Source organism: Dipodomys spectabilis, unplaced genomic scaffold (assembly GCF_019054845.1).
Source record: "Dipodomys spectabilis isolate Male_0828 unplaced genomic scaffold, ASM1905484v1 ptg000635l, whole genome shotgun sequence".
NCBI classification, from domain to species: domain Eukaryota; kingdom Metazoa; phylum Chordata; class Mammalia; order Rodentia; family Heteromyidae; genus Dipodomys; species Dipodomys spectabilis.
In genome coordinates this window covers 495,919-608,610 of record NW_024871312.1, presented here as the reverse complement: position 1 = coordinate 608,610, position 112,692 = coordinate 495,919, and the positions used below count along the sequence as shown (strand labels likewise).

Here is a 112,692-nt window from a genome sequence, read left to right as displayed (position 1 = left end):
AAGACATAAAATTCAGATGCATTTATGCATTTATAAGAATGTTATAACTGATTGGAAAAGAGAATGCTTTAAGTATCCACTGTGGAAAAAAAGCCCCTTTTCATGAGTCAAAAATATGCAATACTAGATGAAGACAGACCGCTTCTATCTGGAATGGCTGGATGTTTGAGGGTTGCAATGATTGTCCTGGTATTCTTATTTTCCAAGCATTCTTAGCAGCTTTGTAGAATGAAAAGTTTCAGTAACTTGCAAACCGGCTTATCCAACCGGACAGGTGTTTATAATGCTACTATGGAATTTATTGATGTGAATATTTTAAGTATTCTAATTAATAGTATGTGCCGCCACTCTGAGGATCCGAAACCTAATGAAGTTAAAAAATGATGAGGCCTTTGGCAGAACTCTTAGTAACTCAGGCTTTTTGTCTCTAAGTTTGTCCATTAAAGTCTAATTCAGAAATCTCCCTCCCCTTCTGTGAAACCCCTCAGGCAGACTTTTCCTTCTCCCTGGTGTTTCTCACAACTTTTTTGTTTTCCTTTGATGGATCACTGGGCTTGAACTCAGGGCCTGGGTGCTGTCCCTGAGCAACTTTTTTTTTTTTTGTCGGTCGTGGGGCTTGAACTCGGCCTGGGCGCTGTCCCTCAGCTCTTCAGCTCAAGGCCAACGCTCTACCACTTGAGCTACAGCGCCACTTCCGGTTTTCTGGTGGTTTATTGGAGATAGGAGTCTCATGGTCTCTCCTGCCCGGGCTGGCTTTGAACCGCGATCCTTGTATATCTTGATTTATAGTTTAAGCTATCAGCAAGTTGCCTTGCTTGCTGTGATCATGTTTGTATTCCTTTGAACCAGATCCCTTAAATATTCGGATAAGGAAATACGTTACTTTGTTCTCCAAGCATGGCACTTAGATGTAATTAATTTCTTCTGTATAGATGGAGCCAGAAAATGGCCTGTGAGTATGGGCAAGGGTTTCTGAATTTATATTTCTAGTGCCAAAAACAGCCCTGGAAGTGGTGGGTAGAGCGCTGGGGGGGACTCAGCTGCACTGGGTAGCAGATGTCTCCTGAGGTTAATGGGAAGCACCGTTTTATCTCAAGCTTGCGGAGAGAAATCGATGTGTGAGTGGTGCTTGGGAGGGTGCTGGGCTTTGGGGCTATACACACATTGACATATGAGCTGAAGTTTGGGTGGGGAAATGTCAGCCAATTAGACTGGACAAGGCTTGCAGAGGCAAACGAGGCGTGGTTTGGAGGCAGAGAGATGGCCAAAGAAGCAGAGAGGGTGGGTGAGGTTGCAAACAGGATACTTTTAACCTGACATGTCAACCTGCAGTAGGCTATGCTAACCACAATCATTTCATTTGTCTACATTCCTTCCTTCCTTCCCTCCCTCATTCAGCATAGCCATACTGAAGCCCACCTGTGGTAGCCACTGCACAGAGGCAATAAGAAAGAAGTGTGTCTTTAAACACACAGACAATACACCAAATTCAGCGAGCAAAATACAGTGTGATAAAGGATAAAACACAGGTAAGCACGGGACACACGGCCAGGTCCAACATGAAATCTGAAAGTGAGCGAGGTGTGGAGGGCGGGGAGCATCACAATCCTTTAGTACTTTTGTTTTGTTTTGTTTTGTTTTTTTTGGGTGGGGGGTCCAGTTGTAGGGCCTGAACTCTGGGCCTGGGTGCTGTCCCTCAGCTCTTCAGCTCAAGGCTAGCACTCTACCACTTGAGCCACAGCACCACTTCCGGCTTTTTTCTTTTTTGCTTATGTGGTGCTGAGGAATTGAACCCAGGGCCTCAGGCATGCAAGGCAAGCGCTGTACACTAAGCCACCTTCCCAGCCCCAGACTTTTGTTTGTTGAGTGCATCTCCCATGAGTCTATCCTTTTGTAGACAGACATTCCAGGTAACCAGTCCATCGGCCGAGTTTGCAGTTCAGCAGAGTCACTCTGATCAGTACTCAAGACTAAGCAAGCTGGTCTGATGACAGGAGGGCGGGATTCCTGCCACAGTGGGTGTTCTGCTTTCTGTATTCATAGGTATGTGACTCAGTCATGTCCCATTATTTAACCAATTGCATTCTGAGGACATGCTACATGCAGAGTTTGGTTAAAATTTATTTATAATGTGGCAAAAGTTTGGCCATGAGTTATCACCAGTATCGTTTATATGAACATATTCTCCAGGACATGAGCAAGGGCACAGAGGCAGCCTGCCCAGTGGAGTAACCTTTCCAACAACGTTAGGAATCTTTGTGACAACTGCCTTTCTATTATGATTTTCAAAAGGAAGTCGAAAATTGGTCTCCACTGTTCTTGGCCCTGGGTTTTAAAATAATACTCATTGTACATTTCTGATTTATTACAAAGAAAATCAAAATGAGTTATAATTTCAATACAATGATAGCTACTTCACAACTTTTTGTTGTTGGTGGTGGGGCTTGAACTCAGGGCCTTGGTGCTTTTTTACTCAAGGTTAATACTCTACCACAGCACCACTTCTGGTTTTCTGGTGGTTAATTGGAGATGAGTCTCATGGACTTTCTTGCCTGGCCTGGCTTTGAACCCTGATCTTCAGATCTCAGCCTTTTTAGTAGCTAGGATTCTAGGCATGAACTACCAGCATTCAGCCACTTCACAACTTTTAATTGAAAATCTGCCAAAGTTTTAAAATCATCATTGTAGGCACCTTTAAGATTACATACCTCTTTTCTCTTTTTTCTTTTGTTTGGTTTTATAGAAATTAAAATCCCACTGTATCCTTCCCTGAAATAACTAAGGTAATAAACTAGAAATTGGCTATTTTCCTTCCGTCTTCCTATCCTAGGGAGAGCATTAGTAGCAATTTGTGTCTCCTTTGTGCTTATTACATATTTTAGGAGAGCTCATTGATCTGAGAACTGCGCACATGAGGGGCTTGCTGGAAATATGCACCTCAGTGAAACGTGAGCTTGGAGGATGAAGCTGGTTGTCCCAGGCTGGAAGTCACCATTTTCCAAACACTGGAGGGGGTGTGGCCACTTTGACATCCCTGATACACATGGCGCTCTTCAGCGATGGCAGCCCAGGCGCTCCCAGGATATGCCCAGTGTGCTTGCCCTTTCAAAAGCAGCTGGACAGACAGGAAAGCCATAGGCTTTGAAATTAGATGAACCTAGGTTCAGATCCTGAATTTCCTCCTTATAAGCTACGTGGCCTTAAGAAAACCTATTGTTTCCTGGGCTCTGTTTCACAAGGTTCTGTTAGAGTCATCCATTAATGTAGACTGCTGTTTTCTTGAATTCTGCCCCTCACCAGGATGTCAATCAGCATCTTTATCACCTACCATGTGTTGGGCCCTGTGTTTTCGTTGTGTTCATCTCCTCTGAACATCCATGCAAACATCAAATGAGGGACTAAGCAACCACTGTAAACAGTAGGTCAGCTCCCCTTTGCTTCTTTTTATTTAATTATCTGATCAATATAGTATAGCCTTAAAAGATGGTGAGATTGTTACTTTCCTAGAGTAGAAAATGCAATGTAAGAACCAGAACCCTGACACAGAGCTGTGGTCCTTTTAGGCCCATCCCCCAAATCTGATGGACATCTATACTGATAGGAGCTTCTATTATATGCCACACCCTGAGAATACAAGAAAGAGGGCAAGGTGGACCCAGGCATCATTCACTGTCGTAAGGAATGATGAGCTTGTCAAGCAGCCATTCTTCCTACAGGGCAAGTGCAAATCAGCTCTGGTTGGTATGTACAAAGTGGAAGGAGGTTGAAGGAAAACGGTTGTGATAGGGATGTCTACAGAGAGGATCAGCACTGGGAGGCAGGGGCAGAAGGATGTTGGATTTGAGGCTGTCTGGGCCTCCTTGTGGGTGCCAGGCCAGCTTGAGCTACATTGCAGAACTTTGTCTCCAAGTACAAAAGAGAAAAGATAAAAAAAAAAAAAAAGAAGAAAGGAAGGAAGGAAAACTGGTTTTGTATCACCTCCGAATGATAACCAATGTGTGAGTTTCCAAACCAAATCTGCCTAGCCTGTGGAAGTCTAAGCAGATGCCAACTGAACCCCACATTTTAATGAAATCTGGACAGGGCTCAGAGCTAGTGCAGCTCACACATGTTGAGGGCTTGCCTGCCCCTCCCCTTCAGATGGACTCGATTCCTAGCCTTCTTCTTTCCCTAGATGTCAGGCTGGGTGTGAAAGTGTTGCATCAAGCAGAAGGCTCCAAATCTCTCAAGTTGGTTCTGCTGGCAACCAGCCCCAATTCTAAATCTAAATAGAACCTCCAGCTGCCAGTCACCTCATGAGCATAAACCCAGACATGGCAGAAGGAAATGGCTATAACTTTTTTAAAAAATTCTCCCGTCACCTTCCTCACGCAGGAAATTCTGAAGGTTTAACAGCTCTATGCCAGAAATCAGTGGCAAGCTGGGTGCCCATGGCTCACGCCTGTCATCTAGCTACTCAAGAGGCTGAGATCTGAGGATCGTGGTTCAAAGCCAGACCGGGCAGGAAAGTCTGTGAGACTCTTATCTCCAATAAACCACACAGAAAAATGGAAGTGGTGCTGTGGCTCAAGTGGTAGAGCACTTGCCTTGAGCTGAAGAGCTGAGGGACAGCACCCAGGCCGAGTTCAAGCCCCATAACTGTCAAGAAAAAAAAAAGAAATCAGTGACAAAACCCAAATACTCTTTTTGTTGTTGTTGGTCATGGGGTTTGAACTCAGGACCTGGGCACTGTCCAGGAGCTTTTTTGCTCAAGGCTAGTGCTGTACCACTTTGAGCCACATCTCCACTTTCAGGTTTCTGATGATTGATCAGAGATAAGAGTCTCACTGACCTTTCTGACCAGGTTGGCTTCAAACCTTGGTCCTCAGATCTCAACCTTCTATGCAGCTAGCATCATGGGTGTGAGCCACCAGTGCCTGGCTCCAAATACTCTTAACAAAAGACGCTTCTATGGTTCCCATCACCCACAAAGTCACAAGGGTTTAGTAATGCTTTGCCTGCCTCTGGGGATGGAAATCAAATAAGTTTCTTATTGGGCCACATTGCAGAAGTCCTAAAAATGCAGTTGTTACTCATTTGAAAGACTTACTTCTCTTGTTTAAGAAATGGAATGGTCTTTACTGTCCCATATAGTACCAAACCACCTGTATTTCTGGAAGTGTCTTGGTATCCTATCTAGTCTCCAAAAACAGTTGAGGATGCTGATCAGGTCAAAGGGTGGTCCAAATGGTCTCATGTCATATTTAGTTTATTACTCAAACTACCATGACTGAGCCTCATTTTGGCCATAGGTGCTTATTCTTTTGTATTATTTAGAATACATTGGGGTGCTATAACAAAGGTCAAATGACAATTACCTAAAGAAGATACCAACTTGTTTTTCTTCACTTGTAGGGTTGGAGAATCTTTTTCTGCCAATGGCCATTTGAATATTTATAACATCATTTGAGGCCATACAGAATTATCAGTCCAGGTAGACCAGTAGCAGGAAGCCCATGAGAAGAACCGGTGTCTGTGTGCAATGATTTCATGGGTCTTACATGGCTAGGGGTTGGACACTCCCAACCCTGTGTCTTGGAACAGAAGTTGTTCAGAGCTGATATGGGTGTTTTTGGTATAGTCTCAATGCAGTAGTCCTCAGTAGCTGGTTTTGACATACTGTTACATACATATCCCAGTTTACAGGGAGAAAATAGTAGTCACAACCCAAAGCTGATATTATATTTCATTTATATTTTTCTTTTTGTTTTTTTGCCAGTCCTGGGGCTTGAAGTCAGGGCCTGGGCACTGTCACTGAGCTTCTTTTGCTTGAGGCTAGCACTCCACCACTTGAGCCACAGTGCCACTTCCAGCTTTTTCTGTGTATGTGGTGCTGAGGAATTGAACCGAGGGCTTTATGGGTGCTAGGTGAGCACTCTACCACTGAGCCACATTCCCAGCCCTAGGCACGACCTTTGCTAGACAAGTGCTCTACCAGTTGAGATACGCTTCTAGCCCATTTTACTTATTTTTCAGGAAGGGCTAGCCTTGGACTACAATTTCTCCTTTCTTCCTTCTGCGTAGCTGGTATTATGGTAAGTATACCTGGCAAGATGGCAGTGCTCTAACTTTCAGTCTGAACGTAGATCTGAAATTCAAAGGCTTTTAGCTCCATAAGAGAGCAAGAATTTTCCCTTCTTCTACACCTTTTTTTTTTGTGTGTGTGTGTGTCCGGTCATGGGGCCTGAACTCTGGGCCTGGGCGCTGTCCCTCAGCTCTTCAGCTCAAGGCTAGCGCTCTACCACTTGAGCCACAGCGCCACTTCTGGCATTTTTCTTTTTGCTTATGTGGTGCTGAGGAATCGAACCCAGGGCCTCAGGCATGCAAGGCAAGCGCTCCACCACTGAGCCACCTTCCCAACCCCTCCTCTACACTTTTTGTTCCAGCAAGTCCCCTAAGACAATGGGACTACAGATTTTTCAGTCTATCCACTGACTTGTTAATTTTGGGGGGGAGGGGTCGGTTGTGGGGCTTGAACTCTGGGCCTGGGTGCCATCCCTGAGCTCTTTCTTCAGTTTAAGGAGAGTGCTCTACCACTTGAGCCACAGTGCCACTTCCAGTTTTTTGAGTGATTAATCAGAGATAAGAATCTCACGGACTTTCCTGCCTTGGTTAGCTTTGAACCAGATCTCAGCCTTCTAAGTAGCTAGGATTACAGGCGTGAGCCACCGGCACCTGGCCTGCTTGTTAATTTTCTGGGACATTTTCACCCTGCTATGACAGAGTGGTAGTGGGATTATTGTTGTTCTTGGTTTCCCTCAAGCATAGCCATCACACTTTTGTTAAGTTGTTTCTTCACTGGGCTGATCAGTTACTCTCTTTTAATGGACTGTCCATTGATTAATACAAAGAACACACTGATGTTAGACTCTAGTGTTGAGAAACGCTCGAATATAGTAACCGTCATTAAATATCTTCCTATCCCTAGGCAGATGCTCTGACACCTTTAGGCACGGCCAAACCCTAGGAAGACATTTTATATACATGCATATTATATACGTGTATATTTACGCATTTCATATGTGTCAAATGGCATTTCTCCTCACTGCCTCTCCATGCGACGCTCACTGTGTCAGGACTCAGGCATTGTGAACAAACCCGGCTGAGTCAAATACTCTGGGCCAGGAACTTGAGAGGGTAAACAGCATGCAAGCTTACGAGTGTGGGATTTAAATCATCTTACCCATTAGTACTTCCATATAATTTCCAAGTGTCCGCTGCCCGTATGACTAAGAGATGAAGGCTTTTTTTTTTTTTTTTTTAATTTTATTTTATTTTATTTGAGAACATACTGTACAGAGGGGTTACAATTACATGGGCAGGAAAATGCATACATTTCTTACCAAGCATTGCAGCCTCCTCCTTTGTTTACCCTTCACCTCCCTTCCCAGCCTTCCCCCTCCCCCCCACCCAATCATACTCCCCCCCCACCGACATTGTAAAGCTGGTTTTGACATGACATTTTGTACTTCTCATTGTTGCAACAGGTCCACCTGAATCCTTAAACGACTTGTTTGTCCCCGTCTCCTCCACATGTTATACTGACATCAAATATAGTGAAAGCGGGGGTTACACTGTGGGGGAGGGACATACAAAGCAACAAAGAAATAATATTATAAATGTGTTAGAAACACATGCATGAAAGAAACAAAAACATTAAAATACATATTTGAGGGTTCGTTTTCCTAACATCACATTCTCTGACTTTTTCCGCTTGTCTCATACCTATACTAGATATTGCAAATAAGGAAAACCATGGGACCTATGTTTCTTTGGGCCTGGCTTACTTCACTTAATATAATTTTTTCCAAGCCTTTCCATTTCCTAACAAATGGGGCAATGTCATTCTTTCTGATGGAGGCATAGAATTCCATTGTGTATATATACCACATCTTCTTGATCCATTCATCTACTGAGGGGCATCTGGGTTGGTTCCATATCTTAGCTATGGTAAATAATGCTGCAATAAACAATGCTGGAGGGGATGTGGACAGAAAGGAACCTTACTTCATTGTTGGTGGGAATGTAAACTTGTTCAACCACTTTGGAAAGCAGTATGGAGGTTCCTCAAAAGACTCCACATAGAGCTCCCCAATGACCCAGCAATCCCACTTTTGGGCATTTACCCAAATGACCACAAACAAGGCCACACTAAAGCTAGAGATGAAGGCTTTCTTGAAGGCGACACTCCCGCTTTGCGTCCGGCCTCAGGGTGCTCATCTGCACGCATTGTCAGTCCTGGCTCTTCTGGCTTCTTGTCCAGAGACAGGAATTCGGTGGACCCTAACGAGCCCACGAACATGTAGGTAAATGTTCCACAGAATGCGGTGCTGCTGTCCCTGCCCGCACTATACCTGGTGCTTGGTGCTGACACGCTGAGAGCCTGTTTCCTGCTCTTCTGTCCTCTGCCTGCTGAAGAAACAAAGGCAGCTATCTTCAGGCTCCTCTGACGGCCCAGAGCGCGCCCAGGACCTTTGAATCACTGCAAAGCAACTCACCCGGGGTGCAGGACCCACTTGGCCTTCTGCCCAGCTCTGAACCGGCCTTCAATCCGTGCTGGTCTCCCTCAGATCTCTCCACCCTCTGGAAGCCTGTCCTGTCATCTTCCTATGGGCCCCAGAGCTGGAAGGGAGGGGGTTCTCACTCCATTTTAACTTTTTCTCAGGATGATTGAGAGTGGAAAATTCTATTCCCTTCACAGGAAACCTCACCCTACCACAGGGTGTGGTCCAGCCTCCAGGCTCCAGCAAAACAATCACTGATTTCAGTCTGGCTGCAGTTCCCACATCTGGGCAGCATGGTTTCTCCCTGACTTTTGTGGCATATCAACTCATTTCACCTCCAGAACATTTCTCCCTCATTTTATAAGGGAGAAAAAGGAAGCTTAGAGGAGTTAAATTCTCTTCCTGGTGTCACGCAGTTACTTAAGAGGTTTAGATTGAACATATCTCTAGAGTCAACCTCAGTTTCCTACAGTGAAGAATACACAAATTCTTCTTTTTTCAGGGAGATCCTGTTGTGGGCAGAATAAAAGAATCTTTGCAGAAATACAGAGTATCTGTACCTATGGTTTCTACATCTGCAGATTCAACCAACTCTGTTCAAAAATGTGTACACACTTTTGTCATTATTCCCTTAACAATACGGTGTAACTGCGGTATTTACATTGCATAAGGTATAAGTAATCAAGAGATAGAGTTTTTAGGAGGCTGTGCATAAGCTATATGCAAACACGGAGCCATCTTATCTGGAGAACTAGAGAATGCATGGATTTTGGTGTCTCTAGGAGTGTCAGGGAGCCATTTCTTTAGGGGTAAAGAGGGTTGATAGTATGCAGCAGAGAACTTGGAGAAAGTGGCTATTTAGGACATGCTTGTTAATCGATGAATGGACCGTTGTTCAGATAGGTGTGGCTTTTATTTCAGTCAAGTTTTCAGTAAAGGAATTTTCAATATGGACTCTGTAGCGGCCTCCACACGAACACTTCTGAGTTCACTCATTGAACCCCTGCTCTGTACAGCAGCAGTTCCTAGACGGACATAAAACTTATCATGGTTCCTGATAGTATGTGCTGATCACTTCTCTTTCTTTTTGACACTGGGTCCTGAGAGTTTGTAGACCTGGCTGGCCTCGACTTGGTGGTCTTCCTGCTTCTACCTCCTAAGTACTAGGGTCACAGGTGCTGGCAGCATTCCTGGCCCCTGAACCACTTACATGGGAAGCCAAGTGTTAGCAGAGCATATATGGGAGCAGGGGGTAGAAGTCTGGCATAGGCTAGAAGTATGATAGAAGGCAACAGGGACACAGAGGAGTGTGGAAAGTGGATCACTGTGAGTTCCCTAAGTTTGCTTGCAGTGATGGTATGCCTTGCCCAGAAGGTGAAGTTTCCAAGTTGGGAGCAAGAATGAAATTGGATAATTAATAAAAAGGAAGAAGGGTCATAAATGGTTATCTACCTTGATTGAAACAATAGAAATAGATAGAGCAAAGAAAGAATATGGAATTCTGAGATAAAATACACACATGCATACACATGCACATATACGCGTGCACACATTTTCCTTGCCAAAGATAGTGACCACTCCTTCTCAAATTCATAAGCATGATTCTACAGCAAAGGAACACAAGAAGCCTTGGTTATTTCCAGGCTCCAATTTTCAGTATGGCTTCTGGTGACCTTCTTACTGGATGACAGTTCTGGAAAATGACCTGTCTGTTTCTATCACGTTCCTCCAACCCATTTTACTGATAGTGGATGCATTAGGTTTGTAAGTGGATGCATTGTTGGTCTTTCACTCACGCCCTTGACCCGTTTCTCTGGTCTCCTTCCCATGGCTCCCCTCTGTCTCTCTCCTTCCCCATTTCTATCTCTGTTTCTGTTTCCTTCGGTCACTGTTCCCTTCTTCCTCCTCTTGCTCTCTAATCTTCCTTTTTCTACCTGAAGTTTATTTTTCTTTAATTCTGTTTTCCTTGTCCCCTCAAGTTTAGCTTTGGTAATGTTACTATCTGGTATTATTTTCATCATCTTCTCAGAGCTATGAAAAGCGCCAAAAAAGTACGTGCTATTCCTTCCCTCCCTTCCTCCCCAAATAAAAGGCTACTAGGATAGGAAGAGTGGGCAGGCAGCGGCTTTCAGATTGCTTTACGATAGTCAACACACTATGGAAACTTCACACTCTCAAGAGACTAGAAGGGAACTGCAGGAGTTGAGCTGGTCTGGAATTATGCCTGAGGAAAGCTGAGGCTTGCGGGAAGGGAGGATGAACCGATGTTCACGTTCCTGCCTGCTCCTTTGCTTCCATCTCCAAAGGTTTGCTGTCTCTGGCTGCCAACCACAAACAAATGCCCATTTACTGCTCGAATGGTGGGGTAGACAGAAAGCTTAAGTTTTCTCCTTACAAAAAGTATTTCTCTTTGGAGAGTCAGACCAAGACTCTAGCTCTGAATATTTCATATGAACGAGTATGGTAATTCAGCTTTCCTTTAGTTGTTATTCTACCCCCCCCCCCCACCTTTTCTGGTAACCCAGGTCACCTCGGGCCTCGGCTTCTCGAGTGCTGAGGTTCCCGGTGTGCAACCCAACACCTGGGTGGACGTTTTATGTCCTCTGAGAGCTTGGTATGTCTGAGCACTCCCTCCGCCTCCAGCCGCCTCCTGACTGACGCTTACAACGCCACAGTGCCTGACACGCACTCCCCCTCAGTACATTACACCCTCCTGCTGCTCTCCTCTCTTGCCTGCTTCCCTCTGCCTCCCTCATCGCAGTTGAGGACAACCCCTTTCCCACACGTCCAGGCTATTTCTGTTCCCACTTCCTGGGCTGTCTCTGGTTGCTCAGGATGGGGTCTCCTCCTTTCTTGCGGATCCCCACGTTCTTGGGGAGCTGTGCCTGGGCTGGTGACTCTTCTTCCTCCTGGGGTTAAACCTTCCTGGAGGTACACCTCAGGAGGTGTAGGCAGACACTACAAACACTTGGCTTTTCATAGTGGCTTTACATTGCCATGGTTTTAGGAACTCATTTGTTTCTAGTTTTAGGATAAAAACAACATGTCTGTGTCATTGCTGGAAATAAAGGATTGGTTTTCTTGGTTCATGAAAAGATAACACAGCAACTCCCATCACACAACAAGATGATGGTACACGGCTAGAAACCCGAGATTCACTGACAGAGACTGCTTTCTGTGAGGGGACAAACGGATCACTCAGCAGCTCAGGGGAATGGTCGATACAGCCTGGAGTTTGGGAGCCTCTTTTCTTCAAGCCAACTCAGCTGTTTTCAGCCAAGGGAAAATTAAGGGACTAAAGATGATTTGTTAGAGTCTGGAGATAGTTTTGTTTTTATCAGTGGGGGTAAAGGGAGAGGCTGCCACCCGCAACTGATTGGCAGAGGCTACCCTAAAATGCACAACAAAAAATTCTCAGCCCCAACGTATGTAAGTGCCCAAGATTAAGAAATCCTGAATTAACCAACCAGTCAATATTAACAGCTTTTTCTGAGCAATCAGAATAATGATCATTTGTTGAAATTACCAAGTGCCAGGTTCTTTATTCACAGCTCTTCCATCTCATGCAGGGTTTGACCCCAGGTTAGTTTGTGACTATTGTCTCTACTCCTTTTACTTATCTAGTTGATGTAGGTGTAATTTCTTTGGACATGATCATATCTGCTTTGTGTGTGTGTGTGTGTCTGTGCAGATCCTGGGGCTTGAACTAAGCCTTGGTGCTATTCCTGAGCTTTAGTGTTCAAGGCTAGTGCTCTAGACCTTTGAGCCACAGCTCCATTTCTGGCTTTTGGTGGTTAATTGGAGTCTTACTGACTTTTCTGCCTAGCTACCTTTGAACCTTGATCCTTAGATCTTAGCCTCCTGAGTAGCTAGGATTACAGGCATGAGCCACCCATGTCTGGTATATCTTCCTTTTCTTTTTCTTGGATTAGGCATAGTTTCAAACTATATGTTTAGTGCCTACTAGGTAATAAAATTCATAGGAGAAAGCAATGGGACGAGAAGAGACTGGTGTGTCACTGGGTATGAAACTGGAAACAACCAAACAGGCTTCCTATTTAAAACTTAGCCAGTGAGCCAGGCTCCCAGTTGGGATACTTAATATTTATTGGGATTTTTTTCATAATTGAAGCAGAATCCTTGGAGAAGAGTTTCAGAATGATCCATTCAGTTATGTAACATTTAATTCTTCCTAGGAGTTGTTTCTTTATCCATAGGCACCTGCTGCCTTTTTTTTTTTTTTTGGGTCCGGTCGTGGGCCTGAACTCTGGGCCTGGGTGCTGTCCCTCAGCTTTTGAGCTCAAGGTGAGCGCTCTACCACTCTTGAGCCACAGCGCCACTTTCAGCTTTTTTTTTTTTTTTTCTGCTTATGTGGTGCTGAGGAATCGAACCCAGGGCCTCATGCATGCAAGGCAAGCGCTCTACCACTGAGCCACTTCCCAGCCCCACCTGCTGCCTTTTTTTCTCTTAACTCTTCCATTCTTAGTCCATCTGGTCCTGGCAAGGGCTCCTCCTCTTCACAGCACTGATGTACCCCCGGCACCCGGGGCACTGGGCTGCTTGTCAACCCCGGCACAGGGGGACAGGGACTGTGTCAGGGGTCCAGAGCAGGCTGTGCTAGGTAAAAACCCTGTTCAAGAACACGACTTGACTTTGGAAACAAGCTGGGCAGGCAGGGAGAGCAGGGGTAAATAGAGGGCTGAACAACTACTGTCTTCCTGAAATACAGGACTGAAAGAAAAGCTTGGAAAAGTATTCTTGCCTGATGATAACACACTTGTGTTCCTCATGTAGGAAAGATATGTTCCAAGATGGCCAAGCAGGTGCTATCTTTTTTCCCATACATACATATGATAAAGTTGAACTTACAAAATAGGCACTCTAATAGACTGAGTAAATTATGAAAAACAGTAAGGAAATCTTTTGGAAGTGATATTTTTTAGCAGCGTAACAGTGTGACGGAAACTGACTGGAACACAATGTGAATGTGTGGAGATGGAGCGTCTCCTGCATAACTAAGCCAGTGGAAGAGCAACAAATAACGAGCTCAAATAGTTATGACAAGCTCCCGTGGTAGAAGGAAGTGCGTGCAGAGGGCTGTCTGAGGTGTTCTGCTCACCCAGACCCGTGGGTGGCAGGTTGGGAACGCACACCTGGACGAAGGAGAGCAGGCACCCAGAGCCTTCACACTTCACAAAGTATGCACATCTTAGGCATTTTTTAAATCGTAAAATATTCCATTTAGCTTCTGGACTGCAGCTGGCTAACTGCCACACAGAAAGAGAAAATACAGATAAAGGAGGACTTATTATCTCTGAGGACATAAACAGGGACTTACCAAGTCAGGTTTTGGTTTGACAGTTTTATGTTTACAAAGAAGGTAAAAGTATTGACTATAAAATGTAATATATGCCTTCCCCATTTCTTTCTTTAAAGAAAGCACATTGTGTATGCACGATGTATGCTTCTTTTTGTGGGTTTATGGCTTTGCTAGAAATATACTCCTTTCAGCACTTGGATTGCTTGGAACCTATCCTTTTGTATTTATGCCCCTAGATGCTTTGTTTTTAATCTTTAATAAGCTGCATCATCCTTTGCTTCTAGGGGTTAAGTTCTGATGTAGTCAATGCTTCTGAAGGAGAAGAGCTGTTCACCAGGGCAAGGGGAAACTGCTGAATCCACCCGTGTGGGTTCTGGGATTCTAACCCTGAGCATTCTGAGATCTGGAAGTGAGACAGGAAGGGCTTAAATTTTGACATGGTTTGGACAGCACTGGGGTACTTGGATTTAAAATATCCTAACTTAATCTGGGCACCAGTGGCTCACACCTGCAATCCAAGCTACTAAGGAGGCTGAGATCTGAGGATCGAGGTTTGAAGCCATCCCAGGCAGAAAAGTCCGTGAGACTCTTATTTTCAAATTAACCATACAAAAGACCGGAAATGGTGCTGTGGCTCAAGTGGTAGAGCGGCCTTGAGCAAAGAGCTCAGGAACAGCGCCCAGGCCTGAGTTCCAGGCCCAGGACTGAAAATCCATGTGTGTATACAACTTGTTCTCTAAAGAAAGCGTTGTTTTGGGTAAGGTGGCCTGACACACTCAACTGTGTGCTCATGAGGACCCCGTGACCCTGACACACTCGACCATGTGCTCGTGACCCTGTGACCATGACACACTTGACCATGACCTGTGACCCTGACACTCGACCATGTGCTTGTGAGGTCCCCGTGACCCTGACACACTGGACCGTGTGCTCGTGACCCCGTGACCCTGACACACTGGACCGTGTGCTCTTGACCCCGTGACCCTGACACACTGGACCGTGTGCTCTTGACCCCGTGACCCTGACACACTGGACCGTGTGCTCGTGACCCCGTGACCCTGACACACCCGACCTTGTGCTCGTGACCCCGTGACCCTGATACACTGGACCGTGTGCTCGTGACCCCATGACCCTGACACACTCGACCTTGTGCTCGTGACCCCGTGACCCTGACACACTGGACCGTGTGCTCCTGAGGACCCCGTGACCCGCCCGGCGCCATGGCTGTCTGCGGAGGCCCCAGCCGCCCTCCTGCCTTTACCTTTGGCTCTCTTGCTCCTAGGAAGTCCCACCCACCCTGGGGTCCCCGAGGACCACTGGCCGGAAGGGCCGCGACCGCCCGGTGGGCAGTGAGGAGCGGGGGGGGGGGGGGGGGGGGGGGTTAGGGGCTCCGGTCTCTCGGCCTCGGCCACGCTGCCTAAACCCAGAACCCACGGCCTCAGCCAGGCGGCAGGGGGGGGCGGCCGTGTGGGCGCTGCGGGCGGGGGTCACCGGGCTGGGGTCCGCGCGGGGGCCAGGCCCCGGCCCTGCCGCGCTCCCGCTCCCTCCCGAGGGCGCGGGGCCTTCCCGGCCCGGCCGGAGCCCAGGCCCGGCGGCCGTCCCCGCGGTGGCGCGGGCAGCCGCGCCGGGGGGAGGGCGGTCTCGCCCGCGCGTCCGCGGCGGCTCGGGCCCTTCCTTCCCGTGGCCGCGGCCACATCGCTCCGGGCGTCCGTGCGCGCGAGGATCCGGGGCGCGGGCCGGACGGGGCCGGGCGTCCGCTCCCGGGCAGGCCGGCCTCGGGCCTGAGCGCGCCCCGGCGCGGCCGTGCGGGCCCGGGGGGCGGCGGCGGGTTTTAGGGCCGCGCGGCCGGGCCGGGCCCCGGCCACCCTCGGGCGGGCGCGGGCCGAGCTGCGCGGACGGCGGCTCCGGGCCCCGCGGAGGGCGTCGAGTTCCGGGCGGGGGCGGGGCCTGGCCGCTCGGGCTTCCCGCGTGGCCCGGACGCCCGTCGGGCGCCGCCCGCGCGCCGCCCCGCCCCGCCCCGCCGGCGGCCGCCCCCTCGCGCCGCGGGCCGCGCCGTGGTCGCCGCGTGTGGAGGACGGGGCCGCGTCGGGGAGCGGCCGGCCGGCGGACCGAGGTAAGCGGCCGGCGGCGCGAGATGCCGCGCGGAGCGCCCGCGCCCCGGCGCGCGCGGCTTCCCTCAGCCCCTCCGGCGGCGGCGGCGCGGGAGCCGGGAGGGTCCGCCAGGGGTGGGGGACGCGGGCCCCGCCGCCTCCCGGGCCTCCCGCGGTGCTCGCGGTCGCCCACCGAGGCCAGGGAGCTGGGTCCTCCGGCGCCCTCCCGGAGGGCGCTGCCCTGGGCCCGACCCCGGACGCCGGGCGCCCCCGGCCTGGGTGTCCCGGCGCAGAGGCCGGCGCCGCCCCCGCCCCTGCCCCGCGGGGGTCCGGTTCCGGCGAGCGGGCGGCGCCGGCCCCGGCCCGGTCCCCCAACCCCGCGCCCTTTGTTCTCGTCGGGAACCCGGCTCGGGGCCGCCGGAGCCGCTCGGCCCTCCCCGGCCTGCGGGGCCGCCTGGGAGAGTGGCTTCCGGGACGGCCAACTCTTCGAGCGGAGCCGGTCCCCGGGACGGGCGTCTGCGGCGTCGAGAGGGGGCCGGGGCCGGGAGCCGGGACCGGGAGACGGGGCCGGGGCCGGGGCCGGGAGACGGGGCCGGGGCCGGGGCCGGGGTCGGGGCCGGGGCCGGGGCCGGGAGACGGGGCCGGGGCCGGGGTCGGGGCCGGGAGACGGGGCTGCGGCCGGGAGCCGGGGCCGGGGCCGGGAGACGGGAGACGGGGCCGGAAGACGGGGCCGGGGCCGGGAGACAGGGCCGGGGTCGGGGCCGGGAGACAGGGCCGGGGTCGGGGCCGGGAGACGGGGCTGCGGCCGGGAGCCGGGGCCGGGGTCGGGGCCGGGAGACGGGGCCGGGAGACGGGGCCGGGGCCGGGAGACGGGGCCGGGAGACGGGAGACGGGGCCGGGAGACGGGAGACGGGGCCGGGGCCGGGGCCGGGAGACGGGGCCGGGGCCGGGAGACGGGGCCGGGAGACGGGGCCGGGAGACGGGGCCGGGAGACGGGGCCGGGGTCGGGGCCGGGAGACGGGGCCGGGAGACGGGAGACGGGGCCGGGGCCGGGGCCGGGAGACGGGGCCGGGGCCGGGAGACGGGGCCGGGAGACGGGGCCGGGGTCGGGGCCGGGAGACGGGGCCGGGGCCGGGAGACGGGGCCGGGGCCGGGAGACGGGGCCGGGGTCGGGGCCGGGGTCGGGGCCGGGAGACGGGGCCGGGAGACGGGGCCGGGGTCGGGGCCGGGAGACGGGGCCGGGGCCGGGAGACGGGGCCGGGGCCGGGAGACGGGGCCGGGAGACGGGGCCGGGAGACGGGGCCGGGAGCGCTGGGACCGGCAGGGCCGGGCCGGGCCGGGTTTCCCCCCGAGCGCAGGCCGGGCCCTCCTCTTCCGCGGGGCTGGCGTGGAATCCGCCCGTCCTCGGGCTCTCCGACCCGCGCCTCGGCCGGGTCCGCGGGCCGAGGCCTTGCGGCTGGGGCGGGCCGCCCAGAGGCTCGAGCGGAGCCCGGGGAGGAGCCCCCGCCGGCGCCGCCCGGGCTCAGGCTCGGACACCGCGCGGGTCCCAGCGCCCCGAGGAGCCGGACTCGGAGCCCGCGGTCTCCGCGAGACGGACGTGAGGAGACCCGGACACTGGGCCTCTTGAAGGGGCCGGAGCGAGGGGGGAGGGCTGACCAGAGAGGAGTGGACGCGGGAGGGGGCGGCCAGAGAGGAGTGGACGGGGGGGGCGGCCAGAGAGGAGTGGACGGGGGGGCTGACCAGAGAGGAGTGGACGGGGGGGCTGACCAGAGAGGAGTGGACGGGGGGGGCGGCCAGAGAGGAGTGGACGGGGGGGGGCGGCCAGAGAGGAGTGGACGGGGGGGGGGCTGACCAGAGAGGAGTGGACGGGGGAGGCGGCCAGAGAGGAGTGGACGGGGGGGGGCGGCCAGAGAGGAGTGGACGGGGGGGGGGCGGCCAGAGAGGAGTGGACGGGGGGGCTGACCAGAGAGGAGTGGACGGGGGGGGCTGACCAGAGAGGAGTGGACGGGGGAGGCGGCCAGAGAGGAGTGGACGGGGGGGGTGGCCAGAGAGGAGTGGACGGGGGGGGGCGGCCAGAGAGGAGTGGACGGGGGGGCTGACCAGAGAGGAGTGGACGGGGGGCTGACCAGAGAGGAGTGGACGGGGGGGGGGGCGGCCAGAGAGAGGAGTGGACCGGGGGGCTGACCAGAGAGGAGTGGACGGGGGGGGCGGCCAGAGAGGAGTGGACGGGGGGCTGACCAGAGAGGAGTGGACGGGGGGAGGGCTGACCAGAGAGGAGTGGACGGGGGGGGGGCGGTCAGAGAGGAGTGGACGGGGGGGGCTGACCAGAGAGGAGTGGACGGGGGAGGGGGCTGACCAGAGAGGAATGGACTGAGACCCGCTGACCAGACTGAGGGGTGGACTGAGACCCGCTGACCAGACTGAGGGGTGGACTGAGACCCGCTGATCAGACTGAGGGGTGGACTGAGACCCGCTGATCAGACTGAGGGGTGGACTGAGACCCGCTGACCAGACTGAGGGGTGGACTGAGACCCGCTGACCAGACTGAGGGGTGGACTGAGACCCGCTGACCTACCACTTGAGCCACAGCCCCACTCCAGTGCAAGTCAAGCACTCTACCACTGAGCTACCTTCCCAGCCCCAAAGATAAAACTCCTTGGATTTCCTTATGCCCCTCAATCAGTATTCCTCACCCTCCTCCATCCCCACAGGGCTTAAGAGACCCTGGCTTCTGTCATCTGCAGCCGAGAGAGGAGGGTCAGAGAGGTGATGCCAGCTCTCTCCTGTCCACTTGAAAAAGTGCTCAGTGTCCTCCCTGGCCCACGGCCCCTCTAGCTGGCAAGGGGGTGTCTGTCCATTCCTCACTCCGGCCAGCCAGTCCCCGTCCACCCCTCAGTCTGGTCATCCGGTCCCTGTCCACTTCTGAGTCTGGTCAGCCCCCCATACCCCCTCGTCCACCCCTTAGTCTGGTCATCCGGTCCCCGTCCACTCCTCAGTCTGGTCAGCTGCCCCCCCCCTCCACTCCTCAGTCTGGTCAGCTGGTCCCCGTCCACCCCTCAGTCTGGTCAGTGGGTCCCAGTCTACCCGTCTGGTCAGCAGGTCCCAGTCCACTCCTCTCTGGTCAGCCCCCTCCCCCGTCCACTCCTCTCTGGTCAGCCCCCCCGTCCACTCCTCTCTGGTCAGCCCTCCCCCCGTCCACTCCTCTCTGGTCAGCCCCCCCCAGTCCACTCCTCTCTGGTCAGCCACCCCCACCCTGTCCACTCCTCTCTCACCAGCCCCGCCCCCATCCACTCCTCTCTGGTCAGCCCCCCCCCCCCATCCACTCCTCTCTGGTCAGCCTCCCCCCCCCCCCCCCCCCCCCCCCCCCCCGCAAGGCTAGCACTCTGCCACTTGAGCCACAGTGCCACTTCTGGCTTTTTCTGTGTATGTGGTACTCAAACCCAGGGCTTCATGCATGCTAGGCACGCACTGTACCACTGAGCTACCTTCCCGGCCCATTACAGTTCTTAACATGTGGTAAAGTCTCCACTCTTGAGAAGGAACTATGCTATGCCCGTGTCGCTCTGTTCACTTACAGAGTACTAACTGACCAGTCAATAGCTAAGACAGCAGGAAGACACCTGGACTCTTCATTTTTCCCAGTCCTGAGTCTTGAACTTGGGGCCTGGGTGCTGTCTCTGAACTTCTTTGGGTCAAGGCTAGCACTCTACCACTTGAGCTACAGCTTCACTTCCAACCTGAACTCTTAAGAAAGATAAAAGTGAGCTATAAACCGAGTACTGGTGGCTCATGCCTGTAATCCAAGTTACTAAGGAGGCTGAGATATGAAGATCATGGTTCAAAGCCAACCTGGGCAGGAAAGTCTGAGACTCTTATCGCAAAATGAACCACCACAAAACCGGAAGTGGCATGGTGGCTCAAGTGGTAGAGTGCTAGCTTTAAGCTGAAGAGCTTAAGGACAGAGCCATGCCCAGAGTTCAAGCCCCACAAATGACCTCCCCCGCCCAAAAAAAAAAGTGAGCTATAATTTACATGTAAAATACAAAAACTTCAGAAAAAATTGGAGAAAAATCTTTGGAACAAAATGTTCTTACATATAATGTCAAAAGCACTATTCATAAAAAAAAAGTCAGTACACAGTATCAAATATAAAAATTTAAGTCTTTAGTCAGATGTGGTTTCACACACCTGTAAACTCAGAACAGATCAGAGCAGGAGAATCACACATTCAAGGCAAAACTGGGCTGCAGTAGTAAATTCAAGGCTGGTCTGGCAACTAACTCAGTGAGGCCCTATCCCAAAATAAAAACAACAAAGGGCTGGACCACATTTGGTTAGTTGCCTGACTATGCAATCCCACAGATGTGGTACGTGCACTTTGGTACTTCTGGTGTGGTATTATAGATGTGTACGTGTGCTATGGTACTTCTGGTGTGGTACGTGCGCTATGGTACTTCTGGTGTGTTATCATGGATGTGGTACGTGCGCTATGGTACTTCTGGTGTGTTATCATGGATGTGGTACGTGCGCTATGGTACTTCTGGTGTGGTATCATAGATGTGATGTGGTACGTGCACTATGGTACTTCTGGTGTGGTATCATAGATGTGGTACGTGCACTATGGTACTTCTGGTGTGGTATCATAGATGTGGTACGTGCACTATGGTACTTCTGGTGTGGTATGTGCACTATGGTACTTCTGGTGTGTTATGGATGTGTACGTGCGCTATGGTACTTCTGGTGTGGTATCATAGATGTGTAAGTGCGCTATGGTACTTCTGGTGTGGTATCATAGATGTGGCATGTGGGCTATGGTACTTCTGGCATGGTATCATGGATGTGGCACATGCTGGAGTGGTGGCACGGGTATGGAATGTACACTATGGTACTTCTGGAGTAGTGACATGGATATGGTCTGTGTGCTATTGGTACTTCTGGAGTGGTGGCATGGATATGGTGTGTGTGCTATTGGTACTTCTGGCATGGTGGCGTGGATGTGGTATGTGCGCTATGGTACTTCTGGAGTAGTATCACAGATGTGGTACGTGCGCTATGGTACTTCTGGAGTGGTGGCATGTGTGCTATCAGTACTTCTGGCGTGGCATTTCTTGGACAGAGCACCATGTCACATTTAATTGGAACAGGAAGCGCACTCTGATTTCTGTGTTGAGGAGGTTAACTGGAGTTGAAAGGCCTTCACTTGTCTGAAGCCCAGAACCCAAGCTCCATCCATGCTGCCACTGAGACTTTAGAAACCTTCAAGTGAGGGAAAATACACTCTGTCCTGGGCTGAGATGTTCTCTTACTGGCACAGAGCCTTGCAAAGTGACCCAAACGGCTTTTCTGTACCCTTCATGTATTTTGGGACACAGCTACTGTTCCCATTTTAGTTTTCCTTTTCTTATCTTCTCACTTCCTCCTCCCCCCTGCCCCCCAACTTGACCATCGGAACCTGTGGCCCTAATTCCACTGAGGACTTTTACTAGTGTTGTTCTTGGAACTGGGAAGTGTGAAAAAGCATATGTGTCTTCACTTAGTGACTCTTGAAAACTTCTGTTGAATGAACTCATGGGTTGTTTGGTGGTTGGACTTGGAAGCATTCTGAATAGTAACTTTGGAATTTCATGAATCTGGAAAACAGAGCTTCTGCTACCAGTGGAAGTGTGGGAGAATGACTCGTGTGCTTGTGAATCACACTTCATCAGCACTAACATGAACTTTCCTTTCCTTTTAGCAGCTTTGCCTCCTGTCTGTTACAGCCCTAGCAGTCCTGGGCAGACCCAACAGGACTCACACCACTTTTATCCAGACTTCCACCTCTATTTTGGGAGACGTAAAGCATCTTCTTTGACAGTAGAGGCAAAGACTAGCATCAGGGAGAAAGTTGGTAAGTCCTACTACTGTCATTGGTATTGGGACCAGAAAGGCCCTCTTTCTCATTTTTAGCCCTTATCTTTGTCTGCATTTTCCATAGCTTTCAATTACGTGAGGTCCACTGAAGTCTGAAAATGTTACATGAAAAATATTAAATGAAAAATACTAGAAATCACCAATTTATATATTTCAGATAGCCTTATTGCATATGTTTTATTTTACTAGTAGTTTAAAATTTCTTTGTGTACATAATCTATAAATTACACTTCATCCTATGTGTATACAGGAAAACAAAGTATCTGTAGGGTTTGGTGCTCTCTTAGTTTCAGACGCCCACGTGAGGTCTTGGAGTGTATCTTCCAAGATCAGCAGGGACGACTGCAGTGCATATCTCACCTTACTTCCTACCCTCCTGTTACAAATAAACATGTGAGAGTATTGGTTTCGTTTTGGCAAGTGCTTTATTTATAATCATGTCCTATGATGTAAGAACTTCAGAGTTATATCACTTAGTCTCTTTTTCCTACTGTTTCTTAGAATCTTACACACTTTTTTTTCTTTTTTTCTCTTGTTTTTGCAAGTAATAAATTCAGAAGATATAATTAAAAACTAGTATAGAAGGAACCATCTCCTTTGTAATAACTGCCTATCTATGAAGGCTTTTGAGACTGGTAAAACAATAAGAGAATTAAAAAAATTGGGTAGGAACTTACGGTTCTTGACAAATGTACTTAGAACTTATCTTTCTCCATTGAAAAAGTAGTTCAATAGCTTTAATTTTTAATTTTTTTTTTTTTGGGTCCGGTCGTGGGGCCTGAACCCTGGGCCTGGGTGCTGTCCCTCAGCTCTTCAGCTCAAGGCTAGCGCTCTACCACTTGAGCCACAGCGCCACCTCCGGCTTTTTTCTTTTTGCTTATATGGTGCTGAGGAATCGAACCCAGGGCCTCAGGCATGCAAGGCAAGCGCTCTACCACTGAGCCATCTTCCCAGCCCCTAATTTTTAATTTTTTTTATCCATATTATTTTCTATGAGAATTGCATTTTTATCTTAGCTTATTTATTCTTTTTTTTTTTTTTGTCTTTTTTTTTTTTTTTTATTGTAAAGCTACTATACAGAGGGTTACAGTTACATGAGTGAGGTTATGAGTACACTTCCTCTTGAACATTGTTACCCCCTCCATTGTTTTCCCCCTACCATCCCCTCCCTCCCTCCCTTCCCCGAGGTTCTTTTTTTTTTTTTTTTTTTTGATTGTGATTAAATGATTACATAATTTCAAAGTCACAAGTTCATTCTAACTTCCCTGGAGCAAATTGTCTACCACAGTCTGTAATATAAGCTTATTTATTCTTATTTGAATTTTAGTAAGAGTTTCCATTCATTCAGATCTGTTACCCAAGGGTATATGCTCTTTCCTCTTTAGTCTCATACTTCCAACATCTACCAGCATATAAAAGATGGAAGACATTTTTGCCAAGTGAATGAGTGGACCATTCTAACCTACCTTGATCTCTTTTCCTAGGATACTCGTTGTTTATTACAATTATCTGGCAAATTCATCTTATGTGAACTTTTGACAATCTTTTTTTTTTTTTTTGTTGGTTGTGGGGCTTGAAATCTGGGCTTAGGCGCTGTCCCTCAGCTCTTCAGCTCAAGGCGAGCGCTCTACCACTTGACCTACAGTGCCACTTCCAGTTTTCTGGTGGTTAATTGGAGATAAGAGTCTCATGGACTTTCCTGCCCTGGCTGGCTTTGAACCATATGCCTCAGATCTCAGCCTCCTGAGTAGCTAGGATTACAGGTGTGAGCCACTGGCTCCTGCCTTGACAATCTATTTTTATTGTTGGACTTTTGCGTTTACATTCAATCATAGCTTGCATTCTTGAATGCTAAGGGATAAGTTTGACGACATTCTTGTGAGGCAGATATTTAATCTCCCTATTTTTCAAAGGAGAGATGCAGAAAAGCCAAATAAGTTGCCTGAGATCATAGCAGTAAGTTTTGTTGTTTTTCTTTTGTTTTGTTTGTTTTTGTTTTTTGCCAGGAGTCAGGGCAAATCTAATGATCAAAGCTCAGTTTTAGTGTCCAGTCTATAAAATTGGGGCCTTGTGCTTCATACATAGATGTACTATTGTGGAGTCATTCCTCCAGCCCTATAGAATTCCTTAATTTCTTCCGCAGTCATCTCCTAAATATCCCTGTGTGTAGGTCAGTGTTCTAGAAAATGGGGACACAACCCATGGTCCTAGCAGACAGGATAGAGATGGGGTTTGGAGAAGAGGTCAGAGGCATAGGTTTAGCGGGCTGCCCAGGACCCCGCAGCAGCTGGCACATGCACTGGAGTCAGAGGCTGAGTGTCTGTTCACTGGGTTCATCATAGGGTTATTTGTGGGATGCGTAAAACAACATACAGAGAGAACTTTGTGCGATACATAGCACATCATTTGTAATTTTGAAATAGTTCTTTGAGGGGATACAGAATTTAAGAGGGAGGTAAAGTGAAGGGAATTAGGTCGTGAGTACAGCGGCATGAGGAGAAGCAGCTCAGATGCTGCATTGGGAGAAGGTTGCACGAGGAGCGTGAGCAGCCATGCCAGGTGTTCAGGAGGTCAGGTGTGTAATGAGAGCCAGACGCTGTTCTTGGGTTTTGTTACTAATCAGAGCATTTGAGATATTGGTTGTATAGGTTGCTTAGTGAAGACAAGGAAAGGGAGATGAAGGGTAACAATGAAAAGTCTATGGTAGAGCCAACAGAAGGGTGTGTGTGTGTGTGTGTGTGTGTGTGTGTGTGTGTGTGTGTGTGTGTGTGTGTGTGTGTGTGTGTGTGTGTGTGTGTGTGTGTGTGTGTGTGTTGGTTTGGGCTTTAAAAATTGTTATTTTTTAAGATGGGAAAGAGTTGGATATGTTTTCCTGGTGAAGAGGAGCCAACAGAAGGGTGTGTGTGTGTGTGTGTGTGTGTGTGTGTGTGTGTGTTGGTTTGGGCTTTAAAAATTGTTATTTTTTAAGATGGGAAAGAGTTGGATATGTTTTCCTGGTGAAGAGGAGAGACCGGTGGAGAAGTTAAAGGAAAGAGGGAGGGTTTGAAGGATGCAAAAGTTCAGGAGTGAGTACAAAGAGAGGGAATCAAAAGTCAGGAGGTGGGGGGAGAAGAGGACGTGCTGGGAGGTAGAGAAATAGGTCCGTGAGATATCAGAGGGGAGATGAAACTGATGGTATAGTTGACATTTTGTCTTTAAATGCTACTGTAATTAAAATGTTAATTGTTCACGACACAGAAACATGTTTCCTGGGGAATGGCCTGATGTGTCTTTTCCTGTGTTTATCCTTTAGTTGAAGATCCTCTTTGAAACTTCCTGAGGATCTCAGAGGTGGAAATGAGAGGTTCGGAGGATGTGGCTGCTGGAACGGTGTTACAGCGGCTGATCCAGGAACAACTGCGCTATGGCACCCCTACCGAGAACATGAATTTGCTGGCCATTCAGCACCAAGCCACAGGGAGTGCAGGACCTCCTCACGCAGCAAGCAGCTTTTCTTCCACGGAAACCCTCATTCAAGAAGAGCCACAAATGGTCTACCCGTCAGCGCGCCAGGAGCCTCAGGGTCAAGAACGCCAGGTGGACAGTGCGGCGATGGAGAGGCAGGTCCGGCCCACACAGCCTCAGCAGAACAATGAGGAGCTGCCCACGTACGAGGAGGCCAAAGCCCAGTCCCAGTTTTTCAGAGGGCAGCAGCAGACACAGCAGCAGCAGACTCAGCAGCAGCAGCAGCAGCAGACGCCCGTGGGCCACGGCTACTACATGGCGGGGGGCACCAGCCAGAAGTCGCGCACGGAGGGAAGGCCCACAGTGAACCGCGCCCACGGCGGACACGCACATAAGGATGACGCCTTGAAGGAGCTGAAGCAGGGCCACGTCCGCTCGCTCAGCGAGAGGATCATGCAGCTCTCACTGGAGAGGAATGGTGCCAAGCAGCACCTCCCTGGCTCGGGGAGCGGAAAGGGGTTCAAAGCCGGAGGGGGACCGAACCCAGCCCCGCCTGCTAGTAAAGCCCTGGACCCGCGCGGCCCTCCACCTGATTACCCCTTCAAGACCAAGCAGATGGTGTCTCCCGTCAGCAAGAACCAGGATCACGGACTTTTCTACAACGACCAGCACCCTGGGGTGCTCCACGAGATGGTGACACCGTACCCTGCCCCTCAGCCTGTGAGAACAGAAGTGGCTGTCCTGAGGTACCAGCCGCCTCCGGAGTACGGTGTCACCAGGTGATTGGGAAGCCTAGGGGCTCAAGGCAGCAATTCCGTTTTCAGTACTTGCTACTTTGAAGGATGATCGTTTTCACTTTTTTTTTAAAACTCGTGCATAGTATTTAATAAGATGCTTTGGGGCTGAAATCTGTAGTCTGAAACAGTACAAGCAGCTATGATTTCCTTCACACCCAGTGGAGGCTGACGAGAGGAAGGGTGCTAGAGAGCAGCCTTCCCCAGGAGCCTTTGGAGCTCGGCCTAGAGGTCTGAAGAAGAGCAGCTTCCTGGCTGGCCTTGTAGACTGCCCAGGTTCCTAGAGGGCTTCATAGTCCCTTTGTTGTAGGTTTAAAGGAAGATAGTCTGAATGCTAGAATGGAAGTACTAAAGAGACTGTGGAACAGTCATTCAGCAGATGGAAAACCAAAGCCTGGAGAGATTAATAAATGTCACAGCACCAGCTCTCAGGCCACAAGAGACTAGATGCAAGTACCCTGATGAAGGGCATCTTTTCACTCTCCTGGCTTAATTCCTCTTGTCTTCTAGAGTTCTGGCTGATTAATAGAATCAGCAACACTTACGAGGATGTCTTCTTTGCACCCCTGTGCCCCATTCTGAGAGAAAGACAGGGTCTCTGCCCCCAGCGTCTTGTTCCATTATTTCTAGGGAAACAAGTATCTGAAGAGATCACCGGGGTCCAGTGTAGTTAGGAGAGAAGTGTGCAGAAAGGGCTAAGGGAACCACAGGTAGTATTGTTCATAACTACAGGAACTGGAGATAGGCCATGAAGATTTGCCGTACGGTAACACAGACTAGGTGTGATAGAATGACAGATGATGTGTTTGAACAGGAACTCAGCACTAGTGGGTGCTGGTCATACTAAGGAATTTAGAATTTATCCACAAACAGTTAGGGACTATGCATTGATGCTTAAGGGCTGAACATTGCTGTGTAGGATGTATTAGAGGAAAGACTGAGGAACCATGAGGCCAGGAAAGATGGACAAGGGTATATGAAGCTTGAGGCAGTAGGAATAAAGAAATACTATGTGTTAAGAGAGTCAGGGAAGCTGGGCACTGGTGTCTCGCTCCTGTGATCCTAGCTGCTCCGGAGGCTGAGGTCCGAGGATTGCAGTTTGAAGCCAGGAAATTCCCTGTGAGATTCTTGTCTCCAGTTAACCACCAGAAAACTGAAGTGGAGTTGTGGCTCCAAGTGGTAGAGTGCTAGCCTTGAGCGAAAGTGCTCAGAGAATGCCCAGGCCCTCAGTTCAAGCCCCATGAACGACCTCCCCGCCCCCTAAAAAAGTTAGGGAAATAGAACGATAGGGTTCTATGATTGATTCCATATAGACTAGATGAAAACAGACAGTAGTTGGGAATGTGGCAGTTGGGAAAGTGCTTGGATGTGGCTGGGTTTATGCAGCATAGAGCATGAGAAGAGAGAACTCATGGCTCCTACGGTTACTGGACATTCACTCTAGGGTTGCCCCTGAGTACTCAGCTATGGGTGCTGGACATGCCCTGGGGCATACCTTCCCCCTCAAGCACACCAGGGTGCCTGTCTGGGGGAGGAGCCAGTAGGGGCCAGCAGAGTGTGCTGCCCAGTCTGCCACTTGCTCCCCAGCTCCAATGCGAGTGCCTGCTCTGAAGCAGCTAGCTCTAAGACCTCTGACGGACGGTGGAACACATTTTGCCAAGTGGGCCTGATATAACTGCCGGGGAACGCCAGACGGGGCCTGGGAGCTCTTCTTGTCCTTCTGTGGTTCCTATTTCAAAGGAGAGATTCAAACTCAAAAGCTGTCAAATCCCTGATGATGTTTCATCATAGTGATTTACCTCACTTGTGTAAAATAATACCTGGTGTTACTTCAACATCAATCAGAACTTGGGATATTTCACTTTTTCCCTGAACATTTAAGTCAGCCGCTAGAGAGCTCAATAAAGGGTGAAAATCTCCCCAAATGAAGTTGCCCAACTCCATAACACTTTTAATATTTGTTAAGTGGCAGTGCAGGAAGAGGATTATTCTGCTTGTTGTCATTTGGCAGTAGGTGTAATAGGAGCTGACGAAATGCTGAGTTGGGGAAACACTTCCTAGATGCTGACCCAGGTTTTGTAGAAAGTGTCATTTGTCTTGAAGTTATGATGTTAGAAGGAAAAATGTATGAGAAATTTGAGTGCATCGCTAAGCTAGACAGCTGGTTTGACGTGACACATGGCAGTGTCTGAGAGATCGTAGCCGGCTGGCCATTGAGTCTGGCTCCAGCGCTATGAGGCCACTCTGTGAGCCTGCCTGTGGCCAGCCAGCCTGGCCCCAGCGGTGCAGCCCTTAGCTGGCTGATCAGACAAAGCTGCCCACACTCTTCTTGTTCTGATGCTACCTGATGGCAAAGGGTTGGACCTGAAACTCAACATCGTGTGTATTCAACTTAATTTTGGCCCAGGAGACAAGCAGAGTCCTTCTGAATTTTCCTGGCATGTTCTTCTGTCTGTTAGGCTGTCTATTGTCTATACAAATGCCATATCACAGACCCTTAAGACCACAGGAGAGGCCTCTGGTGGAGGTCATCTAGTTCCATCCCCCTGCTCCATGCTGCAAACTTGAGCACAGGATGTAACAAATACGAGTGGTTTGGCTCAATTCACGATGTTTGAGACTTCTTTTTTTTTTTTTTAAATTTTATTTTATTGTAAAGCTACTATACAGAGGGTTACAGTTACATGAGTGAGGTAATGAGTACACTTCCTCTTGAACATTGTTACCCCCCTCCATTGTTTTCCCCCTACCATCCCCTCCCTCCCTCCCTTCCCCGAGGTTCTTTTTTTTTTGATTGTGATTAAATGATTACATAATTTCAAAGTCACAAGTTCATTCTAACTTCCCTGGAGCAAATTGTCTACCACAGTCTGTAATATATAACAGTGTTCACATGTTATATACCATGTTTGTGATCAGCAGCATGGGGATATTTAGTAGTGGTTCAACCAGATGAGCGGGAGTTCTTTGTTTCTTAAGTCCTGTTAGTTTTGTCGTATCACCTAACCTTTTGGATTTAGCATCCACTTATCAGGGAGACCATGTACGTTTGTCTCTTCGTTCTTGGCTTACCTCGCTCAACATGATTCCTTCTAGCTCCATCCATTTCCCTGCAAATGCCATTATTTTGTCATTTCTAATGGCTGCATAATATTCCATTGTGTATAGATACCACAATTTTTGGATCCATTCATCTGTGGTGGGGCACCTAGGTTGTTTCCATATCCTAGCTATTGCGAACAGTGCTGCAATAAACATGGAGGTGCACCTGTCCTTGTATATTGGTTCCTGTTGTTCAGGGTAGATGCCTAGAAGTGGTATGACTGGGTCGTAAGGGAGGTCAATCTTTAGCTTTCTAAGGACCCTCCAGACTGCTTTCCAAAGTGGTTGTATAAGTGTACATTCCCACCAGCAGTGTAATAGGGTTCCTCTTTCTCCACATCCCCTCCAGCATTTGTCGTTGGCTGATTTGTGGATGTGGGACATTCTGACTGGGGTAAGGTGGTATCTCAGGGTTGTCTTTATTTGCATTTCCTTCACCACCAGGGATGATGAACATTTCCTCATGTGTTTCTTTGCCATTTTTATTTCTTCATTTGAGAAGTCCCTCTTTAGTTCCCTTGCCCATTTAGTAATTGGTTTGTTAGGTTTGGGAGGGATTAGTTTCTTGAGTTCCCTGTATATACAGGATGTTAACCCCTTGTCTGATATATTGCTGGTAAATATTTTTTCCCAATTAGTTGGTTGTCTTTCTAGCTTAGTTGCGATAGATTTAGCTGTGCAGAAGCTTTTTATTTTAATGTAGTCCCATTTGTTGAGTCTCTCTCCAACTTGTTGTGACCCTGGGACTCTGTTCAGGAAGTTCCTTCCTGTGCCTATTAGTTCAAGTGTCTCTCCTACTCTGTCCTGCAGTAGTTTCAAAGATTCAGGTTTAATGTTAAGGTCTTTAATCCATTTTGAGTTGATGTTGGTGCATGGTGATAGGCTGGGGTCCACTTTTAGTTTTCTGCATGTGGCTGCCCAGTTTTCCCAGCACCAGTGGTTGAAGAGGCTGTGTTTCTTCCATTGTATGTCTTTGGCTCTTTTGTCGAATATCAGCTGGCTGTAGGCCTGTGGATTTATATCTGGATCTTCTATTCTGTTCCATTGGTCTTCGGGTCTGTTTTTGTGCCAGTACCATGCTGTCTTTGTTATTATAGCTCTGTAGTAGAGTTTGAAGTTCGGCATGGATAGCCCTCCCATATTGTCTTTATCCCCTAGAATTGTTTTGGCTATTCTAGGTCTTTTGTTGTTCCATATAAATTTTTGGACTGTTTTCTGTATTTCAGTGATGTACGTCATTGGGATTTTAATAGGAATTGCATTGAATTTGTATATTAGTTTTGGAAGTATCACCATCTTTACTATCCAGGAGCATGGGAGGTCTTTCCATTTCCTAGTGTCTTCTGCAATTTCTTTCTTTAACTTTTTATAGTTCTCATTAAATAGTTCTTTTACATCTTTGGTTAGGTTAATTCCTAAATATTTTATTTTTTGGGAGGTTATTGTGAATGGGGTTTGTCCCTTTATTTCCCTCTCTTCCTGTACGTTATCAGTGTATAGGAAGGCAACTGATTTTTGTGGGTTTATTTTGTATCCTGCTATTTTGCCGAAGTGACTTATGATTTCTAAAAGTTTGGGGATGGAGTTTTTGGGATCGTGGAGGTATAGTATCATGTCATCTGCAAAAAGGAATAGTTTAACTTCTTCTTTCCCTATGCGGATCCCTTTAATGTCTTTTTCTTGCCTTATTGCCCTGGCTAAGGGTTCTAGGACTATGTTGAAGAGGAGTGGAGACAGTGGACATCCTTGCCTTGTTCCTGTTTTTAGGAGGATTGGTTGTAGCTTTTCCCCATTAAGTATAATATTGGCTATTGGTCTGTCATAAATGGCTTTTATTGTTTTTAGAAATGTTCCTTCTATTCCTATTTTCTCCAGAGCTTTTAGCATGAATGAATGTTGAATTTTATCAAAGGCCTTTTCTGCATCTGTGGCGATAATCATGTGATTCTTGACCTTGGCTCTGTTGATATGCTGGATTACATTCATTGACTTACGTATGTTAAACCATCCCTGTGTCTCTGGGATGAAGCCTACCTGATCATAGTGTATTATTTTTTTTATGTGTTTCTGGATTCTGTTAGCTAGAATCTTGTTAAGGATCTTTGCATCTGTGTTCATCAAGGAGATTGGCCTGTAATTCTCCTTTTTGGTTGGGTCTTTGCCTGGTTTGGGGATGAGTGTGATATTGGCTTCGTAGAATGAGTTTGGGATAGCTCCCTCCTTCTCTGTTTCTCTGAAGAGCTTGAGGAGTATGGGTATTAGTTCTTCTTTAAAGGTCTTATAGAATTCTGCTGTGAATCCATCTGGTCCTGGGCTTTTTTTTGTTGGAAGACTTTTGATAGCTTCCTGTATCTCATTATAGGATATTGGCTTATTTAATTGGTTAACTTCTTCTTTGCTCAGTTTGGGTAACTTGTATTTCTCTAAAAATGCATCCATTTCCGCCAGATTTTCTTCCTTTAGAGAGTATAGCTTTTGAAAGTAGTCTGTTAGAATTGTTTGGATATCTTGGGTGCGTGTTGTGATGTTTCCCGTGGCATCCCTAATCCTATTAATATGGGTTTCCTCTCTTCTTTTTTTAATTAATCTTGCCAACGGGCCATCAATTTTGTTTATTTTTTCAAAGAACCAGCTTTTTGTTTGGTTTATTTTGGTTATGGTTTTCTGATTTTCTAATTGGTTAATCTCTGCTCTCAATTTGGTTATCTGGCTTCGTCTAGTAGCTTTAGGTCCCATTTTTTCTTGTTTTTCTAGCTGTTTTAGTTGCAACATGAGATTATTTACTTGGTCTGTCTCCATTCTCTTGATGTGGGCACTGAGGGCAATAAATTTGCCCCTCAGGACTGCTTTTGCCGTGTCCCACAAGTTTCTTTGTGAGGTGTTTTCATTTTCATTGTGTTGTAGGAAATGCTTTATTTCTTCTCTGATCTCTTCTGTTACCCAGGCCTTGTTAAGGAGTGTGCTGTTCAATTTCCATGTATTAGAGAAATTTCTGCGGTATGCTTTGTTATTGAAAGCTAGCTTGATTCCACTGTGGTCAGATAGGATACAGGGGATTATGTCGATCCCTTTGTATTTGCTTAAGTTCCTTGCATGAACTATGATATGGTCTATTTTGGAGAAAGTTCCATGAGCTGCTGAGAAGAATGTGTACTGTGTTGTTTTAGGGTGAAATACTCGGTAGATGTCAGTTAATTCCGCTTGAAGTATGGCCTCACTTAATTCGGTAGCTTCTTTGCCAATCTTCTGGTTGGTAGACCTGTCCTTTGGTGAGAGTGGCGTGTTAAAGTCTCCTAGCATTATCGTATTGGGATCTATTTTATTCTGTAAGTTTGAGAGCATTTGTTTAACATATCTGGGTGCACCGATATTTGGGGCATATAAGTTGATGATGGTTATATCCTCCTCTTGGATTGTTCCTTTTATTAATATGTAGTGTCCGTCCTTGTCTTTCTGTACTGATTTTAATGAAAAGTTTATTTTGTCAGATATCAGGATAGCTACACCTGCTTTCTTATTGGGGGAATTTGATTGGTAGATCCTTTTCCACCCCTTCACTCTGAGTTTGTTTGTATGTTTGGCTGAGAGGTGGGTCTCCTGAAGGCAACAGATGGATGGGTCTTGTTTTCTGATCCAGTCCTCAGTTCGTTTTCTTTTAATTGGCGAATTCAGCCCATTTATATTAAGAGAAAGTATAGAGAGATGCATTGTTGTCCCTGCCATTCCGTTTTCCTAAGTTTTTCTTCTTTCCTTTCCTCCTGTGCTTGCTCAGTTAGACTTTGAGTAATGCCTGTTTGGGGCAGGTCCCAGTTCCTGGTTGCTTTCTTCAGGTTGTGTCCCCCCTCTTAGAATTCTTTGTAATGCCGGCTTAATGTTTATGTATTCATTTAGTTTTTCTTTGCTATTAAAAGTTTTCAGTTCTCCATCGAATGTGAATGCTAGCTTTGCCGGGTATATCAGTCTGGGTTGGCAGTTATTGGCTCTCAGGGCTCGTATGGTGCTTTCCCAGGCTTTTCTTGCATTCATTGTTTGTGTGGAGAGATCTGCAGTGATTCTAATTTTTTTCCCGTTGTAGTATAGCTCCTTCTTCATTTTTGCTGCATGCAGGATTGTTTCCTTATTATTCAGATCCATCATTTTTACTATAATGTGTCTAGAAGTGTTTCTCCTGGGATCTTGCTTGTTGGGTGTTCGATAAGCTTTTGTGATGTAGTTAAGATGGTCGTTTTTGAGGTGGGGAAAATTTTCGTTGACTATCTTGTTAAATAGGTGTTGCATTCCCTTGCTCTGGAATTCCTCACCTTCGTCCACTCCGATTATGCGAAGGTTAAATTTTTTAGCATTATCTGCTTGCTCTTGAATTTCCCTTTGGTTTAATTTGAGTGATTTTTCCATATCTGTCACTTTTTGGTCCAGTTGGTGTATTCTGTCTTCTGTATCTGACACTCTACCTTCCATTTCATTCACTCTGTTGACCGTGGCTTCTATTGTGGTTTGCATGGTGGAAATGGATCCCTTTATGGATTCAATGTTGGTTCTCAGAGTACTGATCTCACCTCTCAATGAGGTGAGATCATTATGCATTACCTCTAATTTGGCGTTTATCTCACTTCTTACTGAGGTTTGTGCAGCTTCTATTTTTGCATCCAACTTTTGTTTGATATCCTGTATATCTTTTGATAGTTCATCCTTGTGCTCTTTCAATTTCTGATCCATTTCTCGCTTTATTTCTTGAGTCATTGCCTCCAGCAACCCTTGGATGTAGCTTTTGTCTTCCATTCCTGCTTTGCTCCCACTGGGGCTCTCCCCTGCGTGGCTGCTGGCTTTTGAGGTGAGCTTGCTGTCCTGGGTAGTGGTAAACCTTGTGATTTTTCTCTGTGATTTTCACATGGGGGTTCAGTAGACTGCTCTTCAATCTTGTTTTGGTGTGTCTGTCTTTGTTTGGTTGCTGATTCTGTATTGGTAGAGAGAGTCTGTGCCTGATCTGGATTTTGTTGGGAGCCTATTTCCAGCTGCTATTCTGACTTACTTAGGATTCTCAGCTCTCTGCTGTAGATTGCTGGCAATTCCCGCCTTTGGAAGGGTTGAGCAGCCTAGACTGCTTGTGTTTGCTCCTGCGGGTGCTCTTGGGACGATCAGATGCTCTGGATGCACTCTCCCAAATACTGGAGTCTGCTATGGGCTCCTGATTTGTTTTTGTTTGTTTGTTTTGGGCTGGTTGTGGGCTTGAACTCTAGGTTTGGGTGCTGTCCCTCAGCTCTTCAGCTCAAGGCTGGCACCCTACCATTTGAGCCACAGCCCCACTTCTGACCCTTTTTGCTTTGTTCAGGCGCCGGTCCCCGGGCCTGGTTCCGGCCCCAGGCTGGAGCGCGCTCGTTAGGCCTGTGCTAATGTGTATACCACCTAGGTTATGCAGCCTGGAGGACACAGTTCAAATTTCTTCTACTGTTGGTAGTCTTGACCCAGGGGCGCTGTTCCTGGCTTGGGCATTTAAGCTCCCTTCCAGGGGCACTCTTGCTCTGGCCTGGCCAGCAGAGTGTGCTCCACCGGCTGGTGGAGCTCTCGAACAGTTCCCAGTTTTAGTGGGTCCTGTGGTCCAGGTGTTGGGGTAGGGAGTCTAGGTCAGGGTCTGGGGATTCCCTCCAGCTCTGGTCTCCCTTGATGGATTCACTGTCCCCTGTGGGGTACTCACCCTGTAGGTCGTCAGTTGTTGTTGCAATCCGAGTTCAGTTGGGGTGGTTGCGGGCTGGGTTGGGTGGCCCCCGCCGGGTCGTTGTGATCGCGATTGGGCGGGTGGTCTGCGGACAGGTCCCTTTGTCGCGCTGCTGGTGCCGGGCGGCTTTGGCGGTATGGAGCCTCTCCGCTCCGGTGGAGAGTGAGGGGTGGGGGTGGGATCCTCGTGGAGACTCCCGGTTGGTAGGTTTCTCTGTTCCTGGCGATCCGCTGTTCTGCAATCCGGTACCTGGTGATCTGCAAGCAGCCCCCTGTGTCTCTGTCGAGACTTCTTTTTGCCTCAGAAAGATCTGAAGAGACAAGAGAGAGAACTTAGGAGAAAAGTAAGAATTTGGATTTCTTGTTTTCATTTTTGACACTGTTGTTTACAAGTCCTTCTCTCTGCTCTGATGCACTGAAGAAGGCTTGTCTGGTAGATGATGCGCTAGTTTTCCAGAAGCAGAAAGAAGAGTGATGCCGGGGCTGGGGGTTTAGCCCAGCGGAAGGGTGCCCGCCAGCGCGCGCAAGGCCCTGGGTTTGGTCCCCAGCCCTGGAAAAAGAAGAATGATGCCTGTTTACTAATATTTTGTTCATCTCTGAATGTGTTATTTTGATTTTAAGTGCATAGCTATTTAATAAAAGCACTAGGGTAGAAGTATTCAGCCCGGCTCTTCTGTCCTAGGCTAACTAAAATGTCTTACACTATGTTGAGGATTTCCTTACACAGATTCTCACTTCTTGTCACAGGCCTACTACCAGCACCCTTTTTCTTGTCTTCAGTGCAAGGGATTTGCAGTGTACTATGTTAATTGTGGAGGACAAGTTCTCCCTATAAAAATGCATTTTGCATTTATTCTCCAGAAAATACCCTGAGTTGTTGTTGTTGTTGTTGTTGTTTAGGGTGTAGTCAAAGGTCATCTTTTGGGAATAGAGGAAAGGACAGCACAGGGAGGGGGAGAGAGTAAGGGAGAGTGGGAAATCAGAGATAATGCACACCCTTAAGGACTCCATACTAACCCAGCAATGTAGCAGGAGTGCTGTTTAACAAGAACAGCCAAAAAGATAATGCTAAATGTGAGGTCTCTCTCCTGTTAGGGTACATGTTTGGCATGTATGTGCTATGTGCTGTATTATAAAAAAGAAACTTTGGCCAGGTGCCAGTGACTCACGCCCGTAATCCTAGCTACTCAGGAGACTGAGATCTGAGGGTTGCAGTTTGAAGCTAACCCTGCAGGAAGTCTGTGAGACTCCATGAAACACAAAAAGCTGAAAGTAGTGCTGTGGCTCAAGTGGTAGAGTGCTAGCCTTGAGCACAAAAGCTCAGGGACAGTGCCCAGGTTGAGCTCCAGCCCCATGACCTGGCAGCAGAAATAAGAAAAAGAAAGAAACATTGGTGGTCCCATAGTTAGAAGTGGCTGAAGGAAGGAGGAGAGTTTTGAGTGATACGTTTCCAAAATGTTAAATTACTTGCAGCTTAGGCCATAAGGAATGAGCTATTACATAGGATCAAAAGGTGGTAAATCAAATCTAGAATTGTTCAGTTAACACTAACACATTTTCCGTAGTGAAAGGAAGGCTATGAGCCCTGTTTTAATTCCACCATGAAAGCGTGTTAGAATACCAGTATCAGAACTCAGGAGTTTTGTGGTATGTAGGCTGACTTACTGGGTAAGAGAAGTAAAATGCCCTTTGTTCTGACACACAGGTCTGCAAGTGTGGGAATTTTAAGACATTAGGGTCAAGTTCAAGTTACTTTCCCAAGAAACCTGACAATTCCAGCTATAATTCATTAAGGGAACAACTTTTCTAAACAAGAGGGTTATCTGTATTTACATAGCAATCATTTTGATCTTAGTTTACCCAACCGTAGAGACTTGATTTGAACATTTATGAAACTTGGGTTTACCTGACCAAAGGGATTCAAGTGGATTAGTCCCCTGATGTGCCAGCAAATTAAGTTCTGAAAACCACAATTTCACCTCTCCCCCCTTCCCCTATTTGCCTCTATCCTCTCTCTCCTACCTTGTCTCCCTCTCCTCCCTCTTCCTCTGCCTCTGCCTGCCCTTTCAGAAGTGGGGGGTTCACCATGGTGCTCAGCTGGTCTTGAGCACTTGAGCTCAGGTGATCTCCTGCCTCAACTTACTCAATAACTTGGCCTACAGGCATGCACCACTTGTTTCTTTATCCATAATTTGTTACAGCCAGTTTTTCCTTAAGCCAGCTGACGTACTTCCACAAATAGAACATGCTCATTGTGGATAATTGAAAAATGCACGTAATTCCCATCATCTTTCCTGCTCACCTAAAGGAAGGAAAGCCGTATTGCCTTCAGTTTCATTATGCAGAGATAATTGATGTTTGAAACCAATTGTTTACTGTGTTGCTTTGAGAATCAGAACATTCTAGAAAATACGGAAAGTTGCAGAACTCCCAATAAATATGAAGTGTTTTACTGAATGAAAAGTACTTAATTTGAACCTTTTCATGGCCAAAATTTAGGGCCTTTATCATTTCATTTATTTTTTTTCAGTTTGTTTCCTTTTCTTGATTGTTATAGTTTCTTCTTCTCTGTGATGCACATGTATTACTCAGGTAATGGTTTATGTTTTAACATATAGCTATACATACTCGTTACATAAAATGTCTGAAAAATCGGAGAAACCTGTCGTCCCTTGCATGGAGGCCATGCCTTTAGTCTGGGGCTTTTGTTTTATTTTGATTTGTTTTCTTAAACACATTGAATTTTTACACAGGAAAAATTCTGTATCTTGGGAAACATTTTTTTTCTTTTAATTTAATTTTATTTTATTTGAGAACATACTGTACAGAGGGGTTACAATTACATGGGCAGGATAATGCATACATTTCTTACCAAGCATTGCAGCCTCCTCCTTTGTTTACCCTTCACCTCCCTTCCCAGCCTCCCCCCTCCCTCCCACCCAATCATACCCCCCCCCCCCCCCCCCCCCCGACATTGTAAAGCTGGTTTTGACATGACATTTTGTACTTCTCATTGTTGCAACAGGTCCACCTGAATCCTTAAACGACTTGTTTGTCCCCATCTCCTCCACATGTTATACTGACATCAAATATAGTGAAAGCGGGGGTTACACTGTGGGGGAGGGACATACAAAGCAACAAAGAGATAATATTATAAATGCGTTAGAAACACATGCATGAAAGAAACAAAAACATTAAAATACATATTTGAGGTTTCGTTTTCCTAACATCACATTATCTGACTTTTTCCGCTTGACTCATACCTATACTAGATATTGCAAATAAGGGAAACCATGGGACCTATGTTTCTTTGGGCCTGGCTTACTTCACTTAATATAATTTTTTCCAAGCCTTTCCATTTCCTAACAAATGGGGAAATGTCATTCTTTCTGATGGAGGCATAGAATTCCATTGTGTATATATACCACATCTTCTTGATCCATTCATCTACTGAGGGGCATCTTTTTGTCGGTCGTGGGGCTTGAACTCTGGGCCTGGGCGCTGTCCCTCAGCTCTTCAGCTCAAGGCGAGCGCTCTACCACTTGAGCTACAGCGCCACTTCCGGTTTTCTGGTGGTTTATTGGAGATAGGAGTCTCACGGTCTCTCCTGCCCGAGCTGGCTTTGAACCGCGATTCTCAGATCTCAGCCTCCTGAGTAGCTAGGATTGTAGGCGTGAGCCATCAGCGCCCGGCTCTTGGGAAATATTTTTAAACTCATTGCTTGGGGTCTCAGTAAAGTTTGTTTAACTGAATTGTTATTACTTCTAAACTGAAAAATACTTTCATTGTATTTCTTCCTTTATCAGTTTATGTGGAAAATATGTAGCCACTTTAGCTTCACTTTTGTGAGTGACTTGGTCAGATCGTGCATCTATTATTCTCTTCTTGTCGTACTTTACAAAGCTTTGTCAGCCAATCATTTTGCTAGAGATTAGGCTGGTGGCTCATGTAGAAGACGTAATGTGTGTCATGTTGAAGACAGCTTGCGTTTGCCATTCTTGCCTCTGACGTGGGGCTGGGGCTGGGGGCCAGGAGAGCTGGTCAGCACTGCTCTGGTGCTCTCCATACTCTGGATCCTCACAAGCGAAGATCTTTGGTGCAGTGCAGTGTGGTCTAGAACAGTTAGCACGTGAGCTTCATGTCTCATGAAAAGTTGTCTAGCTGCCACTTTTTTTTTAATGTGTGCTGGTCTTAGGGCTTGAACTCAGGGCCTGAGCACTGTTGTTGAGCTTCTTTGATAAATGATAGCGCCCTGCTGTGTGAGCTAGAGCTATGTTCAGCTTTTTGGCAATTAATTGGAGTTAAGCCTCATGAGCTTTCCCTGCTTGGGCTGGCTTCGAACCACCGTTCTCATATCTTAGTCTCTTGAGTAGCTGGAGGTATGAGCCCCTGGTGCCCAACTCTAGCTGCCACTTTTTAAGATGTTAAAAGATAGAGATGAAATTTAATTTTTGAAGGATATTTAGTTAAAAGCATAAAAACATTTTTAGTTAACCTGTCATATCCAAAATATTATTTAACAGATAATATAAAAGCTAATGAGATACACTTTGGGTTTTTTGTATTGAGACTCTGTTTAGCACAGGGACTAGCTATATCTCCAGTGATCAGTAGCTTTGTGTGGCTGTTGGCTGCTGTCTTGAGCAATGTAGGCCAAGAAGGGATGAGACAGAGTCAGCCCTGTTCTGACATCACCCTGAAACACCCTGCACTCTGCACTGCATTGAGTTCCGTGGTGCCAGAGGCCCCACTGATGCCCGGGGGAAGAGGCTGTGATTCCCAAGTCTGAAGAGGAAGGGACACCCAAGGGGAACTTCCTTTTTTTCCCCTTTTAGTTGGTGCCAGTCCTGGGGCTTGAACTCAGGGCATAGGCATTGCCCTTGAGCTTTTTTTTGCTTAAAGCTAGTGCTCTACCATTTGAGCCACACCTCTACTTCCCACTTTTTGGTAGTTTATTGAGATAAGAGTCTCACAGACTTTCTTGCCTGGGCTGGCTTTGAGCCATGGTCCTCAGATCTTTTCCTCCTGAGTAGCTAGGATGACAGGTGTGAACCACCAGTGCCTGACTTTTCTTTTCAGAATAACACCCAGTAGTAGTGTATGATAACAACAGAGGCTGACAAAGCTTTCTTGACCTGAAGTATGATGCTTCAAGTGGGTATGCATCATTTCATTTAATTATCACAATTCTTAGATGGGTACTATTATGGCTACCACTCAGAGGTGAAGAAGAGGGTCTGGGAAGGTGGCTTAGTAGTAGAGTGCTTACCTCACATGCATGAGGCCCTGGGTTCGAATCCTCAGTATCACATAAGCAGAAAAAAACGGAAGTGGCGCTGTGGCTCAAGTGGTAGAGCACTCGCCTTGAGCTGAAGAGCTGAGGGACAGCGCCCAGGCCTAGAGTTCAGGCCCCACGACCTACCAAAAAAAAAAAAAAGGTGAAGAAGAGGTTAAAAGCTTACTCGTGATTACTTGGCTAAAGTAGCAGAGCTAGAATTCAACCACAGCGTGAAAGATATATCCCTTATATTAAGAAGTAGTGCTGTGTAGTTAAGACACCTTGGTGGGATGATGAGTGGGTTTGAAACTCACTTGTACATTGAGTGTGAGATCTTTGGTTTATTGTGTGAACCTTCTGAGCGTTGATGTGCATACTTACAGAGAATAAGGCTAGGTGTAGACTGTAGGGCTGGCGAGGCACAAGCATGCCATGAAATGTAGGACCCGGCGGACAGCAGAGACCTCCAATGAGTGCCAGCTACATGCTGGTGGGAAATGATCTAGTTTATAGTCCGGCATAACCACGTGGGCAGGTTTCTAGCCCCTAGGCTCTATCCTAGGGTCTCTTGAAACTTAAAAAGCTTCCCTTGAATTGAAACCCTTCCAGACAGCTACTTAAAGCTAATTAAGAAAGTAAAACAAAAAAGTTCTGTTGCCATCGTTTTAGAATATGTGGATCATACATACAGTGATAGCTCCTTAAATGTTAGAAGACAGGAGCAGAGCATCAACGAATGGCTGCCTTTCCTCTGCACTCTGTGTGAGCAATGAACAGCAAGAACTTGAGTCAGAATGCCTATATTGACTTTCCCTTATACACCGTGTGTCTATTTTAATCTGTCCCTGTGTCTTGCAGATGACTTCCTGGGCCTTGTTTTTCTTGTCCGAATAGATTTACTATGATAGATACCAAGTTTACAAAGATCAGAACAGGACACTGCATTAGGAGCCGATGCCATCCATGGTGGCTGGCACGGCACCAGGGCTCAGTGTTTGTCAGAGCACATGTTCACTTTGGCAGCACTTGCACTAAAAACACAGAGAGCTCTTCAGTCTGAACAGTGTTTACTGGGCTGCTCATGAATGCCTGGGCTGGATTCTGTCTTAGGGACCATGGAATACAATAGTTATCACAATGGTGACACAAGAGCTAGCATTTGGGAGAGCTTACTACATGCCAGTCTTCATGAAAGTTCCCTAGATCTTTCATAATTAATTATATGAGTGTGTGTGTGTGTGTGTGTGTGTGTGTGTGTGTGTGCATATGAGTATATATATTACTAGAAAACAGAAGCACACGCTGTCATAGGAGCTTGCTCTGTTCAATTTATTTCCTTTTTTTAAAAAAACAAACAGCTGGGCTTCTCAGTAGACAAACCCTCCACCACTTGAGCTGTGCCTCCAGTCTCTCTTAGTTCACAGTCTAGTAGAGAAATTTACAAGTACTTTCTCAATAGATTTTGTCTCCCATTCCTTTTTTTCCATTTTCTTTTCATCCTCACTCCTCGGAGGTGTTTATCCCAGAAGTGGGCGTAGTTACTACCCTTTGTGAGCAGGGCCTTGCCTGGATCCTCGCTCCCTGCCTAGTCCCGCTACAGCCCTGTCTTACGCTGCTGTTTGCTGGTGTTCTTTGTATTGGCTTGCCTTCCTGACCCTAGGCACTAGGTGTTTCCTCTCCTAGAATGCAAGCTTCTGGGAGCAGGACCTGGTCTGCCTTGTTCACAGTGTCCCCACCAGCCCACAGGGTGCTGATTCAGAGGGAAGTAAGCACAGGGAGTGTGTGACCAAACCTGAGCGTTGGGAAGGACACTGGCCTCTTGGCGTGCATGTGTTAGTGAGTTTCCTTCCTTCTCACACTGCTCCTCCTGGGGTCTGACTGCCTGTCTTGTCTTCTGTCCCTCAGCCGCCCGTGCCAGCTTCCCTTCCCTTCAACAGTGCAGCAGCACAGCCCCATGTCCTCCCAGACCTCCGTCAGCGGGCCACTGCACTCTGTCTCCTTGCCGCTTCCGCTGCCAATGGCCCTGGCTGCTCCCCAGGCCCCACCGGCCTCTCCCAGCCAGCAGCTTGGTCCTGATGCATTTGCAATTGTGGAGCGAGCCCAGCAGATGGTGGAGATCCTAACCGAGGAGAATCGCGTGCTTCACCAGGAGCTTCAGGGTTACTATGACAATGCCGACACGCTGCACAAGGTACGTGACTCCAGGGCAAGGGGCTGGGCTTCCTGGAAGGAATGGATTCGCCTCTTCGTGAGGTAAGGGGTTGATGAGGACTGACTTGCCAGTGTTTCTCGCGGCCCCTTTTTGTGCAGGAACTGTGTAAGGCTTTAGGGAGTCAAAAATAAGTATGACCTGGTACCCAAGGCCTGCGGTGCTAAAGCTTGTGTTCCCAAAGGGGAGTGAGTTAATACTGCCTGGGAGTATGCAGCGGCTTCGGTAGGGTCAGACTCTGGGGCTAAGTAGGGCTCCCCAGGCTCGGAAGAGGAAACAGCAACGTGGGAATGAGTGGAGAGTATTTCCCTCTAAATCTAGGAATCTTGGGAACCTTGTGATGGTCATGTTTGTTTCATTGAGTGATAACTAAAACAACGTTACCTGGACACTGGAGGGTTACAGGTACAGGTTATTGAGCTAGAGGGTTTGTCGTTTAAGTGGTAGACTTACTTAAGAAGTGTGAGAACCCTAGGTTCAAAACCTAGTGCCACAAAAAGAAAGGGGAAGGGAAAGAGGAAGCGGGGAAGGGTGCCGGTTACCGTGCTCCTTCCTTTCCTTGCCCCCTGTGAGGATGGAAGACACTGAGTCCCTGAAGCTCCTGCAGGTGTCACGGAGCTATCAAATCACATGGCAGCCTTTTATCCTTAGAACTTCCTGCTAAGAGCTGGAGTAAAGAAGAGACATATCCCCCTAGCAAGAGCAATGTCACCTGGGTCTGATGTGTGCAGGATACAGAAAGGTCTGTTTTCAATAAGAGAGCCACAGGACCCTGAGTTGCATTTCTAAGGGATGAGGATGTGTGGTGGTAGTGCTGGGTCTTAAGTGTCTGATCCTGTCCTGGAAATAGGGGCTTTTGTAAGGAGAGACAGTAGGAATGTCGCTCTCCATGGTTCCTTTGGCCTCATGTGAGAGGGTCCTGTCTGACCGTTCCGTGTGCATACTCACAGTGCTCTCACAGGTAAAGGCTCTCTTCATGAGGGTTGGGCACGCTCCGTTCTCAGTGGTCCAGGCTAGACTGTGGTGTTTTGGCCACATGCTCCCAGGTCTGACTCCGTCATTACTTAGTGGTACTTTCACAGGTAAGGTGGTCTTTTCACTGTCAGTAAAAAGCTGGTAGCAGTGTATTTGATGGCACAAACGTTCACAGATCTGCCAAAGCAGGTCTGGGCCAAGTTTTTACCGCAAGGCTGGAGTTCCCTGTAGTCAAGTCTGGTCTGGACTCCAGGGAGCTCTGGATGCCCTTATTGGAGGGCCAGAAACAAACAGGGCTGCCTGGAGGTTGTACCTGAGCCCTTAGAGGTTGACAAACATAGCATGTTACCTTTTGGCTCCAGCTTGTTTCTGACACCCTCCAGGACAGCTCTTCCTTTGTGTAGCCCAAGCATTAGGAAGACCCACTCAACACCTAAGGAACCAAGTATTTCTTCTCCCCTAAAGCATCTCAAGGGCAGACATTTCTGAGAGCTCTGTAGCCTCCCCTGCGGACCTTGTGGTGCGGCCTTTACATGGGTGGTACAGAGAGGTCTTGACTGTCTCATTATTATATACCTTACTACTGACCAGTAGCATGTATCTCTTCCCTGTGTTTGATGTACAATTCTCTGTGTCTCTGTTTCTGTCTGTCTCTTTGCCGCTCTCCCTATGCCAATACTTGGTCTTGAACTCAGGGCCTCACACCCTCACTTTTGGCTTCTTTTCTCCTGGTTGATGCTCTACCGCTTGAACCAGTCTAGCCAGAGCTCACCTCCAGTGTAGCATTTTTCAGGTTACTTGGTTAACTGGAGATGACTTTTCTGCATGGGCTGTCTTTGAGCCGCCGTCCTCCAGGTCTCAGCCCCTGATGGGCTAGGATTGCAGATGTGTGAACCACTGTTGCCTATCTGTACATTTGTCTTTTGAAAAATAAAATCTTCCAATGTATAATTTCTTTGCATAGAGGATGATCCTTAGACTTTGTGGCCAAAAGGGATGAAATGAGTGCTGAGAAAGAACACAAAAGTTGTTCTGCTTCTTGAATCTACAGCTGTTTCACTCCCTTGACTATTGTAGATGCGTCTGTGAGTACTGTGCTCTGTTGTCCCATCACAGTTAAGACAGTTGTCAATTTGCAGCCCTAAATCTTTGTTGTACGCATCTCTAGCAAGGAGGATATGTGACTTGGGTTATGAGGTTATGATGAAGCCAGGCTCAGAACTTAGGATTTAAATCCGGGTGGTGTCGTTTTTCCTGTTGCATAAAAGGGCAGAAGGAGGAAGTTGGGGGGAGGATAGGGATCGGCAGTGTGCCTCCAGGGAAGACAGCTGTCACTAGTTCTGCAGACTTCCCGGGCAGGAAATCAGACTGCGAGGGGAGAGTTCTAACCTTGTTTTCAAACATAGTGCATTCCAGATAAATGATACCTAGTTTATCAAATGGTGATCCTCACATCCCAGCATTGTGAGCAGCTAGGATTATAGGCATGAGCCATTGGTGCCTGGCCTAGCTTATCTTTTAGGCCACATAGTAGTTCTTTTTAAGAAAACATGAATGTTTTAATCAGCATAAAATTATATTTGGGCATTTTCCTTTCTGTAATCCATTTGAATCGTAGTGCTGCTCTTTCTAGGCTGTCCTTCCTGTTTGAATCTGCACTGCTTGTTGGGGCTGTGCCTTCTGTTACAGTATCAGTCGAGACTGGGAGCGTTCTTCCGGGTGGTGTGATTCAGGAAGGCCTCCCGTGTCCTGGGCTTGCAGGATGAGTGCCCTTCTCAGGGTTGGTGAGCCTTTTTAGTGACTTGATGGTGCTCTGCAGCCTTTGTCGGCACTCCCTGCTCATGCTCATCTGACCAGAAACAAAGACCTCCCTTTATAGATAAATAGCATACAATGATGTTTTGGAGCTCTCTTTTTTGAAAACAAAATTAAAAGGAAGGAGCATTGTGCAGTAGCACTGTGAATACAACTTAGGACATGCTATTTATGTGTTACCGTGTTACCCACAAGTCATGGTGTCTGGAAGAACAGAAAAGCTTCCTGGGAGATAGCAGATAGTGGAGAGTCAACTCTGGCAAGTTCAGCCATAGGGAAATTTAAAGAGCTACCGAAAGGAGTGTGGCTATCTGGGTCCAAGGGCCTTCTAACTCTCCACTGGCCTCCTCCCCGACTGTCTTGGCTGTATTGTCACTTCTATGATTTTCCCCTTTTGAAAGCTTTTCACTTCTTGGACCAAGGACACCACTGGAGTCTCTCTCCTCCCTCACCCATCCTTCTCTCTCTCGGCTTTCTAGTCTTGTGACAGTTTTGTCTTCATTCTTGACCTTTGTCATGTGTTCACTGGTGATGCTGCACATACTTTCCTAAATTTCAGACCTATACCTCCACCTGCTAATGGGAAGTCTTTGATATTCTGCTGATCCCAAGCATAGTATTTTTGTTGCTAAACAGGTTTTCTTTCTTCAGAAAACCTGTTCTCTTACCATCATTTATCTTGGTTACATTGTATTACCCATCTTCTACACTATTTGTCTTTGATTGCTTTCTCCCTTACCAGTTAGACCCAGTCACCAAGACCTGCTAATTTGCTCTTCAGTGTCCTTAGGTTTTGTGTTTTAATGTGTCCATCCTACTTTATGTCTTGTAATCTGTTGCTCAACTGTTTACATTATCTTTGCACCTAGACTTATTGTATTCTGTTTCATCCATTCCTGCTGTGTAAGATGCTGTAGTCCACCTCTCCAAGGCTCTTCTTTCCCCTGCTTCCTCCCAGAACTCTACCTTGCCTATAACGTGAAGTCCTTCCTTTGGTCCTGGCTCCTGCCACTTCTACCTATTCTCATCCCCGAACCATCCATGAGGCGGAGATAGATGTGGACTTATTTTCATGATGATACTTCTTGCTCATTTTCTGCCTAGAATGCCAAAACCCACTGACCTTTCTTAGAAGAGAAACAGGAAAATTTCCTATTTGCCTTTATGGCTTATTTCAAATGAAAGGAGATAGTTTTCAACGAACCCCTTTTCTTCCCCTGTTAAATTAATTATGCCATCTCTAGGTCTTATGGCATTTTGCTATCATACCCCTCAGACCTCTCTATATAGGTGCCTGTGGTTGGGTACACACCAGCTTAGCCTGTGAGCTGCTAAAGTTGAGAATTATCTTGTTTCTTTGTGTATTCTGAGGCCCAGGAGACTCTCCACACATTGTAAACAAAGAATGAACACACATTAGTGTGTGTGTTATTCAGAGAAGCACAGTGAGCAGCTTTCTGACCTAGGGAGTTGCATTCAGAAAATAGGTTTCCATGACACTACTCTCCTCTAGAAGGACCAAAATTGTGGTGCTGGCCTCCCGGAGCCCAGTGAGATGCATTAGCAATTTCATTTTGTCAGCTCTGCTTCAGATTCCCTCTCCCACAGTAGCACAGCAAGTGTCCACATTTACAGACCTCTCACCTTTCCTCCTGCATTCGAGCACAATTGAAGTATCTTCAAAAACATGATTGTCTTAGACTCTCGTTACAGCAGTTACGGCTACTTGTCAATTTATATGTGCTGTAAGCTAAGTATTCCCCAGTTAAAGTTTCCAATTTGGTGAAATATAGAAAAGTAACATTTTAATCCTGTATCTCTCAATTTCTGCACATATGGAGTCTTTCTGTGGTACATTTGTTTGCTAAAAGCTCATTAATCTTTCATAGAGGTACTTTCACAGACAAGAAGTAAAAATACTCTGTAATCAGTCGTAATGAAGCCTCTGTGACAGGGGAGAAGGTCTGTAGGAAGAAAGAGTATTGCACTTAAGCGTCTAGAGGTTTGGGTTTTGGTTGTGTTTGGCTTTCCATATTTTAACCTTTTCATGTTAAATGGGAATGGTAATACTAGTTACAAATGGGCACCGAAATGTAAGAGGTTTAAATTGGGTTTGGATTTACGCCTAGTATCAGTACCGAGAAACTTCCAAGGTAACACTGGAGGGTCTAGCCAGACTTAGGCATCTGTCATGACAGGAACCTAACTGACCTTTAAAGGACAGAATGGGGGCGAAATTGATTCCACGGGAATTTGGTAGACACGAAATGTGAGGTGCATCTGAAATGCTAAGCATCTCTGTTCCTGAAACACTGGCGTGGATGCCACCTCAATGCCAGTTCTTTCTTACAGTTTGAAAAAGAACTTCAGAGAATTTCCGAAGCCTATGAGAGTCTGGTCAAGTCCACCACCAAGCGAGAGTCGCTGGACAAGGCAATGAGAAACAAGCTGGAAGGGGAAATCAGAAGACTGCACGACTTCAACAGAGACCTTAGAGGCATGTCACCTTCTACCTGTATTCTCTCCACCCTGACTACCTGTGTAGTTAACAGCTTGGTCCACAGCCAGATTGCTTTGCTACCATGCTCTTCTTCCTGTATCAGATAATCCTGTAACTGTCATCAGCCCGGAGAAAGTGGAGGTGCTAAAACAGCAGAGCTGTTCTCTTCTGCCTTATTTATTGACATTGCAGCAAGGAGCTTTTGAAGTGGCCGTGGCGGGAGGATATGGACGGAAGAGAGTCTGTGTGCGAATGTGACTCACCATTGTCTGACTAGGAACGTTAGAGACCAGTGTTGGATGCACTTGCCTTTCCAGATGAGGCTGAGTCACCTGGTAGAATTCTTTGGGAACCAGAGTCTCACTTGCTAGAGCTAATGTAGAGGATAAAGCTAGACATATGCTCACCCTTCAGGAAAGATAGAAGACCCATACCTCCTCGAAAGGTAAAAGTCACTGCATCTTTCTGTTAATAACATGAAAATTATTTAATTCGACACTTCTGAAGGACTTAAAAACAATAGTTTTCTGTTTCTCTTTATAACCTCAGTTGTTCATTCTAAGAGGTAAGCACTTTTCTCAGCTTTTCCCTTCTGGTAGGGGCCTTCGTGGTTCTCCGCTTTCAATAGAGTGCATGCGTGAATACATGTGATTGTTGAAGTCTTTTACACCTTATGAGAACCCTAGCGGCCCTGCTCTATTCCTTACAATTCTCCAGAGCAGTGACTTTATTACCAGCAGTGTTTTTCCTCAAGCAGTTATTTGTCATATCTTCATTTATATTACTTTTTCTCTTATATTGTCCCAAAATCATGCTCAGATTTGGGGTCAAGCAACTATCACATCATTTTGATTTTGTGCATGTTACTCATTGCCGAGTAAAACAGAACTTTTGCTTTTTTATTTCTTTTCATGGATTGCTTAATTACATCTCCACATCAATTCTATGTGCTTTACTTCCAGCCTACTTCTTTCCAAGATGCGTGATAATACAACCCATGAATTCTTACCTCTCTCTTTTTTTTTGGGGGGGGGGGGGTCGGTTGTGGGGCTTGAACTCTGGGCCTGGGCACTGTCACTGTATTCTTCAGCTCAAGGCGAGTGCTCTACCACTTGAGCCACAGTGCCACTTCCGGTCTTCTGAGTGGTTTATTGGAGATAAGAGTATCATGGAATTTCTTGCCAGGGCTAGCTTTGAACCGCGATCCTCATATCTCAGCCTCCTGAATAGCTAGGATGACAGGTGTGTGAGCCACCGGCGCCCAGCCTCTCTTTCAGTTAGCAAGCCATTTTCCAGCTGCCTCATACATTCCAGCACTCAATGTATAAGTAGTCCCCACTAGTTAGGACCTAAGCCTTTTTCTGTTGGCTGTCACATATCCAATAAATACTTGCTGAGCTGCATCATTTAATTGAATAAATAAAGATATGCCAAGTGGTTTAAGTGAATGTAGAACTCACTATATAGTCTTCATCCATTAGTCATTCTGACCTGGGAATTAATTTGTTACTTTTATTAATTTTGTTTTCAGGTAGTAGTTACTGTATGAAATCTAGGACTATTGGTCAAAGTTGGAGTAGGGCTTGGTTAGAGGTTATGAAGACTGCGCGTCTATTAAAGGATTTCAAAGTGGAGATTTAGGGTTCAGAAGAAGTGAGGTGGTCTCAGCCTGTCCAGCATTGCTGGTGCACAGGGGCACAGGTGGCATCTCAGGCCTTTCTTTAGATGTTCTTTAGAATTCATTTATTGTTCTTCCCCAAGAATAGTTCACTTTGGGGCTCCTGCCTGAGTATCCCTTCGTACTCAGTGCTTGTAGACTCCTTTATTTAAGACTCCTTGCTTAAACTCACATATAAGTCTTTTAATTATCTTCTCTTTGTTCACAGATCGACTGGAGACGGCCAACAGGCAGCTGTCTAGCAGGGAATACGAGGAGCATGAAGACATGGTTGCAGAGGGGCATTTTGCTTCTCAGAGTGAGTCTCTCTGTTTACCCCCAAGTTAGTGGTGGCTGGGGGAAAGAATCGTAGTAGTTTTCAGCGGGACTGATGGCAATTGCTTTTTGTGTGGTAATTTAGCATACAGTCTGCTGTGTCCTCTGTCCTTCTAATCTACAATTCCTCTCTGTCTCGCTATAATTTGTCCAAGGAGTAGCAACACCAATAGAAATGCTGCTTCCTGACACTCACTATTTTAATGGGTCATAACTTCTTTTCTTCGAGAAAGCAAAAGAGGCCAATGGTGAGGTCTGGACTTGTGTCAGGCTGAGGAAGAACTCTGATTGGCTGGCAGGATGGGGAACTCTGGATTGGCTGGCAGGTTGGGGAAGAACTCTGATTGGCTGGCAGGTTGGAGAAGAACTCTGGATTGGCTGGCAGGTTGAGGAAGAACTCTGGATTGGTTGGCAGGTTGGGGAACTCTGGGTTGGCTGGCAGGTTGGGGAAGAACTCTGATTGGCTGGCAGGTTGGGGAAGAACTCTGGATTGGCTGGCAGGTTGAGGAAGAACTCTGATTGGCTGGAAGGTTGAGGAAGAAGTCTGGATTAGCTGCCTCTTTTGCAGCATGTAATCCACAGTAATCATTGCACTATCGTATTTTTTTATTTTTTGCCAGTCCTTAGACTTGAACTGAGGGCCTGGGCACTGTCCCTGAGCTTCTTTTTGCTCAAGGCTAGTGCTCTATCACTTGAGCCACAGTGCCACTTCTAGCTTTTTTCTACTCATGTGGTACTGAGGAATGGAACCCAGGGCTTCATACATGCTAGGTGAGCACTCTACCACTAAGCCACATTCCCAGCCCCACACTGTCTATCTTGGTGTGTCATTTCTCATTCCCAGAAGCTGCTGAACTCATTTCAGCCAGGAACAGTGAAGAAAAATTCTGCCTACTATTCACAAAAATGTTGATCCAGTTGCTGAGGGGAACAGTGACTGGTATGAAAGTACTACAGAGAACCATGACAACTGGGTTCTCAACCTACAGCATTCCATTTTTTCTTGATGGATTTCTGAGGTCGGTCAGCACTGATGTGGCTTCCAGAGCATGTCATGTTATAGAGCGGCACTTCGATGCATAGGTTCCACACCCTACCTGCTAATGACTGGAAAATAATTGGCAAAGTTTCTGATTGTCAGTACTGTTGGGTGGGTTTAATTTCCTTTGATTCTTTTAGTTTCTTCATGATTCAATTTTAATTTTTAACCCCCACTTGATTAAAAAATCTTGTTGGCGAGTGAACATTAATACTGTTTGGGGTTTTGTTGGGGATGTTTCTCATAGTCTTGCAGATTCATATGAAGCTACTTGCTTTTTTGGCCATCTCATCTCTAGCTGTCACTGACAGTGCTGCTTGCTCTGTGTGCTCTGCGGCCATCCTGCCCCTTGTTAGGGTACATTAGTCACTTAATTCAGGTCAGTCCCTTGCATCTGATGGCCCTGTTTATTCTGGACCAGGCTGGTGCTGATGGAATTCTAGGGTTTAATATTGTATGAGCTCAGGCACATTCCTGAAGACTACCTTCTGGCTCAAAGTTGTAATTTCCATAATTAGGCAACAAGGCCCTTCCCACTTTTTAAGGAATGGTGTGTTCTGTGCAGACATGCTCCACTATATTTCAATGGCATAGACAAGAAAGACCAGAAGCATTTTTCAAGTGTTTAGGGATATCTCAGTATTGTTATGTGATGTAATGGAATCTAGGCAGGGTGTCTCAAGACATGAGGGAAAATTATTTAGAAACAGTTTAAAACTATTCAAATTTCTTTTTTTCTTTTTACTTTGGTCCTTTTTCTTCCACCACCCCCACTTTTTTTCTAAGTAGAATGACACTCGAGAAAATTTTTTTTCATTAAGAAAAGTAATGTTGAATGCTGGTGGCACAGGAGGGCATGAGCCACACTTGAGGCTGAGATCACGATTTGAAGCCAGTCCAGACAGGAAAGGCCCTGAGACCCTTATCTCCAATTTACAAGAAACCTGGAAGTGGTGCTGTGGCTCGAGTGGCAGAGCTCGAGCCTTGAACAGACAGAGTGCAGAGACCCTGCCTAGCCCTGAGTTGAAACCTCACGATGGAGGAAATTAAAAAGGAAGTAATACTGGATATGGTGGTGCACATCTGTCACCCTCCGGAGTCTTCCAAATTCAAAGCCAGCCTGGACTACTTAGTGAGACCCTGTCTCAAACAAACAAAAGAAATAGACACCCCCAAAACAGTAGCATACCTGCAACTACTGGATATTAACTTCATCCATTTTATGTTCCCTTGATTCCTTTCTTCTTTTTAAAGTCACAGTAGTTTATAAATGTATGAAGTCTTAATATGAAATAGAAAAGGGCCTAGACTAAAAGAATCCCTCTATATGGAGTTACTTAAAGACTTTGTTTACAAAAATTTACAATTTGTATAAATTATTTTCCAAATTCTGCACAGTTCTGAGGACTTTATAAATGGGTGTACATTAAGATCTTAGACAACCGTGAGTGGCGTCTGCTTTGGAAAGGAAGCAGCTTTTTTCTGCCCTCCCGAAGGTGTTCGGGCCCTGTCTGCAGGTCTGCTTGCTTGGCTCTCCTGCCCCACCAGACTTGCCAAGGGGGAAGGCAGCGTAGCACCCGCTGGAGGAGGAGGCCTAGACCTTCCTCTTGTTTTGTGTTTGCTTGCCTGTTCCCTGCGCAGGCCTGGCTCTCCACACGTTTTGCTCTTCTACAGCTTCACTGGTTGAGTGTCACCTCCAGCCCATCTGCAGCCTCAGAGATTCCTTCCTCTTACCTTGTTGTGATTGTGCTGGAGGTGGTGTTGGCTCTGACATGTGCAAGATCTGCCAGTGACCAGCCAGGTACTGACGGTGAGCGGCGCAGCCCGGGGAGGCCGCAGCCCTGAGCCGCAGCCTGGGAGCCGCCGCCCCCTGGGAAGCTGTCTTGCCTCCTTTTGCCTCTTTCCTTTAGGCTGACCGCTACCATTCCCAGGACTGTGCAGCTTTAAGATGTTTTATATGCCTGGGCCCCAGCCGGGAGGTGCCTGAGCTGGAGGCGGAGCAGGTGAGGCGCCTGCGCTGGAGGAGGGGCGGAGGGAGTGAGGCGCCTGAGCCCTCTTGGTCAGCATTGACGGGCAGCACCCCTGCACGCCCCCTGCACGGCAGCCAGGTGCCCTCCATCCACAGGGTGTCGGTGTGTGCTCACCCAGTGTGAAAGGGAAAGGACACTCACTGTGGACTCTTGATTTTCCACGCATAAAGAATGGAGCTGGCTTTTCGGGTGTTGAGTTACGGTCTTCATTTACATTAAAATGTGCTTTGCTTAGAATTACTATTTCAAGGTTAAACATCCAGCTTTTATTATAGTTCACATTTTTCCTTTGCAGTACATAGCTAGATAAGTGGATAGAGTAAGTGTAGACTGAGAATGTTTGCATTTCATCCATTTGCATTTCAGGTAGTGTCAGGGAGCTGCCTTTTGCCCTGACAGCGCAGAGCCAGAAAGTCTACTTAAGACCTCAACCTAAAGGTCAGTTGTTTGGGGTAGGCTTCCTAAGATCTATTAGATCTTCCCCTTACATATTCCTTACACCTGTGTTCCCCCTCTATATAGACTCGTCGCATTGGGAAAGGTGACTGTGCAATCATATCCTGTCTTACCCTGTCCTGTGCACATACCAAGGACAGGGCCAGTCTGTCACCTGCACCATTGCAGTCCAGCCTTGCCTTTCCAGCGCGTGGCCCTGTGTCTGCTGCTTAGAGCATTCAACGTTGACTGAAGTGGTGATCGCCACATATTCAACGAAATGGTAATAGGCAATCTGTGAACTCGTTGTGTTCTGTGCCCAATCAGCAATCTTTCTGTTGCAGACCAGGTAGTCAATATTTCAGGCTTTGAGGCAATAACTACTCAACTCTGTTCATGTAGCCCAAAAGCCACTGCAGTTGACTCATAAGTAAGGAGGAGTGGCTATGTAAGAATAAAACATTACTTCCATATCAGGCTGTAGTTGAATGTGGCCACAGTCCTTACTTTTCTTCCTTCAGTTCCAGACAGTAGTAATGGAAGAAGAAGAGGAAGAAAGACCCCAAGCAAAAGAAGTAAAGATTTATGGTAGATGCAAAAGAACTATCAAAGAATTTCCAAGATTTCACTTCATAAGCTGCCTTCATTTATAAACCATGATGTAATTGTCCTTGTCTTTTTTAATCCAGTGTTGGGGAACATGGTTATTATTTTTGGAATGCAGAAACTGAGACAGGTAGCAACACAGCCGAAGGCTTAGCTGCCAGTGAAGAGGGGCCCCAGGCGTGCCGGGGTACTTGATTGTCTGGGCCCCTGAGGCCTGGTCGCCGTCACACACTAGTCTTCAAAACCAGAACTGGCTGAGCTACCATCTCATGAGCACTGTTAGTGACAGTCCCAGAGCTGTTGATCTCATGACTAAGTTTATCCTTCAATTGGCTTGCAAGTTTGCGCCTGATATTTGTCCTCTGGTCCTAGTGCAGGCCAGCCTGGGATAGTCAAAGCTGCCAACACTAACTGAGTAATTACTATGAGCCAAGCACTCTTTTGGATACATTATTTGTATGTACATTGTTTCTTTTAATCCTCCAAACAAACCTTCGAGATACAGGTATCGCTTCAGGTATGCTACAGATGAGGAAACTGAGCCCTGGGAAGGATGAGTGACTTTTTGGGTTATACAAGCTGTTAAATGGAGCAGCTTTGAACCCAGGTCATTGTGATTGCCCTTGGGAGCCACTCCTGGGACCAGGGGCTGAGAAAGGCCAGAATGTGAAAAGTGGCAGTGTTGGGCTTCCAGTTATTTTAGGCCTCGGCACGCTGCACTGTTTTACAAAAGAAGAAATTGCAGCCAAGGGCAGGTTCGCCTGAAGTCCTGCAGGTGCTCCACAGCTAGGACTGAAACTTCCCAATTTTTTTCCTTTCCTTTTTCCAGAAGATTTCTTGGTGTGGGGTTGGGTGACAACATCCCATTTTTACCCTGAGAAGGATTCTGTATAGCACACACACAAAAACCCCCAACATTTTCTATACTAGAAGTTATTATATTTGGTTGCAAATACCTTAGCCAGAATTGTTACTAGTGATACATTCAGACCACCATCCCAATGTGTTCTGCTAGAATTGACATTCTATGCCTTCTTTATTTAACTTTGAACCAGAGCCAATTGTAGTAAAAGACTTGCTGATAATCCAGTGCATCCTCTGCAGATAATTTTTATTTTATAAAAATTGTAGTCTAAAACGTCGTGTTCAGAAAACATCTGTATTCAAACCTTTTGTTCATTGTATGATAAAAAGCAAACAATACAGTGGGAACTGTGGTTTTTTTACTGTAAGTTTTTGGAACTATTTTTAGTTTATGAATTATAGTGAGAGTCTACAGCTGTATCTTGATGGAGCCAGAGAACGTGCAGGGAACAGTGTTTTAAGTCCAGGAAATTTGGTCTTATGCCATTGAAAATAAGCTTGCATCTGCTACTAATTTTCTTCCTTAGAAAGACTGGTTTGTGCCTTGCTTCTCAGCGTTACAAAATGACAATATGAGGGGTTGCAGAAATTAAAATAAAGGAAGGAAGAACAAATGTATAATTGCAGGCAACACATTTCTTTCTCCCTGGTCAGTCTTACCATGGATCACTTCTTTTTCCTCCTTGAGTCTTTGTGCCAGACCCTGGTGCTGGGTCACAGCCGCTGCCGTCTGTGAGGGCTATGTGAGAAACAGAGGGCGGGGGTGCAACCTCAGTGCTGGTTTCAGTCCCCATCCCACCAACAAACGAACAAAGAAACAGAAACATCGAAGGCGTTACTGTGTATAGATATGCATAATATATGTACCTAGATACATATTAGACCTTCAGTTAAATGCAGATGAGTATGTACATTTTGCTATATACATATACACAGTAAATTTGTACGTCTTAAGATTTAGTTGGCCTTCCATTTCTGTGCTTACCACATACATGGTTTTCATCAGTCACTGGTTGAAAATATTTGGAAAACTGTTTTCATCTGTAGTGAACATACGCATATGGTTTTCCTGTCATTCCTTAAACAATACTGTATAACAACTATTCTCATTGTATTGGATATTATAATTAACCCAGAGGTGCTCAAATAAAATAAAATAAAATTAAAAAAAAAAAAAATTAACCCAGAGATGAATTGGGTATATGGTAGAATGTGTTATATGCAGATTCTATGCCAGTTTTATTTAAAATTTTTTAAATTGGGGGGCTGCGAAGATGGCCCAGTGGTAGAGTGCTTGCCGTGCATGCATGAGGCCCTGGGTTCGATTCCATAGCACCACACAAGCAGAAAAAGCCGGAAGTGGCTCTGTGGCTCAAGTGGTAAAGCACTAGCCTTGAGCTGAAGAGCTGAGGGACAGAGCCCAGGCCCAGAGTTCAGGCCCCATGACTGGCAAAAAAAAAAAATTAAGTTGTTATTGTAAAGGTGATGTACAGTTACACAAGTCCGGTAAAGAGTACATTTCTGTTTGGACGGTGTCACGCCTTTCCTCCTCCCGTTTCTCCCTCCGTCCTGCATGCACAGCTATGGCACACTCAGCATCCTGTCCAGCGATGCCAGTATTCCTAAGGGACCCGAGTAGACCAGGTTTTGGTCTTCTCAGGAATCCTGGGGCTGTGCCCCAGGGACGCGGCGGGACAGCTTGCACATGGATGTGGTTCGTCTGTCTCTTCCTCTTCCTGAGTGAGCTGGCACTTCCCATCAGTCTGTTGGTATTCATGTTCTGGAACCTTCCAGTCGTTGCCCTTTACTTCATGGCCATGTTTTTGTTTTTGTGGGTTTTATTTATTTATTTATTTATTTTTGGGTCAGTTGTGGGGCCTGAACTCTGGGCCTGGGCACTGTCCCTCAGCTCTTCAGCTCAAGGCCAGTGCTCTACCACTTGAGCCACAGTACCACTTCTGGTTTTCTAGTGGCTTACTGGAAATAAAAGTCTCACCGCCTTTCCTGCCTGGGCTGGATTTGAACTGTGATGCTCAGATCTCAATCTTCTGAATAGCTAGGATTACAGGCATGAGCCACCAGTGCCCAGGTTTCATGGCCATGTTTTATGGCTACTTTTTTTTTTTCCTTTTGCCCATCCTGGTGCTTGAACTCAGGGCCTGGGTGCTGTCCCTGACCTTCTTTTACTTGAGGCTAGCACTCTACCACTTGAGCAATAGTACCATTCCTGGCTTTTTCTGCTGGCTAATCAGAGACACAAGTCTCCCAGACTTTTAGATGCTTGTTGCTGTTCTACATCTTTTGACTGGCAAGTTGAGACCATTAACATTTAAAGTTAATATTGAAAGGTATTGGATGCTGTAATTCATGCCTATAATCCTAGCCACTCAAGAGGCTGAGATCAGAGGATCACAGTTCAAAGTCAGCCTGCACAGAAAAAGTGTATGAGACTCTTATTTCCAACTAACCAGCAAAAAGCAGGAAGGGGAGCGAGGATCGAGTGGTCCAGGACCAACCCTGAGCAGAAAAAGCTAAGATAGGGTGTCCTGACCCTGAGTGTAAGCACCAAAAAACAAACAACAAAACTAAACACTGAGCCGGGCTCTGGTGGCTCACACCTGTAATCCTAGCTACTCAGGAGGCTGAAATCTGAGGATCGAGGTTCAAAGCCAGACTGGACAAGAAAGCCCTTGAGACTCTTATCTCCAATAAACCACTAGAAAACTGGAAGTGGCGCTGTGGCTCAAGGGGTAGAGCACTCGCCTTGAGCTGAAGAGCTGAGGGACAGCAACCAGGCCCAGAGTTCAAGCCCCGTGACTGACCAAAAAACAAAATAAAAACCCAAAGCACTGGAAGATCTTCCATGTTCACTGTTGTTTTGTGATGCTTGATTCTTTGTTCTTCCTGCAATGACACCCAGCCCATCCCATTCCTCAGTAGTGGCCACCTTGAGTGTGCCCAGCGGAGGTTACGACCCCTCCTCCTGGGCAGCCAGCAGGGAGTGCAGACCTCAGTGATCACAGAGAAGGTTTCAGCAGGCTGTGCCGGCAGGAAGGCTAAGGTGGGACATCTCAGACTGGGTCTCAGTTTAGTTCCCATCTACTCAGTGAAGTGGGACTGCTGTTGACCTGGTGCCAGTGTCACGGTGTGCTTGCTTCATTCCTTGTCTGTCAAGTGGAGTTGATGTGAGGATCCAGTGTCACGGTGTGCTTGCTTCATTCCTTGTCTGTCAGTGGAGTTGATGTGAGGATCCAGTGTCACGGTGTGCTTGCTCTGTTTCCTTGTGTGTCAGTGGAGTTGTTGTGAGGATCCAGTGTCACGGTGTGCTTGCTTCATTCCTTGTCTGTCAGTGGAGTTGTTGTGAGGATCCAGTGTCACGGTGTGCTTGCTTCATTCCTTGTCTGTCAGTGGAGTTGTTGTGAGGATCCAGTGTCACGGTGTGCTTGCTTCGTTCCTTGTCTGTCAGTGGAGTTGATGTGAGGATCCAGTGTCACGGTGTGCTTGCTCTGTTTCCTTGTGTGTCAGTGGAGTTGTGAGGATCCAGTGTCACGGTGTGCTTGCTTCATTCCTTGTGTGTCAGTGGAGTTGATGTGAGGATCCAGTGTCACGGTGTGCTTGCTTTGTTTCCTTGTCTGTCAAGTGGAGTTGTTGTGAGGATCCAGTGTCACGGTGTGCTTGCTTCGTTCCTTGTCTGTCAGTGGAGTTGATGTGAGGATCCAGTGTCACGGTGTGCTTGCTTTGTTTCCTTGTCTGTCAGTGGAGTTGTTGTGAGGATCCAGGGGCTTCTCTTGTAAAGCTTGTGGCTTGGTGTCTGGGATGTGCTAAGTCTCCAGGGACAGATGTTAGTGTTTGTGGAGCATATGTTATGTGCTGAGTCCTTTGGTAGGCATTTCACTGACAGTCATGTTAATCTTCAACAGCAGTCCTGAAAAATATGTTTTGCTAGCTTTATTTGAAGAGTTGCAAGCTCAGAACAATGAAGTCATGTGCAAGGTTCTCTGGTATGGAAGGCGCCAGAATCAATCAGATTGGCTTGGCCTCGGAGCCTGTGCCATTGCTGTGGTTTCGAGAGTAAACAGTGTGTGAGCAGACATCTTCTGTGTCAGTGGGACCAGAGCCATCAGGCTAAACAACGCCATTCCAAATAGCTCTGGGTAATTGATATCCACTGAGTAAACAGCCATTCTGGGCATGAATTCCCTGGTGTGTCAACTTGCCTGTTCTAGGAATTCTCCGCATATGCATCAGAACTCAGCCAAAACTTGAGCATGAAGCTGGCCTTTCCTAAGATCTCTTACAACAACAAAGTAAGGACCATCCTGCGAGAGGGAGACTTAGCTGCTAATAAACGGCGAGCCTTTCTGTGAGCTGGGGGCTCTCCGTTACCAGCTCTCAAAGGCTCCGTGTGCTTTAAACACCACTGCCGTTGGGAAGGGGGATAGCAGGAACCCGGCCCTGTAAACATTTGCTCTTAGGCTCTCCTCCTTGCCAGGGAAGGGAGCCCAGTGGCCAAGTGCTTTCTGACAGAGCAAGCTCTGTCCTTTCTCCCTTCCAGACAAAGAGTTCCTGAAGGAAAAGGAGAGGTTAGAAATGGAGCTGGCGGTGGTACGGACTGCAAGCGAGGACCATCGGAGACACATTGAGATCCTGGACCAGGCCTTGAGCAATGCCCAGGCCAGAGTCATCAAGCTGGAAGAGGAGGTGAGACCGGCCTCAGGGATTGGGGTCTGAAGGGAAAGAGGCTTCCAGGCCCTTTCCTGACACCGCTGTTTGAGCCAGAAGTGCCTTGAGGAGCTGACTTGGGGTGGGTAAAGAAAGTGAGTGAAAAACAAATGTGGATATCTCCAAACCAGGCAGCGTAGAAACACCATCAGCAGCAAGCTCACAGCTTCATACCGAGGGACACTACTGGGCCTGTATAGAAGAGTTCAGTTGCTGGTTCTTTGGGCTCCCTATTACAAGGAAAAAGGCAAAAATCATCTGATAATGGGTCGAGGATTGAAGTCCAGCAGATCTCGCTCTGAGTTCCACAAACGGGCTGGACGGTGCAGTACTCTGACCTTAGCCCGGGGGGGGGGGGGGGGGGGGGTTTGATGATTCCCAAATACTGCACACTTAGTCGTTTCTGGTAACATCAATCTGTTGGCTTAATTTTTATGAAGTGAGCTGCGCTGACTTTCCCTTCAGGCCTAACTGAAGAATAAGCATGTCCCAGGTCCACACTAGGGAGTTGGGCTATGGAAGCTGAGCAAGAGGAGGAGAGATGGGGCCGGGCAGAAGGGGCCCCCTGTGAGGGCCCTGTCACCTCTGTGTCACCCGGCTGGGTTGAGCATCCTTTCCTGTAGGTTCAAAGTATGGAAGAAAAAGGCCAGAGATAATCTGTATGCTTAGCACGCTGAAAAGATGCGTTCCAAAATGATGTTCTTAATCCAATTGTTGTTGAAAAAAGATGCTCCTGGGCTGGGAATGTGGCTTTGTAGAGTGCTTGCCTACCATGCATGAAGCCCTGGGACTTGAACTCGGGGGCTGTCCCTTAGCTTTTTTGGGGGGGTCCAGTCATGGGGCCTGAACTCTGGGCCTGGGCGCTGTCCCTCAGCTCTTCAGCTCAAGGCTAGCCCTCTACCACTTGGGCCACAGCGCCACTTCTGGCTTTTTTCTTTTTTGCTTATGTGGTGCTGAGGAATCGAACCCAGGGCCTCAGGCATGCAAGGCAAGCGCTCTACCACTGAGCCACCTTCCCAGCCCCTCCCTTAGCTTTTTTTATTTGGGTTAGTTCTCTACCACTCAAGCCATAGATAGCTTCTGTTCCAGCTTTTTGAAGGTGATTTGGAGATGAATCTCATACTTTCCCGCCTGGACTGGCTCTGAACCTCAGTCTTCACATCTCAGCTTCCTGAGTAGCTAGGATTACAGGAGTGTGCCACCAGTACCCAGCAGTTTTCTCGTCTCTTAAGTGAAAATAAGAAAAAACTTTTCTTCTCATTGTCAGTGGGAGGCATTCCATGAAATACTCCATATAAAGAACAATGATTCGTGTGGCAGTGCCGACAGAGTTACTGTTACTGACCAGACTCCTCTGGGTGTGCTTCAGCTTATCAGAGGTGAAGGGGGCAGACCCAGGCTCCAGGACCTGGCTGTGGTTTAGGACCATGTCAGTCCACTGAGCAAGGGCGTCCTGGGTGCCTCCTGGACGCCAGCACTGCCCCAGGCACGCACTGCTCAGCAGGACAAAACAGGCAAATCCTGTGCTCGTCTCCTGCTGACGGCACATGGGGAAAATGCTGTGTGCTGGAGGACGGGTCGTTTATGAATGGCACATGCAACATCTGACCTAATGAGACTGCTTAGAGGCGGAGGATCCTGCGTTCACAGACTTTCCCGAGTTCACAGAAAACAAAGCAGGTGGGCCTGCCTCCGCTTTATCCCAGTAATGTCAGGCAGGAGGCTGCTCCTCACCGAGCACAAACTGCAGTCGGTGGCATGTTCCCTCTGCCACCCCTCCACAGCCGTGAGAGCCTGCCCTCAGGTCTGTGCTGTTTTGCTCTTCTCTGTTCAGCTTCGAGAGAAGCAAGCATACGTGGAGAAAGTTGAGAAGCTGCAGCAGGCTCTGACCCAGCTGCAGTCGGCATGTGAGAAGCGAGAGCAGATGGAGCGCAGGCTGCGGACCTGGCTGGAGAGGGAGCTGGATGCCCTGAGAACCCAGCAGGTGAGGGGCCGGGGGCCGTCCCCCGGGAGGCACCCGCGGCCAGGGTCGTACTCTGCGCCGGGCTCGGCGCGATCTGTGTCCTCTCCCCGTGCAGCGTGAGGTTCTGGTGGCTTCCTGTGCATGACCAAGCAGTGCTGTCTGCTCTGAGAAGGTAACTTGCCTCCCGCGGAAAGAAGAGGAGAATGTGCTTCAGATGGCACCATCCTCTTGGTGCAGACGTGATTGCCTGTGACAAGATTCTGCCACGTACAGCCTGCTCTCCCTCCATCCCCCTAGAAAACGTGCTCAGTTCACACTGTAACAACACCGCTTTGTCTCTGTCTTCCCCGAAGAGGAAGTGAGACCAGCTTCCCTGACCCTCCGGCATTATTCTGGAGAGACTTGGGCGTGTCAGGGAACTCTGGGGGTCAGCACCACACCGGTGCTGTGTCAATGGCTGAGGCCAGGGCCCAGCCAGGGCTTTCCACCTGACATTCTAAGATCAGTGAGCGCGCCACTCTTGCAAGGTGTGCTGGACACACTGGAGGGGGTCAGAATGGCAAGGAATCCTGTCTTCACTGGAAGCACAGGTTCCAGAGCTAGACTGAGGGCAGAAAACAGCCATGGGTAAGTGATCTCTGCAATCACAATGTCCTTGTCCTGGTCACAAGGTCCTAAGGACAACTGAGAAAATCTTCAGGAGTTCTCCCCACAGTGGATGAAGAAAGGCCATTCTCACCACTGTCGTTACATCATTGCTGTCAGAGTCATGGGAGCCCTAGAGTGTTCTTGATGTCCTCTTCCAGACTCTTCATTTACCCGACTTCTCTGCTGAGGAGTGGAGTAACAGGTAGAGAGAAAAAGAAGTCCACACAGTAGGAACTAGCAGCAAGGAAACTGAACTAACAGTTCTGTCACTAAAAGTTATCTCCTGTACCAGCAGTGATGTAGGGCCATGTCAGGAACTGGAAGGAAACAAAGAAAAACAAGTACTTCCTTTTTTTTTCTTTAAATAAAGGTGATGGACAGAGGGTTTACAGTTACATAAATCAGGTAGTGAGTACACGAGTCACCCCTTGCTTCACGCTCTCTCCTATTTTTCCCTCCTGCTTATACCCACAGGTGTGTAGTTCAGCTTCAGCATATTATTGAGAGGGTACCGCTGCTCGTTTGTTCACCCTTTCCCTCCATTTCTGTTCTCCCTTTGCTCTCCCAAAGACAGACAATGAACACAAAACCATTCTCAAGAACTCACAATTGTATCTTAAAAAACCAGCCAACACAGACCTTAAGGTCGTTGTCATTTCTTTTGTAGTTGTCTGTGAGGTAGAAGGGAAACAGTGACAGTGTTTTGAGGGAGAAGAGGGAGGCCGGGGAGGTTGAGGCCAGCCGGAGGTCATGTGGCTCATCAGGACATTCCCTGATGTGGGGACAGACAGAGCTGTGGGTTTTACTGCGGTGTCCCCAGAGCATGCCTGGCACACAGCAACTGGACCAGCTCAGTGGGTGTCAGACATTGTCTTGCCTGACCTTCAGTTCGATGTTCTGATCAGCATAGGTCCTTGTAGAGACAGTGTGCTCTCTGTATGCTTGAATGCTGATATTCCAGGTTTATGAAGTAACCCTTGGTGACAGTGAAGAGTTGTTCTGATCTCATGAAAAGTCAAGAGGATGCTGAAAAAGTAAACTGCTTTGGTGGCCACTAGATAGGAAATGACGAGCATAAATAGCAGCGTAAGGAGGCTGTGGCACTTGCTTGGAAAGTGTCTAAAAATAGAGATCTTTTCATCTTGATGGCCTGGTCCATCTGTCCTACCTGAGTCTAGGTCCTGTCCAAATGGGATCGGCAGCTTCCTCACCAGGTCAAGTAAGAACAGGTGCCTTCTGCTGTTTTCATTCAGTGTTGGACACTGGCTAGCTGCCACTTCCTAGAATAACACATATTTGGAGGCTTCGTAGAATAGAAGCACCCGGTACAAAGAGCCTAGGCCGCTATGAGCTTACTCCGACGAGCCGCTCAGCTGTCAGCTGCTGCTCTGGGCGATTCTTGGCTTTGCTAATGCGTTTAAATACTTCTCACACCCTGCAGTGGCTCTGCATTTAACGTGTGTAGCCCCTGGGACTGGGGAAGGAGGGGTACCTGTCTCAGGATGAAGTTGTGCCCCCTCCAAGTGTAAAGGAGCCTGGCCCACATTCAGATAGAGGCCTGCCGAAGCCCGAGACCCTGAGAGGGCTGGTCTCTGCCTCTGGGCTGGAATTGGAACCACCTCAGAACCAGCACTCTGGCTCTAATTGTGAGCAGTCTCGGTAAATCAACTGTATTTCCTTTTACTGACAGAGATGAAAAGAAGGGACAGAGAATGAGTTTTCTATTCCTTAGAGATGATGTACTTTCACATCCTGCTGGCTCCTTTGCTTCTCTTCTCAGGCCTCTCCTGGGGCAGGTCTACATCCCATTGCAGACGAGAGCCTTGCAGCTGGGTGTGGGCATCTTACTCCCATATCTGTGCCTCCATTTTATCTCCTACTCAGAGGAGAAACAGAGCAACTGAATCTGCTCTCAGGATTCTAGAGAAAGTGCTGAGACCAAGAAGCCAAGACTTAATTCATTGTTGTCTCTGGTATAAACCAACAGCAGTCACTTCTTAGGTTAGAACTTTGAGGCTGTGGAGCCAGACTGGAGTTTGAATCCTGACTACTGCAGATTAGCTTAGAGACACTGGTGGTTAATCCAGCTTCTGCAGAATTAGATAATGCCTGGTTTCATAGCTGAGTGAGTAGTATTAGGTGCGACTAGACAGATGAGGAGGTGTGTGTTAGGGTCATGTAGTCGTACACACTGGAGCCCTGCATGGACTCGAGATCCGGAAGCGTATGTCTGCTCTGTGCAGTTAACTGCACACAGGGTTGTTGTGGCCTTACAGACATTTTAAGCATTGGCCGTTGTTTCTGCTTCTCCAGAAACATGGAACTAGCCAGCCCGCCAGCGTTCCAGAATACAGTGCCCCTGCCCTCATGGAACTTGTGCGGGAGAAGGAGGAGCGGATCTTGGCTCTGGAAGCTGACATGACCAGGTGGGAGCAGAAGTACCTGGAGGAGAGCACCATTCGCCACTTCGCCATGAGTGCAGCGGCGTCCGCTGCAGCCGAGCGGTGAGCATTGCGCGCTCAGTCAGTACCCAGACAGCACCAGAGCAGCAGCACCCCAGAGGAAGAGATCTTCTGCAGATCGCTTTTTGTAGGCTGTAGGCTAAGCCAGGCACTGGTCGCTCATGCCTTTAATCCTAGCTACTCAGGAGGCTGAGATATATGAGGATCACAGTTCAAAGCCAGTTTAGGAAAGTCTATGAGACTTGTCTCCAATAAACTACGCAAAAAAATCCAGAAGTGGTGCTGTGGCTCAAGTGGGAAAGTGCTAGCCTTGAGCAAAAGGGGCTTGGGGACAGCACCTAGACCCAGAGTTCAAGGCCAAGACCAGCAAAAAAAGTTGCAGGCTAATTGGGAGAACAACAAAGAAGGGTATAACAAAGCTTGACAAGAAATGTATTCATTACTCCAGGCACCAGTGGTTTACGCCTGTAATCCTAGCTACTCAGGAGGCTGAGATCTGAGGATCAGTTCAAAGCCAGCCTGGGCAAGAAACTCCCTGATACTCTTATCTCCAATAAACTACTCAGAAGATTGGAAGTGGGCTGTGGCTCAAGTGGTAGAGCGCTCGCCTTGAGCTGAAGAGCTGAGGGACAGCACCCAGGCCCCAGAGTTCAGGCCCCACAACTGACAAAAAAGAAAAAGAAAAAAAAAAGAAAAGTACTTATTACCTTACTCATGTAATTGCAACCCCTCTGTATGGCATCTTTACAATAAATTTTTTTTTAAGTTGTAGGCTAGATGAAGAGCGAGGTGATGTAACATTTCTGGAGGATAATTGACAGTATGTACCTTGTTTTTAGTAAGATTCTAGTTCCTGACATCTGTCTAAGGTTTCATTATGAATGTCCCAGGCATTAATCCCACTGTTGCCAAAAATATCAATGCATTTTAAACAGCATCAAGTCTAATGAGACCCATTTAATAACCTGACATCCATTCACACTGTGGAATTCCACGTGATCTTTAAGAATGATGTTACCACAGTACATTCTGTGATTCCTGCACCATGGTGCTATGTCACGTAATCCTCATGGCAACCCTGAGAGCAATACTCCTTATTTATAAGTGAAGAAAACAGTGGTTGGTTCCACACTGTGGTGGACCATGGGCCACCTGAGATCTGATTCACTTTCCTAGGAATCCTTCCCTGATGATGTCAGTACCCACTTTCATTGCTTTACTTTCTCTCTGTAGGCACATAGCCTAATTCTTCCTGTAAATGCTCGCTTAGAGAGTACTGCAATCCACAAAGCTAAGTCACAAAGAAGTGTCTAAATCAGCCATGCGGTTCTCCTTGGTCCTGGGTGGCTGGACCCAGCAGTAGACATTGCTGCCCTCACACAGAGTCTTGGATGCCCCCCCATGGCCGGCCTTTTTGTCTTTGTTTGTCTTTTGCCTAGAGGTCAGGTTGGGCTTTTACTTTGGAGATGCTTGAAATCACCAAAGCTTTAGGATCTGTATATTTGGGGGAACCCTCCAATTTCAAAGGGGCTCCCACAAAGCTGTAATCCTAGCTACTCAGGAGCCCGAGAACTGAAGGTTGCAGTCAAATCCAGCCTGGTTAATTAAAGCTAGAGTCCCTTGGACTTTTCTGCACAGGCTGACTTTGAATTCCAGTTCTTTGGATCTCAGCTTCCTATGTAGCTAGGGTTACATGCGCCATCCATGCAGGAGAAGGGTGAAAGGCAGAAGAAGCTTAAAATTATCACGTACAAGGATGATGAATCTGCAGGTGTCCATCTCTGCGCATTCATAACTTGCCACAGAGCATAATACCCTGTAGAAAGGGCAGAGGAGTTTTATTTTTGAATGTCATTTTGCTTTCTTTGGACACGGTTGTAATTCTGTTAGGTTGAGGAGGAGAACTGACTAGAGTTGGGAAGACAGGAGCTGGTGAGGCGTGTGTGGGGAGCTTTGGGGGCATAGTGCCCTGCGGTTACTCCTCCTGGGCACTGCCACTTCTCTGTCCTGGCGTCTGTGGAGCGGGGCTGGGTTGAGAAGTGGAGGCAGGAGGCCTTTGGGCTCCAGAAGAAGTGAAGAGCAGAATGGCTTCCTCTCCGTTGCGCCTCTGCGCCAATTCCAGCGAGGCTTCTGTGATGTGTGCTCTGTGTTCCAGGGACACCACGATCGTCAACCACTCACGGAACGGCAGCTACGGCGAGAGCTCTCTGGAGGCCCACCTCTGGCAGGAGGAGGAGGAGGCGGCTCAGGCCAGCAGGAGATGTCAGGACATGGAATTCACGTAAGGGACAGCAGCGTGGCGCTGGCCACCGGCCTCCTCCTGGCCACGGCCTCCCGCCTCCTGTTGTCCTCACTGTCCAGCCAGCTCTTCCAGAGATTCTCTGCCCTGCTCTGGTGGGCCATGAACTGGAGAGCTCCAGAAACTCCCATCTGCCTTGCGGGAGGGTGTTCACGACTAAGCCAGTTGCCCCAGTGCTTTTTGTGGGGATAATTGCAGATCAGCGCCAGGGCTGAGATGGAGGCTGTTTCATGACAGAACTTAGATGTCCATGTTCGCTCTGGGTATTCCACAAGCTGGAAAGGAGAAACAGTCATCTCAGTGACCATAGGTTTTAAGCCAGAGTTTATGTTATTTCAGTGAAAAATGTAAGCTAGGTGCTGGTGGCTCACGCCTATAATCCCAGCTACTCAGGAGGCTGAGATCTGAGGATTGTCATTCAAGGCCAGCCCTGAGACTCTTATCTCCACTAAACCACCAGAAAACTGGAAATGGCTCTGTGGCTTAAAGTGGTAGAGCGCTGTCCTTGAGCAGAAGAGCTCAGGGACAGTACCCAAACTCCAAATTCAATCCCCAAGACCGACAAGATAAAGACCTGTTAGCTAATGCCCTCTTCTGATGGGTTTCAGGTTTCCAGCAGACTAACAGCAGTCACTAGCTTTCCCTGCGTGACTTGGGCCTGAGGAGCCCTGGGCACCTGAGTTTCTGAGTGCTGATGGAAAAGTGAGGCTGTGTGGTAGGCCAGTCACTGCCAAGGTCACACCGAGAACGCAAGAGTGTTCACTGCTTTCACGAGGAGAACTTGTCTTCCTCCAGAACCTGCCCATTCTTCCTTTCTTCCCCCTTAGGAAAGACAGGGTGGAAATTTGCCCTGTTTGGGGGCCGAAGAGTTCGTGTGCTATCCCATCCCTCACCAGCCCCCATTCCAGACCTGCTAAGTGTGGTCCCTGAGCCGTGGTCCAGGGCAACCTGAGTTTGGGGCCTGGCCATTCTCACGACCCCCCCCAGGCCTAGAACCTCCCTCAGCGCCGGAGAAGGGCAGGGCTAAGCCTCACCTGAAACAGTTTGGAGGTGGCAGATGTTTGAAGATGTGAACAACACTTGAATTCCATCACCAAATTACTGTTAAAGCCCCTCAGACAGCCTGAGAGGAATGTTAGTTTTCTAACCAAATGGTATTTCATGAGGATTATTTTGTTTTGCTTTGATTTTAGTATTAAAAATCTCCATGCCAAAATCATAGAGAAGGATGCCATGATAAAGGTTCTCCAGCAGCGATCCCGAAAAGATGCTGGGAAGATGGACCCTTCCAGCCTGCGGCCTGCCCGTTCTGTGCCGTCCATCGCAGCCGCCACCGGGACCCACTCGCGCCAGACCTCCCTCACCAGTGGCCAGCTGATCGAGGAGAAGAAGGAGGAGAAGACCTGGAAGGGGAGCGTAGGTGAGTGCACCCTCCCTCGGCCAGGCTCGTGAGAGCAAGGCCACTGAGGAGCCAGAGCGGTGCCCAGAGGCAGAGCCAGAGTGCTCTGCAGATGTCTGCGTCTCCTCCTCAGTCACACTTAGGTTGTGGGAGCGCCGTAAGACATGGCGAAGCCTGTCAGTGCTAAAAGGGATTCCAGCAGAGTCTTCACCTGTCATGTGTGAGCGTGAACACTGGGTTGAACGTGGGCCCTCTCCTCAGTTTTTCCACTTGTCCCAAGATGCCCAGGGCATCTCTGTGCCTACACCCAGGATTTGGCAGGCCCACGGCGGGGAGCTGAGGACCTTGGCCTGAAGGAAAAGCTGCTGTGTTGTCTGCAGCAGTATTCTCCTTGTTGCTATAATTGCTGTCCGGGTATCAAAAATGGGAGAGAGCCTGAGGGCTCTGCGTCCCACCCCCCCCCACCCCCCCACCACCCCCCCCCCCCCCCCCCCCGCCCCAGGTCACCTTATCGAAGGCCTTGAGAGGAGAGGGAGGCACAGGTCTGCCTTCCGGCTGCTCAGCACGCTCAGGAGATGGCTGGCTAGAGGTTGTTCACCTTGTTACCTATTCAGGAGCACCTGTCAGCCTTCCACGTTAACACACAGCCTGAGGAAGTAGAAAGAACGCGGGCTGTGCTCCACAGCAGGTTTATACCACAGCCGGTTCGCCTCCCATTATCGCTCCTTCTCAGCTGTGAGACGTTAGTTTCTTGGAGCTCCCATTTCCTTCTCTGTTGGAGAATAAGAGCATGTTGTGTACTTCAGAATGAGATACATGTGAAGCACTAGGCAAAGACTTTGCTGCTCCACACAGTCCACAGGTACTCGGCATGGGCATCGCCTAGGGGCCTGTTAGGAAGGCAGGATCTCCATCCCCAGAGCGGAGCCCAACCTCCATTTTAACTTTACAGCCAAGTTACATATTTTAAGAACTGTGCCCTGGCATGGGTGCTTTATGAATGGCCGGCTTCTTAACAAGATGAATGAACAAGTTTTTCCTATAGACTTTAGCTCTGGAGTGCTAGCACTTTTCTGAATGTGTGCTGTGTTTGAGCGCTCAGATCCAGCTGTGTGGGAAGCGTTTGAGGAAGGTGAATTCTGCTACACACCATCTCCTTTTTCTGTAGCCAGTATATCTTCTTCCCTAGCCCACCCTTGCCGCAGGACTTCTCTTTAGTCTGGCTGGCTTTCTGCTGTGTGGGAGCCTACCTCTTCACCAGAGAGGTCTGGCTCACAGAATAACACATACAGCTCGGGCTGTGGGAGACCCGTCCCTCCCCTCCCTGTCCAGAAGGCAGGAGGTCAGTGGGAACACACACAGGACCAGAGAAGCATTCTAAGTTTTCTGAAGCGCAGGACTTCTGTCTAGTCATGCTGCATAAGACAGGACCAGAGAAGCATTCTGCGTTTTCTGAGGCACAGGACTTCTGTCCGGTCCTGCTGCACAAGGCAGGCACAGTCTCAGAAAGCTCTGCAGAAATCTCCCACCCCTCGTTCTCTGGCTCTGAGCACCTCTTTTCTGCTTTCTCTCAACCCTGTCGTCCCTTCTCCAATGGCAACAGGCTGAGTACAGCCCTTCCCAGTGGTTGTGTCCCATGGATAATTTTATTCTACAGTTTATTTATGTTTAACCAGTTTGTTTGACAACACCTCTTGACACCCTCCAAAAAAGTAAGTGTATATTTTAGAGACCAAACTGAGTCCTTTCTGCTTTTACTCTCTGTGTTTGTAAGTGCTTGGCTAATAAATCATTGAGTGAATTAAGCACTCCAGAGTCAAGAACGAAATCTACAAGATTAGGATTTTTTTTGGTTGTTTTTAGAGAGAGGGAAGGGAGAAGCAAAGGGAAGGGGCAGAGGGAGGCGGAGGGGGAGGGTGGAATGCAGAACTTGACTGCCAGCGCCGTTCTGCCCTCAGGGTTGCTGCTTGGGAAGGAGCACCAGGAGCACGCCCCTGCCGCCCTGCGGCCCACCTCTCCAGCCCCCGCCTCGGCCGGCAGCAGCGCCCACGCCAAGACAGGCAGCAAGGACAGCAGCACCCAGACCGACAGGGGTGCCCAACCACTGTGGCCCAGCATGTCCTCCCTCCCCGGCCGCGGCAGACTGAGCACAACCCCTTCCCACAGCCCTCTCCTGAAACACCTAGCCGCCAAGGGGACTGCAGAAAAGCCAGGTACGTGGCAGCGTCCCCACCAGACTCTGAGGGACCAGGGCCCCATGTGGCACAGGGGACGGAGTCTGATGGGAGCTGAGCACGCTCCAGTCATGCTCATGCCAACACCCTTAGGCTGTGTGTGTGTAGACGCTTGTAACATACCACGTGTGAAATGAGCACACTCCATGCCTCCACCTTGGTGGTGTGTGCCGTGTAACTCACCCTTCCCCAGAGGAGGTGGTCTGGGGTGTGTCAGGTTCACAGACATTGCCTTCAAGGTTCTGAATGCCAAGGGCTCATGCCTCCTGCTGGAGAGAGAGGCAGACTCGTCACAGCGCCGCGTCAGTGCTGACGAGCAGCGTACAATGCTCAGAAGAAGGTCACTGCGAAGGGCGGCCTTCAGCTCGCCTGAAGTCTCCAGGGGAATCTAGACCTGACCTAGATGACCATAGTTACAAGAACAGCCTCAGAAAGTCTTGAAGAGGCGACGCCATTTGAGGTGTGAGTTGGTAGTTTTGCCCAAGGAGGTCCCGCACGTGTAGACGGTCATCATTGTTTGGAGATGTGCCCGTGTCTAAGCAGGGCAAGGAGTATGTGAAGGGCACAGGCAGCTCTAAGAGGTGGGGGTGAGGCGCGCCGGTACAAAGCGCCTGTACAGAGCCCCAGCTTCATCAACGCCATGGTTCTCGTTGTTGTGCTAGCACTGAGGCTTGAGCTCGGCCTACACTCTTGCTGGACTTACTCCATTCAGGGATGGAACTCTACCACTTGAGCCACACCTCTAGTCCTGCCTTTTCTACTGGTTAATTGGAAGTTAGTCTTTTAGATTTCCCTGCCAGGGCTGGCTCCCACCTGTCATCTTTAGATCACAGCCTCTTGAGTAGCTAGGATTATAGGTTCAAACCACCAGAGTCTGGCCCGATTGCTTTTATTTGCATTTGAGTCCTGTCACTCAGCTTTTCCTTTTCCCTGGTTATCCACGTAAACCCGTGGCCTTCCCTAGGTATATACCGTGATGAAGGACACTTCTAGGTGAAATGAAATCACATTAAAGGGTGCTGATATGTTTCTTCCATTTGACAGAGAACTCTTCTGGTCATGGAAGAGGCCGGATCAGCAGTTTGCTGCATAAGATGGAGTTTCCCGATGGAGAGATGATGGAAGTTCTCATCTAACGGCCACCCATTTTGTACCTGAAATCTGACAAACAAGAAAAGTAGCAGAGAGAGAAAAGAACGATCAAGATGGTTGCAGATAGGAAACCAGGAAAGGCATTGTCAAAGATTCCCGACTATAAGAATACTCTTTATAATGTTACAGAGAACAGGAAGCCTGCATGACTGCAGAGAGAGAGAAGGCTGTGGATTCTGTTACATACAGTGGAAGAGGAGATGTATGTGGGTTTGGAAACAAAGTTCAGAAGAAATAGGAAATGGAGTTTAACGTTGTAGGTGGGATGCTCTGGCTTTAAGCAGATAAACCCGAACCTGGATGTTCCTTGGAATACCACATTCTCCTTGCTTCTTTGCATGTTTAATTTAAGAAGAACCTGCTAGAAATACCTAGAGCTCATCTTGGCGTAATTCAGCGTCCCTGTGCCATTGTGGGATATTTTCTAAGTGAGTGGGGTGGGGGTAAGAAGCCTCCAGGGATGGAGATCATCATCTCATTGCCTGCTTGGTTTTCAGGTGGTTACAAGGCTTCTTAGATTTTCTGGACTAAACAGTATTTTTTAAACAGAATAGCATTATGATCTTGATCTTCTTCCATCCTAACTTCTCTCAGTTTATCTCTGTCTCCACTTTGTTCTTTTTAATTTTACTTTTTATTATGTGCTTTTTTTTTTTTTTTTTGGTCTGCGTATAAGACATGTCCCTTAGGCTTGGAACCTCGAGGACATATCTGAACTGGTCACCCTTTCGTTCCTGATACATCTGATTGTGGCCAGTAGGACAAAGCTGCACGCCGGCTTCCCGGCCACAGCCTCCTCAGTGCCAGGCTGGGCTGCTCCCGGCCTCCTCCTGTGAACTGAGGCGGGTGGGCGAGGAGAAGACTCACTGTGACACCTTGCATCAAGATCATGGCTCTGGCTTTCTTCTTCTATGCGAGCTGTCTTGCAAGGGGTTACTCTTTCTACCGCATTGCATTTTTTTTTTTTTTTTTTGGTTGGTCGTGGGGCCTGAGTTCTGGGCCTGGGCACTATTCCTCAGCTCTTCAGCTCAAGGCTAGCACTCTACCACTTGAGCTACAGCGCCACTTCCAGCTTTTTTCTGCTTATGTGGTGCTGAGGAATTGAACCCAGGGCCTCATGCATGCAATGCAAGCACTCTACCACTGAGCCACCTTCCCAGCCCCGCATTGCATTTTTTTCAAGATAGCACTGCAGGAAATGGATGGTCGTTTGCCAGCAGTTGCTTTGGTGGCCTTCCGAATCTCTTCAGGTTCCCCCGCCCACTTTCCTGCATGAGGGGCTTGGGAGCGGCCTCACACCCCTTCCCTCGAGCCGTCGTCTGCTTGGTGTGGAGGAGCACACAGGCTTCCCTGCTCATTGGCTTTCCTCAGCCATGAATCACTTTGAAAGCGGTCAGACCAGTAGATACACAGCATGCTTAGGGTTTTCCAGGTTATAGATGTGAGACAGAAGTGCCACAGAAATAAGCCAGGACCATAAAGAGTGTGGGTCTCTTGTGCCTTTGCTGTGATGTTTTGCATGCGACTTCAGAGGCCTTGGCTTCTCTTACAAAACTAGGAGATGCTGGTTCAGAGAAGAGAACTGAAATAGGTAATAGGGTACTGAATTTTCTCTCTCAATGTGTTTTTCCAAGATCCTTTTCTTGTGCCTTCTTAGAAGAAAGAAAGGAAGGGCTGGGAAGGTGGCTCAGTGGTAGAGTGCTTGCCTTGCATGCATGAGGCCCTGGGTTCGATTCACCAGCACCACATAAGCAAAAAAAAAAAGAAGAAGAAGAAAGAAAGGAAGCAAACAAAGAAGGAAGGGCAAGTCTGAGGTCTGAGACTTGAACCTCTTAAAATACTGAAGACAACACTAGTTAGGGCACTTTGCGTGGATAGTCTGTTTTAGGACTGGTCTTTGGAGTGTAACCTGAGTGAAGTTATGGTTGCCTCAAAGTGCGGGTGTAGAAGGAAGACAGATGGAGGCCAGAGGAGAGGAGAGGAAGCAATGGCCGTGGCCAGCCTGGGCCCGATGGAGGATCGGGGTTGATCGCCTCAAGCTCTGCGCTGAGGTGCGTTCGGAGCTGTGTGCTGCCTGCTCTCGAGCTCTTAGGGCCTCACATCCAGCAGCAGAGGACTGTGCAAACCTGAGCACTGGGCTTGCTGCAGGCTTGGGGTGGAAGACAGCACAGGCGGCCTCACCCACAGGACACGGGGTTAGTATGGAATGGATGGGGGTGAGGTGGAGGGGCCCTGTCCACTCCCCCATGTGGTTCAACTGATGGCAACAAACTCTTTCCAAGTAATGTTGAGGACAAACTAGAAAGCATCTAAGATGGGAGGCCAAGGCAGTGCTGTCAGCCCCTCTCATGAGTCTCACAGTATTGCCCAGCAGGTATGAGCGGAACTGCGGCCCAGTTTCACCAGAAGCCTGGACACTTTGGCACACACAAGCATCAGGCCCTCTTGCTGGTCCTACTAAATTATCAAGCGTTCTGGTTGTCCGAAGTTCGATGGGGACATGAACATTTTTCAGGGGTTCTAACTACAATAGTGCTGTGGGCTTTTGTCCATCTTTTTTTTTTTTTTTTTTTTTACCTTAACCTAGTAAGATTTCTTCTTGAGAAAAGGCATCTATAGTTTCTTTTTTGGGACACACCTCCTGTTAAGCTAAGGGCTTCAGTCATTTTGTCCTCATAGTTTTTTTAATCTGTAAGAAGTGAGAATACAGTTGCTGAGCATCTGCTCTGAGCTCTGGGAAGTATGCAGCATCTTGCCTCCTTGTGCTCTGGGAAGAGCACTAGAACTAGCTCTGTTTTGTGGAATGTGGTGCGTGGTTCTCCGGGGCCGGGGAGCAGGTACAAGTTTATTCTCCTGACTTGACTGTGCAGATGCAGACGCAGCTCAAAAGGTTAAATCCTTTCTCAGCTCTTCAGAGGCAGGAGAAGCTGGATTTTAAAGCAAAGGCCTAGAAGGGAAGCTGTAACTATGGAGATAACAGCCTCAAGGAAGGCGTGTAATACCATGCGTGCCTGGACTGTGTCCTACATTTGTGATGTGTGTGTGTCACACACACACACGGCTGCCACACTCCAGAGCCCAAGAAATAAGACTAAACACAGCACTTCTAGAATTGCCCATCAATACTAGGCGTGAATGTTTCTCTTTGTGTTCTATTATAAGCACAACCACAGACTATATCAAAAATTATATCCAAAGTCTTCATCATCTTGATTTTCTCAAGGGACATCTGATCATAGAACTTGAGAGTATTGTGTCAGGGTGAAGGACAAAGGCTTTGGCTTTGAGTAAAGGTATGTCAAAACAATTCTGCTTTAACCTCGAGCGGGCTTTCTGGCGAGTTCAGTGTCTGCATGCTGCCAGCATCACACAGAGGTATGAGAAGTGGTTGGATCAGGAGTCTTGACAGTCACTTTACTTCATTGATGATTCTGTAGACAACAAACATGACTGTAGGTCCATAAAACTAAGTTGCTAGGAAAACCACATCATTTGCCAAAAACCTTACAGCATTTGCAGAACATATTCTGAGCATTTTCTTCTCACTATTCTTTCTGCTTCCGAGAAGCTGATGGCCAAAGTGTATAGAGGTCAGCATGCCCACCCCATGCCTGCAGCTCATGGTGGCCTTGCTCCTAAGCTTTGGCTGGGAGGGGAGGAAGTGGTGGAGATTCCCTATTTAAGAACCGAGAATGTAGCCGGGGCGCCGGTGGCTCACGCCTGTAATCCTAGCTACTCAGGAGGCTGAGATCTGAGGTTCACGGTTCAAAGCCAGCCAGTCTCACAGGAAAGTCTGTGAGACTCTTACCTCCAATAAGCCACTAGAAAACCGGAAGTGGCGCTGTGGCTCAAGCGGTAGAGAGCTGGCCTTGAGCTGAAGAGCACAGGAACAGCGTCCAGACCCAGAATTCAAGCCCCATGACTGACAAAAAAAAAAAAGAACCGAGAAGGTTACCCTTTAGAACTCATAGGAATTTGACTCTACAATGCTACAGGGGCAGAGATCTAGATAGTTGCTCCAAATAGATTCTGAGCTTGGAACAGAGAATCTAGTGGTTCTGTTGCCAGTGGAAGAAACTCCAAATGTCCCTCGTGGAGAAGTGGCTGGGTACCTTTATGCCAAGTACTGATGCATGGATAATCTTTCCCTGCTGGCAGCCTTCTGAATCTGAGATTTGCAAGGGAAGATTGAGGTCCTGGGAGGCAAAGAGAGAAAGGAGAGTAAGAGTTGAGAAGATTGTTGAGGCAGAGAGTTCCCATGTAGACTCTAGAAAGCTGTGCTGAGTAGAGATGCTTTCTCTAAAACCCAGATATTTTGCTTTGCATCTGTACTTCAGTAAGCAGTGTGTGTTTCTGAGGTCTCTCAGTGATCCTTAACTTCTAAGCGAAGAAATCTGGTGGCCATTGTGAACTGGGGTCTCCTGAGTAGTGAGGGCTTTAAGAAGCCAGAGAACAGCCAGCCGCCAACAGCTCCACACCTGAGGCAGACATGAAAAAGGCTTCTGTGCTTTATAAATGTTGACTTTATTGTTTTGCTGATTTGTGTTTAAGTGATCTCTATTTCATGTAAGGGTTGTTGAAGTATTTGCCTCTGGTCTGTGGCTCCATGGAAGATGACCAGATAATTAAGAAGTTACCGGAAGTTAGTCAAGCCGGGAGCATGCAGACTTGCCCCCTTCACGAAGCTAATCCATTTCTCTTGGAATTAATGGGCAGCTTTTCCTTTTAAGTAGTGAGCCTGTTTTTCATTTAGTAATTGAATTATCTATCAGGATATGTATGGGTGCGAGGTGTGGCTGTAGGGACTTGAGTAGCATTTCTTACTCTAAGGGCTTCATCTTACCCCTCTTTGGGGTTATTACTACAGTACTGCCCAAGTAATCAAAACATTTGGAAATTCCTCTATTAGAGTGGCCTTCAGGGTCTGCTTCAGTTTCCCTTCACAGGGAAAAATCTTCATCCTGTGAGGATAGATTTAAGCTCTGGAAACAATCCTAAATTGTTGAATGTTTGGATGAATAAATACAGATAGCAGTGAAGGTAAGTCACCATTTTTAAGAAGCCTCTTGGTATGAGTCTGTTATAGTGGAAGAAGAGTACTCATGGGCAACTTCTAGAAGAGTTATCTGGCCTTGTCTCTGGTCTGAATATCCAGTAGGTATTTTGTAAAGCCAGTCGTACTTAAGTGCATGTTGTCATGTTTGCAGTGATTGAAGTACGTCCTGGTCATGAAACTTGGCTTCCTTGCAGGATTAAATACTGCCCTCTGCGTAAGGCAGTGTGTAGCGCAGCATTTTCTTGTATCAGCTCCTGCTGTTCTGATGCTCAGTATTTTAAATGTGATTTTGCCCAGGATTCTGCTTTTGGATAGATGCCTGTATTTATTACAAGTCAGATTTATCCAGTATTTGAGGGGGGGCAGAGGAGGCTCTTGCACATCTGTGTAAAGTTCTGTGAAACAGGGTGAGTGCAAGTGCCTGATTCAGCCGGTAGATGGAAGTCCTGGTGCCACGTCCTCTTCACCTGCTGTTTGTGTCGTCCTGCTCCAGGCATGTATTCTAGCAAACCCTGCTGATCTAGGCGGGTAACCTCTGGCATCTTTGTGTCACTGGCCTCCATTGAGAGGTGTGCCGGTCTGTACAGAGCTGGGGAGTACAAGAACAGATGTGGATACTGTTGTCAGCCAAAGATTTTCCTATTCTGTGCTGCTCAACCTTGTGCCTTAATCTTGTAATATAATAAATGGATAAAGTAGCAAAGTGGATCCTCTTCCCTCCTTGATTTTCTCTTGAAGCTCCAATGCCGGGTGCCTCCGGAATGTTCCACTGTGCAGCACAGCAACAGCTGCACTGGAGCTAGTCTTCCACTCCTGGGTGAGCCTTGGGTGCTGAGCAAGCGTCATGCTGCCGCCGCCCAAGTTCTCTGGGCCTCCTGATGCAGAGAAAGAAGTATGGGCTGTCTCCTCTCAATGTACAGACCAGCTCTTGAAGGGGATTCTGGATTCAGAGCCTGTTGGTGGATACCAGGATGGCTCTGCTGCAGGGGTTTGCCAGTCAGCCTAGAGAACAGGGGAGCTTTAAACTGGTGAGATTTGGGCTAGGGCCTCAGTGACTGAAGCAAAACAGCACAGCATCACACTGAAGGCCCTCAGAGCCGAGACCCTTGTCATCCCTGGCTAAGAGGGACTGACTGTGTCTTGCTTTCTAGTGGTGCCTTTTTCCACAGAACCTTTCCTACTTTTCCTGGCCGCCACATGGAAGAGCTCACCAAGGCTGTGAAGTAGGCATCCCCAATCTTCTGGAACTCTTGGATGTGATGTGCATGGTGGTAGGATGGGCATCAGAGCCCAGCTCTACCTGCCCCAGCCACCGTGACCTTGCATGTGAAAGGTGAGTGGGCCCAGGGAAGGCAGTTGGTTTCTTGTCTGTACTGCTTTCGACTGAACATCTTCATGCCCTCAGCATAAAGGGCCAGCATTTGCAGGTTCCCCGCCCTCTCCACTCAGGAATCCTAAGGAAACTGCTGGAGATCACATGGGACCACCCAGGATACTTGTGGGAGACAGCACAGCGTAGCAAGCTGTCACGCCTCTCTCTCGGGGCTCCTCATTCCTGGGAAGGTGCCAGGGCAAAAAACTGCCCCCACCTCCTAAAAGTTATAGCACCACTAGATAAAGATCAGGCGTTTAGCACAGCTGCCTGCAGGGGAAGTGAGGAGAGGAAAAAAACCACACATAAAGGCATTTTTCTTTGAAATGAAATTATGCAACGTTTTATGAAATGCCAAAAAGGACACGAATTAAGATACTTAGATTAAAAATATTTATTACAAGCAGATTCATTTTCCCTATATTAAAAACAACACATGACTGGAAACACGCAGAGAATGGAAACTGCTAAAGCAATACTCAAGTAGTCCATCATCAAATGCAGTATCACTAAAGGAAGAGATATTTGGATCTTATAATTAGGGGGCTTATATACCATTTACACAGGGGAGGAGGAGAAAACACTACCAAAAACAGTCAAGCTGATCCGTGTTTAAGCACATAAAACTGTACTACTTAATGTATTTCTCCATGAACTTTTTATGAAATTCAGATCGCAGAGTATCATTTACAAATCGTTTGTCTTTCTTCTGATCGTCTACACCTTTTGCACAGTTCTTGAAGACAACATCATCATCCCACCTGAAGGACAGAAGGAAAATGTGTGTGTCAGGAGACAAGAATACCATGTGCACGGCAAAGCTTACTTATTACACAAAAAGATGTTAAAATGCACATTACTTGACCCAAGGAAAACACAAAGTAATCTAGAATACATGTTGCTTTATTATAATGAGTGACAATTCCTAATAGGAACATACAAACTAATTTTGTTACTTATACTCTAGTAAATATTTATTTTATTTTTTCCTGTTTTTGTGTTTTGGCCCATCCTGGGGCCTGAGCTCTGGGCCTCAGCTCTTCAGCTCAAAGCTAGTGCTCTACCACTTGAGCCACAGCGCCACTTCTGGCTTTTATATGGTATTGAGGAATTGAACTCAGAGCCTCATGCATGCAAGGCAAGCACTCTACCACTGAACCACCTTCCCAGCCCTCTAGTAAATATTTTAAAGAAATTTTTCTCTTTAAAGAGTATCTGAATTTCTTTTAATTTTTTTCTTTTAAAGACATCTTGAATTCTAAAGAGAGAGAGTACACAGACCTACAGGCATGCTTGCTGATTTCAGGTCAGACACAGACAGCATCAGTACCATGAGTACTGATGCACCCCAACTTGCTAGGGTGCAGGGCAGGTGACTGAGGATTTAACCCTTGTCATCATTTCGTAGTTATCCACCACAGTACTGACAAATTACTGTTGTTCTTGTTTTCTGAGATGGGGTGCATGCTGCATTCTTCTGCATCAAACCTCCTACTAAGTATTGGGATTCCTAAGTATATACCACTACACCTGGCTTGACACAGAACTACTAGAGCGCAGCAATTAAGGGTCGTATACGACCCCTCATCTATGTTAGAACTCTTGACTGGATTTCACCAAGTATTAAAAGCCACATGTGCATGGGCTACAAAACACAGAACTCCAGAATATTATCTAGAATATAAACCCACACATGAAATACGAAATTGCACATGGGAAACAGGTAAAGAACAGGAGCATCTTTGGAAAATAGTGTTGGTAAAGTCATCACAGCTGCAGTGCACAAAATGGGAAAAGCTCAGCAGAGCAGTATGACCAGGGCGCTCGTGCATCCTAAAAGGGAAGAAAAAACTATGCAGCCTGGCATTCATATCTGTCACTGACAGGTTCTTCTGTGTACGTTCTCTGGAGCCTTCCCAGCACCAGACTCCTCCGTGCTGCTAAGTCACAGGGCTCGTTTTCCTTGCCCTGGCAGCAGTCTGGCCAGGATGGTCCTGCCTGGCTTTCAGATGCCAACTGCTGGGTATCCTTTCCCAACTACCCAGTTTTTAAAACTGACAAGGCCCAAGTACATCAGCTCCAGTGCCGACTAACTGCAGAGACATGTCAAGTTACCCTCTCAAAAACGTATGTATCACCACCCCAAGGCTATGTTTTACACGTGGATAAATGTAGATATAAACACCCCAAGGCTGTCCTATCTTCAATCTGCCTGCCCTGCCCCTCACCCCAATTAGCCTACATTCCTTCCCACTAGAGTTTTCTAAGGGCTCAAGTACAAACCTTGGAGTTTGGTCTTTAATAATTTGTCACTCTGTTAACAAATCCTGGCCTCTGCATCACAAGGGAACAGTTGTTTCTTGTTTTTTTGTTTTTCTTACTATGAATGAGTTAAGTAGCCACTGAAGGTTTACCCCAAAAACTTGTGACTTGATAACTGGATAGAATTAGGCTATGTTGGAGGGAAAAAAAGCCAAAGCCAAAGCCTGGAGTGAGGATGAAGAGGGAGCCACGGAGCAAGTAGAAGCAACACAGTGGTGCTGAAATATAACCCATGTAGAGAAGTCAGCAACATCTGCCAATTGCCTTAGACAAATAATGAGCTTCCTCTCCTTCAGCATCCTCTATAAGCGCTCATTTTACTCTTCTACACAATTCCACGGCTCAAGTACTTGTACAATAGTTACTATTCACATTCTCTTCTCAGCCCAGCCCTCCGCAAACCAAGTTCAGAGAAGTGCTAACATACAAGCCATCTTTACGTCAGCTCCACGGCTGGCCTCCCCTGGCATTTAGAAACCTGTGTTCAGGCACCCTGTCAGTCCCTGTGCCTTCAGTGAATGATCAATGCGGTTGATACCCAACATTTACTCCCCTTTTTGCAGTTTGGACTTTGGTACGTACTTGGCAGAAGCTGCCTAAAAGGACCAGTCTCAAAGGAAACTTTAGCACTGGGTCTGTAACGAGTGCCCTGAGCAACACCACACACATTCAGATGCATTTGCTTTGTTCTGTGTGACCTCTTGTGGGAAGAGACACCCTAAGAATCTCTCCTCCTTGTAAACAGGCATGTGTCTTGACTATGCCAGCCATAAAGACAGCCCTGTGGCAAGTCCCTCAAATCAACTCTTCTGCTGGGTGCCTGAATGTGGAAGGCGGTCTCTGGGACTTAGACAAGCTTTATGGTGTCATGGGGTCAGTTCACTACTGTCTTAGACCATTACGGAGTACACAGCTGGTTATTACAAGTATCTACTGAAAGTGAATTTATCTTCCTTCTTCTGACAAAAAAGGGTATCAGTGAGGGTGAGGATTTAAGATGCTTTACGTAATGCACCTTACTGTACAACTCCCAACCATTACATATAAATCTAACCCCTTACTGCTAGTACCTTCTTTTAACTTTGAAGTTGGCCTGAGGCTGAGATGGACCCGTGAGGTTAAGAAGAGGGTTTCCACTCAGAATGTTCTCCATGCGAATCCTCTCCTCTTCTGCTTTTTGCTCTTGTTCCTGTCAAAGACAGCAGACTCAAGCTTGCTATGTTAACTGCATGTCCATTTTCATAAACAACAACACAAAAGGTCAGGATTGTATGAGAAAAATAAGTGTCAAGATAGGTTTCTCTCTCCTCCTTTCTCTTTTCTTTCTTGATTTCATTCCCTCATTTTGTTTCTTCCGGATTTTTAAGATACACAACAAAAAGTCTCACCAAAATAATTTGGCCTAAAATTATTATAAGCCAAACTACCATGCAAACAACTGTATTCCATTAACATGCAACACCCATTTCACTATGATGTTATTTTTCTTCACTTTTTTTTAGAGACAGTCTTTCCAGGGAGTCTGAGCTGACCTCAACTCTTGATCCTCCTGGCTCAGCCTTCAAGGCCATGTGATTGTAGGTGTGTAGCACCACACTTGGCCTTGTTCTACTTTTATTTTGGCACTAGTTTCTTAACTTTTAGACCTATTGGTACCATTATCTTACACTAAATATAAATCCCACTTTTTTGTGTTTGAAGGGTGACAAATTAGTGACAACAGATCAAAGAGAAAGAAACTGCATGGAACTGATTTGGAAATGAACCAGATCTTCCATATAAGTTCCTATCCTTTAACGCACAGGTATCAACACTGATTCCATTCTTATCTGGAGGTGAGAAGGTCCAACATCACTCAAGATGAACAGCTTTCTAAAAACTACTTATTTTCTTAAAAATTATACTGATATTTAAAAGCGTTAAGACATTTCTCTCCAAATTGTCAGAAAAGCAGTAGCTCAAGGACACAATGTACACAATAGATACTACTAATAATAATGGGTGAAACATAGGTCCTGGCCTTCCATTGTTATTTTAGTTATTTGACTGCCACAAAAAAGGAACCATCTCTTTTCACAGTCAAATGCCAGGTACACTAGTGGCTGAACAACCAAATAGTCCCACTTTCTCAGTTTGAGAATGAAATTCTGCCTAAACAAAGCTACACCTAGTCATTTATATATCATCTATGGCTGTTTTTGTAGTGTAATAGTTGAATAGTTCCAACAGGCTGTAAGAACCCAGCTTAACATATTTACTATGTAGCCCTTTCTTCACACATTAACTTGACACAGGCTACTCAGTTTGGAAATGTTCCTTTGGGACACCATTGAAAAAAAGCTGATAACAAAGGAAAAACAGAGATGAAAGAAATTAAACTGTCAGACAACTCCAAGAAATACCAATAATGCATGGTTCCTTGTTCAGCGAGATCAAAGTATCTTAAGACTGTAAGACCTTCTATGTCAAGAGTTTAACCTTCCTCAAGGCCAATCAGAGAATGTAAACTTCTTACCTCTGAATATATAGGCAAGCTAAAAGAATCTGGAACAACTGCCTGCTACTGTTTTGGCAGGCTTTGAACTGTGATCCTCAGATCTTGACCTCCTGAGTAGTTAGGATTACAGGTATAGCCGGGCGCAGGTGGCTCACGCCTGCAATCCTAGTTACTCAGGAGGCTGAGATCTGAGGATCTCGGATCAAAGCCAGCCCGGGCAGGAAAGACCGTGAGACTCCTATCTCCAATAAACCACTAAAAAACCGGAAGTGGTGCTGTGGCTCAAGTGGTAGAGCGCTCGCCTTGAGCTGAAGAGCTGAGGGACAGCGCCCAGGCCCAGAGTTCAAGCCCCATGACTGACCAAAAAAAAAAAAAAAAAAATTACAGGTATGAGCCACCAGCACCTAGCCTTTTAAATCTGATTATTTTTATGACAGCTTAAGCTTCTTAGTTTTGTTGGAAATTCTTTCTTAGTTAACTTACTCCTACTCAGTGTTAGAAGCTTTGAAGATAAGTAAGATACAGTAATAGTCTAAAAGCTCCTCACGTCTCTTGCTTTTAAACTGAAGGCTGAAGCTCCCACTTGAGCCACAATTCCACTTCTAGCTTCTGGTGGTTAAATGAAGGTAAGCGTCTCTCTCAACTTCCTTGCCCAAGCTAGCTTCAAGACATAGTCCTCCAAACTCCTGCGTAGCTTGGATTATAATAAGACCAACTCTTAATCTTGAGTTAGACCTCTCCCCCACACCCCACTATGCAATTACAATGCCTAAGGCTATTCAGAAGTTATCAAATTTATTGACAAAATGTCTCATTTAGGCAAGAGATGTAAACTAAAACAAAAACAAAAAAATATTTTCAGTTTCAAGGGCTGGGACGTATTAATAAACAAAGCAAACTCTGCAGAGCTTATATTCTAATGGAGGAAGACAAATTAAAATAAATTATAAGCTATGGTTGAAGATTAAAAAACATTTTGCTGTAGAATGTTTAAGATGGGAAGACACTTTGACTTTACCTTTCTGGCCTGCTCCTCAGCTCTTTCTTTTTTAATCTTTTCCAGTTCAGCTAGAAGTGCTGCAGTATCATCATCATCACTCTCCTCTTCAAAATCTTCATCTTCCTCCTAAAACAAAAATAGTGACAATTCAGGAGATTGGAGAGAAGATATACACTTAATTTTCTTCCCATAAAAATGAGCTTACCAAATTAAATATAATAACTATAATCACTAACCAATCAATCAAAATCAATAAAATCCAACAAAAGCTTATGAATTCTTAATATGCCAATCTCTGGTATCAGAGTATGTGCAAGTTTACATGGCCTAAAGATTTTCCATATAACAGTATTCAAACCAGAAAAGGGCTATTTCATAATGAAACATATTGTCTATACCATATACATCATCAAAATTTTTTTTGGGGGGTCCGGTCGTGGGGCCTGAACTCTGGGCCTCACTGTCCCTCAGCTCTTCAGCTCAAGGCTAGCCCTCAATCACTTGAGCCACAGTGCCACTTCCGGCTTTTTTCTTTTTGCTTATGTGGTGCTGAGGAATGGAACCCAGGGCCTCATGCATGGAAGGCAAGCGCTCTACCACTGAGCCACCTTCCCAGCCCCTCATCAAAATAATTTTATGCAATTCAGAGCAATTTTCATTTAGTAATTAAGTACAATCAAACATTCAAAATAGGCAATAAATTCCAAAACAAAATAATTTCAAACCAAGAGGCCAGGCAGGTGCAGTGGCTTTCAGATGCTGGTGGCTCACACCTAGAAGCCTGGCTACTCAGAAGGCTAAAGTCTCCCAGATCTATCTTCAATTAACTAAAAAAACAAGAAACCTGGACTAATAGCATAGCTCAAATATTGGAGTGCTAACCATGAGCAAAAAAGCTAAGCATTTGCACAAGGCTGAGTTCAAGCCCCAGTTACAAGCATTTTTTTTTTTCAAATACTTAAATTTCATATAAAATTAAGCATCTTATTTTAAGGACTGTATCTGTAAAGTCCAGAATTATTGACATACATGCATAAATGCCATCCACGTAAGCCACTCAGATTTTGTTATATAGAAAAATGCAAATTTATGACTGTTGGGGCCCACTGAATTTTAATGTTAACTGCTGTGCTAATTTCTAACTAAAGGGTGGTGCTATCACTGAAGTCACACCTCCACTACTACAGTGCTAACAGTTAACCTGCTAGGTTACCCTCCTCTTTAGGCACAGAAGAAACCATTATACACACAGTTTGTCTCTAGGGAACATCATTCCTAATGAGGAAGAGCCTGGGGCAGAGAGTCAGTTTGAGAGTACCTTGTAGTAGTAGCAGTCTAACCTGTCGGAGTCTTTGGGAACTAAGTATGTGCTCTAACAAATCTTTCTCCTATTTGATTCTATAGAGATTACACTTACGTCTTATATTCTTTCAATAGAACGTTTTGTCTTAAAATCAAATGAGAGTTCAAGCCCCACGACCAACCCCCCCCCCAAAAAAAAATCACTGTTAAATGATGTCAATGATACATCTGAATAGCATTAAATAAATATAGATCACCACTTAATGCTAACAGTGTAAGAAAGCACCCCAGAAAAGCATGATGAATATGTTGCTCTGGAGGAATGAAAGCAGAAACGGGAACATACATCTGTTAGAGGGTCGTCCGCATCAAGGTTGGCAGCAGGAATCTGGTCTAACCGAGGCTTCTTCGACACCGAAGTTGTATGTTCTGGGAGAAACCAACGTTATATAGCTTACTGATACAAGTGCTGCATTTCCTTTTTTCTCCGTTTTTATTGAGACAACATCTTGCTATGTGGCCCCCCAAACACTGGATCTTCCTGTCTCAAACTCCAAGTGCTAGGGGGACAGGCATAGAAACAGCCCGTATTAAAAGCATCACGATGGCAGGATCATACATCACATCCATAGTGACAGGCACATAAGCCTCTGGTAAATTACAAAAGCATTACTACTACAACTGAGCCTCTCTGGTAATTCAGGGAATAATTTGTTTTTGTTTGGGGGGGGGGGGGGGGGGGGGGTGCTGGTCGTGGGCCCTAAACTCTGGACCTGGGCGCTGTCTCTCAGCTCTTCAGCTCAAGGCTAATGTTCTACCACTTGAGCCACAGCGCCACTTCCGGCTTTTTTCTTTTTGTTTCTGTGGTGCTGAGGAATCGAACCCAGGGCCTCGAGCATGCAAGGCAAGCGCTCTACCACTGAGCCACCTTCCCAGCCCCATCAGGGAATAATTTTCATAGGCATGTTACATGGACATGTAACAAAAATACAACTGACACTTCCAGATGCTCTCCAACAGTCAGCTGCAAAACTGACTCTGAAGACAGAAGAAACACTTTGTCTTGAGCTGAAATAGTTACTACATATTCTAATACAGAAATTTTACCATCACCAGTTTTTAAGAGAAAAAGTATGACAGCATACAAAAATGTTAACCCTTCCAATTAGCATGAAGAGTAATACAAGAAGTGAATTTAACCAAAGTGCAAATGATTACTACATGAAAGAAAACCCACATGATGTTATGAGACAAACATTTTGGACAGGTGGTACCTCGGTTTGGACGATCCCTATTTTTTTCTCTTGCAGCAGCTCGCTCTCTCTCTTCCAACTCTCTCCTGAAGTCACGGTTACGAACCTCTTCAGGGGCATCCTGAGTAGTTTGTCTAACACAGAAAATAAACCAGGACAGAAGTATAACAACCTACACAGAAAAAAACCACATGGCTATAGCAAAAGACAATTTACAAATGCAACTATCTCCTCCAGTATAAAACAAGAGGACAAAACAATAACCTAATCTGAATGTTGTTAACAGGCACTGTGATGTTTCCAGTATTTCAGTAAGCCCACACTGAATCACATATTTGTTCCATGGTATGACTGCAGACTGCTTACCATGCCTTTGGTCTTTGTTTTTGTATCAACTCAAGGACTTGTGAACTAGTGCTGAGAATGTGTAGTCTCTCTGGAATATTACTATTCCACCTATGTACTGAAATTCCTGGTTAACGGAAATTCTGGCAGCACTTTGAAATCACAGGGCAAAATCTCACCACTAAAACTGCTCTTGTACTCCATTCCTATAAAAAGATGATCATACATCATGAACGTTCTAGCATTCTATTGCTATGAAAACAGCTAAGAGATGGAACTCAAACATCACACATCAGGAGCATTCTACTTAACAGGTGAACAAGATGAGATGCATCTTCTATACCTGTACTTGATCTTTGTGTGAGAAGGAAGGTCTCGGCTTGAATACTGCTTCGAAAGCTGGCTCAGGTCACCTTCTCCTTTTCCTCTTCCACCCCGCGCCGGTTCAAAGGTGGGCCTGGCGGCAGTAGTCATCTTTTACGCTTTGAGGAGGAACAGTTCCTGAGTTACTCGCTACTGTCTACCCTTCCGACGGCTTTTCAAACTCACGACCCACAGAGCTGCCTCCTCAGGGACAGGCCGTGCGGGGCTCGGCGCGTGGCTGTCCCAGGCCGCCCCGCCTAGGGACGGCAGCGGCGGGGCTGGGGAAGGCGCGGCGGCCGGCGGCGCGGGCGCCCCGCGGGAGCGACCAGTGCGTGTCGGCCGGAGCTCGGCTCCGCGGTCTCGGCGCACATCCGCGGGCGCGGGCGCCGGGCCGCCAGCCGGGAGCCGAGGCCGCCGCCCGCCTCGCCGGCCCCGTCCCGACTCTCGGGAAGCCACGGGCGTCTCCGGGGGAGGCGGAGAGGCCGCGGCGGTGGGGGCAGCCGGGCCCTCGCCCGCCCGCCCGCCCGCCCGGCCCCATGTCCTCTCCGCCGCCCGCCCGCCCGGCCCGCGTCCTCTCCGCCCAGCCCGCCCGGCCCGCGTCCTCTCCGCCCGGCCCGCGTCCTCGCCGCCGCCCGCCCGCCCGGCCCGGCCCGCGTCCTCTCCGCCCGGCCCGCGTCCTCTCCGCCGCCCGCCCGCCCGGCCCGGCCCGCGTCCTCTCCGCCCGGCCCGCGTCCTCTCCGCCCGGCCCGCGTCCTCTCCGCCCGGCCCGCGTCCTCTCCGCCCGGCCCGCGTCCTCTCCGCCCGGCCCGCGTCCTCTCCGCCGCCCGCGTCCTCTCCGCCCGGCCCGCGTCCTCTCCGCCCGGCCCGCGTCCTCTCCGCCCGGCCCGCGTCCTCTCCGCCCGGCCCGCGTCCTCTCCGCCCGGCCCGCGTCCTCTCCGCCGCCCGCGTCCTCTCCGCCGCCCGCGTCCTCTCCGCCCGGCCCGCGTCCTCTCCGCCCGGCCCGCGTCCTCTCCGCCCGGCCCGCGTCCTCTCCGCCGCCCGCGTCCTCTCCGCCCGGCCCGCGTCCTCTCCGCCCGGCCCGCGTCCTCTCCGCCCGGCCCGCGTCCTCGCCGCCCGGCCCGCGTCCTCTCCGCCGCCCGCGTCCTCGCCGCCCGGCCCGCGTCCTCTCCGCCGCCCGCGTCCTCGCCGCCCGGCCCGCGTCCTCTCCGCCGCCCGCGTCCTCTCCGCCCGGCCGGCGTCCTCTCCGCCCGGCCCGCGTCCTCGCCGCCGCCCGGCCCGCGTCCTCGCCGCCGCCCGGCCCGCGTCCTCGCCGCCCGGCCCGCGTCCTCGCCGCCCGGCCCGCGTCCTCGCCGCCGCCCGCGTCCTCTCCGCCGCCCGGCCCGCGTCCTCTCCGCCCGGCCCGCGTCCTCTCCGCCCGGCCCGCGTCCTCGCCGCCGCCCGGCCCGCGTCCTCGCCGCCGCCCGGCCCGCGTCCTCTCCGCCCGGCCCGCGTCCTCTCCGCCCGGCCCGCGTCCTCTCCGCCCGGCCCGCGTCCTCTCCGCCGCCCGCGTCCTCTCCGCCCGGCCCGCGTCCTCTCCGCCCGGCCCGCGTCCTCTCCGCCCGGCCCGCGTCCTCGCCGCCGCCCGGCCCGCGTCCTCTCCGCCCGGCCCGCGTCCTCGCCGCCGCCCGGCCCGCGTCCTCTCCGCCCGGCCCGCGTCCTCGCCGCCGCCCGGCCCGCGTCCTCGCCGCCGCCCGGCCCGCGTCCTCGCCGCCCGGCCCGCGTCCTCGCCGCCGCCCGGCCCGCGTCCTCTCCGCCCGGCCCGCGTCCTCGCCGCCGCCCGGCCCGCGTCGCCCGGCCCCCGGGAGGCTCGGGAAGGCAGCAAAGGAAAGCCTCCGCCCGGCCCCGCCGCCCCGCGCGCAGGCAGGGAGGACGCCGCGACCTCCCGCCGCTCACCGAGGCCGAGGTCCGACGCCGCAGCCGCGAAGCCCTCACACACACACCATGGCGGCTCCTGGCTCCCAGAAGCCTCTGCGCCCGGCACCGCAGCCCGGGACCCGGAAGGGAAACCTCGGCGGTTTGACGGCGCCCGGACGGAGGCCGCAACCAATCCGAAGAGGCCTCGGCGGCGCGCGGCGTGACGTCACGGGGAGGGCCGCGCCGCCGGGGGCGGGCGTTTGAATTGGGCGCCGCGGCGGAGGCCCGGCTCCTCAGTGTCGGCCCCGCCCCGGCGCGCGGGACCCGAGCCCCGGCCGGCGGGCGTGTGGCGCCGGGCGCCGCCGCCGAGAGAACTGGCTTCTCGCGCGTGGGCTGGGCCGCGCGGACGGCGCGCGCTCCGTACGTGCCGGGTGAAAGCCCGGCCCCTCCGGCTCGCCGTGACACGCCGAACTCCGGAATTGAAGCGGGACTTGAGCCCCGCCCTGGAACTGCAGGAGGGAGGAGAGAAGGCTGCAGACCGGACCTCCGTCCTCGAGAGGACGCGGCCCCGCCCGAGCCCGGCCCCCTTCCCCCACACTGACTCCACCCGGCCCCGCCCCACACTGACTCCGCCCCACACTGACTCCACCGGCCCCGCCCCACACTGACTCCGCCCCACACTGACTCCACCCGGCCCCGCCCCACACTGACTCCGCCCCACACTGACTCCACCCGGCCCGCCCCACACTGACTCCACCCCACACTGACTCCACCCCGGTCCCGCCCACACTGACTCCACCCCGCCCCGCCCCACACTGACTCCACCCGGCCCCGCCCCACAGACTCCACCCGGCCCCGCCCCACACTGACTCCACCCGGCCCCGCCCCACACTGACTCCGCCCCACACTGACTCCACCCCGGCCCCGCCAAACACTGACTCCACCCCGGCCCCGCCCCACACTGACTCCACCCGGCCCCGCCCACACTGACTCCACCCGGCCCCGCCCCACACTGACTCCACCCGGCCCCGCCCCACACTGACTCCACCCGGCCCCGCCCACACTGACTCCGCCCCACACTGACTCCACCCGGCCCCGCCCCACACTGACTCCACTCCGGCCCCGCCCCACACACTCTGACTCCACCCCGGCCCCGCCCCTTCTGAGCTGCATCCCCCTCCGTCGGTCCCTCGTCTGTCCAGTCATGGTCCCCTGCTAGACTTGGTGGTGACTTAGGCATCTTCGTTTCGCAGGACATGGCACAACTCCTTCCGTCTTGTTGTTGTTCCCGAGCCCGGCTCTGTAGCCCAGGCTGGCCTCGAACTCTGTTCCTCCGATGGTTTTCAACTCAGCCTCCTGAAGCCTGGCAAAGCTGGGTGCTGGTGATCACGCCTGTCATCCCAGCTACTCGGGATGCTGGGATCTGAGGATTGCGGTTCAAGGCCAGCGCGGGCAGGAAAGTCCGGGAGACTTTGATCTACCGTAATCCACCAGAAAAACGGGAGTGGCGCTGTGGCTCGAGAGGCTTGAGCTGAAGAGCTGAGGGACAGCGCCCAGGCCAGAGCTCCAGCCCCATGACCGAACCTCCAAAAAAATAGTTCCCAAATTAGCACGTGGATGATTTGGATGGATAGAAGGATGGATGGACGGACGGATGGATGATTTGGATGGATGGGTGGATGGATGATTTGGATGGATGATTTGGATGGATGGATGATTTGGATGGATGGGTGGATGGATGGATGATTTGGATGGATGGGTGGATGGATGGATGATTTGGATGGATGGGTGGATGGATGGATGATTTGGATGGATGGGTGGATGGATGGATGATTTGGATGGATGGGTGGATGGATGATTTGGATGGATGGATGGATGGATGGACAGATGGATGATTTGGATGGATGGGTGGATGAGATTTAACAGGGGAAAATTGTGTTGTGATATAAAAAGTTACTGCCTTAATCTGCTTCATATTTTAACTTGTTGAATCTTGATTTCAAAGGAAGATACAATCTATTGCTACGATTTCCTTTCAGGAAAGTCTCTAAGTGGGAACTCGTTCTGTGGTAAGACTTTTTTACATGAGTGTTTACCCCGCTCCAATCACAATTTAATCCAGCCTCTGCATTTCCCCCAATTGACTCACTTCCCTCCGTTCCAGTAAAATCTCTCCACTTTCACAATTCACAAAAGGTAAAACTTGTGCTTTAAACTATTTGAGCTTCGAGCCGGGCGCCGGAGGCTCAGGCCTGAGGCTGAGATCTGAGGACCGCGGTTCAAAGCCAGCCCGGGCAAGTCCGAGAGGCTCTGATCTCCAATGAGCCAGCAGAAAACCGGAAGTGGCGCTGAGGCTCCGCGGGAGGACGCTGCCTGTCTCCAGCGTCTCCGTCTCCGACATCCCCAGGCATCCTCGGATCTCGAGGGCCCGAGGGCGCGGCTCAGGTCCCCCGCGCCGCCCGGCCGCGCACGGGGTGTGGCCGCGTCTCCGGCCCGCGGCGCCGCCCCCCGCCTTCCGGGAGGCCCCGAGGGCGGCGGGAAGGGGCGCGGCCTGGGCCCCGCGAGCGCGCCGCCGCCCGGCCGGAGTCGGAGTCGGAGCGCCGCCGCCCGGGCCCGCCATGGCCGCCGCGCGCTGGCCGGCGCTGCTGGCGCTGCTGGCGCTGCCCGCGCCCCGGGAGGCCCGGCTGGTGCGCGAGCCGGGGCCCGGCTTCGCCGAGTGCGGCGCCTTCTTCTACGCGGGGGCCGCGCCGCGCCCGCCGCCCGCCGCGCCGCTGCGCCTGTGCCAGCGCTGGGCCGGCGCCGCGCGCTTCGCCACCGAGTACGACGCGGCCGCCCGCGCGCCCCGGCTCTCCGCCTTCCGCGCCGCGCGCCCCGCCGCGCCCCGCGCCGCGCCGCGCGGGCTGCTCGAGCCGCAGGTAGGTGCCGCAGGCCGGGACGCGGGGCGGGGCGGGGCGGGGCGCGGGGGTCCCGGGCCGGGACGCGGGGCGGGGCGGGGCGGGGCGGGGCGCGGGGGTCCCGGGCCGGGACGCGGGGCGGGGCGGGGCGGGGCGCGGGGGTCCCGGGCCGGGACGCGGGGCGGGGCGGGGCGGGGCGGGGCGCGGGGGTCCCGGGCCGGGACGCGGGGCGGGGCGGGGCGGGGCGCGGGGGTCCCGGGCCGGGACGCGGGGCGGGGCGGGGCGCGGCGCGGGGGTCCCGGGCCGGGATGCGGGGCGGGGCGGGGCGCGGGGGTCCCGGGCCGGGACGCGGGGCGGGCCGGGATGCGGGGCGGGGCGCGGCGCGGGGGTCCCGGGCCGGGACGCGGGGCGGGGCGCGGGGGTCCCGGGCTGGGCGGGTCCCCCCTGCGGAGAGGCTCGCCAGGCCGCCGCCCGGGGCCTCGTACGCGCTGCCCGGCACCGGGCGGTGGAAAGTGGGCGGGGAACGAGGGCTGCGGCCGGAGATAGATAGGAGCTCGGCCCGGGAGAGAGGGCTGCGGCCGGAGATAGGAGCTCGGCCCGGGAGAGAGGGCTGCGGCCGGAGATAGGAGCTCGGCCCCGGAGAGAGGGCTGCCATCCCCGCGGGACCGGTGGCCAGCCCGGCTGCAGCCGCCCCGAGCCCCGCGGCAAGGGTGCCGGGGCCCAGAGGCTCTGCCGCCGCCTCTCCCTCCCCCTGCCCTCCCCCTGCCCCTGCTCTCCCCCTCCCCATCCCCATCCCCTCCCCCTGCTCTCCTCCCTCCCCCTGCCCCTGCTCTCCCCCCTCCCCCTCTCCAGCGGGGACACTGGTCCCAGGCTTGGCCTCCTCCTCCCCGCGGTTCTGTGAGCCCACCGCAGGCCTCTGGCACAGGCTCCCGCACTACCTGGGACTCCTGATTCTGCACCAGCACTTTCCTTTGAAAAAAGCCTCCCATGGAAGGATCCAGAACAGCTCTCCTGCCTCCTCCTGGCATGATAGTTCCACAGCTCCTCCTGACATAGACAGATCCACAGCTCCTCCTGACATAGACAGATCCACAGCTCCCCCTGACATAGATCCACAGCTCCCCCTGACATAGATCCACAGCTCCCCCTGACATAGATCCACAGCTCCTCCTGACATAGACAGATCCACAGCTCCCCCTGACATAGATCCACAGGTCCTCCTGACATAGACAGATCCACAGCTCCTCCTGACATAGATCCACAGCTCCTCCTGACATAGATAGATCCACAGCTCCTCCTGACATAGATCCACAGCTCCCCCTGACATAGACAGATCCACAGCTCCTCCTGACATAGATCCACAGCTCCTCCTGACATAGACAGATCCACAGCTCCTCCTGACATGATAGATCCACAGCTCCTCCTGACATGATAGATCCACAGCATCTCCTGACATAGATCCACAGCTCCTCCTGACATAGATCCACAGCTCCTCCTGACATAGATCCACAGCTCCTCCTGACATAGATCTACAGCTCCTCCTGACATAGACAGATCCACAGCTCCTCCTGACATAGATAGATCCACAGCTCCTCCTGACATAGATCCACAGCTCCTCCTGACATAGATCCACAGCTCCTCCTGACATAGATCCACAGCTCCTCCTGACATAGATCCACAGCTCCTCCTGACATAGATCCACAGCTCCTCCTGACATGATAGATCCACAGCTCCTCCTGACATAGATCCACAGCTCCTCCTGACATAGATCCACAGCTCCTCCTGACATAGATCCACAGCTCCTGGAATGTCTCCATGCTTGCTGCTGCTGTAGCACTTTCTGGTTGTCGCTCATCTGTCAGACTCTCCAGCTTGCGTTCTTCAGGCTGAGGCTGCATCTTACTCACTTTGGAAGTGCCTAGTACATAAAAAGTGATGAATAAAGTAGTTTATTTTTAATGAAACCGGAGGACCAGCCAGGCAGCTGTGGTGAGATGTTCTCTGAGTTTTCCTGATGAAGAGTTCCCCGTACCAGAAGCTTTTTTCTGGAGCTGGCCAGCAACCCCTGCTCTAGACAAGTAGAACCAGCACTTCCCCAGGGCCACCTGAGCCCCAGTGATGCTTCTCTCTCCTCTGCCTACCTGAATACAGGGTCCCATGTCTGCCCACGCGTGGGGGGGTTAAGGGAGACCTGCAGAACCGAGTGGGACTCTAGAGACAGAGCCGTTGTGGTTTCATGTGAAAAGCTTTCACCTTTACATTGAGAATGGAGAGATAGGAAGGCCCATCTCTCTCTGAAATATGGAGATGATCTGGAGTGTTTCCATTCAAGATTCTTAAACCTCTGACAGCTAGGTTCTGATTTAGTACATGAAACCTGAATCTCAAAGGAGTTTCTGGACTCCTTTCCATTTAATGGAAGAGTTTTTGAATAGGATGCCAACGATCTCTAAAGTACATTGCCAAGTCATGCCAGAGGCCAGCAGGTGAGACCTTACCATTTGGTCAAAGGGACACTGAAGGGACTTTCCTTACAGTCAGATATGAGTAGTTATGGAATCTAACAACACAGTGGGATAGGCCAGGAAACTGAGTGGTTACGGTGGTGTCCCGTCACACAGCCTGGGTTTGAACGCATGTGAGCGGTTGCTCTCAGTCCACACTGGTTTTGAATGCCACAGGGAGTCTTTGACCTCATGGTGAAGCTATTGCACTCCTGGTTAGGACTTTGTTGTCTTTTTATATTAATTCTAATTCTTACTCCCATGGTTCAGCAGTTGTAGAGCAAGTATGAGCACATCTGTGGATGCACACATGTTTTCAAGAGGATGTGAAACATTTGTGCTAAAGCATTTTTCAAGAGGGCCCAGTTGTGTTCTTCCAAACTTTAGTAAAAGCACGTGAATCTTCCTTGAGGCCTTTATTTTGGATTTCCATCAGGGGCTCCTTCCCCATGCATCCTCCCACGTAGGAGCCTGTGTAATTGTTCTAGCCTGACTGCATGGGTTAAGTCTCTGCACAGAAGCAGCAGACAGGCCCAGGCTGACTTAAAGAGCCTTGGTTTAGATACCTGCTCTTCCCATTAGAAGCTGTGTGTGGCTTAGTATTCTCCAAGCTCTAGTTTTCTAGGCTATTTATCAAAGATAATGGCAGCATAGACCTTATTGAGTAGTTATGACAAATAGACAAGTAAATATGTGCCACAATTCTTGGACTATAGTAAGTTCCAAGTCAGTATCACTATACTTGATTACGCTATTACTCCAGGGGTGCAAATGTAATGTTGGACAGTCCTACAAATTTCTCTTGAGATATAGACCTCCATCTGAGCTTCATCTCGAATGCTTAACATACATCCCCGTCTATGACTGCTCAGAAAATGCATGATGGAAAACTGAGTGAAGGAAGGATTGAATGAATAGATAGATGGGTGGAATTATGTAGCTTAAAAAAAAAAAAAAAACAGCTGGGCACCGGTGGCTCACGCCTGTCACCCTAGCTACTCAGGAGGCTGAGATCCGAGGATCATGGTTCAAAGCCAGCCCAGGCAGAAAAGTCTGTGAGACTCTTATCTCCAATAAACCACTAGAAAACTGGAAGTGGTGCTGTGGCTGGCTCCAGTGGTAGAGCACTGCCCTTGAATTGGAGAGCTCAGGGACAGCGCCCAAGCCCAGAGTTCAAGCCCGCAACCAAAGGAAAAAAAAAGCAATAACCAAAGAGGTCATTGTGAGTACTAGGAGTGGATGGATCATTGACCTAAACACACACAATCACCTCCTCTCACGGGATTAGGACCTGGTAGAGAATGTAAATGATAAACAAGAACAGCAGCACGGGAAATGCTTGGAAGCAGGGAAAGAGAGAAGGGAGAAGGTGGTGTTGGAAAATGGTTTCCTGGGATGATGTCATTGCCAGGGTGGGTTTTCAGTGTGGACTGAAGAAAGTGGCAAAGCCAGTCAGGCAGATGGGCTGGGCCAGGCCGAGTTCCAGGAGAGGGAATGTTTGCATGTTCCTTGCATCTGAGGAAGAGCTGAGCATCCACAGAGGTGGGGTTAAATGAGCAGATGAGATCAGAAAGATGAGGAGGGAGGTGAAAGGTCACTTCGGTTTCTGTGGACTTTCCTCGGTGTGCCGTGGGAAGCGGTGGTGTTCTGAGCAGGGTTTTGACAGGGTCTGGCTGGTGGTTTCATAGACTCATTTGGCTTCTGGATTAACAGACTTACTGGGTGACAGGTAGAAGTGAAGAGATGAGTTGCGAGTTTCAGTGATCTGGCCAGAGACAATGTGGTGGCCTGACATTTGGCAGGATGGCAGTGAGGTTCTGGACATACTTCAAAGAGAGAGCTAGAAAGCTTTGGGGTCAGAGAGAGGGAAGGGTCACAGGTGACCCAACAGGTTGTGCCCAAACAACCAGGAGAATGGAGATGCTGTAAGATGAGACTCGGGGAGGAACTGGCTTAGGACATCTCCCTCTCCCTCCCCTCCCCTCCCCCCCCCCCTTGCTCACTCTTTGCTTATTCACTGAAGCACTGTACTCTCACTGGGAAATGAAACCAGCAAAACCAGCGTACCCTGAAACCTCACCTAGTCACACAAGGGGTCTGAGGGCAGCAGCCTGGGCTCTGTGCCCGTGAGGGCGGAGGATTCCTTCTTCCTTGAGTCTTGTAAGCTGAAGTCGTTGCTTTGCCAGGCGTGCGGTGGTCCTTAAGCAAGGCTTCCATACTGCGTGCGGCTGTGTGTGCCTTCCCCAGGTGTGTCTGTGATGGCAGCGTGGGTGTCAGGAAATCTTGTTGTTTCAGTAGTCATAACAAAGGGAAGGGACCCATCCAGATCAAAGTTGCCATTTGAATGGACCAGTATGCATGACTGAGCAGGACCATGTAAGGAAACAGTCGCTGTTTTTGTTTGTGAAAGATGGAGCTTCGAACATTTATGACCTTCTCGAGACTCACAAAGTATGGAGAAGGAAAGCCAGGTTTCTGAAAGATTAAAATGGACACGTTTTGTCTTCTCTCTTGGATGTCTCCATTGTGCCTGGTGCGTGGTGCGTAACCCAGATGGAGCACATCCCCTGGGAAGACAGGTTCTGCTTGGGATGGTTGGCGGTGACCTTCAGTTTTGTACCCTGGTTGGACGGACTTCACTCCTGTGATCTTTGCTGTCTCTCCTGTGAGGTCTAAGCTCCTGTGGCCTCTTGTTGAAGTCTCCAAAATGCCTGGACCTTTCCCCTCACCGGAGCTGGAGAGATCCTCCCAGCCTTTGTTGTGTGGTCTCTCTCCAGGCAGACACGGCTCCTTGTCCTGTCTCCAGAGCTGGCCTGTGGTGCCTGCGGTCAGCCTTGTCCAGTGGGACATGCTCTGCTAGGCCTTCACTTCGGGCCATGGTGGCTTTTCTCTTGTTCTGTTAAAAACATTTCCGAGCCAGCACCGGTGACTCAGGCCTGTCATCCTAGCTACTCAAGAGGCTGAGATCTGAGGATCTCAGCTCAAAGCCAGCCCGGGCAGGAAAGTGAGATTCTTATCTCCAATAAACCACCAGAAAACGAAGTGGCGCTGTGGCTCAAGTGGTAGAGTGCTTGCCTTGAGCTGAAGAGCTGAGGGACAGATTCCAAGCCCAGAGTTCAAGCCCCACAACTGACCAAAAAAAAAGGCGGCTAGGGTAAGTTGTCTTGGAGACTTTGCTGCCTGGGATTAATCTGCCCACAAGGTGTCAATGCCTGCGATTAATCTGCTCTCACGGTATCCGATGCCTGGGATTAATCTGCTCACACACGGTATTAATGCCTGGGACTAATCTGCCCACTCGTGGGTGCCTTGTGAAAGGCTTTGGCTGTGTGGGTAAATGAGCAGCTGACACTAGCCTCGGCACACGTGACCCTCTGTACCCCACCAGCTGCCACCAGCGCAGCAGCGTCCCGGTGTTCAGAAGCTTGGCAGCGAGTCTGAGGAGGAGTGGCCAGGGCTGACTAGCCTCCAAGGGCAGCCAGAGGCGTGGGCCAGACCTTACAGGCAGTGGCCCTCTGGCTTCTCAGTCCCCAACTCTGGTTGCTTTGAGGCCTGCCTGCATCTCTTCCTTTCTGAAGTCTACCAACCCTGACCTCCTAACTGTAGGTCAGCCAGTGATGCAAGCGTGCACGAGCGTGGAATTCCATGACTCCTACCTCATGAGAGCTCAGGAACACGCTCCAGGAATACGGACCTTGTAGGAAAGAGATGGAAACTTCTAGAGTCCAGGTTTAAAACTCGAGAACATGAGACAAGACACTCGGAGCGCCCTCTGCGCACACTGTCCACTGACACTCTCCCATCCCTTCCTCCCCACCTCCTCCCTCCCCACCCAAAGGTGTAAAGTTCTAGAAATGTTGGTTTTTTTGTTTTTGTCAGTTGTGGGGCCTGGGCGCTGTCCCTCAGCTCTTCAGCTCAAGGCAAGCGCTCTATCACTTGAGCCACAGCGCCACTTCCAGTTTTCTGGTGGTTTATTGGAGATAAGAGTCTCACGGACTTTCCTGCCCGGGCTGGCTTTGAACCGGGATCCTCAGATCTCAGCCTCCTGAGTAGCTAGGATGACAGGCGTGAGCCACCGGCGCCCGGCACCCTAGCCTTCTTTCCAGCATGGAGCCCTGGATAAGGACTCCCTGGGCTCCCCTGGGTCTGCACGCCTGGAAATCTGGATTTTTAACAAGGACTTGGGGGATGAGCGACTTTCCTGTGGCTGTCAAGGCAGGAGCTTAAGGCCATCACCGACTGGACAGGAGCCTGGTGAGGACCTGCCCAGCGGCGTGGCACCCTGGAGTCACCAGGCAGCTCTACAAACTCCTAACGCAGGGCGGTTTCCTGCTCTGGTGGGATTTGCTAGGCTTGGGTGAGACCCAAAGGCTGCTCTCAAAGATCTCAGGCAATTTCCTTGCATAGCCTGTATCAGAAAAGAGAAATGGAAGCTTCTGGATGTAACTGGATGTAACTGGACTCATCTGGATTCCGTACCGCCCGGGGAGGTAGGCAAAGGAAGCCCAGCCAGAGTGGAATGTGGCTCTGGATGATCGGGGGAAGCTGGGAAGAGCAGGGGTGATGTGAGCCGCCCAGGTTGGCTTCTGGAGGGCTGGAGTAGGAGCACTTCCTTCGCTGACCGGCAGGGAGGCCACAGGCTGGGCCTGTGCTGGTAGCTGCTGACACAGACTGCTCACTTAGAGTTAGTGCACTTTTAAAATTCTCCCTCCTAATCAGAAAATGTGTGGAATCGGACACCCCTTTTGTGTTCTCTCCCCTTCCACTGTCTTCTGACTTGTGAGGGAACCTGTTGTTCCCACGGTGTGCCCAGCATTCACGGGGGTGCAAACCACAGGCCAGGATGGAAATGCTGTCTTTCCCAACAGGAAGTGTGTGTGGGGGGGGGGGAACCCCAAGGAGGGGAATTGCTGACAGTCGGAAGGACCCAAATAGCAAAGCAGGAAATGAGAGAAAGACAAGCAAAAATGAGCAAACTTGTAGTTCTTTTAAATCTGTTTCTATTCCCAAGAGGACTAAGGGGGTTGTTGCCTTTTTAAGCGAGTGGCTGGGACTTTGTTTCCTTCCTGGTTAAAGTTCACCCAAACACCCTTCCTCCTGGCCTCCTAAGCCGACCCCTTGCTCAGGGGCAGCTCTGGCCCTGGGCGTCTCCCACCGGAGCAGTTTCTCCTGGGCTCGCTCAGGTCTGTGTCACCACACTCTATGTGACTCACATCCTGCTCTGATCATCGTCTGGTGTTCCAGCGCCAGCCCCATCAGATGAAGAGGCTCGCCTCTGGCGTGATGGGCAGTGGTGACAGCATTCAAGTTTGCAGGCCTGCACGTGTGTGTGTGTGTGTGTGTGTGTGTGTGTACGTACATATGTGAAGGTTAGTTCACATAGCAGAAACAAGGCAACACACCTCATTCAGATTGTTCTATTTAACTGTCTGAAAACTAAGACACACTGCAAAGGACATGGCTGCCTGTCCCCACCGAGTTATCCGGGAGCTGCCTCACCTGAACCGTCTCCAAATTTTCCATGCAGAAAATCACAGGGCAGAACAGGACAGCAGCTCTCTCCCGAGCCTGGTCTGCAAAGTGGAGGGCACCCTGTGTGCGTCAAAGTCCACGGAGTCCACGGAGATCATCTCTCCGTGAATACCAGCCACATCCCAGTGTGCACGCCGCGGGCCGGGGGTGAGCGGCACAGGGCCAAGTGAGCACTGGCCCGCTCTCGGATGCACGGGCCCCAGCTCAAGCTTCTGGGTGCTTTCTGACTCCACTCACGCTGGCTGCCACCCTCCGTGGGATGACTGCCCGTACCCTTGAGCTCCTGTCCATGGAGCCTGTGGTGTTTTCAGCCTCCTCACACCAGCAGTGCCATGAGTTGCCCTGTGCTGTTTGTCATGAGTTGCTCTGTGCTGTTTGCCATGAGTTGCTCTGCACTGTTTGCCATGAGTTGCTCTGTGCTGTTTGCCATGAGTTGCTCTGTGCTGTTTGCCATGAGTTGCTCTGCACTGTTTACCATGAGTTGCTCTGCACCGCTGTGCCTGCCTGTCTGGGCAGGCATGCCAGTCTTGTCAGGCAACGACAGGTTTCCCATATTCCTCCTCGGGTCTGCTGTCTTCCCCGTCCTCCCTTCTGGGCTGCAGAGCAGGCCATTTTCTCTTGCAGATTCCCTGGTGCGGGCATGCTGAGCAGCCGGTCACCTTCCTGCTCTCCCAGGGAAATGCCCTCTTGTCCCCCTCCTCTCCTCTTCCTGCAGTTTCAGGACAGATTTCCCTCAACCTGGGCCATAAATCTGTCTCCCTGTTCCTGATGTCTTCCACCTTGCTCACCATTCCTGCTTTGCTATTGTCACCATTTCCTCCCAACCACCAATAACCTACCATATGCACGGTCTTCTCTATGACTCAGGCAGACAAAAAGTGCACAGGATGACCCCAGTCCTAGAGGAGCCTTCTAGAATTACACGCCACACGCACTAGGAGAAAATGCGCTGGAGTCCTTGTCTGATAGCTTTGCCCCCGTGTCAAGTGCAGGTGCGTGTGCCCATGTTCTTTAAACCGCCCTTGGTAATGCTGGTGGACTTGTTTCCTCTGCCCTTCACCCAGCCCCCCAGCCTCCAGAGCCTCCTTGTCCTCGGGTGTGTTGGAGCCCTGCCACCCTCTGCCACTCCCAGGGCGTCTGCTCTGTTCCACTGTTCTGTGGCCCAGGCCCAGAACTGGTCTGGAGGTCTTGGTGGGGACACCTGGCCCCTCATAGGAGCGACCTGGTACCCACCATATCTCTTCGTGGGTGGCGTGACCCTGTGGGGTGGGCAGCCTGTGCAGGACCAACGGGCCCATGCTCCTTCCCCAGGGCGCGTCGCCCGGATGACAGGCCCAGGAGACGTGGGACAGGGGCCTGTTTTTCCTCTAGGACTTCTTTTCAGTTTTCCAACCTTTATTTTTCTTACATGTATTTAATCACAAAAACAGAGTCTCTATTTAGTTCTAAAACACAAAACCCAAGGGTTTAAGTAGCTGGTCCTGCCTGGTATGAGGAAGCAGACCAGCTTATTGAGAGAAAGAGTATTTTTCTTTGTACTCAATTTGGAAAGGAATTTAATATTAGGATTATTTATGGGGTAAGTGGCTTGTAGAAGGGAGGCGGCTCCATTCTACAAACCTACTTAATGTGTTGAGATTAGGAAAAAAATTCCCATTAACTGCAGCAACCGCATCAAGTTAGGGGCAGCCCAGGGAGACCTGGTCGCTCAGACCCAGGGGCTTTGTTTCCTCCTCTGGAGCCCAGAGCCCTGCCAGGAGAGCCCTGGCAGGGCACTGCTCTGAAGTCATTTCTTACATCATCAGTGTGTTTTTGTCATTAGGTTGCAGCATTGTCAGTTATTTACTGTAATTGAAATAACCAGATCGTTACTGTCTGTGGGGAGCATGAAAAACACCTCTTCCCTTGTGGAGACAATGTATGAGTATATATGGAGATGGTTTTCACCAAATAACTTCACAGTTTCTAGTAATACATGTCAGGTAGGTATTTCAGTCACACACACACACACACACACACACCCTCTTCCTTCAGTTCCTTCTGGAAGGAAGAGCAGATGCTGCCACGCTACTTGGTTGTTGTGTGAGGTGAGTGACTTGTTAGTTATGGTATGCTTATTTTGTTTACGTTTTTTTCAACAAAATCTATTAAAACATTCATCATCTTGGGATGGGAAGGAATTTTGTCTTGGTTAGAACTGGTCTTCAACAAGGAAGCAGATTAGAATGGCTGTTTTCCTCAGCGGGGACTGGTCAGGGTATTTGTTAAGCGGTCCTGGGGTATAATATAATTTTGTAAATGATGTGGTAAAGTAATGGCCCATAGTTGGATGATTCCAACTCAGAGTGCTCAGTCAACAGAGACAATGCTTGGCGGTGGTATAGTTTATTTTTATCATTGTTGATATAGATTTTAATTTGTGCACATGCACAGTACAAAGGGGCTCCACTGTGATATGTCCACACTTGCATAATCTGTACTTTGAATTCACTTCCTCTATAACTCTTTTAAAGACAGTTTTTTTTTGTTTGTCAGTCGTGGGGCTTCAACTCTGGGCCTGGGCGCTGTCCCTCAGCTCTTCAGCTCAAGGCGAGCGCTCTACCACTTGAGCTACAGCGCCACTTCTGGTTTTCTAGTGGTTTATTGGAGATAAGAGTCTCACAGACTTTTCTGCCTGGGCTGTCTTTGAACCGTGATCCTCAGATCTCAGCCTAGTGAGTAGCTAGGATGACAGGTGTGAGCCACCGGCGCCTGGCTAAAGACAGTTTCTAAAGTTGTTCTGTTCTTACCTATGTGTACAAGTATTCCTGTCATGCTCACTCCCGCGTTGCTCCATCCTTTGATTCGCCCACCGCCCACTGGTCCCCCACACTGCAGTCCCTAACTTCCATTCATGTCATTCATTTTGTTAAGGCCCAAATTCTTCACAGGAGATACTCTGGCTCATGCCATTTAATACAACCCATTTCCACCCATTGTTCTCCAAGCACCTTTATTCTTTTATGGCTGAACAGTGTGTGTGTGCATGCGCGTGTGCGCCACGCTTCTCTTTTCATTGGCTGATGGACACCTGTGCTGATACAGTTTAGCTGTTGTAAGGCGTGTGTAGACGTGCCTCTCTCTCTCTCCTCCTCTTCCCTCCATCTTTCTCACCCTCTCTCTTGTTCTTTCCTCCCTTAGCTTCCTCACTTCTTCCTCTTTTCCCTCCCCGCATACCTGCAGAACAAAGGTGTGGTGGACACAGAGCGGGACTTTTGAAGGTGCCCTCAAACAGGGAGGTTGTGTGTGTGTCAGACTCAAGCCCTTAAACCCCAGACTAGAAACCGCGGAGTGGTAGGACTTCCCTGGAGCTTTGGCAGTGGTTCAGGTGCCCCCTTCTTCCTCCCAGCTGTGAGCAGAGCAAGCTCTCAGTGCTGTTCCCTCTTTCAGATCGACGACCCCAGCAGCAGCCTTGAAGAGGCCACAGAGGAGGCGGAGGCTGCCATCTCCGTGAGCGGCCTGGGCAGCCAGCAAGCCCTGAACAGCGACTACCAGGACTCCGACTACCAGCCGGGGCAGCTGTACCCCTTTGCCCTCAATGACGACCCCCACGAGGCCGTGTTCACGCTCACCAACTCCGTCCCCATGACCCCGTCCTTCCGGGACCGCTGGTACACGAACCTCCGCAGCCTGATGGACCGGGCCCTGCTCCCTCACTGTGGCGGGGACCACCTGTTCCTCCTGGCGGGCGCAGTGCCCTCGGGCCACAGGCTCAGAGGCAGGGTGTCCATCCCCGAGTCCGTCTGGCTGGCGGCCTGCTGCGCGGCGCCCGGCGGCGGCGGCTGGGCCATAGGCTTCATCAAGCACACCCAGGGCGGCGGCGTCATCGAGGACGTGATGGTGAAGGACCTCGAGAGGCTGCTTCCCCACCAGCCGCAGCTCTTCCAGGACAACTGCGGGGAAGCGGAGCAGGACACTGAGAAGATGAAAAAGATCTTGGAGGTGGTGAATCAGGTCCAGGATGAGGAGAGAGCCCTGCAGTCTCAGGAGAGCACCGTGTCCCCGGCTGGCGCCAGGAGCCAGAGGGCCGCCCTGGGGCCTCCAGAGGCCGCTGAGGGAAGCAGTGGCTTCTGGGGATTCATCGCGACCCCCGTCATCCGGCTTTTCCAGCTAATTTATTACCTAGTGGCAGCGGTCCTGAGGAACACAGTCTGTCTCCTGTGGTATATCACCAAGCAGGTGGTCAGCGGCATAGAGAGCTGTCTCTACCGCCTGGGCTCGGCCACCACATCCTACTTCATGGCCATTGGGGCGGAGCTGGTGAGCCTTCCCTGGAAGGTGCTCAAGGTCGTGGCCAAGGTCATCAGGGCCGTTCTCCGGATCCTCTGTTGCCTGCTGAAGGCCGTGTGCCGCGTCCTGAGCATTCCCATCCGTGTGCTGGTGGACGTGGCCAGCTTTCCTGTGTACACCATGGGTGCCATTCCGGTTGTATGTAAGGACATCGCCATGGGCCTCGGGGGCACTCTGTCTCTGCTCTTTGACACTGCTTTTGGAACCATGGGTGGCCTGTTTCAGGCTGTTTTCAGTGTCTTCAAGCGGATTGGCTATAAGGTTACTTTTGATAACTCTGGAGAGTTATAGAAGTAAAAACAAAAACATGAGTGTCTAGTCAGCAGATTCGCTTTTTTAATAGAGAAAGCTGGGGTGTTTTACCTCTCCCAGTCTCTGGTTACTGTCAAGTACCTTACTGTCAGTGTACCTTTGGCAGGGTGTTTGCCTGCAAAATTTGCCAAGGAAGATGGTGCACTTTAATTTGACCCTCAGAATGCTCATTAGGAGACTAGAAGTAGTAAGCTGCTATGTAGACTTTCGCGCCAATAACAACTTTACTCACTCACTTTGCTACATCTGGAAAGACCCTGGCGTTCATTTATAACAGTGCAAAGTTGCAAGGGAGGAAGAATTGGAAGGAGGGCCACTTTGAGTCTGAGGGTTGCTAAGAAAAGGAGACAGAATCTTGCTCCTCCCATTACCTCTCGGATTTTGGTACCATTGGTCAGTTTACTTCTTTTTCTTCCTCACACAACTGACTTTGATGAAGTGCTGATGAAATAACTTCCTTTTTGAAGATAGACTCCGCTGTGTTTCTTAGTTTTCCATGGTTCTCAATGATCTGTTAGGCTTTTAGTTTACTCTAAAGTTGAAATTTGTTGATGTTTTTCTTTGAGGTAACAAGCAGCCTTAAACTTTGACAGAAGTCTTTTTCTGTGTGTGTTATATCAGTGCTAGGGCTTTGGTCCAAGATCATAAAAGTCTCAGTCTCCTGAATCCTGGGGTTGCAGGCGTGAGCCACCAGCACTGAGCTGAAGCAATCTGGATGAGGTAAACAGTCCTTTCAGAGGTAAAGATGAGAGAGCGAGCCGGGCGCCGGTGGCTCACGCCGGTCATCCCAGCTACTCAGGAGGCTGAGATCTGAGGATCGCGGCTCAAAGCCAGCTGGGAAGGAAAGTCTGTGAGACTCTTATCTCCAGTAATCTACCAGAAAACCAGAAGTGGAGCTGTGGCTCAACGTGGTAGAGCACTCGCCTTGACCGAAAAAGCTAAGGGACAGTGCTCAGGACCTGAGTTTAAGCCCCATGACTGACAAAAAGAGAGAGAGAGAGAGATCAAAGGTGAAGTTGGGTGCTTCTAGACTTATGGATGTCCTTAGCTAAACTTGGATTCAATTCATGTATATGAAGTCACTAGCTGATAATAATCTGAAATCTCTACATGTTAAGCTAATATGAAAATTCGTAGTCTGTAACATTTTATCTAATATATCAAGTAAGTACTCAATATAGTAAAACACTGGCTTCTGTCCTTAAGTTATTATTTTGCTGTGGGAAAGACAGAGTTTTAAAAGAAAGTTCTGGCCATCTAAGGAAAATATATGTATATAAAACTTAAAAACCATATGTCTTGGAAAATTATTTTATAGCATGTTTAAAGCCAGGAAACATTAGTGTCCCATTCATTCCATTTAGATTGAGAGGATGTCTCAAGTTTTTGATCAAGTATGTCATTTCCTAAAATTGAGAGTAAGAGAAACAAACTTTTCTTTCCATAGCTGGAATGGAATTGTCTAGAGTCTGTGTGTGTGCGTGTGTGTGTGTGTGTGTGTGTGTGTGTGTGTGTGTGTGTGTTCCAAAGAATTTCTCTGATGTAGAAAAGGACCAAGTGTGAAGTCCACTTGTGGGGTGTAACCCAGGGTTGGCGACAAAGTTGTACAAACTGTAATTCCAGAAGGCAGTGGTGAGCGCCCTGTGTTAACCCTTTGCTGGTGGGTGAGAGAGGTGATGCAGCATCTTAAAGACGAGCTTACTTGTAGCAGGGCGGAAGGAGGGTGAGCAAGCTACTGTGTGGCAGTTTGGCACACAGGGCCGGAGGTGTGTGGGCCCCTGTCTCCGGTCCGTGTCAGGGTTCCCTGGCTCTCGGGGCTGCGACCTGGGAACTTGGGAGATGGAACCAGACTGAAGACTCTTCATTTCCCATGTTCATTCCTCTAGCAAATGTTCTGGTCATTGGGCTGCAGAGATGAATAGTGCCAGGCCGTAGGGAATTTAAAGGGTGACCACGGGGCTCAAGCCGGACCTGTCGATCATTGCGGTCAGCACTGCATGGAGACACTAGTGGCTTGTTTCCTGCATGCTACAAGAAAAACCCACAAAACCACAAATAGCCTTTACTGGGGAAATGACAAAAGCGATGGGAGATTGTCAAGTTATGTTCAATGCTACATACCTTTCAGCTGCTCAATAAAGCAATTACTGACAACTTGTGACCAGTCTTGTAAATAATCTAGAAGAGGAATCAGAATGGTTAAGAGGAAGGGATTTTTAAAATTGGGGGTTGTCTGGGTTGGTTTTTGAAGTGCTGGGGACCAAAGCTGGGGCCTCACCCTTTAGGAGCGCACTCTACCACAGAGCTGCGTCCTCAAACCTTTGCTTTTCTTCTTGACCCACACTGATTCAAGCAACTTCCGGTCACATCTGGCTTTCACCTCTAAATTCTTTGAGGCATATGGAAGCAAGGCTTACAGATCTCAGTGGTGGAGAAGCACCACAGGTTTGTTGCTTCACTGATTCTGAATCACATAGGCTGACAGTACTCTTGTTTATCCTTTAGGAAATGCCCATCGTGTGAGAATAAACAAGCAGTCTCTGAAGGGAAGGGCTTCCAGGTGGAAGTGGCGGTACTTCCTGTGCCTGCCAGTGTGAACAGGTCTCACCTGCCAGGCCTGAGACGCTGAGCACGTGGCCTGCTGACCCTGCACTAGCACGCCTGAGCACACAGCAGGGCTGCTGCCTTTCGTGATGAGTTCTCGGGCTTCCTGTCCAGCTTTCCATTACATCTCTCCCAGCTCATGGTTTGATTTCTAACGGCTACACTGCACACAACTTATGGGGAAAAAAATCTGGCTTTTCAAGTCCAGACCTTTCTCTGGAGCTCTCTGAGTATCCTCATGCACGGATTGGACTCTGAAGTGGAGGTCTGGGGGCCAGTGCCCCGCAGCTCACACCAGCACCACAGTGCAGGGGGTGTGCCCCTCTCCCCAGCTCGGAGTTGGGCCAGAGCCCTGGCCGCTTGTTCTTGTCCTGAGGGCACGTTCTTATGCAGAAGGACAAACATGGCAGGCCAGGCGGTTGCTCCGCAGCAAGCTCTTTGGCACGTGGCAGCAGGACCGGCTGGTGTGAGGCTCTGGGAAAGGCCAGACAGCGGTGCGCTGAGTCCTGCAAAGGATGCTGTAGGGGGCCTCTGGCCGGGCCAGCCCTCCAGGGCTCTTCTAGTCTGAGCCAGAGTGTCGGCCCTCTTAAGAAATCACACATTTCCCTACACAGGTGGTTGTGGAATGGGCGGTGCGTCCAACCCTCTGTGGAGATGGGTTGCCACTGAGTGCAGTGTGCAAGGGTCAGCGGAGGACGGGAGGAGCAGGGTCCTCCACACAGGTGACCCAAGGAGAGCTCGCAATGCTCTCTGGGAGCCTTCCGAGCAGCCTGCCTCAATTCTAATGTTGCCGAGTCGAGAGACGGGGCCCACACTGGATCAACTTACAGTATTGAGTTTGTTTTTGCTCGAGGATTCCAGGTTGTGACCTTACACCTCACAGGAAGCTCTAAAAGTAAATAATTCAGGACCTATCCACTCCTAGAAGCTGCTGGCGGGGGCCTGCCAGCCCATCGCTAGTCTAGTGACAGCCTTCAAAGCATAGAGACCCCGGTAGAGGGAGAGATAAAATAAGGAACCCCCTTCCCAAAGCCGCTCCTCTGTGGGTCCCTCCCTCCTTCTCTCCTCTCTCCCTCCCTCCTTCCTTTTTTCCTTCCATCCTGTCCTCTGCCTGCCTTCCTTCCCCCTCTTCCTTCCTCTCCCCTCCTTCCTTCCATCCTCTTTCCCTCCTTCCTTCCTTCCTCCATCCCTCCTTCCTTCCATCCTCTCCCTCTCTCCTTTCACCCTCTCCTTCCATCCTTCCTCCCTTTTTTCCTTCCTTCCTCCTTCCCTCCCTCCCTCCTCCCCTCCCTTCTTCCTCCCTCCTTCCACACTCTCTCCTTCCTTTCATCCATCCTTTCCCTCGCTCCTTCCCTCCTTCCTCCCTCCCTTTTTTCCTTCCTTTTTTTCCTTCCTTCCATCTCTCTCCCTCTGCCTGCCTGCCTCCCTCCTTTTTCCTTTCTTCTCCTTCCTTTTCTTTCCTTTCTCTCTCCTTTCTTCTCTTTCTTCCTTTCTTTCCTCTTCTTTTTTTTCTCTTTTTTTCCTGTACTGGGGATTGAACCCAGCATGCTGTACTTGCTAGGCAAGCACTCTGCCACTGAGCTCCGTTGCAGCCTTTACCTCATGTTTAAGCTTTGGCTTCACCAGTTTGTTTTTTGTCAGTTGTGGGTCTTGAACTCTAGGTCTGGGGGCTGTCCCTCAGCTTTTCATTCGAGGCTGGTGCTCTACTGCTTGATCCATGGCGCCACTTCTGGTTTTCTGGTGGTTTGTTGGAAATAAGAGTCTCATGGACTTTCCTGCCCTGGCTGGCTTTGAACTGCGATCCTCAAACCTCAGCCTCCAGAGCAGCTGAGAGGCATGAGCCATCAGCGCCTGACTTCGACGGTATTTTTTTCTTACAGATCTGCTTGGAACCTAAGTTTTTAAGACCTTGTGATTCTTGGGTGGTTTTATTAGAAGATTGTCCAGGGCACCTTCAAAGCCGCCTGAGCCTAAGCCTGAGCCTGGGCCTGGGCCTGAGCCTGGGCCTGGGCCTGGGCCTGAGCCTGGGCCTGAGTCAGAGCCTGAGCCTGGGCCTGAGTCAGAGCCTGAGCCTGGCCTTCAAACAACAACGGGACTGGGCCAAGAAGCCGCTGCTCCCGCCTCGCCCCAGCGCGCGCCTCGCTCCCCCCGCGCCTCGCTCCCCCCGCGCCTCGCCCCAGCGCGCGCCTCGCTTCCCCGCGCCTCGCTCCCAGCCCGAAGAGGAACCCGACTTCCCTGGCCTGGGCTTCGCTGGGCTGGGCTTCGCTGGGCTGGGCTGGGCTTCGCTGGGCTGGGCTGGGCTTCGCTGGGCTGGGCTTCGCTGGGCTGGGCTGGGCTGGGCTTCGCTGGCCTGGGCTGGGCTGGGCTGGGCTTCGCTGGGCTGGGCTGGGCTTCGCTGGGCTGGGCTGGGCTTCGCTGGGCTGGGCTTCGCTGGGCTGGGCTGGGCTTCGCTGGGCTGGGCTGGGCTGGGCTGGGCTGGGCTGGGCTGGGCTGGGCTGGGCTGGGCTTCGCTGGGCTGGGCTGGGCTTCGCTGGGCTGGGCTGGGCTTCGCTGGGCTGGGCTTCGCTGGGCTGGGCTGGGCTTCGCTGGGCTGGGCTGGGCTTCGCTGGGCTGGGCTGGGCTGGGCTTCGCTGGGCTGGGCTGGGCTTCGCTGGGCTGGGCTGGGCTTCGCTGGGCTGGGCTTCGCTGGGCTGGGCTTCGCTGGGCTGGGCTGGGCTTCGCTGGGCTGGGCTGGGCTTCGCTGGGCTGGGCTGGGCTGGGCTGGGCTTCGCTGGGCTGGGCTGGGCTTCGCTGGGCTGGGCTGGGCTTCGCTGGGCTGGGCTGGGCTTCGCTGGGCTGGGCTGGGCTTCGCTGGGCTGGGCTGGGCTGGGCTTCGCTGGGCTGGGCTGGGCTGGGCTGGGCTTCGCTGGGCTGGGCTTCGCTGGGCTGGGCTGGGCTTCGCTGGGCTGGGCTGGGCTGGGCTTCGCTGGGCTGGGCTGGGCTGGGCTGGGCTTCGCTGGGCTGGGCTGGGCTTCGCTGGGCTGGGCTTCGCTGGGCTGGGCTGGGCTGGGCTGGGCTGGGCTTCGCTGGGCTGGGCTGGGCTTCGCTGGGCTGGGCTTCGCTGGGCTGGGCTTCGCTGGGCTGGGCTGGGCTTCGCTGGGCTGGGCTGGGCTTCGCTGGGCTGGGCTGGGCTGGGCTTCGCTGGGCTGGGCTGGGCTGGGCTGGGCTTCGCTGGGCTGGGCTTCGCTGGGCTGGGCTGGGCTTCGCTGGGCTGGGCTGGGCTGGGCTTCGCTGGGCTGGGCTTCGCTGGGCTGGGCTGGGCTGGGCTGGGCTTCGCTGGGCTGGGCTGGGCTTCGCTGGGCTGGGCTTCGCTGGGCTGGGCTGGGCTTCGCTGGGCTGGGCTGGGCTTCGCTGGGCTGGGCTGGGCTGGGCTGGGCTGGGCTTCGCTGGGCTGGGCTGGGCTTCGCTGGGCTGGGCTGGGCTGGGCTGGGCTGGGCTTCGCTGGGCTGGGCTGGGCTTCGCTGGGCTGGGCTGGGCTGGGCTGGGCTGGGCTTCTCCGTGGGGAGCCGGAAGCCGCTGCTGTCTGACGTCTGGGCACGCCCGGGAGGCGTCGTCCGCCGAAGGAGCCGCGTCTCCTTGGGACTCGTGGTCCGCAGGGCGCCCGTGGTTTTCTGTGAGTGATCCGGTTCCGCGTCTGAAGGGCCGCCCCGCGGAGGACGCGGCGCCCCGGCCCCGGCCGCAGAGGCCGGTGCGCCCCCCGCCGGCCTCCCGCGGCCGCCGGCACCGCGCCTCCGGCCCAGGCGCTGGGCGCTCCGCCGTCCGCAGTGGAGCGGGCTCAAACCTGGGCTGTGTAAAGGGCTCGGCGCCCGCGGCCGTCGCGGCCCCGAGGAAGCGGAGGGGAGAAGCGCCAAGAGGCGGGCGCCTGCGGCGTGACCAGCCGGGGCGCGGAACGCGCGAGGGCCCGCGGCCGCATGGGTGCGGGCGGGGGCGGAGGCGCGGGGCGGGGGCGGGGTGGGGGGGGGCGGGGGCGGGGGGCGGGGGGGGGCGGAGGCGCGGGGTGGGGGGGGCGGAGGCGCGGGGTGGGGGGGGCGGAGGCGCGGGGTGGGGGGGGGCGGAGGCGCGGGGTGCGGGGGGCGGAGGCGCGGGGCGGAGTGGGGGCGGGGTGGGGGGGGGCGGAGGCGCGGGGCGGGCCGGGGGCGGGGGGGGCGGAGGCGCGGGGCGGAGTGGGGGCGGGGTGGGGGGGGCGGAGGCGCGGGGCGGGCCGGGGGCGGGGGGGGGGCGGAGGCGCGGGGCGGGCCGGGGGCGGGGGTGGGGGGGGCGGGGCGGGGCGGGGGCGGAGGCGCGGGGCGGGGCGGGGCGGGGGGAGGCGCGGGGCGGGCCGGGGGCGGGGCGGGGGCGCGGGGCGGGGCGGGGTGGGGAGGACGCGCCCCCGGGGGCGGGACGGGCCGGGTCGGCCTCCGCCCTCGCAGAGGCCCCGCGCGGAGCCCCCCCTCGGGTGTGAGAACCGCACCTCGTGGCGCACGTGGCGAGGGCCCGAGACCGGCGTCTCGGGTCTCGGGCCGCCGCGTGGGGCTCACCTCAGACTCGCTGCGGCCTGCGGCCTCGTCCCAAGCCTGCGATGTGGCGGAACTGCGCGGAGCAGGCCGCACCCACAGCCCCTGGCCCACGTCGGGAAGGCCGCTCTCCGCCGGGCTTTGGCGCCAGGGGCTCGGCCTGTCACCCCAGCTGCTCAGGGGGCTGAGAGCTGAGGATCCCAAGTTCGAAGCCAGCCTAGACTGGAAAGTTTGTGAGACTCTCGGCGGTGCAGCACCAGCCTTGAGCTCACAAGCCCAGAGCCTGCGCCAGGCCCGAGTCAGAGCCCAAGCAGAGCAAACAAAACAAACGTGGAATTTCATCCCATTTAAAGGTGGCTCTGAGTTCCGTAACTGCGCGGGGCGCCGCCCTCAGAGCTGGCTTCCTGGGGGCAGGTGAGCCTGGAGAGCAGGGCTGTGGGCTCAAGTTGGTCCTTGGTGCCCTGGCCCAGAGTTTTGCACAGTAGTGAACACACAGCGCAAGCAGCTCCCGCCTTTGGAATGAATTTTGACATGGAGTTTAGGAAAGCCAGGGCCTACTCTGGAAAACCTTGTACAAAAGGCTTTACACATCTCTGAGCCTTCTAAAAGCTGTTCTGCATTTCTACTTGGAAGTTTTACCAGCATTTCATACTCACAAACAGGCTCCCCTCTCCTCCCCCAATTCAGAGATTAAATTGCTTCCAAGGCCACAAAGCCACAAGTATGTGAACAAGGTCAGGCTTCTGAATTCAGGCCCTGACTCTACCTAGAATGTCCCTTTCCCCATTCTAATGACTGTGGTTAGTAAGAGGTATTATTAAAATTAACTTGCATCTTGTTGAGAGCATAATAATATACAAGGTAACAGTGAAACATTTTGAGTGACATACTATTGCAATAATCCACTAATACAATGTTAAGTTGATTCTAGACATATTACAAGAAAAGTGGGGGTAGAGCGCTAGCCTTGAGCTGAAGAACTGAGGGACAGCGCTCAGGCCCAGAGTTCAGGCCCCATGACCAGAAAAAACAAAAAAAAAACTC

At 50.0% G+C, this 112,692-nt stretch overlaps 4 protein-coding genes across 4 annotated transcripts; 2 read left to right on the top strand and 2 right to left on the bottom strand.

Annotated features, from left to right (window-relative positions):
* The first annotated feature begins 15,903 nt into the window (after nucleotides 1-15,903).
* Nucleotides 15,904-71,856, top strand: Amotl1 (angiomotin like 1). Its single transcript, XM_042671508.1, has 13 exons — nucleotides 15,904-15,976; nucleotides 21,688-21,840; nucleotides 25,156-26,086; nucleotides 42,099-42,384; nucleotides 47,545-47,689; nucleotides 49,579-49,668; nucleotides 59,215-59,360; nucleotides 61,216-61,365; nucleotides 64,306-64,496; nucleotides 66,610-66,735; nucleotides 67,947-68,173; nucleotides 70,111-70,365; nucleotides 71,431-71,856. Exons 3-13 carry the CDS (start codon nucleotides 25,200-25,202, stop codon nucleotides 71,520-71,522), a joined length of 2,595 nt encoding a protein of 864 aa, XP_042527442.1. The 5' UTR covers nucleotides 15,904-15,976; nucleotides 21,688-21,840; nucleotides 25,156-25,199; the 3' UTR covers nucleotides 71,523-71,856.
* A 6,491-nt stretch (nucleotides 71,857-78,347) lies between these two features.
* Nucleotides 78,348-89,072, bottom strand: Cwc15 (CWC15 spliceosome associated protein homolog). Its single transcript, XM_042671503.1, has 7 exons — nucleotides 88,981-89,072; nucleotides 87,029-87,167; nucleotides 86,362-86,474; nucleotides 85,434-85,516; nucleotides 83,804-83,911; nucleotides 81,359-81,477; nucleotides 78,348-78,727 (listed from the first exon to the last, which is right to left on the bottom strand). Exons 2-7 carry the CDS (start codon nucleotides 87,157-87,159, stop codon nucleotides 78,598-78,600), a joined length of 684 nt encoding a protein of 227 aa, XP_042527437.1. The 5' UTR covers nucleotides 87,160-87,167; nucleotides 88,981-89,072; the 3' UTR covers nucleotides 78,348-78,597.
* On the bottom strand, nucleotides 87,199-91,342 carry LOC122101170 (collagen alpha-2(I) chain-like). Its single transcript, XM_042671517.1, has 2 exons — nucleotides 91,279-91,342; nucleotides 87,199-89,450 (listed from the first exon to the last, which is right to left on the bottom strand). Exons 1-2 carry the CDS (start codon nucleotides 91,340-91,342, stop codon nucleotides 87,199-87,201), a joined length of 2,316 nt encoding a protein of 771 aa, XP_042527451.1.
* A 217-nt stretch (nucleotides 91,343-91,559) lies between these two features.
* Endod1 (endonuclease domain containing 1) lies at nucleotides 91,560-104,511 on the top strand. The gene is made up of 2 exons (XM_042671516.1): nucleotides 91,560-91,856; nucleotides 103,301-104,511. The coding sequence occupies exons 1-2, from the start codon at nucleotides 91,560-91,562 to the stop codon at nucleotides 104,489-104,491; spliced, it is 1,488 nt and encodes a 495-aa protein (XP_042527450.1). The 3' UTR covers nucleotides 104,492-104,511.
* The last annotated feature ends 8,181 nt before the right edge of the window (nucleotides 104,512-112,692 follow it).

Bases quoted from the DNA above. Each gene is read 5' to 3' on its own strand.
- Cwc15 (XM_042671503.1), bottom strand. From the start codon at position 87,159: ATGACTACTGCCGCCAGGCCCACCTTTGAACCGGCGCGGGGTGGAAGA. The intron at 85,517-86,361 runs GTACCACCTGTC...GGTTTCTCCCAG, and splicing joins TAGGGATCGTCCAAACCGAG to AACATACAACTTCGGTGTCG. The intron at 78,728-81,358 runs GTACTAGCAGTA...TCTGTCCTTCAG, and splicing joins AACTTCAAAGTTAAAAGAAG to GTGGGATGATGATGTTGTCT.
- LOC122101170 (XM_042671517.1), bottom strand. From the start codon at position 91,342: ATGTCGGAGACGGAGACGCTGGAGACAGGCAGCGTCCTCCCGCGGAGC. The intron at 89,451-91,278 runs GTTTTCTGCTGG...TCCCTCCTGCAG, and splicing joins GAGCCTCAGCGCCACTTCCG to TTCCAGGGCGGGGCTCAAGT.
- Endod1 (XM_042671516.1), top strand. From the start codon at position 91,560: ATGGCCGCCGCGCGCTGGCCGGCGCTGCTGGCGCTGCTGGCGCTGCCC. The intron at 91,857-103,300 runs GTAGGTGCCGCA...TCCCTCTTTCAG, and splicing joins GCGGGCTGCTCGAGCCGCAG to ATCGACGACCCCAGCAGCAG.
- Amotl1 (XM_042671508.1), top strand. From the start codon at position 25,200: ATGAGAGGTTCGGAGGATGTGGCTGCTGGAACGGTGTTACAGCGGCTG. The intron at 26,087-42,098 runs GTGATTGGGAAG...TCTGTCCCTCAG, and splicing joins CCGGAGTACGGTGTCACCAG to CCGCCCGTGCCAGCTTCCCT. The intron at 61,366-64,305 runs GTGAGGGGCCGG...CTGCTTCTCCAG, and splicing joins ATGCCCTGAGAACCCAGCAG to AAACATGGAACTAGCCAGCC.